The sequence below is a fragment of the Bos indicus x Bos taurus genome, chromosome 13, assembly GCF_003369695.1.
Source record: "Bos indicus x Bos taurus breed Angus x Brahman F1 hybrid chromosome 13, Bos_hybrid_MaternalHap_v2.0, whole genome shotgun sequence".
NCBI classification, from domain to species: domain Eukaryota; kingdom Metazoa; phylum Chordata; class Mammalia; order Artiodactyla; family Bovidae; genus Bos; species Bos indicus x Bos taurus.
Genome location: NC_040088.1, coordinates 47166992 through 47311170, shown reverse-complemented (window position 1 = coordinate 47311170; position 144179 = coordinate 47166992). Strand labels below are relative to the sequence as shown.

Here is a 144179-nt window from a genome sequence, read left to right as displayed (position 1 = left end):
GAAGTTCACTCTGTCTGTTGCATATTTGTGTGATATGAAGTTATTTATAACCATTGCCTAGATTCACTGTTTCATTGGGGGATGCAAAACAACGATATTCTATTGTTTTCGCTTCATTTATTGGCTGGAACACTTCTGTAAAGAGAAACTTTCCCCTCACATTTAATGCACCTTTTAAATAAGAAAAGTATGAGTGAGTGGAATTAAGCTTATTCCTTTCAAGTATTAATTTGTGAATTTATCACTTTAGTGTTTGCTGCCGTCAGGATCTTAGTTCCCTGATTAGAAATGAAACCCCAGCCCCAGCAGTGAAAGAGCCAAGCCCTAACCACTGAACTGCCAAGGAACTCCTTCATCAAAAATAAACTTAAGGGACTTCCTTGGCAGTCCAGTGGTTAAAACTCCTCACTTCCATTGCAAGGGGCACGGTTTCAATCCCTGGTCAGAGCACTAAGATCCCACATGCTGCACAGCACAGCCAAAAAAAAAAAGAACAGAGCCTCAGTGCCCCTGTGGTTACTGTCCAGCAGTCTAACATACATGTAACCAAAATTCCAGGAGAGGGGCTCAGAAAAAGTAATTAAAGAAATCAAACTTGAAAAATGTCCAAATTTCAAAAATTAAAAAAATAAAATAAAAACTTAATGTAACCAAATAAAGGTGGCCCATCTTATGTGAACTAAAGACGCAGAACATTTCCAGAATCTAGGACTGAAAAAAACACTTTGAACTTGGATTATTTTTAATAGACAGCAATCTGGACTCTTCTGTCTTTTCAGTTGACTATGGCAACTAATGAAGAAAGAAATGGCAACGCACTCCAGTATTCTTACCTGGAGAACCTCATGGACAGAGGAGCCTGGCAGACTATGGTCCATCGGGTTGCAGACAGTCAGACATGACTGAAGTGACTTAGCACGCCACACACATGGCAGCTGAAAGAGCTTTTCTATGCAGTAGCCTGAGAAAGATGAGTATTCGGGGTGAACAGTCATCTGGCTTTTTCCACACATGTAGTTTGAATACTGGAGACCAAAGTGCCTGCCAGTCTGTATGTAACACACAAGCCAAAACCATCAACTTTACAACCCAGAAGCCAAAGGAGTCACTGGCTTCCTCACAGTTCCACCCTCTCTGCCCCACCCCATACCACTTAGCTGTTCCTCATAAAATCACAGGAGTATGAAGAGAGTTCTCTGAAGAAGCAGCATTGTTTGCATCATTACTAAATTTTCCTTTTCTATCAGGCTCCCCAAGGAGATTGTAAACCCTGAAGGACCAGAAATCCTTTCTATCACTTGTTTATTCCCTTGGACGCTGGCACGGTGTGGTCCTGAATACGTCTTATTTTTAATAAGTGAACGTGAACAAGGGTGTTTCCAGTGGAAATGAGGTAACCTTGCAGATGAGGAAACTGCACTAACCAGGAGACGGAAGACCTGAATTGTAACCCACCCTCCATCACTCAGCAGGTGACCAGGAGAGATGAATCTTCCCCTTTGTATCTCACCACCCCCTCCCCACAAGGGACAGCTGTGGTAGGTGACCAGGCTGCCTCTGAGATTCCTATGAGAGGAACATAAGACCATCTTATCAAGTTTCAAGTGTGACACTGTATAGAAGTGTTACGTGATTTTCCTTAAAATCACAGGCTTTATGCAAATCAAATCCATTTTTTGATCATCTAGATGCATTGACAATAGCTTCAGGGCTGTCCAGGTGGTTTTAGGATTTTCTTCTCCTGGGAGCTGAGGATCTGGGGCACAAACAAGGCCACAGCCAAGCCAGGCTGGCAGGGTGACGCTGTCTCCCTAAAAACAGCAAGAATCTTGCCACAAACTTACCTCCCATGACTGGTGATAGTCCAAGAATTAGCCGAGACAAATTGGTCAGCTAACTTATCATTACACAAGAGATTTAGCTGCTCCCAGGAGCCATAATTCATGCCTCTGGTCTTCTGGGAAAAACAAGAAGAATCTTCCACCCTGGAATAGGATTCCTTTGGAGTGTGTGTGTGTGTGTGTGCACACTCAGTCAAAAAAGTTTCTTTAATTAATGCATGGGGGACATTGGGTGGGCTTCCTTCAATCTATGTCTTGAGTGGAGGTTTCTAGACCCCTGGACTCCAGTCATAATATTCAGCCTGCTTTGCCTTCTGAGCCAGAAACTGGCCAAGGAGCAAATCACCATCAGGGTCAGATTCAAGGCTTCCTTGGAAGCCACCACGTTCATGCTGCTCATGAAGAGGTCAGCTTATTCTTGTATGGAAGTCACATAATAAATGTGAAAGGGCTTTGTAAACATGAGATTCATGTCTTAAACGTCTTTGCACTTCCTTCGATGTGGAAGACAGAGTTGATGATTGATATACATGCGTTGAATATGTAGGTCCTTCCTTTTACCATTATTGGTGTGTTGGTGTTTAGTCACTCAGTCATGTCTGACTCTTGGCAACCCCATGGACTGTAGCCCCGCCAGGCCCCTCTGTCCATGGGATTTCCCAGGCAAGAATACTGGAGTGGGTTGCCAGTTCCTACTCTAGGGGCTCTTCCCAACCCAGGGATTGAACCTGTGTCTCTTGCATTGGCAAGCAGATTCTTTACCACTGAGCCACCTGGGAACCCCCTCCTTTGGATTACACATCTCCAATTCAACAGCACTTTTCAAAAAAGTCTGATGCTGCTTATCTGCATTTCCCAATAAAACCCTGATTGATTATGGATACACTTGCCATGAACTACTCATGAACCACACTCTCTCACATGGATGATCAATAAATTTCCTGAAGAGCCTCCTGCCCTCAAAATGCTTACAACCCTGCCATCCTTTTTGGTGACTGTCTAACTTTATTTTATTTTAATTGAAGTATAGTTGCTTTACAGTGTTCTGTTAGTTTCTGCTACACAGCAAAGTGAATCAGCTATACATGTACATTTATCCCCTCTTTTTTGAATTTCTTTCCCATTTAGGTCACCGCGGAGCATTCAGTAGAGTTCCTTCCTCATGCCACATGGTATGTTCTCATTAGTTATCTATTTCATGCCCCTATGTATAAATAGGGGCTTCCTTGGTGGCTTAGACGGTAAAGAATCTGCCTGCAATGGGAGACCTGGGTTCGATCCCTGGGTTGGGAAGCTCCCCTGGAGAAGGAAACGGCTACCCACTCCAGTATTCTTGCCAGGGGAATTTCAGGGACGGGGGAGCCTGGGGGGCTTCAGATAATGGCGTCGCAAAGAGTCAGACATGACTGAGCGAGTAACACACACACACACACACACGGTATACATAGGTGACTGTCTAATTTTAACAAAAGTTTGTAGAAACTGGGAGCGGGGAGGGTGCTGACGTTACTTTTCCCTAATCTTTCAAGTCATCCCCCTGGGAGGCCCTGAAATCTTTCTGGAAATAGGTGAATTCGGCCCCTGACAGATGTAGATAAGGCAGAAAAAAAGAGCCTAGGTTTCCATATTTTTGCCTGGAGGTGTAATCAAAGCCTTTTCAGATCTAAAATCTTTCTGTTTCCGTCATTCTCAGGAGTTCAGCAAGAGAAAGGCGATAAAGAGATAGGGCGGGGCGGGGGGCGAGGGGAGGAGCATCTTTCATCCCGACAGATCCAGGAAGTCTGGGAAAGTTAACCCCAGACTCCACACAGGCCCGCGGTTCCCGGTTTACTGCAAGCAGAGAAGTGTACCTGGAGATATGCGTTTAGGTAGAAAATAAATGCATTTAATGCAGGTTTCTCTGAGTTTCCGTTGCAAATAGAAAAAAACAGCAGCAGCAGCAGCGTCTTTTGAGCCCTTCGATAGGAGACCAGAGAGGCCTCGGGCCGGAGAGGGTCAGACAGGCAAAGATAAAAGAAGAGAGGAGGGCGAGGCCGGAGAGGATGGGTCAGCCCAGAAAAGGGAGAGGCGGGGAGGGAGGCTGGGAAGCAGGAGTGAGCGAGGTCCCGGGGACCCGAGCGCGGAGAGACGCCCAGTTAGTTTAACTGCAGGTAACCAGGCCCCGGCGCGGAGCATCCCAGCTCATCGCACCCGCCGCGGTCCTCCGGAGTCCTGCCGCGCAGCCTCAAGGTCAGGACCCCGGCGCCCCCGCTGCCCACTCACCCGCCCCGCTCACCTGCTCACCTGCCTGCTCCTCCCCGCTGTTCTCTGCCACCCCGCCTCCTCCCTGACTTTGTCCAAAATAAACGAGGGTTCGGTCTGCTCAGAGCCACCCCCCCCCCCCCCCGCCGCCCCAGGCTAGAGGCTGCAGGGAGTGGAGACGAGACCCGTGTGTCGTCGCGTCCCCATTGGGTTGGAGATCTTAACCTTACATCCCCCCAGAACCTCCTTCCCTTTTCCCCTTTGCACCCTGGGGTCTTCAAAACAAGCCGTGGAGCTTATGGAGCAGGGGAGTGAGGGAAGGTGGTGAATGGGATGAGAAAGGGCTTTATTGTTGTCTAAATAACGATCAAAATGGGCATTGGGAACTATATATTATAATCATTCATGATAAGCCGTCAGGGGTGATGGAATAGACAGTACCGACTGGCCCCCTGCAGGTGTAGAGAGGAGGCCAGGGGAGTTTAGGGGTGGAGAGTGAGATGTGTTTGGAAAAACCACAGTTACATTTATATAAATATAATATAAATGTAACATATATATTTTTTCCCCGATTGCAAAAGTTGTGCATCCTTGTAGAAAACTTGGAACACACAGCAAAGCAGTGTGAAGTGTCTGTGTCTGGGACAGGCAGCAGGGGGCACTGCTCCTGGGGCTCCAAGTGGGACTCAGCCCAGCAGGGTGCCATGTTGGCCAAACATGGAGACACCTCCCCACACGTGTTTATATATTATAAACAGTTAGGACCTACCTTATATATACATGTAGGACCAGTAGAAGATCTCTAAGATCATCTCCAGATTCTGTGGAAGAGCCTCAAAAGTGAAATCTAGATCCAGTGCAAGGGCTACCTTCTCTATCCGATCATAGAGTGGAGTTACTACTTTTCAAGAAATGCTTTAAGAAGGCCTCCAAAAAGTAGCCATCTAACCTTATCCTTTAGGAGCGCTGTCCCTTACAAACAGATGCAAGCCTTCCCTAGTGGTCCAGTGAATAAGAAGCCGCCTGTGAATGCAGGGGACACGGGTTTGATCCCTGGTTCTGAAAGATTCCACATGCTGTGGAGCAACTAAGCCCATGTACCACAACTACTGAGCCCGAGCTCTAGAGCCCTTGAGCTGCAACTGCTGAGCCCAAGTGCTGCAACTACTGGAGCTCGTGTGCCTAGAACCTGTGCTCTGCAACAAGAGAAGCCACTGCAATAAGAAGCCTGGCAACCAAACATTAAAAAAAAAAAAAAAAAAAAAAGATGCAGAGGGACTTGCCTGGTGGTCTAGTGGTTAAGACTTCTTCCAAACCAGGGGGTGAGGCTTAAGTCCCTGATTAAGAAGCTAAGATCCCATAGGATCTTATGGCCTCATGGCCAAAACAAATCAAAACATAAAACAGAAACAATATTCTAACAAATGCAATAAAGACTTTAAAAATGGTCCACATCAAAAAATAAATAAATAAAGATCTTTAAGAAAAAAACAAACAAAAAAACCAGTGCAGATAATAACAGACATATTTGACAAGGCAACTTGATGCCAATGCAAGTTAAAAAAAAGTCCTGCACCAAACAATGCCTGTCTTACTGGAAACTGATGCAGGTAGAGCACCTTAAAAGGTGTCTGATGGAAGAGTGATCAAGTTGATAAAGGCACTCAATGTTATGCTTAACAATAAAAGTGAAGGGAAAACTTTCAATGGTAAAAAAAGGGGACTTGCTTGTATAATTCCCATGGACGGAGGAGCCTGATGGGCTGCAGTCCATGGGGTGGCTAAGAGTCGGACATGATTGAGCGACTTCACTTTCACTTTTCACTTTCACGCACTGGAGAAGGAAATGGCAACCCACTCCAGTGTTCTTGCCTGGAGAATCCCAGGGACGGGGGAGCCTGGTGGGCTGCCGTCTATGGGGTCGCACAGAGTCGGACACGACTGAAGCGACTTAGCAGCAGCAGCTTGTATAAAGGCAGGGGTGCACCAAGGACCAGCAGAAGCCAGCTGCAAGCTGTCAGGAAAGCTTGAAAATAAGGAAGACCTTCCTAGCGTGATTGCTGTCAGGAGCCTGGAAGGGCTGTGATTCCTGGGCACTTAAAGGGAAGAGCAGTGAAGGACGAGTGAACTAATGGTTGGAGCAGGTGATCCTTTAAAATCTCTTTCAGCACGAGGATGCTGTAGTTTCAGCCACAGGTTCTAGTTATGGATGAAATGTGTCATTTTCCAAAAGTAGGGGAAATGCTGGGCCCTGGAACTCATCTGAAAGGACTCAGGACCTAAGAATCAACTCAGACTGTCCCAAGCTGCTCCAGACCAAGGACACACTGCTGAAGGGCTGAGTGAGGGGCTGAAGTTCAGTTCCCATTCTCAGAACCACAGTGCACCCTGGGCTGGGCCTGACTGCTTGAGAGTTTTTCTAATTCACACACAAAAGCAGAGTACGGCCCAACCCTCACTAACCTGGCAGGTCTGGTTCACTGGCAGAGAATTACAGTGTGGACTGCAAACAGCAGACGGCCCACAGGAAGACAGCTGATAACTGGGCTCTCAAGTCAAGTTTGCGATCCACACAAGACCAAGGAGAAAATCTCAGAACCATTTTAAACTGATAGAAATTCTCCCAAACCTGAATCTCTTTCTGTCCTGATGGAGTCCATCTTCTTTCACTCACCAACTGGACAGATTTAACTTTGGGAATAAAGACTCAGCAGACTCTAAAAAGCTTCCTCAGAAATCATTTCACATCCATATCATAATTCCAGACTGAAGAAAAAAAGGCAGAGGAGGGTGGAGGGAGAGAGCCTACATCTTTCTTCCTGGTTCATTCTAGTTTATTTTCCCAACTTCTGCTAACATGTTATTTTCTCCATTTTTAAAAAATTGATTTACAATGCTGTGTTAGACTCTGTTATACAGTAAAGGGATTCAGTTATACATATATATATACATTCTTTTTAATATTCTTTCCCTTATGGTTTATCACAGGATATTGAATATAATTTCCCATACTAAACAGCAGGACCTTGTTGTTTAATGCTATATGTAACAGTTTGCTTAATCCCAAACTCCCAGTCCATCTCCCCTCCCCCATCCTCCTAACCGCTGCTCCCGCAGCCACAGTCTCTGTTCACTATGTCTATGAGTCTGTTTCTGTTTCATAGATAAGTTCATTTGTAACATGTTACTTTAAATTCTTGAAAAGTCCCCCTTGAGATGCTTCTGGGACCAGACCCTCCAGAAAGGAGAATGGAACCAGCTTGCATCTCAGGGCCCTGGGGCCAGAGTATCGAAGCCGGGAATAGGGCCTTTGCCCTAAGTCACCAGCCACTCCTTTATCACACGTTTGATTCTTACACGTGCATCGTACAAATTATTTAAAATAATGTCTTCACTCTTTAGAAAATGGGAAAAAAAATGTTAAAAAAAAGTAAAAAAAACCCACACCAGGGTGACCCTTTTTTTCTAACCCAACACTGGAACTTGCCCAACCATTGTAACGTTTGTTTTTCAGAGAATTAAATGGCACTGTTGTGCAGCTTTTCCCTCTCGGAGGGGTGTCCTCTCTGGCCGGGGAGAACGGGCCTGGGCCTGGGTGTGGGTCTCTCTCGCCCTCTAATGGCGAGAGTGAAGCAGCGCGCCCACCTGGGAAGATGGGCTGCGCTTTGCTGCTGACGCGGGAAGCGATCATTCTAGGGGAAGTTGAGGCTCAGTATTTCAACGACCCTGTCTCACTATCACGCGGTAACCTCAGCAAGAGGGCTGTGAGCCCTGTTCCAGAAGCTTCATAGGGCTTCAGACAATAACGAACAGGCTCCTTTGTGCATGAGACCAGGGAAGGTGATGGTAGCAGCAGGTCCACGTGCGTCGAGGCCCATTTCCATAACTTGATTTTCAAATTCCTCCAAGAAACTGTGTCGCCTGACACAAGCCAGGGTGCTTCCTGAGGAGTTCATATTCTGGATGACCCGGGTTCATTTCTTGCTTTTTCATATTTTTGATGGAAATGTGTTTACCGAACAGAATCCAGGAGAGGCATCGCCCCAAACCTCTAAGTTCTAAATGCGTGCATTGTTCCTACAAGCCCACAAGCTGTTTTGGCCAGCTTCAGCTTTCAAAAGCAAACAGAAAACCTCCAAGCAGATGAATTAAATAAAGCCATCCTCCATTCCTGATTCATGTAACACCAAAGGAAGGTGACTGACCATCCTGATTCTATATTGAGGGTGGCAGTGTTGGAGGAAGCGGCTGAGGGCTACACCCGCTCACGTGACCTGGCAACCTGACTCTCGTTTGGGTTGAGATCAAAGCCAAGAAACTAACAGGGTAATTCACCCTCCAACTCCACATGAGTCGCCAGTCTAGACTGATCAAATTAATCAAATAGTTCCTCTGTCCTAAGAGCTATATGAGGCCTTGTCAGCCACCTTTAAAATTCATCGTGAAAATGATCACTCAAGTTTCTGACTTTAGAGCTGAGGAAACCGAGAGGCGGTTCAATGCCCACCCACCACCCACCCCAGGGCCAAGCAGCTGCACAGAGACTCTGGGCTCAGGGCATTACTGTAGGGCCGTCTCAAAGCTGGAAAGTTATTCCCGGACATTGCAGTCACTGTTAAATTGTGGTAGACTTCTCTTTGAACCAGGATGTGGGATGAAATTGTTGGTGTTCTGTGATTCCATAGAAACATTTTGGCGTTATTAAGAGGTTGAATTACCTCTGGACCAAAGGAGCAATTTGAGGGAGAGGGGAAAAGGAAAAGAGATAACTTTTGCTCCTGAGAATCAGGCTGTTTATGAGTTAATTGAATCATCGTTAATCTCAGACTTCCCTTACTTCCTAGGAGTTTGAAGTAAGGATTTCTGGGAAGATTTTAGGTCATTCTAGGATTTCAACTTTCGTTGCAGGAACCAGCCAGCTTAGGTAGCTGGCAGTGACTGTTTTCCCTGATGCTGGGTTTTATTTGCGATCTTCCTCTGCTCTGTCCGACCTTGGCCTTCTCCTGGAGAAAATGTTTCCTGACCCTGACCCTGACCTTGGCATCATTCCATACATAAACAGCAGCAATGAGAATCACACCCTTCCTACCAACCAGGATGCTCATGTCCACAAGGAAAAACGCCTCCAGGGAAGGGACCCCTCAGGGCTGTGAACAAGGTCCACACCCAATTCCATCTTCAGGAGTATGGAAGGACCCTCCCCCAACACAGTCACTCCTGGAGATGACATCATCTTCCAGGCCATCAAGGAACACAGCCCGGATCACCCCAGGGGCCCTGCCCTCCAGGGACCCAGCTTCCCTCCTCCTCTGAGTAGCAAGTACATGGAATTTTGTGATATGGATGCAGGAGAGACAGTAGGAGCCCTGCTGAGCATCACCTTGACCCCAGCTCTGGGTCTGGGTTTGGATCGGCTGTCACTAAGCCCCTTGGGGTTGCGGAACCTCAGCTACAGAATAAGCCAACCTGAAAACTGGCTTCTGGAGTCCCTCGAGGCTCTAGAATTCCACAAACCTTCCTTGTGATGCCTGCTCATGTTGTGGAGGGCCAGTAACAGGCTGGCAAGCGGGGGGAGGGCGGGCCTTCAGAGAGAGAGAGAGACAAATAGCACAGGCTACCACTCTTAGGTGGAATCTTATTTTAAAATGATATAAATGAACTTATTTACAAAACAGAAATAGACTCACAGCTTTCAAAAACAAACTTCTGGTTACCAAAGGGGAAAGATAGGAAGAAGTAAATTAGGAGCTTGGGATTAACATATTCATACTACTATATACAACCACGGAGAAGGCGATGGCATCCCACTCAAGTATTCTTGCCTGGAAAATCCCATGGACGGAGGAGCCTGGTAAGCTGCAGTCCATGGGGTCGCTGAGGGTCGGACAAGATTGAGCGACTTCACTTTCACTTTTCACTTTCATGCATTGGAGAAGGACATGGCAACCCACTCCAGTGTTCTTGCCTGGAGAATCCCAGGGACCGGGGAGCCTGGTGGGCTGCGGTCTATGGGGTCACTCAGAGTCGGACACGACTGAAGCAACTTAGCAGCAGCAGCAGCATATACAACCAACAAGGACCTACCATATAGCACAGGGAACTCTACTCAGTATTCTGTGATAACCTGTATGAGAAAAGAATCTTAAAAGAGTGGATATATGTACATGTATAGCTGAATTGTTTAGCCAACACCTGCAATTAACACAGCATTGTAAATCAACTAATACTTCAGTATACTTTTTAAAAAAAAAGTGGGGCCCTTGTTCTTGGTCTCAACAGCGGCTCCAAGATCAAGTTCATGGTTCCCAAACATGAACAAGTGTGAAGATTATCTGGAGGGCTTGTTAAAGCAGATTAATGGGTTTCTGATTCAGTAGATCAGAGATGGGGCCTGAGAATCTACATTTCTAGTTAGTTCCCAGGTGGCGCTGATGCTGCTGATTGGGGACCACACTTTGAGAACCTTTGGCCTTGAGCTTCAAAGAGACACCAAGTACCGCCCCCTGTCCTCAGGAGATGCGTTGAGAGATGGCTGAGGGATTGTACACCTGCTCTACCAGCAAGACCGGGGCTCCTCCAGATAGATGTCAAGACCTGCACCTGCCAACAGGTTTCCAAATAGCCTACAGCCTGTCTCCTGGGGTTAGTTTCAGAGGAGAACATCAGATCAGATCAGATCAGATCAGATCAGTTGCTCAGTCGTGTCCGACTCTTTGCGACCCCATGAATCACAGCACGCCAGGCCTCCCTGTCCATCACCAACTCCTGGAGTTCACTCAGACTCACGTCCATCGAGTCAGCGATGCCATCCAGCCATCTCATCCTCTGTCATCCCCTTCTCCTCCTGCCCCCAATCTCTCCCAGCATCAGGGTCTTTTCCAATGAATCAACTCTTCGCATGAGGTAGCCAAAGTACTGGAGTTTCAGCTTTAGCATCATTCCTTCCAAAGAAATCCCAGGGCTGATCTCCTTCAGAATGGACTGGTTGGATCTCCTTGCAGTCCAAGGGACTCTCAAGAGTCTTCTCCAACATCACAGTTCAAAAGCATCAATTCTTTGGTGCTCAGCCTTCTTCACAGTCCAACTCTCACATCCATACATGACCACAGGAAAAACCATAGCCTTGACTAGACGAACCTTTGTTGGCAAAGTAATGTCTCTGCTTTTAAATATGCTATCTAGGTTGGTCATAACTTTCCTTCCAAGGAGTAAGCGTCTTTTAATTTCATGGCTGCAGTCACCATCTGTAGTGATTTTGGAGCCCAGAAAAATAAAGTCTGACACTGTTTCCACTGTTGTGGTTTGCAGTTTTTGAAGAGCTCTGCTATACTTCTTTTTTTCATCCTGACTACCCTGTGATACATAGAAAAGAGATATTATTATCCATATTTTCAGAAGGGGAAACTGTAGTTCCTAGTGATCCCATCTTTGATCATATCAAAAAGCCAAAAAGCAGTGGAGGAGGGACTCATGACCCACCCCAGGCACTAGTGGTAAAGAATCCCCCTGCCAATGCAGGAGACATAAAGAGACAAAAGTTCAATCCCTGGGTTGGGAAGATCCCTTGGAGGAGGGCCTGGCAACCCACTCCCATATTCTTGCCTAGAGAATCCCATGGGCAGAGGAACCTTGTGGGCTATCGTCCATAGGGTCACAAAGGGCCATACACAGCTTAAGCACCTTAGCACGCACATATGTCTATGTATAACTGATTCATTTTGCTGTACACCTGAAACTGACACAGCATTGTAAATAAACTACACTCAAATAAAAATTTTTTAAAAATAATAAATTAAAAATACTTGATCATCAATACCATAAAAAATCCTTGCCCCTTCATTCCAGGGTTCTCACCTGTCACAGGGCCTCGTATCCCTTATTAGCGATGCTGTGAGGCTGGTGTGGGGTGGGGTGGGGGCATGAGTTCTGATTGGTACCACGAGAGTTGAGCAGTCAGTCTGATCATCAAACTCCTGTCCCAGCAAGCCTGAGGCCCTGTGACAAGATTCTAAGGGCAAAAGGAAGGACAGCTATCAATGGCTTTCTGGCCAACCTGAAAGTTGGATCACTAGCCTCCCAGTCCCAGTAGGCAAGAGACAGGCTGGGCCTAGAAGGAAGGCAGTGACGGAGCAGAGAAGGGCAAAGGCTGGTCTGTGTGTGGACTGGGGTGCAAACAGCCATAGTAAAAGGAGAAAAAAATTATTAAAATAAGCGTTTGACAAACATGTACTAAGGTTTTGGCAAAATGATTTCTAGCGAACTGAGAGCCATCCAGAGTTGCCAGTGGGGCTCTGCCTTGATGTTTCCTTGGCTGGGGTTTCACGCAGTCAACCAGCGACTTTCTCACCTAAATCTGGCAGCACCTACACCTGTTCTTCAATACTGCATTGGTTTGAGATGCAAATTGCTGGCTTTTGAGTTAATGGTCCGACAGGGATGCTTTTCTGCTTCTAAACCTCCTGGCCCTACATCCACCCAAAGCATTTCTCCCCCAGCGTTCGGGGGCTGTGGACAGGTGCACTCTAGTCTCCAAACACCACCTGCCTCCTGGCAACGCCGCACTGGGGTCGTGATTCCTCCAGTTTTTTTTTGTTTTTTTTTTGATAAAATGGATTTAATGGAGCTGTTTGTTTGTCATACACTTGGTGGCAGTCTTCACGTCTTCCTAAGCCTTTATTTTTTTTATTTTAAAAACGAGACTAGAATAGCTGCTTTATAAGGTTACTGGGAAGAAGAACGAGGCGTTGTGTGCCAAGAACCTGAAACAACGCCCATCGTGGGAGATGCACCTGCCTTCCTTGTTATGTTGGCCTTGTCTGGTGAGGGTGACCCTGGGACTCCGGAGGCTCCAGGCAGGGGCTATGTGCTGCCCGGGTCATATGATCTAAGAAGTGAGACCAAGTAGTGTTTCCTGCTTCAGGGTCTCCCTGTGTTCTCTTGTTGACCAAACAGAGGTCATGATGATAATTCCTGCCGCCTGGGAACGTCACAAGGATCAACTAAGTATCACTCAAGAAGCTGTTTCATAAGCCATGATGATCAGTTACTATATTCTAAGGGGTTGACAACCCTAGACAGTGAGTTAAAAAGCAAAGACATCACTTTGTGAACAGAGGTCAGTATAGTCAAGGCTATGGTCTTCCCAGTAGTCACATCCAGTTGTGAGAGCTGGACCATAAAGAAGGCAGAGTGCGGAAGAATTGATGCTTTTCAAACTGTGGTGCTGAAGAAGACTCTCGAGAGTCCCTTGGACTGCAAGGGGATCAAGCCAGTAAATCTTAGAGGAAATCAACCTTGAATACTCATTGGAAGAAATGATGCTGAAGTTGAAGCTCCAATACTTTGGCCACCTAATGTGAAGAGCTGATTCACTGGAAAATACAGTGATGCTGGGAAAGATCAAAGGCAGGAAGAGAAGGGGGTGACAGAGGATGAGATGGTTGGATGGCATCATCAATTCACTGGACATGAGTTGAAACAAATTCCTGGAGATAGTGATGGACAGGGAAGCCTGGCATGCTGCAGTCCATGGGGTCGCAAATAGCTGGACACGATGGGGCAACTGAACAACAGGGGCTGACATTTGAGGAGGGACCGTGACCAGGAGGATGAGGATGAAGGAAGAAGAACCAGGAAGATACTGTCACAGACTTTTCCCATCCTTAATTATGCCCAAAGGCAACCTGCTATCTTTGAAAAGTCCAGCTCCCCAAACACAGTGGTGTTACTGGGACTGGCTCATTCCATGGGCAATGGTTTACTGTCAGTCTTTGAACTGAGATGTTGCAGACTCGCTGTGTGTGTTCCCGGGTCAACAGCATGCAGAGATAATGCCAGATGCTACAGTCTCTGGGATGCATGTCCTCTAGGCTACAGAACCACCCATCCCACCCCAAGTCAGCCAGTGCTGCAGAGATGGGGTGGCCAGGGCAGGGGCCAGGGGGACTGCAGTTTTCCCCTAAGGCACTTCTGCTCCACCAGCTGAGGCCCACCGAGCAAATAGCAAAGTATATGGACACTTGCTGTCCAGCCCGGACTGACCTTTGAACAGGCGAGAAAATAAATAAACACAGAAGAGTTAGGTTATCACAAGGTTCATTTTCTTCTAAAGTAACAAAAGTCACGACCAGTGTGTTGAAGTCTGATACCCCCTCTCTCCCTCCCCCTGCTACGGGGTCCTCAGTAATAACATTACGAGCTCAGGCTGGAATGTCAACTTGAACTTTAACATTTGTGGCACAATCAACCATAACTCCATTTAAGGTCTTTTTTTTTTTTAACTTGATTGAGTGTTTCAATTTACCCTGCACTTCCTGAGGCCCTTGGGTTAAAACAACATGATCTAATGCAGTGAAAACCAGCAAGAAAATATATTCCTTATTTCCAGTAGCACCAGGACACTTGAATCTACCCAAAGCACACTTCAACGGTGTTAATCAGCCTAAAGACCAAATGGTTTTCTCTCCTTTCTTTATGTCCACACAGTCAACTCAGAAGCCGACCCTGCCTCACCCCAACTTTTGTTGGCATATAAACATTCATAGTTTCAGGAACAACTAAGCGTCTCTTGGAGCTAAAAGAGTCACTGAGAAGTTGTGAGGCTGATTAGACCAGGTGGTGCTAGTGGTAAAGAACCCACCTGCCAATGCAGGAGATATAAGAGAGGTGGGTTCGATCCCTGAGTTGGGAAGATCCCCTGGAGGAGGGCATGGCAACCCACTCCAGTATTCTTGCCTGGAGAATCCCATGGACAGAGGAGCCTGGCGGGTTACCAGTGAGGCTGCAAAGAATCAGACACAACTGAAGCGACTAAGCACATATGCAGAGACCAAGAAGAAAGGAAAAAAGTTCAGGTTTCTGTATTTGATTCTAATTCCGTAACTCCTGCCAGGAGTGGTGGGGGTGGGGTGGGGTGGGGGGAGGGTGGCGGAAGAACTCTATAATACTCTTGAGAACATAAAACCAGGAAAAGGACCAGGGAGAAATTGGCACTGACTTGGGCTTTAAAGCAAAGACAGGACTTGGTAGATGAAAAAGAGAAAAGAGGACAACCTAGCGAATGGAGTCACACAATGAAGGTACACTCAGGTGAGCATGGCATGCATGCACTCAACAAGTATTAGCAGGGCAGGTACCACATGCCAGGAACCGGACCAGATCACGGAGACAGCGAGAAACTCAAATATCTCTTGGAACTTGCATTCTCATGAAGGCAGACTGACAGCAAAACATAGCTGACTAACATAAGGAGATGCCAGGTGGTAACAAGTACTCAGGTGGAAGAAGAGAGCGGGGAGGGAAGCAGGGACCCATGAGCCATTGTCAGGAGTAACCAAGGGATGCTGTGCTGTGCTTAGTCGCTCAGTCGTATATGACTCTGCGACCCCTTGGACTGTAGCTGCACAACCCCCTCCCCCAGGCTTCTCTGTCCATGGGATTCTCCAGGCAAGAATACTGGAGTGGGTTGCCATGCCCTCCTCCAGGGCATCTTCCCAACCCAGGGATCGAACCCAGGTCTCCTGCATTGCAGGGGGATTCTTTACCATCTGAGCCACCAGGGAAGCCCAAGAATACTGGAGTGGGTAGCCTATCCCTTCTCCAGGGGCTCTTCCTGACCCAGGAATCAAACTGGGGTCTCCTGCATTGCAGGCAGATTCTTTACCAGCTGAGGAAGCCCGACCAAGGGATACCTCTCTACAAATGACCATCTTAGTGAGGTCTGGGGGAGGTGAGGGAGTGAGCTGGGTAGCTCAACGGGGAAGAGCCGGAGAGGACACCTATTGTATATTCTGAGTGCTTCTGAGCAGTAAATCTTTCCTCAACAAGGGAGAAGCTCTCACCAAACGACTGAAGGTCTGGAAGCTTATCGCAGGGTCCTACCTCCAACTATCCCAAACCCAAATTTCTCCAGGCAAGCTGCTCGGACTATAGGAGAACTCGGACCAGATGGCAACCCTCCAATACTGTAAATGCAGGCTGGCTTTAATACAAATTTCTGGAAGCTTGGTGCAGGAAGGCCACAAAATACAGGAGGTTTCTGCAAAGTCCAAGAACTTGCAGCATCACCACCCAAAATAAACTCCGAGGGAGGAGATGCCACAAGAAGGCTCTGGACAAGGGGGATGTTTTCCCAGCTCCAGTCTAGATACGTCACCGTCTTCTGGTTTTAAGCCCAATCCCGATTCAGTTTTCTACAAAAATAAACCCTCCCAGCCCTGATCCTGCAACGTTGCTGAGTGCAGACCTCATCTGGCATCAGCAGAAGGCTTCCAGAGCTCATGTTGAATCAGGTACCCACGAGCCCCTGGAAGAAATATCAGGCCCCATCCACAGGTCCTCTCGGGTGTCACTGGCGACGGTGGCTGTTCAAGGCTCAGAGGGTGTCTATTTACACCATCATCACAGAACTCGAATTCCTCACTCCTCCTTTGAGTCAGAAAGTGTCAGCATTGACTCTCAAGCAGCTGCCTTGCACACTTTGCGCACGCCGGAGTCTCAGCTGTCTGCTGAGGGTTCTCCCTCCCCCGAACCCAGTTCTTTGTGAACTCAGATCCCAGACCCTCCCCAGGCTGGAGGAGAGCTCTGCGCTCCCACCGTGTCTTCCCCACCCCCACCCAGGAGTCCCCATGCCCTTCGGCAGCCCTCCTAGGGCTCAGACACCCTCCCAGCTGGGAAGTCTTCCTTTGCCAAACCTACACACGGGACAGGAACGTCCGGTCTCATTTCCCCTCAGAGCATCCTTAGTTGAGTCACGGGATGGTTCAGCACCATCCCTCTGGTGATGTCCCTCCACCTGCCTGGGGACCACAGGAAGTTACGGCCTGAACCTCTCCTTACCTGAGTTATTCCAGGTCCTCTCCAGTGCTTGGTCCTGCCTGGCACAGCCCGGGCTTTTGGAGCCCAGGGCTGGACACCATGAGGCCTGGTGAGGGTCTGGCAGGGCAGAACAGCTGTCCCCCAGCTGGACTGCAGCCCCACCCACCCCCCCTGCCCTGGTCACAGAGCTGGTGGCAGAGGTGGGAGGCGGGCATCCCGGAGCAGGGAAGTCTGTGTGGTGGGACACATGAGTCCATCGCTGTCATGTCTGGGGACCCCAGGGGCGTGAGAAGGTGCTGGACTCGGTGCCAGCACACAAGAGCAGATGCTCCAGCACCGGGTCCACCTAGAGGCTGCCCTTCTCCCCACAGGACAGGCATTCAGGCAGCTCCCTGAGGCAGAGGCCACAGCCTCACGGTCCCCGCGGAGCCTCCAGGACCGTAGTGCCCCTGAGCAGGAGGGACAGAGCCAGTGACCACACCTACCTCTTCCAGCCTTCCCCCATGGCCACTCGGCCCTGGACAAGGAGAACCCACCTGTCCGGCACCCCCAGCCCTTGGCAAAGGGCCTTCACCCCCAAGGTAGGGGCCCAGGCAGCAGCCTCCCCCAACACCACCACCCCACCCATCAGGGAGCACCCAGGACCAAGAAAGGGGCCCCCTTCTGCAGAAGGAAAATTGTTCCTCCCAAATATTTATTTGGCACCTGCCAGAGCAGCTGTGGGGTGAAGGTTCAACATAGTTTCCAGCACCTTCTATAAACCTGGGTTATGACAGTGTGGTCAGACTTCACACCTTAGCACTGGTGGCTGGCCCAGCCCTCTCCCCACGGAGAGGAGGTTAGAGGAGCTTATTAACTGGAGGAGGAGGGGTCCCTTAGGTCTGGGGGTGGGGAGAAGGGGAGAAGGGAATGGGAGGGGGCAGAACAGGGGCCCTGACTTCTGTGTGCTCCCTGGCTTCGCTTCTACCTGCCTGTCTTTTCAGTGGGCCTCTAGAGGCTTCCGTACATAGAAGTTGCGTGTGACTCCCCCTCCTCCACGACTCCCACAGAAGAGGCCTTTCTTTCTTGGAGTCCCATCTCCTTACTGCCCCACCCCCAACCCCCGAAGCCCCCCGACCCTCTGACAAGGCAGGCTTGGTTCCTCCTGAGAAACAGTCAGCTGGTTGGACTCTGTTCAGTGGTTGGAGCAGAAGTAAAGAAAAACACAGACTTGGTCTCTTCACCTAAACAATGAAATCCGCTTTCGTTCAGACCTTCTTCCAGCCATCGTTGGGCCAGAGAACACCTGTCCGGTGGCCTTACGATCTGCTCCCCACTCTGGAGGGGCTCCGAGAGGGAGGGTCGGGATCACCAGAGGCGCCAAGACAGCGGATGTGAGCTGCACAGCCCCAGGCCTGTGGTCCGAGCGCGGGCCGAGCCTCCGATGGGCTGGGGTAGCTTTGGTCCAGGGTACAGAGAGAGACAGTCAGAATCCAAGGAGGCACAGCGCCGTCTGCCCTGCCTCCTCTGACCGAACGGCTACCAGCCTACCTCGTGTTGGGGTCTGACCGCCAGGGGTCCATAAAGGGCTCATGAAACAAAGTGAAGTTGCTCAGTCGTGTCCGACTCTTTGCGACCCCATGGACTGTAGCCTACTAGGCTCCTCCATCCATGGGGTTTTCCAGGCAAGAGTACTGGAGTGGGTTGCCGTTTCCTTCTCCAGGAGATCTTCCCAACCCAGGGATTGAACCCAGGTCTCCCACTTTGTAGGCAGATGCTTTACTATCTGAGCCACGAGGGAAGCCCACGAAACAAAGGTGGGCTTTTCTGGAGTGTGACCTCGTTTGATGTGTTCGGCAGGTCCATAGGGCTTCTTTGCGTCCTTGCCCCACTGGGGTCCCTCCACCCCCGGAGGACCTAGGTCCTAATGAGGCCACACCCATGGTCACACCCCTGCCCTCACCTGCCCAAGACAGAAACCCCTCCCTGGCACCTCCCCTGGCCTTTCCTAGAGGACCCACCCAAGAGGCCAACATCACTGCTCCTCTGAGCCGCCTGAGGGCCACGAGGACTGAGTGGGGGCAAAGGGGTCCTTCCACCAGATCACAGTGGCCAGCGGGGCAGGCTCCCACAGTGACCCTGCATCGTCCACAGCCGGAAACCTCCCTACTGCACTCCTTGATTCTTCCCAGAACCCTGGGGTCACCCTGACCCCTCCCCTCTCACACTGTCATCCGGTCCATCAGGCATCTCGGTTGGCTGCCTTCCTAGTCCTCCCAGAACCCTGTGTCCTGTCTCTGCCAAGCCCTTAGCATCTCAAGCCTGGGCCACTGCAGTAGCTCCCAAGAGCCATGCTTCTCCCGCTACACCACTTCCATTCAGGTGTTCTCAACACACAGCCCTTGAAGATGGCAGCATGATGTGCTCTGACCAAAACCCTCCTGTGGACCTATTTCACTCGGAGTTAAAGCCAAAGTCCTCACGAGGCCTCCCGGGCCCTCTGTGGTCTGGATCTGGCCACCCACCCAACCTCATCTCCTGCCGGTCTCCCCTACTGATCACTCCACCCACCGCACCCAGGCCTGCTCTACCAGGGGGCCTTCACAGAAGCTTACTCTTCCTGATGTCCCCCCAGATGTGGCCAGCTCATTGTCCTCCAAATCTCAACCCTGTGTTTCTTGCCAACTGTGCTGACCTCCACCACACCATTCAAAATGGCAATAACAGGGGACTTACCAGGCAGTCCAGTGGTTAAGACTCGGAGCTTCCACTGCAGGAGCCATGGGCTCAAACTCATGTCCATCGAGTCAGTGAAGCCATCCAGCCATCTCATTCCCTGTTGCCCCCTTCTTCTGCTGCCCTCAGTCTTTCCCAGCCTCAGGATCCCTTCCAGTGAGTCAGCTCTTTGCATCAGGTGGCCAAACATGAGCTTGAGTTTCCCTGGATGGGAAACTAAGACCTCACATGCCTCTTGGTCCCTCAAAAATTTTTAATTAAAAAAATCTTTTTAATGGCACTACATCCCTGCACCACCCATCCATCTGGATGTTCTTACCCTGCTCTGCTTTTGCTTTATTCCTACCACTTATCACCTTCTAACTCACTGTGTAATTTACTTAAGTATCACTGGAAGGACTAATGCTGAAGCTGAAGCTCCAATACTTTGGCCACCCGATGAGAACTGCTGGCATGCTGGAAAAGACCCTGATGCTGGGAAAGATTGAAGACAGGAGAAGAAGGGGGCAACAGAGCATGAGATGGTTGGATGGCATCACTGACTTGAGGGACATGAGTTTGAGCAAACTCCAGGAGATAGTGAAGGACAGGGAAGTCTGGCGTGCTGTAGTCCACCAGGTCACAGAGAGGCAGACACGGTTTTAGCAACTGAACAACAACGATGTTTACCATTTAGTGTCTGCTTCCCAGTGGAAGTGCGCATGCTCCACAGGCCAGGGAATTTTGAGTTCAGTGATGTGTCCCAAATATAAGGGACATTTTCTGGCATACGAGAAGGAGCTCAATATTTCCTCCCGAAGGGGCAAGAAGAATGTCACCCTTTACCAACAGACGTCACAGCTTGTATGTGGGCCCTGAAGCCACCCTTGCTGGTGCTGCCGGACCTTCCAGAGCCCACTGTGAGAACACTCCTTTCTGCTAACTTGTACGTGTGTCTGACTCTCAGCAGTGCTGCACAACTGGGATTAAACCGGTATCACCGGTTTAAGCCAAAGATGGAAGGAAATATGAAAAAGGGCGGGAGGGCTGCTGGAGGCAGCCCCTTCGATGTAGTTCCAGGTCAGAGAAAGTGAAGAGTAGGAGGCATTCTGGTCTCATTCACAGACCTAGTCTAACCCGCAATCACACATCACTACCTGGGCGGGTGAATGACAAGAGACATGCCGTGCCCAGAGCAGTCACTTACGCAAAAATAACTAATGAGCTCAGTTTGCCCATCCCCATGATGCTTTCTCTTGACAGGATGGCAAAAATGAAGACCTGACTGAGGAGGAAACAAATGCACACATCCCTGGTTTTAATGGAACCTCCAAGCTGAGCCTCAGCTTGTCCACGATATCCTCTTGGAACGCAGCCCCCTTAGTTTCTTCATCTTCCAATCCAGACCCTTTCTGAGAACAGAAAGCCTAGCCCTAAACCACACTGTGAGTTTCTTGCAAGCCAGGAGCCTTGTGCCCCTGGTCTAAGGCATTAAGTGTTCATGGTTGTTGAGCTAGACTCTGGTTTCCTTGCCTGTGATCTAGCTGTTATTCCTAGTTCATCTGGGCTCCCATCCCTGAGGACCAGTCCTGCCATCAGCCCCTGGCTGGCATCTTTCTGTATAAACGGATCACTCTCCACTTTGGGCTGCTGTCCCCCTGGACTCCTGACCTGCCCCACCCACTTGCTGGCACTCTCATCAAATGACCCCCTTTTCCCTCCCTCTCCTTCTCCTGTTTCCAGTTAGCACAGTTTCTTTCTCTTCCAAACCAGTCTCCAGCCTAGGGGTACTGGCACGTTTGACAGTCAAGCTCACTTTTGTGATTAGAGTGGGTGATAGGTGACTAGAACCTGAACCCTGCCAGCCACAGCCTTTGGATTTATCGAGAGTAGATAGAGGGGGTAGGCAGATGGCTTCCGGCAACAGCACATCCTTCCTGAAGGTTCCATGTTGCTCAGATAAATTTTCCCCTTTGTTCCCAGGCTCTACCCCAATCCACTCATCTCCAAGTGAACAGCTAAGTGATGTGTCTATAGGGGCACCAGAGGGTGCCCACCCGAGGGTGTTTTCCAGCTCTGAAAACTCCAACCCTATGATTTAAACACTAAACAGTAAACTTACAAAGAAATAGCCAAAGACAACAAAGCAACTGCTGTATATAAGGCAAGCATCTCAGTGGAGGCAAATTTGAGCTATTGTTGTGGGCACTGTTTACCATTCCAACAGGCCCAGAACCATCAGATTCAATGGGAGGAGGAGATTCACATAAAGGCAAGAGAATGTACCATAGCTGTGATTGCTTCCAGCTAAGAGGCGGAGGGTTCACTCATTCAATCAACCTTTATTAATTAAACTCTTACATGCCAGGTCCTATTCTAGGGGCTGGGGACCCTGCAGGAAACAGACACACACAAGCCCTGCCTTTGTGGAGTTTATTCCTCAAGCTGAGGGAGTGAGGCCACAAATACATAAAAACTCAATCTCTGTGAGGTTGTGCCATCCTGCCCTGAATATGTGGTTTTGGATCACGGACTTCTCATTTCACTGGCTTCTCTCATCGTGGAGCACAGGCTCTAGAGTGCAGGCAACAAAGTCCATGGGCCTCAACTCCTGAGCCTTCTTCACTCTAGAGCCTGTGTCCCCTGCGCTGACAGGCAATTCTTAACCACTGGACCACCAGGGAAGTCCGAGAGCCTGGATTTGAATTCAGCAAGTCAGACTCCCAGGGAGTGCTCACCCAATATCCTCCCAGAGGAAGTGTGTTCATTAAAATAAATTCCTGTCTCTTCAGTGTCCACTCACAGTTCTAGCAGCTATTTGAAAGCATAGCCACCTTCTCTCTCACCGCAGCCCTGAAGCCTGGGGAGTTTCTTGCCTGCTTGGCTGGTCTGCCTGAATGTAGCCCAACACTGCCACCTAGTGTCACCAGCCTGGCAGCCCAGTCCGCAGCACACACATCTACTAGAACTGCTGTGGGCTTCCCTGGTGGCTCAGATGGTAAAGAATCCGCCTGCAATGCGGAAACCTAGGTTCGATCCCTGGGTTGGGAAGATCCCCTGGAGGAGGGCATGGAACCCTCTTCAGTATTCTTTCCTGGAGAATCCCCATGGACAGAGGAGTCTGGTGGGCTGCAGTCTATGGGGTCCCAAAGTGTCAGACACGACTGAGTGTCTAAGAACATCCCAAGTCGTGCTGCAGTTTCCCTCCCGTAACCGTTTCCGTGGTGGCTCAGATGGTCAAGAATCTGCCTGCAATGCAAGAGACCTGGGTTCAATCCCTAGGTCAGGAAGATCCCCTGGAGAAGGGAATGGCAATCCACTCCAGTATTCTTGCCTGGAGAATTTCATGGACTGAGGAGCCTGGTGGACTACAGCCCCGTCCATGGGGTCCGACACGGCTGAATGACTGACACTATCACTATGACTGCAAAAGAAGATGCTTGTTGTAAAACTTTCAAGTATGCTTATAGAGAATGATTCTGAAAACTGACTTCTATAGGGCAAAGCCAAAGGGGCCCTGACTTGACCCCTGTATGGATATTTCTCTAATTTTCCTTTGCTCCCAAACTCCACCACATTGTATCTGTTCTTGTGATACAGTGTTATCTGGTTATGTAAGGTAATGTCCTTAGTCGTGGAAGAGTGTGTAAAGGAAGGTGCTACAATGTCTACTCTGACTGTCAGATGGTTTAGGGGGGAGGTAGGGGACAGGGTGGTGAGGTTGTGAGTGATTAACTCCAGAAGGCAGCACACAGGTGTTCAGTGAACAGTTCTCTTCATGTTTCATAAGTTTGCTGTTTTTCAAAATAAAAAGTCACAAGCATTACTGGGATGTGTGGGAAGAGGGGCCAAGCATGGTCCCAGTGTCAATATCCAGACTCAGCCCTTCACTGCTCACCTGAAACCATCACAATAGTGTTCATCGGCTATACCCCAACAGAAAATAGTTTAAAACAACAACAACAAAGCCTGGTGGTCAGCCATCTTCTACTACCTAAACGAGACACAGTCCATAGAGATCGTGAAGTCATACACAGAGGGAGCTGGACTTCAGGTGACTTTATGAAGGTGACTGTCTTATTGCATGCTGCATGCTAAGTTGCTTCTGTCACGTCTGACTCTTTGTGACCCCATGGACTGTAGCCCAACCAGACTCCTCCGTCCATCGGATACTCCAGGCAAGAATACTGGAGTGGGTTGCCATGTCCTTCTCCAGGGATCTTCCTGACCCAGGGATTGAACCCCGTCTCACGTCTCCTGCATTGGCAGGTGGGTTCTTTAGCACTAGCACCACCTGGGGAAGTCCTGACTGTCTTATTAGCTCACCCTTTTATACGCCAGATAATTTATTTTCCTTTTTTGAAATTTCTCTTATGATTGGTCTCTGTCACAGTCAGTTGATGTCGTATCCTAATTTATCCATTCCCAATGATGACATTTGGAATTCAATAATAAAAATACAGGTATATGGTGTATTAAAAAAAAATATCCAGACTCAGGACACCGTGTGTGTCCTTGTGTGGGTCTCGGGGCCTGCGTGCTGCTTGTGGACAAATCAGATCCCGGGGGGCTGGATTCCAGCCAATGAAAATGAGTGACTTTCCCTGCTGGATAAGCTTGGTGGCTCCAACCAAATAGACTATGGTAAACCTTACCTGGCGTTACAGACAGAGGTGAGGGACATGAGTGAGGATTAGGAAGCAGAGAGGATGCAGGGGGAGGATCCTGCTGGGAAGCACCTGCCTGGCTTGAGCCCAGGTTCCCTCTTTCTTGGTTGTTACATGTGTGTAACATGTGTGCCCTCCAAATGTGTGCACATGTTACATGTGTAGCTTCATGCCCCCTCCAAATACTCGCTTTTCCTTCTCCATCCAGATGACATTCCTCTTCTGTTTCACACGAGCGCAGGAGAGGAGTCAGAAACAACACAGAAAGTAACAACAGGGACACTGGGAAGGGCCCCAAAGTGGAGGCTGAGCCCTTCTCCCATGAGGCTGGGGGCACAGGGGGCATGCACACGGCGGGAGGAGAATCCTCCCAGAGCGTGATGGGAACATGTGAGCCGGAGGCTGTGTCACCCCTAAAGTTTATCACTCGCATCACCCAAACATTCTCGCTGTGGACAAACACTGAGCTAAAGAAAATGGTTAAAAAACAAAAACATGCAACTCTGCGTAATTGGAAGCAGCGTCGAGGTGGGGCACAAAGGCAGTGAAAGCATGGAGGCCTAACCCCTGGGCTGCCAGAGGATAGTTGTAGAGGGCTTTATAAGCAAGTCTCTATGTCCCAATCCACATCCCTTTTCCCGAGGCCTGCTGTTGTTATTGTTGTCTAATTGCTTGGTTGTGTCTGACTCACTGAGACCTATAGCCTGCCAGGCTTCTCTGTCCATGGGATTTCCCAGGCAAGAACACTGCAGTGGGTTGTCATTTCTTCTCCAGGGGATTTTTCCAGACTTAGGGATCGAACTCTTATCTCCTGCACTGGCAGGCAGATTCTTTACCAGTGAGCCACCAGGGCCCCCTGTGTGGTTTACCTAAGGTCACTGATGGAGACTGTGAAAGCCCCCACTGAGTGCAGCCCGTTTTCCTCGCGTGGCTGGTCCTGGTTGAGAGAGGGTCTGGTGGGGCTGCCTGCACACTGCCCTCCTTCTGGTTGTGTCCAGGGTGGGGATGACAGGCCAGGGGACTTGTCCATGTATTTATTAACTGGACATCGTGTATGGCAATAATGTTCATCAATCAGTGCACTAATGAATGCTTAAAACAGGTCTGGGGGAGTGAAGCCTGGTTGGAGGGTTAGCCCATTTCCGTGGTGTCACTATTATCACTGTGGCCAATTTCGAGCGGCTGATAAAAAGTCATTAAACATAGAGTTGGGAATAAATGGGCATCATTGCACAGTCAGTGCCCTTGAGCTTGGCTTCAGCATGTTACAACCACCACAGCAGTATTTCCCAAACAGGACTGAAAGTGACAGAGGTGATAAAAAGTCTTTCTTTCTGACTGAGATTGTGTGGGACTGCTTCCGGTGTAGTGTCACTGAGCCCCGGTGTCACGTGGAGCCTGACACGCTATCCTATTCTCTTTCCTCACATCTCAGCTCAAGAACTCATCATAAGAGAGGCTTTTTTTCCAGGCTCCGTGATGTAAAACCCCTCACCTCTCTCCCTTGTGGGTCTCAAATCTATTAGATTTTGTTTCCTTCATAGCAACTATTTCTGTAGGTACTAAGCATTTTGCATTGAATTCTAAATTTTCTGTGCATTTATATTTTCAATCTGTTTATGCCTTCTTCATTGCTTTCCCTGGAGCAAGCACTTGACCCGCCCAGTATAGAGCACATTTCTACAGACGGGACTCCAAGTTGTCTCCCTGCTAAGAAAATTCTGCCCTTGTCCTTCCTCCCATTTTCTTATTCTGACATCACCTGACCGTCATCGGGGCCCAACCCCTCAGTTGCTCCCACCACCTTCTCCCTTCACCTTTTGGTTAGATCTGGTCAGTTATTGCTTTCTTTGAGGTTTCTGACCCTGGTTTGTTCGGGAGTGTCTGCTGTTCTTATATTTGAACAACTCACTGTTAACACTTGGGTCACTTTTTCTCAAACATTGTTTAGAACGTCATAGACGAGTGCTCCATGACCTCCTGTCAGGAAACGGTGCTGAAATCGGTACCCTTTCTCTCGGTTCTGCTAGTGAGGTCACAGGGCAAGCTGGTCATTTGCTTGTTTGTGTTCAAGCCCCCGTTTCTCCCATGTCTTCCCGTCTCAGGGCTGCAGAGCGTGTGTGTGCCAGGCTCTCTTGCTTCTGCGAAAACTCTGCTCTGAAGCAGGGGAGGTGGGGAAGTGGGGTTTCTCCCACCCTGCTCAATTGGCAGCCTAGTCAGGGGACTCATGTTTTCCTGGGCATGAGCTGCCCCTCTGAGCATCCTCCTGGGTCTCTGCCTTGCTGGTTCCTCTAGTTAGGCCTGCCTTGGTTTATCGTCCACCAGTTCTACACTCCCACCTTTGGAAATACCCAGGGTGACTTCTTTCTGACTGGACCTAAGTAAGGGGTGACTAGATGTGCTGACCTCCACCAACAGTTCTATCTTCATTTCTCTCCAGCCATTACCTTTCAAAGATTACAGAACAGGCTTGTGCTTTGTTCATTGTTTTGAAGTTTGTGGAGGAATATTTTGGCTCTTCAAATACTTTGGTTAAGCACTGGGGGATATCTTATCAGCTATCTTATCCTATAATTCCATTGTCGTGTATTTTTCGTCCTATCTTTGGCACACTTGTGCTTGTGAAACAGGTAAAGAGATATGGGTGGAGCCAGAGACTCTGTATTCCCATTTTACAACTTAAAGCTTCTCCAACCACAGAAGTGCCTTCTGCTTATCACTTTAACAGTTTTAGCTCATAAACATGATGAATGTTAAGGTATCAAAGTGGAAAAAAAAAAACTGAAATTTAATGAAGTGGCTTGTTGACTTGATATTTCAGAATGACTGCTCCATCTTTCTTTAATCATGAATTTAAAAATTTTTTTAAATGAATGCATTATGCTTAAATACAAATTTGAGCGATCCTAGAAAGCAAATACGTAAGCTGTATATTTCATTCATTCATGTAAAAATACTTGAGCACATTCTAGGTGCTGATTTTTCTAGGTGATGGGAATATGTAATACAAAAAACCTTGTTCTTGCACCCTGCCTTTTTCATTAAGGTAAAAACCCTAAACTACCTAAATAGGATGAGAAAACTTACAGTCTTCTCACACCAACATATGCTGGTCAAACTGGGCAATTAAACAGTAGGCACATTAAAACAGGAAAAAGATGCCCGTTTATGAAATTCAGTTCGGTTCAGTCCCTCAGTCGTGTCTGACTCTTTGTGACCCCATAGACTGCAGCACGCCAGGCTTCCCTGTCCATCACCAACTCCCAGAGTTTAAGTTATGAAGTATGTGCATGCTAAGTCACTTTAGTCGTGTCTGACTCTGCAACCTTATGGACTAGCCTGCCAGGCTCCTCTGTCCATGGAATTCTCCAGGCAAGAATACTGGAGTGGGTTGCCATCCCCTCCTCCAGGGGATCTTCCCGACCCAGGGACTGAACCCATGTCTCTTAAGTCTACTGCACTGGCAGGTGTGCTCTTCACCACTATCCCCACCTGGAAAGCCCTTATAAAGTACACCCCAGTCACAAAAGCAGGGAATTCTCACATCCCAGTTGTTTCCCTCTAGGACTGTTGTTCAGTTGCTAAGTCGTGTCTGACTCTTTACGACCTGTGGACTGCACCATGCTAGGCTTCCCTGTCCTTCACAATCTTCCCAAGTTTGCTCAGACTCCTATTTATGAATAGGTGATGCTATCCAACCATCTCACCCTCTGTTGCCTCCTTCTCCTCTTACCCTCAATCTTTCCCAGCATCAGGGTCCTCTAGGATGGGTATATGTAATAATGACACTTTTCTACCAGTGACACATCTTAGAATGTAGTAGGTCTACACCCATCCTAAAAGATACAAGTATCTAGTTGGAAGTCAAGGCATCATCTAAACGAAACAAATGGCCCCATCAAGGCTTCCTACCTTGTGAACCCTGGACCCAGTCCCCAGCCCTATCAGTCATGCAGTCATGCCCTATAGCAGAGACAGTTCCTGGCAGTCCATCTCCCTGTGCTTACCACATCAGAAAGAGCACCTTGCCTCTCAGGGGATTCTTTACTCCTCAAATGTATTACAGGAGGCTCTGATTATTACTGATTCAGTTGACTGATCATTTGAAACATTTCATAACACTAGCAATTAAGATGGGTTTGGAGTTAGGTTTTGATAACTAAGTCAATAGTGATTTCTTAGAAAAGAAAAAAAGCTAGTTGCTGTTCTTGTCTCTCAAGGTGAGGATCAAAATCACAACTTGAAGAAAAAAACTCAGTAATCTTATCTTTGTAAACTGACTCTGTCCATAGCCCTTTAACACTCATAATTCATTCAACAAATATTTATGGAGTGCTTACTCTGTACAAGACACTTCCGAAGAAAACTGCATGCAAGCTTAGGGATACTGATTTGGATGGTGGGGTGGGGGGCAGTCAGGACAGGCCTCTGAGATAAGACTGACTGGGCGGCCAGCTGTAGGATCAGGTCTTTGTGGACAGAGGAAGAGAAGACCACCGGGGTGGGGGGCAAGGGGCACTGCAGCCAACAAGGGAGAAACAGCAGAGAAACCTGACATGAGATCATGGTGACACTGGTGTTTGAACATGTAAGCCAAAGGAGTTTTGGATTTTGTTCCGTGACAGCCTGTGCACGAGTGTGTGTGTGTGTGTGTGTGTGAAACCTCGGGGCCAAGTTTTGTTTGGATTTTGTTCTGTGACAGCCTGTGCACGTGTGTGTGTGTGTGTGTGTGTGAGACAGCCTGTGCACGTGTGTGGCAGGCATTAGAACCAAGATTAAAAGGTAGGAGAGTGAGGTTGCCTCTGGCTTAGAGGATTGAAACCTCGGAGCAGGGAGCTCTCAGGTGTCAAGTACACTTATGAAGGCAGACCTGTGGTCCTTGGTGATGGGTGAGCACATGCTATTAGAGCAAATATATTTGGATCTTCAGCAACTGGGGCAACCATACTGTCAGCTACTGAGAATGGGAAGGGTGGAGGATCAAAGATCCCCCCTCCCTCACCCTGTCTTTTAAGAAAATTTGCCATGTTAAGGCAAGAATTAAACTCACTTGTTGGAAGCTCAAGAAGAGCCAAGGGCTGGAGATAATCTGGGTGAAATCGACCAAAGAGTGGGATTCTTTAGGTGGACTGCATTTTTAGGGCACTCCCCAAGTTCAGAATCAGGGAAAAGGGTACAGCAAATCCCAACTTTAAGTCAAATTTTTCATTAAAATAATGTGATTAAGAAATTATACAAAACACGACTGGAACACAACTGCTATTAAAAATTCTGTAGTAACCTGGTATTTTAACTATTTTTCCTCAAGTGCGTAATTTATGCACTCTGACTTTCAAAACAGACTGTTCTGAAATAACTGCACAATATAGTCAAAACATATTTATTACTTTTCAGTGTCATTTTGTACACTCCAGTACAAATACAAGAATATAGCCATATTTACAGTTATTGAAAAGAAATCCGTATATTCAAACCCCACATCTAAATACAGTAGCTTTAAGTCCTGAACTACAATAGTTCTGGTTTGCAGTGAATGACTTCGCCCCCTGCCCCCTCCCCTTTGAAATAATCCCTTAAAGGTTGTGTTTAAAGAGAACAGATTGTTTCTGATATGGGTTAACAATTAATTCTTTGCAAAGTGTTAAGCACCTCCTTTCCAAGATTTTACAATTATGAAGCAGATATATAAAATCTGGAAGATAAAAATCACTCATTTGGGCTATTAAAAGCAGCATAATGTCTTTAAGAAAAGGCTGACACAGAGTTTTCAGTGTGCTTGAAGTCTGGCGGTACAGCCTGTTATCAAATTAAAGGTTAGTCAAATTAGTTAAGCAGAAGACAAAGGGAAAAATAGGAGGCTGGCTCTTCAAGGCTAAGACTTTCTAACAGACCCACCTTCACAGAATATTTTATTACATCACTTTTTAAGATTTGAATGCAACACTACTAATGTCCCTTTTAAAATAAAATCCTGAGGTTTCCTAGGGGCAATTTGTATCTCTGTTCTCAAATTCTCTGAACCACGGTGTCCACAAAATGAGATACATGCTCAAAGCCATGGCAACAGGACAACTAAAGGATATTGTTGGGGTATAGTATCTATTTTAATAAATATCCCCTGGTTACCTCAAGAAGGCTAGTAGCTGGACACCAAGTCTGTATTAGTATTAAAGTGCAGTATTTAAAATAATTCACTACAGAATAAGTGAATCAAATAGTGTAAAAATATTTCCACAAAATTTTTAATTGTTTAAAAATTCACTGGGAAATTTCAAATTAGGCATCTTCTCATATATATATATATATACACACATATGTGTGTATATATATATATATATATGAGCAATTCCTAATTTAAAAGTCCAAAGAATAAGGTGATACAGATCAATAAACAATTAGAAAATTAAATTCAAAGTTACTTTAAACCACAAGCCAAGCTGCCATCTGATGGGGAAATATCTGCCTACCCCATCATCTTTCCAGAAAAGACACAGGACTACATCAGTAAGGGTTCTAACTTAACAAAGCTCTTACGAATTTCATGTACATGCACTAATCAAGCCCAGCAAATATTAACAATCTCACAGATATTAACATTTCATGATGATATAATTTATGACATTTGTCTTTTCTTACATTTTATCCTCAAGTTACAATAAAAAAAAAAGTCAGTTTCCAGTATGATCTTAATTACACTGGAATATTTTTGTATTTAGAAAATATCACATTTTACCTTTTTAAATGTATTAAGAAGTCTGAGCATTATCTTCTATACTTTAAATATGCTTAAAGCACAAGAGCATTTTGAATTTTTGCATCCCAGAATGTAGCAACAATGTCTAACATCACAAAATAAGCCCTTGGTGCTGGCAGTTCTGAAAGCACATGAATGCATCTGCCTCAACAGGAAAAAAAGTCTCTAAATTGGATAAGATTTTGAACTAGGAGATTTTTCTGCATAAAGAAACCCTTGTGATCTGATTTAATACTGGCAGTGTCATGCTAAGGCCACGTGACCAATATTTTAGCAAAGAAAAAAAAAAGCCAAGGTAATTTTATAGTAGCAATAGTTTCTTTTTTTATTTTAATATACTTTAGGAAACAATATACAAAGCTGAGCTTTCCCACTGTCTCCAGGTAACAGCAGGAAGCTCCAATTACACAAATTTAGCGTTTTGTGATGGCTAAGAACAGCAGTCAGCACCAGACTTGAACAGTTAGCTACAACACAAACATCCTTCAAAATGAAATGTCATAATAGCAAGACAGGTAAACCAGGGTTTTAACAAATGACAACCACTTGGGAAGTGACTTAATTGTTCTTGTTGAATTTCTTATTTCATTAAATAGTCTTATACACATTTTCCTGTTAATATGCTTTAAACAAAACCTCCCTTAAGGAATTATTTCAATGAAGTATAAATGTTCAACAAGAATAGTTTTGATAAAGAATCCCCAGGTAGTTCAAATTCTAATATGCATTGACCGAAGGTAAAGAAAAATAACAATTTTTGTTTCTTTTAACATGTTTATTACAACAGATACAATTCACATCTGACTAGCTTTGTTTCCTCTTCCCTCCCACAACCATGTTCATTGGGCCATTTCCTCATATTTGAGCAATCAATGTACTTTCAGCACACATGCCCAGCAGTACTTTTAAGTCCATTCTTACAGGGTGCAAATGGATTTCAATAATTTATACAAACAAGTGGGTTATGCTCAATCACTGCAATTTTAAGCTACTGTACACAGGAATGAAAAGGTTATAGAAAAGTGCCATAGCAACAGTGCCTTAAGAAAGGAGAAAAAGAGGAGCCTTAAAAAATGGATAAAATCAGATCAAGGATTTCAGAGGGAAATGGAACACACGGGAAATGAAAAACATTTCTCTGCAAAACAAATGGAGAAGCACTGCTCTTGATCAGGTGCAAGTGTGGAAACAGTTGTTTCATGATATTTTGTACACTGCCCATATGGTTCAAAATCGCATCCTTAGACACAGATCGCCTGGCGCTTGCACTGAATTTTTGAAAATGCAAGATTTCTGAATGATAAATTAACCCCCCAAATTTTTCTTTAAAAAAGCTAATTTTGCAGACAGGTTTACATGTAAAAGGCTAGGTATTTAGCCACCTCAGCATTGATTAGTTTTGGATGTCTAAGCTCTGTTACACATGGCTTCCCATGGCTTCACTCTACAAAACATATTTACAACGTGAAGAATACATCTACAAGAAATCTACATTTCAAGGGTTTTACAAATCAATCTTGTATCTTTCCCCTGAAGTGAATCTCACAGACCCCGACCCCTTGTCATTTCCTTTGCCCAGCTTAACGGTCCAAAGTCTACTTAAATGCAGCTCAAAAATGTTAAGACTGGGCAACAGATTTACAGTTCCTGTTCTCAACACCATGTGCAATTATTCACATCTTCACACCATGAAGGAATTCTGATTTTTTAGCTTTTCGAGTTCCTTAATTTGTTGTCTCAAAAATAGTATCCTGAAAAATAAAAGATGGCGTTAGAGCCCATGCGGTCATTATAAATTTTACAGAAAAAACAAACTTTTAACTATAAAAGTAGCTTTACAAAGAAAATGAGTAACTACTAGCTATGATGAAGTAATTTAAAACTGTTCAGTCTAGTTAGGACAAAATAACCATTTGAAAATATGACAAATATTAAAGCACTGGGATGACAAAAGTTAAAATATCTCCTAGTTTTCTAACCCTTTCTCAATAATTACGAAGAACAATTCTCAATATAAATGTAGGTTCATAAAAATGGAGCAAAGTCCAGCTGACGTGCATATTTAAAACAAAATATAAAAACACAAACTCCACAGCTAACTAGATTTTTATGAACTTCATTAACACTATTCCTCTTCAGTGAACTGTGACAATTACTGCTTGATATCTACATGGTCAAACGTGGTTTGTGACCGTGTTTCAGTAGCTGCACATCTGTCGAGCAAGCCAAAGTAAGGTTTTACATATGTCAGAACTACTTTCGAAGCAATCCTAGAGTAAAAAAAAATCCCAACTGATATTCAGGAAGTGCTTACAGACTTTTTAGTCGTTGAAAGGTTAGGTTAAAAACTCACTTTCCCAAGTTTACCATAAACAATGACTTGGCATCTGTGGTTTCACGACAAGATTACATCTGACACAGTGACTCAACACAGACAGGATGTGAAGCCACTCAAATGTGTCCTCAATTTTGTAACAGGCATTGAAAAAAAAAATAACCTATACTATTTAACACAATATAGAAATCCTACTTGAATAAAACACTACATCATTAAGAAATACAAGACAGAGTTAAGGTGAAAACAATTAAAAAAAGCACATATACATCATTAAACTTCCTAGACAACTAAACTCTTCATGTAATTTCCAAGAGATCTATTGATGCTTCAAGGACAATGTAATCAGTTGTTTGAATGTCAACTGAGATATTTACCCTCAGTAAGAGGGCACTGCTCTCAACCAAAGAGGGGACTCCTGGTAACTGGTCGCTGTCAACATCTCACTTTTTAAATAAAACAAGTACCTTATGTAGTCATTATCCAAGAAAAAAAAGTTTAATAATAAAGCATTTATACCATGGGTTAAGAGAAATAAAATCTAGACGCCATTACCATTCGTCAGGAATATTACTAAATTATGAAACAGTTCACAGTACTATGGAATGTGATATATCAAAGAGAACTTTAAATTTACTTCAGTGAAAAGCTTACCTTTGCTCTCGCAAAGTTGCTTGAATTTCACATACTCGGACTAAAGATCTTAAATTTTTTAATTCAGTACAAATTTCTGACATATGAACGCTTCCCATGTTATGGGCTTCTTCTCGCAATCTTGATGCCTATAAAAGAAATGAAAATCTCATGAAATATAAGTCACATTCACATACAAAATAAAGAGTGTAACTTTATATCAAGATTACAGAATAAATATTTTCTTTTAAATCCACAAAAATGCTCATGGATTTGGGCGGGCTGGGGTGGGGGGGGGGGGGTGGCAGGGAATTTTTTTTTTTTTAAACCCATCTCTAATGGTGAAATGTATTCCTTTAAGATTTCACCCCTCAGGCTTCTTGAGAAGATACTATTTTCAGTCTCATGGTAGTACAGCACTAAGATAGAAGGACTCATGATTTGTGATTAATAAAAAATGCTGGATCGGCCAAAATGAAGTTCAGGTGTAACACTGATAAAGGGGCCTTACTGTATCCCTGTATCAAGAGATACACAATGCATGACCATGAGCTTACAGAACATTTCCGATGGTTAGTCATTTGATAAAACACAACAGCCAGTGGCAATAACTGTAATGTGCTAGGGTTGGTCCTTCATCCCCAAGTACAAGTGTTTTCTAACTTTCAGTAGTTAATTGAACCTTGAACAAGAGGTTTACACTGTGCAGGCAGGCCCACTTACACATGGATTTTTTTCCAATAATCAACACTGCTGTTCTACACAATCCACAGTTGGCTGATCTGGGGGTGAGGGACTGTGGATATGGAGGGCTGACTATAAACCATACTTGGATTTTTGACTGTGTGGAGAGTCAGCCCCCCTACCCAAGTTGTTCAAGGGTCAACTGTACTAAAAGGATCAGAGTAGCTGGCTGAGTAGGAAAAGCATGCTGGCTTTGAGTCGTATCACTCTAGTAATTGAGTGACCTTGGTACAGATCATTTGGTCTTAAGAGCCTCATTAGTAGAACAAAAAACTCATGATCTGCACTGGTCAGTAGTTTTAGAAAATGGAATAAATATAAAGCACTTAGCACAGAGCTAAACGCTGAGCACTTGATAATGGGAGCTATAATGATAATTAGAATATGTGAAACCACAGAAAGTTACTTCACAAATATCCTGTAAGTACATATCAAATATTTTACAAAGTAACCACAGAACCTAATGAGAAATTAGTTGTTTTAAAGACGGCTCAAATCCACAGGGTCCGGGTTAGACTTTCTCAAAGTGGAATTGAGCTGCCAGCAAACCACAGGCAGAACACCTGCTGTGACTGTGATGTACCTGCTTCTCCGCATGATCTGCAGGCCATCCTTGAACGTGCTTGATGAGATTTTCATTGAAGTGTGCTGCGAGCGTCGGTGTTAGTGAACACGGAGGTCGGGCAGAGGAGTTCTGTGGTACAACTGCTGTATTTGATGCGTTACTACTAGACGTGTGATTTGGACCAGGTGACGGACTTCTCTGGCTGCTATGAGAAAAGATAACCGAATGTGGAGCATGGTTAAAAGTGGTTTCTAGGTATCCTAAACATTGCCTGTCAATACCTTTCATTAACTTAAAGATACCCAAATTCCTAATAACAACTTATTATTTTAATATTAAATAAGTATAATTTCAAATCCAAAGAAAACTTATATCATATTCCTAATACACGTCTGAGGTTAAAAGAGCCCTTTGAACAGTTATGTCAGGGCTGAATTTAAAATATCTGTACTCAACCAAACTTAACAGTGGAACCTGTGCCTCTGTATACTACAAACACTAATAAGGATGTGACTAAGCAATGGTCACATTAGAACAGTTGTAGATATAAGGCACATCAATATATCTTAAATACATGAAGACATGGAGGGTGAAAAGTTCAGAGGTTTTGACTGTTTAAAATCAGAGTAAAGTGTATAATCAGAGGGTGAAATAATGTGAAGCAAAACAGACATTTTAACTGCCTCACAATGAATGAGTTCAGTGGCAAAATAAGACCAAAAATGGGGAACACTCTGAGGTTGCTTATCTTCTTTTCACCTGTATGGTTTGGGCCAGATTTGGAGATGTGGTGGTGAGAATCAAGAATGTAATACCCCAAAGCTGACTTGCTAGCTGCCTCACACCAGACTTTGCTCTGAATGAATTTCAGTTATTTCCAAAAATGAAGTCTCCCAAAAGATGAAGGGTTTTCATCACTGAGGATATTTAAAATTATACTGCAGCCACTAAAGACTAAAGGTTCAGAGCTGAGGCTATCAGGAAGGTCTGACACACATCAGCTGGAAAATACTGACCCAAGTTTCAGATGTGAGGTTTTTGGCTTTATCAATAAACTCAAATCTAAAACTGCTATTGGGAAGTTATCATTTCCAATGAATGAACTAGTATAAAATCATGTGCTTCTACAAGTGAAGTGTCAGATATAGTTACTCCCCCTGTATTCCATCAAGCAAAATTCTAAAGAGAGAGCCACTTTCTTCAAAATAACTCAGGATTCACTACTAGAGACAATCTAGTAAGATTTGCCTTTGTAAATTTTATAATACACCAAACTATGTTAGGCTATCCATGGATTCTTCCAAGATCAAGTTCTACTATGCATATATAATATCCAAATAATATGGTAATTAAAGAAAAAACAGTGTTGTTTCAACATACAACATCAACTTACTTTGAGCGCTGAAGACTTCGAGGAGAGACAGGTTCATGACCTTGCTGCTTGTCAGCAGTTACAGGCTGCTGTGTGGCCGACTGTGAAACTGGTCCTTGCTTAACTACTGGAGTACTAACCTGGAATGTCAGAATCTGGTGAGACAGGCTTCTACCACATAGACAAACAGCAGTGGAAACTAGATAAGAGCAAAAGTTCTGCCAATGAAAACTCCCCAATTATTTCTGTTCAGTGATTTTTTTAAAAGGTAAGAATTGTCTTAAATGTTCACAATAAGATTAGTGTTAGCGATACAGCCACACTTAATTATGTAAACTATTGTCATTTAGGGCCCAAATCTTCAGATCCCTCCAAGTCTAGTTAGTAATCTTGAACAATATAAAACATGGAGATTTAAAGAAGAGGAATCAAATGAGTTTCCAAAGGTCATGTAGATAGAAGGAAGTTTTGAGGCTTAGATCTAATTTCTTCATAAAATGGCCCAGGGCCAATTACTTAAGCCAACCAGCTTAAGAAACTAGTTCTCCTGATTTTAAACCCCATTTTCTTTCTAATATACTGTAACATCTTTTCTGATTTACTATTACTTCTGTATCAATAAAAATAAATATATTACACCACATCATACAAATAAAGATGCTTAAAATTCAATCACAAATGAAGAGAATGTATAGACTTGTCTATCAGAGAATGAACTATGGCCCATATGCAATTTAACTGGAGTGGGCTTCAAAGAGATGGCACCCTACAGAGGCAGACCAAGAGGTCCATGGTTACCACTGTGGACACATACATTTTCACACACACATGTGACAGTCAGCAAGCAGTTTTCAATGTAAGTCCAAAATATGTACAAAAGCATGTTCTTTTATAAAGAACATTTTAATAAGATCTATATAAGATCAAATGCCCACTTACTTTTAAAGACAATCTGAAAGGTTTATAATCCAAAAAACTACAAGCCATCTGCCTACAGGATTTGAAGTGGCAATGTTACGATCAACTATAAACCCAACACAACCACTCATGCCGTGTACAGCCATCTTTCCCTGTGCTCTTAGAATACCACAAGGTAAGTTATAAGCTCTAAGAATAGGTCTCTTGTGCTGAAACTCACATTTTAATTCTTCCCTCATCAAAATACAAGTAAATAATAAGGAACTACACAGAAAACAACTGTAACTCAAAATTTTAAAACAGCAATCTACAACATACACAGAAACATGACTCAAGTCGGGAAGGGATGAACCAACAGGAAGACCTAAGAGCTGGCCTACCATCCACTTCAAGCCATGTTTCAATACATTTTTATTTTTAGGCTTCTGCTTATGATTTTATTTAAGTAAGGCATTCTTTGCCATGAAAGTGTCAAAGAGCCCCCTGTTTTACAGCTTTGAAAAACAATTTCCCCATACAGTTATCAGTAAGAGTTCAAAAAAAGTTAAAACGCATACATTTCAACTTCCAAATAGCTCAAGTTTTACTGGTGGTATGCTACAAAAGCACAGAATGAGGATGACTGGGAACTGCTTATGAATTTGTGAGCAAGAGTCAAAGAATGCAACGTAAAATCCGACAGCAGCATCCTAAGGTCCTGTTCACAGCCCAGTAAGAACAGAGACTAGCAACAGTCTAACTGTGCTGTGAGGAGCCAACAACATAAGGTTTTATTTGGACAAACAAGCAATATAGCTTCATAAAATGGGCTCTATATTCAGAAAGACCTAATGAAAATGAAAATCAGACTTAATGAAAGAGTTAAGTTTCTATCAAATGAAGCAAACAGTAGCTGATTGGGCTCTATATTCAGAAAGACCTAATGAAAATGAAAATCAGACTTAATGAAAGAGTTAAGTTTCTATCAAATGAAGCAAACAGTAGCTCATGTGAAAATTAGACACAAAGCTCTTGTCACAGAAATTGACTCATTTCTATAAAAAAAGTATGGGGAAATCACTGGAAAACATGTTCTCTCACAGATTGGAGTCTAAAAATTCTACAAAAATAAGACTATTAGTAAACCTTCTTTATCCATGAAATCAATAAAGAGAAAACAGCATCAATGCAGAGAAGGGGTACCGGTGCAACTCACTCCTCCAAGCCCTCCAGTGGCTGAGATTAACCTGCATCTATTCTCAATCACCAGCCATGCATCCCACCACCTCACTCCCAAAAAAGGGCTCTTCCTCCATACACAGTCTAGAATACCATGAAAACTTGTTTTAGCCAGAAGTGTGTTCTTTCCCAATTCCCCTCAGAGGCGATGTACCTTCCAGTCAGTTCAGTTCAGTGGACTCTCGGCAACCCCACACCAGGCTTCCCTGTCCATCACCAACACCAGGAGATTGCTCAAACTCATGTCCATCGAAAGAGTGATGCCATACAACCATCTCATCTTCTGTTGACCCATTCTCCTGCCTTCAATCTTTCCCAGCATCAGGGCCTTTTCCAATGAGTCAGTTCTTCACATCAGGTGGCCAAAGTATTGGAGCTTCAGCATCAGTCCTTCCAATGAGTATTCTGGACTGATTTCCTTTAGGATTGACTGGTTTGATCTCCTTGTGGTCCAAGGGACTCAAGAGTCTTCTCCAACACCACAGTTCAAAACCATCAATTCTTCAATGCTCAGCTTTCTTTATAGTCCAACTCTCAAATCCACACATGACTACTGGAAAAACCACAGCTCTGACTAGACAGACTTTTGTCAGCAAAGTAAAATCTCTGCTTTTTAATATGCTGTCTAGGTTGGTCATAGCTTTTCTTCCAAGGAGCAAGCATTTTTAAATTTCATGGCTGCAGTCACCATCTGCAGTGATTTTGGAGCCCAAAAATATAAAGTCAGCCACTGTTTCCATTGTTTCCCCATCTATTTGCCATGAAGTGACAGGACTGGATGCCATGATCTTAGTATTTTCAACATTGAGTTTTAAGCCAGCTTATTCACTCTCCTCTCTTACTTTCATCAAGAGATTATTTAGTTCCTTGTCACTTTCTGCCATAAGGGTGGTGTCATCTGCATATCTGAGGTTATCGGTATTTCTTCTGGCAATCTTGATTCCAGCTTGTGCTTCATCCAGTCTGGCATTTTGCACGATGTACTCTGTGAAATGTACTCTTATAAGTTAAACAAGCAGGGTGACAATATAAAGCCTTGGTGTATTCTTTCCCAATTTGGAACCAGTCCATTGTTCCATGTCTGGTTCTAATTGTTGCTTCTTGAACCTGCATACATATTTCTCAGGAGGCAGGTAAGGTGGTCTGGTATTCCCATCTCTTGGAAGACTTTCCAGTTTGCTGTGATCCACACAGTCAAAGGTTTTGACATAGTCAATAAAGCAGAAGTAGATGTTTTTCTGGAATTCTCTCGCTTTTTCTATGATCCAATGGATGTCAACAATTTGATCTCCAGTTCTCTGCCTTTTCCAAATCCAGCTTGAACATCTGGAAGTTCTCAGCTCACAAACTGCTGAAGCGTAGTTTGGAGAATTTTGAGCATTACTTTGCTGGTGTGAGAGATGAGTGCACCTGTGTGGTAGTTTGAACATTCTTTGGCATTGCCTTTCTTTGGAATTGGAATGGAAATTGACCTTTTCCAGTCCTGCGGCCACCACCGAGTTTTCCAAATTTGCTGGCATATTGAATGCAGCACTTTCACAGCATACTGTTTCTGTGCTTTATTGTGCCATCTTTGCATGAAATGTTCCCTTGGTATCTCTAGGTTTTTTGAAGAGATCTTTAGTCTTTACTATTCTATTGTTTCCTTCTGTTTCTTTGCATTGATCAATGAGGCAGGCTTTCTTCTCTCTCCTTGCTACTCTTTGGAACTCTGCATTGAGATGGATATAGCTTTCCTTTTGCTCCTTTGCCTTTCACTTCTTTTCTCAGCTATTTTTAAGAAGTCCTCAGACAACCATTTTGCCTTTTTGCATTTCTTTTTTTGGGGGGATGTTTTGATCACTACCTTCTGTATAATGCCACAAACCTCTGTCCATTGATCTTAGGCACTCTTTCAGATCTAATTCCTTGAATCTATTTGTCACTTCCACTGTATAATCCTAAGGGATTTGATTTAGGTCGTATCTGAATGGTTCAGTGGTTTTCCCTACTCTCTTCAATATAAGTCTGAATTTGGCAATAAGGAGTTCATGATCTGAGCCATAGTCAGTTCCCGGTCTTGTCTTTGCTGACTGTATAGAGCTTCTCTATCTTCTGCTGCAAAGAATATAATCAATCTGATTTTTGGTATTGACCATCTGGTGATATCCATGTGTAGTCATCTCTTGTGTTGTTGGAAGAGAGTGTTTACTAACACCAGTGCATTCTCTTGGCAAAACTCTGTCAGCCTTTGCCCTGCTTCATTTTGCACTCCAAAGTCGAACTTGCCTGTTATTCCAGATATCTCTTGACTTCCTACTTTTGCATTCCAGTCCCCTAAAAGCACATCATTTTGGTGTTAGTTCTAGAGGGTCTTGTAGATCCTCACAGAATCATTCAACTTCAGCTTCTTTACCATTAGTGGTTGGGAAAAGACTTGAATTACTGTGATACTGAATGGTTTGCCTTGTAAACAAGCAGAAATCATTCTGTCATTTATGAGATTGCACCCAAGTACTGCATTTCGGACTCTTTTGTTGACTATGAGGGCTATTCCATTTCTTCTAAGGGATTCTTGCCCACAGCAGTAGACATTTTGATCATCTGAATTAAATGTCCATTCCAGTCCATTTTAGTTCACTGATTCCTAAAATGTTGATGTTCAGTCTTGCCATCTCCTGTTTGACCACTTCCAATGTACCTTGATTCATGGACCTGACATTCCAGGTTCCTATGCAATATTGTTCTTGACAGCATCAGACTTTACTTCCATCACCAGTCACATCCACAACTGGGCATTGTTTTTGCTTTTGCTCTGTCTCTTCATTCTTTCTGGAGCTATTTCTCCACCCTTCTCCAATAGTATATTGGGCACCTACCAATCTGGGGAGTTCATTTTTCAGTGTCATATCTTTTTGCCTTTTCATACTGTTTATGGGGTTCTCAAGGCAAGAATACTGAAGTGGTTTGGTTTGCCATTCCCTTCCCCAGTGGACCACGTTTTGTCAGAACTTACCTTTGGCTGTGATGAAACAGGAGGAGTACTGATCAAAGGTTTGATGGGGACTGTGTTTGTCTGGGGTGTGCTTATCCTTGGAGACACATACGATCGTGGGGATGATGCGTCAGACGTTAAAGACATTGGAGACTGATTGGATGGTTGGGCTGTGAAGAGTAAAATAAACCAGAAACCTCTGTAATTGATGTGGGGCAGATCTTTACAACTCTGCACATGCCCCATAACCCCAAAGAGGACACCTATCTGAAAAAGTCAGCATCTCTACCCACTGGGGCCACACTGACCACACGACCCGTCAGAGACCAGCCACCCAGTGCAGCACCCACTCCAAGTCTGAACACAGTCTCGCCGGGAAAGCATCCTGATCTCAGCCTTACTTCTTGTCCCCCTCAGATTCCCACCCCATGAGACCACCCAAAGGGTCTCTCAAGAGTCTTTTCACTGCACTGGTTGATCAGCAGTCCTGCTCACTTGAGCAGCTTTCTGCACTGGGGCTCAGGGATAAATCAAGGGACCCTTTTATTTCCCATCTGCTCCTTGGTGTCACCTCTAACTAGACACCTGCACGGAGAAGAGGGCTGGCTAACTCAAGGCAGGACTAAAGCATTTCCACATCCTCTGATCAAAAATCATCTAACACCAACTGAAACCAAAGCTCAACTCGGAAAACAGATTCAATGATTCACAAAGATTGAGAGCATACCATAGTTTATTTTAGCTTTGGAGCAGGATACCTCATTAACGACTTAGATGTTGAATTAAACATATATACAGCATAAGATAAATGTGAAAAACCTGTTTCATCTAAAAAGGTAAAGAAAAATACTACTTGTATAAAGCAGTGTTAAAAAATCAAAATAAAATTATCACAGCTACTTTTTCTTCAAAGATTAAAAGAAATCTGTTATTAATCTCACCTGCCTGCCTTAAAGACACAACTCTAGAGGTATCTAAAAATACATAAATACCTTGTGTGGAGAGCTGAGCAGCTTGAGAAATCAGAGAAGTTATGTTGAAAGCAGATGGTCCAGCAGTAAGAAATTTGTGAATTATAGACTGCAATGAGGCTTGTGTCACAGCTGCTGTAAGAACTAGAAACACAGTACATCTTAAATTCAAATAAAAACACAGCAGCATATGTAGTATTAGTAAAAACTTGAAAATTCAAATGAGAACCCAGAAAAAAAATTGTTTCATACTAGAATTCCCAAATTAAGTCTAGAAGACAGGAGTAATACAACAGGTTTAGACATGGGGAATGATCTGAGGCAGAGGCAAAGAAACTGAAGGGGCTTATACAATAAAACAGTAGAGTTTCCTTTCCAGTAAAATTTAGGTGTTCAGTTAAAGGAAAACTCCTTGAGATGTTTAAAACAGCAGAGTACTCACTGGAACTTCTGACTATACCAGGAACCTTTCCATACATAGGCAAGGTGCTTAGTACATTACTTGGAATGAACGGGATAAATAGCAACTGTTTCATGCAACTGCTTTATTAGATAAGCTAAGCACTCAAATCCTACATCAACACCTACCCTCAACAATCTTTCAAAAATGAATATTAAAAAGCAGGGTACTTTGGAATACTATGTATTTTTGAAGCGTAAGATCTTTTATTATCAACATTTTCTTAGGCTATGGTTTCTTCAAACTGTTTAAAAGTCCTACTTTGTCTAGTAAAACCTTTTCCTATCAAACAAGAGAATACAAAAATGTTGAGAAGAATAAGACTGGAAGACTAATGACCAACTAGCCTGAGATAGCTCCATTTTTATGATAAAGGAAGAACTTAACCACTTAATAGTACTTCTAAATATATTATATGAAAATGTATGCAAACAAAATTTTGCGATATTCCTAAGATTTAATACTTCAATCTGAATGGCTTACAAACTATATCCATTTTTACTCAGACTTCTTTGAGGTGGCTGTCTAAATACTTTAGTAGTACACTGAAAAGCAAAATTGCAATTAACAATGCAATTTAACTAGGTAAAACAGCATAACATATCCATTACTTCCCTTCTCATAGATGTTTAAGTAGTTCAAGAACTACCTGAATTCCTACTCTTAGCTTAGTCCTAGTAATTAGCATATTTAAAATACTTCAAATTATACAGGAGGCTTTTTGAAATATGTTACAGACTAAGCGTTTCTATCAATTTTAGCAAATACTCTTTTTTTCTGTTTTCATTAAAAAAAAAAATTCACCATAAACATTAAGTTAACAAAACAATTATAATTATCTCTGCTAACTACCAGGTACACAGACAAGTCTTGGAGAATATACAGAAAAGTATTGCTAATTCAATCATATTTTAAAGCATGCAGTTCAACGTAAATTTCAAAATGAAACAAAGACCATTCCATATTATACTGGGGATTTTACTAATTATGTCATTTTGCACACTGCAAATGAACTTTTGAGAAACTGTTACCATGAAAATTTACCTTCATTTATTTTGGATATGTCCACATTAGAATTATTAAGTTGCAGCGTGGCTTGCAAAGCAGGAAGCAACTGTCTAAGCAGATTTGGGTCCTGAAGTAATGGAGGTATTGGTGACTGTGGAACAGGAGAGACAGGAATTGCTGAAGCGGATGCTGGAGGTGCAGACGTGGGGTTCAGTCCAGAGGCTGAAGATGTGGAAGGAGTTGTGCAAGAGTGTGATACAGCCTTGTCTCCTGATGTAGATTCTAAAGACAAAGGAGACAATAAGGCTGAAAACCATAACTTGAATACTGGAAATTGTAACCAACATCAAACAAGCAGGATCCATGCATGTGCCAGGTACCTAACTCAAGTAATCTCATTACCAAGGTACCACAGAGTGGACTCGGGAAATAGTTGGCTGACTAGATATGAGGTAGATATGTCACACTCTGATTTCATAGATGATAAAACTGTACAAAAAAAAAACTATGTAACTTGCTTAAAGTCATCAGGGAAGGCAGTGATGCTACCAAACCTGTATGTGAGTTTCAAAGCACCCCTCTGCTTGTTAGTAATAATGTCTCAAATACGTGTACAAGCACATCTTGTTTTACTGCATTTCACAGTTACTGCCTTTTTCATCTCCCCCAAATAATGGAAGGTTTTACAGCAACTCTGTATTGCAAGTCTACCCACACATTTTCCCAACAGCATTCTTTTTAAACTAAGGTACGTATTTTTAAAAACTGGAATACAATTGCTTTACAATAGTGTTTTCTGTTGTACACCACTGTGAATCAACCATGTATATACTATATACACATATCCCCTCCCTCTCGAGTTTCCCTCCCACCCACCCCCATCCCACCCCTCTAGAGGTTATCACAGATTTTAGTCATAATGCTATTATTGCACACTTAACAGACTACAGTATAATGCAAAGGTAACTTTTATATACACCGGGAAGTCTAAATATTCATTTGTGATACTTGCTTCACTGTTGTAGTCTGGAACCAAACTCTCAATACCTCCATGGTACTGTCCTGTATTGACTACACTTCCAAATAAGGTTCCATTAAGATATAAAGGGACAATACAATTCTCCAAGAATTAATTTATATGCATCATAAAGTAAGGTGAAAATGTTCATCACCATGAAAACAGTCGACTTAAATATGAAAATCAGAATAGGCATGATGGAGAGCAACCCCAGAATGGACTACAGATGTGACAAATAAGAGGAGACTCCTACTCTGAACTTTTATACTTAACAACTGGGTTCTAGAATTACATACTCCTCTTCTGGAATTAAATATAGAAGGCAATGAACTATCTCTATTTGTATCATTTAAAGGTTATCAGCACTAAAAAAGATTCTTTTAATAGCAAAAAAAAAAAAAAACCCTCCCACAAAATCCCAACCTCAGTGTTTCAATGTACACAAAAAAATGTATAAAACATGCATGAAAAATTATCATAATTTGAAAGCTGTCATTGCAAATTATTTACATAGATTTAAGGTAACTGAAATTAAAACCCCAACAGCATTTTTGGTAGCATTTGAAGAGGTATGGGTTAGTAAAAGCCACAAACCTCTTTAAGAAAAAGAACACAGCTAGTGAAAATTTAAAACAAAACCAATTTAAGGCAGATTTAACTTTTATATATACATTTAAGTCTTAAGAAATAGTAGAGGAAGACACAGAAAAATAACTTTGATGTGAGGATGCAGAAAATGACAAAGAGCAAAATAATTACACCCAAAGGACTGGTAACCAAAATACTTTAAGGAATTTCTACAAATCAAAGAAACACAAACAATAGAAAAAGGAATGAAAGACATGAAGACAATTCACAGAATAACCTGAATGGCTTAAAAAACAAAAGATCCTCAACTTCAGTGATAATCAGGAAAATATATATTAAAAAGCAACAGAATATTCTTTCACATTCATATTTAGAAAAATGTCCAAAAGTCTGAAAATACCAAATACTGATAAGGAGTAATAGAAACAGCATCTCAGATGGAAGCTAAACTCATATAACTACACTGGAAGATAATTTGGCTTCTCTAGAAAAACTGGAGGTACCTGTACTTCATAACCCAGTTAATTCACCTTAGGTATACACCCTTAGAGAAACTCTAATGTATGTAAATGAGAATATTCAATAATTCTTGAAATGGTATTGTGATATAAAAAAAAAATTTAGCACAAAACTAGAAACAAACCATATGTCTACCAACAGGAAAAGGAACACAAACTGGTAGTTTTATTATCATCATATTTTATTAATACAGTCACTTTAATGAAGCAAAGAATTAAAAACAGAAGGTAATGATGTTTAGACTAGATTATTCAAGATATCCATACACTCTTACAATCCTGGCAGAAAGGCTGTTTTAATTCCCCCTATAAACCCATTTCCTTAAGATTTTCAAGCTCATATACATTATACAACTGAATTAAGACTGCTACTATGGTATATAAAAGTTTCAGGAACACTGTATTTGAATATCACATTGCTACCTAGTAAGTACAAATCTTTAATTCCAATTCTAGGAACTAAACATTTGTTAATCTTCATGGCCCCAAAGAAGTTGGGAATCAATAGCAAGCTTATTGCAAAATAAGAAAAAACCAAACCTCCTCTACCAGCCTTTTAACAACACTGTTGTAATGGTCAAAAGAACTAGGGACAATAGCTCTCTAACATATAGACTAAGAGCTGCTTTCAGTACATTTCACGTATGTGCTGATCTCTTATGATCCATTTCGGTCTCCACATCTTCATTTTTGTAAGACAGATATATTCATTTTACAAAGCACACATTTTAAAGGAGGGTCTGTAAGTCTTAGGAGACTGCTTACCATGTTCACCTTTGCTTTCAAACATTTGTTTGGAATCATAAACAAGTACAAAGAAACTTGTAGGAAATAAGATCTTTCTTGTGAAAAGTTACTACATTTCATGAGGCAATTCTAGACAATAGCACCCGTTTTCTCCAGATCATTATACCTTAAGTTCAGCTTAAGGAATAAACAGTTTAAATATCTTAATGATGTTCAGAATGAAACAAGTTCTATTTTTACTTCCTTTATGAACAATTAAGCCAGTACTTATATCCCTCTGAAATGACCCTTTTGTTGCCTTTACTTAAGTTTTCTTCTGCCTTCAAGGACAGGAGTTGGAGAAGGTGTTATTTCCACATTTGTTTCAGTGCTGCTAAATCCAGACTGGAAAAATTAACAGGGGCTCGAAAATTCTTCAGTGTTATTCCTCATTCTAGGAAAAGAAGAACACTCCAAAACAGAAAACTAATACATATCACTCTCACAGAGATAATGTAATAATGTAAATAAATGTTTGTTTATCCTATGGATACATGTCTTTCACAGTTTAAGAGATTATTGATGAACAGTATGGAAACCAGTTGACACCACTATTTATAGGAACCTTCAGCAAGTAACATCTCCAAAGGCCAGAAACTCTCTTTTTAAAAGGTTTGATTTTGAGAATGACTTTAGCAGAATTACTCATGAAGTTTAAAAACAAAAAAAAGATACCAGAGCTCCACCCCAGTTCTAAAGAACAGAATGGGGGTGGGGAAGTCCAAGAATATGGTCAACTTGCACGAGTTCTATGGGTGATTCTGCCACACCTTGTTGGTTATGAAAAAAAAAAGATATTTAACTTTAAAACAAAAGGAAACAAAATTTTTATTTTTTTTTATTTTGTGTGTCTGACTTTTTTAAGGCAATGTAGCAATGTCATCCTACCATATTTTAAATTGAAAATGAATTGTTACTTTCCTAACTATATTTTAATTATTTGTAATTCTCTAACCAAGTAATTAATATAAGCCATGAAATAAGTATGTTACCCTTTGATTTTAAATTGGATATATTCACTTTGATAAAACTGTCTCTTTATGAATTAATCATTTATATTCATTTATATTTCCAATTTTTACCAGTAGAGGGAGTAATCTACCAAAGACTAGACCATTCACATAGAAATGTTATTATAACCTAACTTTTCAAGGCTTAAGTAATATCCACTCACCTCTTCTAACTATAGATACCCTTTCAAAATACTCATGACAGCATATATTAAAGTCAAAATTTTCTGACCCATATTTTTCTGGTATGCCAAATAACTCCTCAATCTGCAAAAAGATCTCTAAAGAGATACTGCACTTTAAAGAATAAAAGGTACTGACTACATTACTAAACAATTTCCTACAATGTTCTGACAGTTGCTGCAATAATACTGAACAGGACACAGGAACAAAGCTCCAACAACTGACGCAACGAGGGCAGCCTGCATGTTCCACTGTGTAGGAACAGTTACACAGCGGGGTACAACATGGAGACATAAGGGAAAACAAAGTGTGTACAAGTATAATAAGGAAAAAAAAAACCATGAAATAGCTAGGTGACAACACCTGGTATATAAGCTGTGACTGTCCTTATTTTATAATTCATAATTTTAAATCTTATGTCTGTCCATAACTTTTCTAAGCATTTAAAATGTACATAAAAATAAGTATGGTATTGATGTTCTATAACAATTATGCTTTTGCAACTTGGTTTTTAATTCAATCAGGGAAATCTCTGATAATACAAAGGACAAACCTACTTTAAAGCTTAACAGATTTTACTTAAGTGACCTCCACAATAATCATCTTACACACTTTTACCAACTGTCATTAATCTTAAGAGTGAAAAAAATATTTTAATTTCCAATACCGAATCGGTAATCTTTCTTTTGAACTTTTTTTTTTTTTCTTTTGAACTTTCATGCTGAAAAATATACAACATACAACTAATCATTTTAACCATTTCTGGGTTTACAATCCAGTAGTATTAAGTGTATTCACACTGACACACAACCATCGTAATTTCACCTGCAGAACTTTTTCATTTTTCCAAACAAATGCTCAAACAATTAAATAATAGCTCCCCATCTCACAAACCCTAAGGAGGCACAGCTCTAGTTTGTGTTCATGAATTTGTCCATTTGGGGTACCTCATAGAACTGGATCACAATAGTTGTCCTTTTGTGTTGCTGAGCGTAAGGTTTTAAAAGTTCATCCATGCTGCAGCGTGTATCACAATCTTACTACTTTCTAAGGCTGAGTAATACTGCATGTATATATATATCACATTTTGTTTACCCTAGGATTGTTTCCACCATTTGGCTATTGTGAACAGCGCTGTTGTGATCCTTGGTGTATAAATATCCATTTGACTCTGTAGCTTTCAATTCTCCTGATTACACTTAAGCAAGAATCACTGGAGGATCCTACGGTAATTTTATGTTTCACCCGTTGAGGAATTGCCAAACTGTATTCCACAGCGGCTGTGTTTCAATGTGTATAAAGTGATATTTCACTGTGGTCTGATTTGCTTTCCCTGTTGACTAATGATGCTGAACACCTTTTTATGTGCTTACTGGCCATTAGATTATGTTCTCTGGAAAAATGTCTTTTGAACTCCTTTGCCCAGGAGGAAATGGCCACCCACTCCAGTGTTCTTGCCTGGAGAATCCCAGGGATGGTGGAGCCTGGTGGGCTGCTGTCTATGGGGTCGCACAGAGTCGGACATGACTGAAGTGACTTAGCAGTAGCAGCAGCAGCCTATTTCTGAACTGGGCTGTTCACTTTCTCGTTGAGTCATACGACTGTATATTCAGGATATTAACCCCTGATCAGATGTGACTTAACAAATGCTTCCTCCCATTCCATGGGTGGTCTTTTCACTCTAGAGCCTCCTTTGAGGCAGTTTTTAATTTTGATGAAGTCCAATTTATCTATTTTTTCTTCTGTTGTCAGTGCTTTCGGTGTCATATCCAAGATATCAGCACCAAATCCAGTGTCATAAAGATTTTACCTTGTTTTCTTCTAAGAGGTTTATAGCTTTTATCTCCTAAGTTAAGGCCTTTGTCCCATTTTGAGTAAATTTTTCTAACTATTCTAAAGCAAGACAGGCAATTTAAAATTCCTCTTCTATAATTGCTGGTTCATATCCTTTGCTCATTTTTCAACTGGATTGTTTTTTTCATACTGCTTTGATGAATTCTTAATGTATCCTTTAACATATTGTGTTTTAAATATGTTCCAAATATTTTCTCTTAATTCAGTATTTGCTTTCAACCTTTGTTTCTTGTATCTCTGTCAAAGAGAAGTTATTATGAACTTTTTAAGGCAAATGTGTTTTGAGTCTGATTTAAAAGATCTTCCTTGACTCACTCTCAAGTTATAAACAAATATTTTCTAATATTCTTTCACCACCAGTATTCCCTCTGTCCCACTATTCAAAATGCCATCTTTATTAACGTAATTTTAGTAAACTCACTGACTAAATCAGACTAACCACCTCTCCCCATTAATGTCCCCAGTTATTCAAACATCTGAGTACCTCTATGGCCAATTGGTCTAATTTTATATGAATATTTAGTAACCCTAAAAGTAGTTTAAAGCAAAGCAAGGAAGGGCTGAATGGTGGCCCACTTAGAACCAGTTATGACCTCCTCTGTGGGCTTACTGCCTTAACATACACTGGAAAGTCTTTGAGTTCATTTTAACTTCACCCAGTCGACAAACATCATCGAACACAAAAAGGAAGTTTAGGTGACTAACTTATACCTCATATTAAGAATGACTAATCCCTTTCTTATTAGATTAAGACTATAGAAAGTCAAAGTCGCTCAGTTATGTCCGACACTTTGCGACCCTGTGGACTATACAATCCATTAATTCTCTAGGCCAGAACATGGGGGTGGGTAGCCTCTCTCTTCTCCAGGGGATCTTCCCAACCCAGAGATCGAACCCAGGCCTCTCGCATTGCAAGGGGATTCTTTACCAGCTGAGGCACAAAACTATAGAACCAGCATGTGACTGACTGACTCTTAAGACATGCTGAATTTTCTGAGAAATTACTTAAGGCCACTGACTAGGTCTGCTTCTGCAGCTACTGTTTACTTTTCAAACTTATTTTAATAAACTGCAACTCAAAATTATTAAATAAGGAATTTTAATCTCTTCTGACTTTGGCACTTGTTTGGCCAAATCAAAAAACAAAGACCCATGTCTCCTGCCTATTTTGTCATTTCACAAATCTGGAATGGAGGGTGGAGTCAGGACCAGTTTAGAATGTTCAACGGGCTACCAATCTGTAAAAATTCAGCATTTTTTAAGCTCAGAGTTTCTCTGTACTCTGTTGTCCAATAAAGTAATCTTGCCAACAGATGTTCAAATGTTACTATAACAAAGATATAAATCTGTAAGGAGGTAACCTGACACCCTTGTTTCACTCTACCTAACACTAGAATTATTATTCTCTGCAAAACCAAACAGCTTCATAGTTCCTCCACACTTCTATGCCTCAAGCAAGCACAGAATGATTTGCCTTACGTTCTTTTTAATGGAAGATACACTGGCATTACATAGATCTATTTCTGGTTTCTTTAATTAGATCACAACATATGTAACACTTCTTCTCCAAATACATTTTTAAACCATGACCAAGGCAGGTGCTTGCCCAGCCCTCAACAGCGCATTACCATTCTTTCAGTTTATTCACATATCACAAATACCGACTGCCTATTCTAGGGATATAGAAGTGGTCAGGACAGAGATCCTGCTCTTGTATTTTTTATTAAAGCATTCTATTGCTGACACCCTTAAAATACAGCTTAGTTACACTATTAGCACTTAAGACCAAGACCCATCTAATATGAACCATCAACCTCTTAATTATTTGTTAAGGAAAATCCAAACAAGGAAATCACTATGTTGATGAGAAGAGTCAACAGGAAGCTTAACTGAAATAACACAGATGTCTCAATTGAGGGGAAAAAAAAGTATTTCAAATTAATAGACCTTTTTACAAATTTAGACTAACTGGAAAACAATCTGAAAAGATGCAAATTGTTACACAATTTATTTAAGGGAATAATATTGTTTCAATTCACATGCAAGGGGAAGTACTATTTTCCTTATACACACAGGCAATTCCAAGGTTATCAGGTTGCTTTCTAGAAGCTTAAAATTATATGTAAAATTCTCACATAAAGTTTGTGATCAGCAAAGACACTCTGTAGAATTTAAACATGAATTATTTGTAATCTGTTTCATGACGTACAATTTTATGGAAAGAACATGGATTTTGGAGAAACCGCATCTTACACAATACGTTCAGACTTCAGCAATGTTCAAGCTTTTCATAGCTAACAGACAATTCTTTTCCTCACAATGTTGTTTTAAAGAATAAAATGTAATCAAATTATTTAGCACCAAACTAGGTATAGTTTACTTTTTATTATGTTAAGTTTCTCAGGAATGGTGCTTGAAGCTTTGAAGGAGGGCAGGGAGTGAAAAAAAGTACAAAAAGCAATAAATCATAATGTCTAACCCTACACAGGACAGTCTAATTGAAGGAACTAAAATAATAAAGTGGTAAATGCAATAACAGACCAAAAGAAAAGTGTTTGAGAGGTTAACTGACACTGAGAACAGAAGGACATCATAGCTGGCTCTGAAAAAAAGAGTCCTGAGTTCAACAGAACAGGAATGGAGCAAAGAATATATCCTTTTCTGCAAACGATCAAACCATAAAAGAGCATAATGTGATCAAGTATAAGCTTTTAGCAGATGAATTATATAGAGAATGTAAGAGTAAAATACTGGAGGATCAAGCTAGTTAAGACAGATGCAATCAGACTGTCAAGGACTTGCTATCGTCTTACTGAGAAGTATGAACTTTGATCCTTTGGATAAAACCACTAGAAAATTTTAAGCCAAGAAAGAACACAACCCAGTATAATGATGTCAATGCTAAGTGCACAGACTGGGTAGAAGTTATCACAATTATCAGTTATCACACACACACAGTTACCAGAGCACAGCAGTTATCAGAGGTTATTTCAAGAGCCATGATCTGAGTCTCATGGCAGTGGCAGTAGCAAGAGGAAGGACATACACGAATAAAATCTGGAAGAATCCAAGAGTTGTTGATGGATGGGTAAGGGTAGAAGGCCAAGAATGTTAAAGAACACGGAGTAGTTGGGAGGATAGTGTTATCGCTGAGAACCTACAAATTAGGGGAAAGGAAGGCATTTGGTACATGTTAACTTCTGGATACCAACTACTTAGATAAAGAAGCAGACATGTGTATGAGTTAGAAATAAAGATTTGGGAGTTACTTATGTAGACAAAGTAGTCCTAAGAATTGCCAGCCAGCAAATGAGAACATGTTAGGGGGAAGAAAAAAGAAAAGTAACACAGTAAGAAACTAAACTCTATTGACATTTAAGGAGCAAGAAGAGAAGAATGGGGAAATTGAACAGCAGCAGTATTCTAGAAGTCAGGGAAGAAAAGAATTCCAAAATGAAGGTAAGAGCTGAAAAAAAGGCTGTTAAATGAACAAGAGGTAAAATGAGATAAATACCAAAGATCTTTTTTAAGGCCAAAGGATTTTTTTTTTCAAACTGAGAAAGGCTTTTAAAAATAAAATGTTCTGTAACCAAAATATAACTGACAAAACTGGAAAACCAAACTTCCTTTAGAAAGTACTACTAACAATTAATGCATTAAATCATATTTTCTAAGAAATTCTCTTAGAAATTCTCTTGGAAATTTAGTTCTGCATCAGGGCAAATATTACTTGTACAATGAATTCTGATACACCATCTTTGGGGAATTTGACAACATTTGGAATACCCTGCTTATGTACTATGCACTATATGATAAAGCATGGTTTAATAATGTGTAAAAACTGCTACAGGGGAAGTTCAAACAACATACATAAAAGGAGAAGAAACTAGAAGCGAAAGAAACCCAAATACTTAAATCCTTTGTCAACAAATTAAGTCAGTGTGAAACAGTGGGCCAGATATTACAGTAAAAGCTTAAACACTCAATAGGTCCTTGTCACATCTCCTAAACCCAAACGAAAGAAAAATTCCTCAACGGTTTACCGATGCTAATCTGCTAATGAGTCTAGTCATGAGAGTGATCTGTTTACTTAATGCCTTTAAATTTCCTTAGTTTCATAAAACAGTGTTAAGTCTGGGACTGTGACTGGCCTATACAAATATGCTTATCCCATCACCGTGCTTCCCATTATCCATCATCTCCCAATTTTTTTTCTAACTTTTTTGAACATTCTATGGTTATTAGCACAGAGCTGGAATTTGGGTTGCAAATTTTAACCTCTTCTTTCAACTAAGTCCTAAATCAGACATAAAACTCCTTATCTTATGGCCCATAACTCAGCTGTCTAATTCACAAACTGAAACCAACAGTTGCGTGTTATGTGAAAAATGACAAGTTTTTAAATGTCTCTCTTCGTATTAAATTTTAAGTGAAAACTGAGACAATTTCTAGAGTAAATCATGAAGACAATTATCACAAAACACCCAAAATTACTTGTATACAAGTGTGATGGGACACTCATTTAGCTTTAGCAAGTTGTTTTATCCATTACTGTTATAAATTAAGCACTTGACTTCAAAGTGTTAAATGCAAAACCAGTTCTGAGGCTCCATAATTAAAAATAAAGAGAAAAAAACTAATTACAGCTAACTCAAGATCTAATCTATGCAGTAACATTCTAAAAGACTTTTTAAACGAATTTATAATTCAGAGTCTCACTGAAGCTGACGGAAATCATGTCATATAATCAGAAACTCACACTACAGTTCAACGTGCAGCATCTAGTAATAACGGCATACCTTTTCTTTCTGTTCTCTGAGCAGGGACAGAAGATGTGGGTGTAGGCAGTTTTGATAAAGTAGATGCTCCATTAGCATCAAATGATTTCTTTGGCTGGTGATCAGACTGTAGCGTAAATGGACTAGAAGGAACAGTGCTTGGGGTAGCAGTTGGATGAACCACTGGTTTGATGGGGTGCTGTACTGGCGTAGAACTACTGTGAGTCTCTGCTCTTGGCAGTCTGTAGTCTCTGTCATTGTGTCTGCTTGTCTGAGACAAAATATTCTGTGGGAGCAAACTACTGGCATCACTGGAATGCTTGTCTTCCACTTTAGTTCAGAGTTCGGAAAAAGAGATGTCGGAATGACGGAAGGGGGAAGAAAAAAGATTACGTTAGAATCCTGTCTTTAACATCAGCTAATTTAGCAACATACTTGTACTTACATCTTTTCTATAAAACTGCAAGCCCAGTTAGTGTCTGCAGTTTTACCACTAGCATATAAACATCCAAATACTGGAAGAGGAATTTCAGATCGACTATAAATATTAATTCTATACTCAGATTTCAAGTGGGCTACTAGTTTTGGGGGATTCTTTAGAACCACACCATAGTTCAAACAGAATATTTTTTTAAAAGATCAATATATGGATTTATAACATTTTACTCAAATTAAAAAAAAATATTTTAAAAACAGAAAAAGCAAATGATCCATTCTTTTAAAATACGGATCTTGGCTCTAATTGACTGTATCATCCACAGTGGTTCAACTGCAAATTATTACTTTGTTAGCCTGATTTTTCTGAATACTGAAGCAGCTAACTAGTGGGCTCTAAAGTTGTTGGTACTGGGGCTAAAACAACCTCATTTACGGATGGCTGAATTTGTGAAGAACTCTCCATTCAGTAAGTAAATCAACTCATATTTTAAAAATGCTAACAAATACCAGAGTTAGTTATAAAATCAAGTTATAGATAATGCTATCTGAAAATAGAAGCCCTACATCTGCAGCAAAGTCAGAAAAATATACTTATGTTAAAAACAGATTCTCTTCCAACTTAAAGCCACAAAAATAAATTTTAAACTCAAAATACTTTTGCTTTTGCAAAATAAGTACAAAAGAAGGAAAATCTGAACAATCACAGTTAAAGAAAATCTATATTTATCAAAAATTCTCCGGCCTAAATTACAATAGTCTCCCCAGTAACTAAAGGATTAAAGCAACTTCCACGCAGAAAAACATCTTAAGATTCAAGCACGTGATTACCAAAGGATGCCCTCCCTGTTGAATACAGTGTTATTTTTTTCCAATTCATGGTTCCTCCAAGTCTAGAGACCACAAGAGCACAAAGAAGGAAGTATGCTTAAACTACAAGTCAGTTTTCAAGTTGGCAATGTACACCTTCTAACATTATAGCCAAATACAAGGTACTGGGTATAGTACTGGATACTGTAAAAAAAAAAAAAAAAAAAAAACTTTAGTCATTATCAAAACAAGGTCTTCTGACTTGAAGACTTAATGAAAATCAGGGTTACAAAAGATGAATTTATTACTGTACCAGAAAAAGACTGAGCTGCCACATCAGATCACAAACATCTGCTCCATGATATTAAATTATCAGTAAACTATCAATTTGAGTGCATATACAACTTAAAAGTTTATTCTAAAGTTTCTTCCTGAAAATAACACTACCACAAGCTTTTCGAGATAGATTTAACAGTTTAAAAAAAAAAACAAAAACAAAACATGCCCAATTCCCATCAACCTTGTCACTTTCCTCATGAAGGAAATGCCCTTTGTTCTGTATGACTACAGCCAAAATGTATTCAGATGAAAATTAAAGATACTTCTCACATGTGTAAACTTTGGGGGTGAGGGGGGGACACAGCAGCAAAATCATAGCAAATGAGAATGCTACGGCCCCAACAGTTTTCTATTACTCACAACTCAAGACGAAACACGGTTCAAGTGACTTGATCTGCACATCCCCACAACAGGAACACTAAGCAAGTGTCTGGAAACACGATTGTCACGACTGGGGCGAGGAGAGGAGTGCCACTGGGATCTTATGTGTGGAGGTGGGAACAAGCTCTACATTCTACAACAGAGGACAGAATCCACCAAGAATGACCTGACCCAGAATGTCAGTAGTGTCACTGTTGAACACACCAAGGTAAAGTTTCTCTAACCACAGAGCAATCACTCTACGAGGCATAGATTAAAGATTAAAAATCAAACAAAACACAATACAACCACATCAGTGCAATTACAGTAGCAGCGATATCAAATTTAAAATTTCACCTATACAACTTCAGTGTCAAATTGTGGATTATTTGCAACACTGCCAAAAAACCCAAAACCCCAAAATGCTCTTAAAAATCCTTTCTTCTACCTTTCTCTCTTTACATGTAAAGTGTTCCCAATCCTCCTGCTCCCTGCTCCACACCTCTTTAGTGGGCTGTTAGGAAGAACAAAGCTTTAAGTGCTACCTTACATGCATACCAATGTACCAGACACAGAGGAAACTCTCCCAGCAGTTTTTGGTAGACAAAGTACTTCAAAGGCTTAGTAGAAGTAGAAGCAGAAGTAGAAGCAGCAATACAGCTAAAACCCTTTCTCAAACATTGTAAACTCAAAAAGTGTAATATATGACTACATTTCAACACAAACACAGACCCACTCTCCTCCTCTACACTCCTAGGAATTTAACTAAGTTATCCGGTAAGTGAGCAAGCACAGGAATAGCAGCACTGTTTACTGTAGGAAAAAGCTGAAAACCATACCAGTCTCCACAGACAGAGGATTATCTACCGGACATGAGCATGTCCAAAAAACATGTTGAGCATGCAGTCAACATAATAAAAGTTAAATTATAAAATGACAAGCAAATATATGTTTGGAAAAAAAAAAAAATTTTTTTTTTTGGCAGTGCCTTAAGTCATGCAGAATCATAGTTCCTCAACCAGCGATCAAACCCCTGCTCCCTGCAGTGGAAGCACAAGTCTTAACCACTGGATCGCCTGGGAAGTCCTATATCCTTGAAACATTATTGAGTAGAAGAAAAGGTTAAGAACAGTAACATAATCTGATTTTGATATAAAATACATACACATGTAGTTTTATATACTATTATATGCAGCTAGAAAATAAGTTTATGTCTCCAAGTGTTCCTGAATCATGAGATTAAAATATTTTCCCTCTTTCATTTTTAGTAACAAACACGTCTAACTTCTGAAATCATAAAGAAGAAAAACTGACTTCACTTCCGAAAGTAAAAACAAGACAGAGATAATTTTTAAAAAAACTATGGTTTTATTTTCTTAAAGATATTTTTTAAGCAGACAAAACTTGTATTTTCACTTCTGTCAACGTTTCTATTAGATCTCTAATTACCCGCAAGGGAGGACAAGTGCCTAGGTTATTTTGGAGGAACAGACACACTAGACGGTAATCTTTTCCTCTCTGGGAATCGCCAGCCTCTTGTGTGGAGAGGCCCACCCTAATAACTAAAGTATGTTACCTTTACACCCAACTAGCCACTCTCCTGGATGCCCATAATTTATTCAAGAGGACCACAGGCTGGGCACTATGTATTTTTTAATCTGGAAGGAAAAGCCACTCATTTTTAGTTATTCACCAAAAGTCAGTTACTTAAGTAAAATGAGACTACAACCAAAGTCTTCTGTATCAAAATACAATATTCTTAATTTCTTAGAGTACCTTAAACCATTTTTATTTTCTAAAACTCAAGTACAATTTAATATAACAAATTTAATGTTTCCAGAAACACATTTTAAACATTCAGCCCTACAGAACCATATTATCTGTTTCACCTTTAATTTTTCCCATCAAAAGTTCAATATCCTTTATTGGGACCAAATATATACCTACTTTTTTGAGTTACAGAATGAGAACTCAAATATGCTTAAGTCTAAGAATTTCCAAAACACATCTTAAAATTCTCAAAACTTGATAAAGAGCCTAAGAATTCTATGTGGCATTTAAATTTTATTCTGGGCAAGACAAGTCACTGGGAATAGAACATATGTGGTAAAATCTTTAAATTCAAACTTTACTTGAATTAAAAAAAATAAATTTATGTTACCCATATTGTTCAACTTGGACAAAATCTGACCTTAAGAGAACATGAAGGTATGCCCACAGTACAGAGATAGCACACAGATCTATGATCATTATGAAACCATTTCCAGATACAAGGATAAACAAGTTTTCTCACTGGCAACACAAAAACAGGCATTTCATGTCACTATCTGTGTACCTTTGATTTAATTATTAGATTGAAATCCAGGAAGGTTTGCAGTGTCCAGTTTAAATGGGGGGAGAGGGGTGTTGCGGCAGCATGAAATTTTACTTTTTAACCAACTCAGTGGCATCATAGCCATTATGAGTAGTGATGAATACACAGGTGTATTCATTCTACTATGTACTATTATATACTCTTTCCCTTTTCAAGAAACAAAATAATGTAGGTTACAAGGACAGATCCAGCATAAAAAACCTGTTATGTTTCTAACTATTTTACATTATAAGTGGCGATGCACATATATCTGTAAACTACTGGAATGAATCAAACACTACATTAGTTCAAAGAAAAAAATTAATACTTACTTCCACTGGCAAACCCACTAGTGGCTGTTGCTTGCATCACCTCTCTTCTGTAATCTCTATCTTTTGGGAAGCTATTAACTGCCATCTTGTTTGCTTCTTTTTGTCTCTGTTCTCTAAAAATAAAAAATAAACCCATAAAAATTACAACAGATACAATGAACCTACACAACATTCTGGTCAAATGCTTAAGGAAACAGTACATTGAACATCAAAGAACAAAGCAGTGATGTCATGTAACTGGTGTGGGACCTGGGACACAGCAACAACAGTAATGCTTCTCACTGACGGCAACATTACACTGATTATTTACATGCCATGAACCCCACAACTCAACACGGTAACAATAATTCTACATTTTACATGACGGAAACACTGTCCTACAAGATGAAGAATTCGAATACAAATTATAGAAAAGATGAATAAATGTAGATCAATATGTTTTAAAATTAAATATACTGTTTACAAGGACCTTGTGAACAGCTGCTCATCTGTCCTAGTTTTTTGGTTTTTTAAGAGAAATTATGGAAAACACAGACAATGGTCAACATTTCAATTAAGTAGAGAAGTGATGAATAGCACACTAAGAAACCTAAATGTAGAATGTTTAGCATCCTAAGATGTTAGCCTGTAGAATCAAGAATGAGAAATACTGTTCAATTAAGCACAAATACCTTTCAAGCCACTCTTTTGGTTTTTCCCATTGTGAAACTTCTGTTCGACAATTATAGTAGTATTTTTTCCCAGAAGAGCTAATATGCTCAGACCAGTCATCTGCAGAATCATAAGGCTTAAAAAAAATTAGAAAATGTTACTGTAATCATTTGATATATCAAGAATGTAAATGGTTTTATAAGCACACATAGGGGAAAAGACCTGAGACAAAGGTGCCCTCATCTGAGATGGAATCATCTGCATGTACACTTAAGGAGCTCTTAGTCTAAGAAAACCTTCAACTGTAACAATGGTACACTCTATAAAGTATCAAATTAAACAGTTCAGTATCTTTACTAGGTACAAGAAAGACATGAAATTAATATCATACTGACCTTAGAAAAGCATTACAAAACCCCCATTAACACAATTTTAACTGCTGAAGTCTAGTCATACAGAGAATCCACTCAACTGACTGACCTGATGGCATGAAAGCACATCAGTTCTGAACACTTTAAGGCACAACAGTAATCTGTGTAACAGAGAACAACCTGCTTGTATTCACTGTTACTTAGTGGGGGATAAAAGCATACACAAGAAAGCTTCAGTATAAAGACAGGATATTAAAAGCTATGAATTTGCTCCAGCTTCACAATCCACAAGACATGTCAAGTATTAACTGAACTTGTCTCACACAACATACAGGATCATCAGCAGTACTCATTTTCCCAGAACTAAAATTGCTCTGTCTTAGTTCTCAGATACAGTCTCTTGCTGGTCATTTCATAGACACTATAAAATTATCATGAAATTAAAAATTACCTGAAAGGCCCAGTTCTCATGGAACTAATCTCAACAATGTAATGTTTAACTGCCTGCACTGGCTCCAGGAAATCTGGTAGAAATCCTAGTATTATATGAATTTACTGATAGCTGTTTACCAAGGAGCTTTGAGATTAAAATGAAGCAAAGGTTATACTTTGGGAGTTCATCCTTCTTCCTTGCTCACCACTGTGCAGAGGGACACAATTTGAACACTTCAGGAAATGAATTCTTATGCACTGCGTATTCAGCTTGAATTCAGCACATAGGAACAAGCTGAGAGAACATGTCCATACATCACAAAACTAATGAGTGATAGAAGAAAAGACCAAAACTCAGGTTTCCGGGTACCTATTATTTCCACTAAATCAACACCAATTTTGGAAATATCACAACAATTTTGAGCATAGCTGAAGAACACTGCAGATTCTGCTCTCAGGCTATTTCAAAATTGTGAAGCTGCTGGAAATCAGCCCAGTGCTTCCAAATCTCTAGAGATCAGGGGAGAGTCAACTCTCAACACCCACCCGACTCTAGCCAGGAGAAGGCTTCACCAGGCTGCAGGAACCCAATCCAGAAGGCAAAATTCAAAAGGGTTCTTCTCTACCATCTACCACCCCCTAGATCTAAATTATTATGCTAACAAAGCCCTCTATGGATGTATTTGCAAGATTTGGTTTGCTGGGCAGGTGATTACATGGAATTTACTAGTTCGGTCTAAAGAGGTTGAAGGAGATTTGGTCTAAAGGCTGACAGAGGACACCAGAGTAGAACAGAAAGGTCTAAGCCAGTGCTCTTCAAAAGTGATGGTTATGCAAACTGTGACCTGTCCTGGAGGAGACATCAGAATATATATCAACACACTGCTTCCCGAGCCCAAGGTCTTGTTTTAAAAAACAAACATATACCATAGCTCAACTAAAGAGTGTATTTAATGACAACTAATTTCCGTTGTGGCACAACCTGCAGGACAGTGAGTTAAAAGTTCACAGACGAGAAGCTTGAAGAGCGCGGGTCTATCAAATCCTAGGTTAGTACAAGTTAATATCTTACTTAACAAAATGCGCTCCAGGGTACAGCATTACAATCACATACTAGCAATTAAGTTCATCTTCTCCACCCTATTTCTATCCCTCAAAACAGGTTAAGGAAGAAAGTTTTAAAGAAACAGGGAAATTATTTAAATGCTGATATGCAAAAGCAGGTGTTAAATGTTTTTCCCATTGTATTATTTTCCACTTTACTGAGGTATAATTGACAAATATAAGATATTTTATTTAACCTGGGTTAAAATAATCTTTTTTTTTAAACCTGGGCTACCTAATATTCATCAATGCATCTCTTTCATTACAAAAATATTAATGAATGGTGATTTTATATTTTACTTTACTACTCAAAAAAAAAAAGTCCATTAGAAGTGATTTTAAGACATAGTTTGAAAGTAACCTTCAGATTACTTCAGATTGCTAATGTTCAGAAGCCAGCTTCTCAGGTAACATTAAAATCAGTTTGTAAAAAAATGCCATGCCCACTGGGTACATTATGATGAAAAAGACTACCACTTGAAGGTTAATTATATACCTAGAGTTGAAATTTACAGAAAGGGGAACCTTGATTCTAAAAACACATGACATTTAATCCCTGTTCTGTTGCCACTCACATACTGAAATCCCCTGACACCCTTTAGAATCTGGATGTTGCAAACTTTCTGATGCCCATTATTTATGCTGATTTCATTATGCCAATCTATTTCCTGAAAATCAAGATAATCAGAAACTGTTTTTCCTGAATAAAGAATTGTTTTTCACCAAAACAATGTCCACATGGCCTGCCTCTGTCCTACCAGCAGATGAATACAAAATCTAAATAGTCAGTGATGAAGGGAACATGAGGTTAGTGCTAGACTGTTAAATTAATGGGGCTATTTTTCACAAAAATGGATACTCATTGTAAAATATTGAGTATATTTCTTAGTGAAAATGATTCAGCAGAAGCAGTGTGATGATAACACCTGTGAAAGTTTATCAAGCTGCTGTCTGGATCTCAATACCATCCTTCTATGTTCTGTGATGCTAAGGCTGGGACAATGCAAATTACTTTCTACTTAGCCAGCTGGCTTTCTGTTAAGAGTCTGCCAATACCAGACATTAGAGGACTGAAGGGCAGGAGAAAGCGGCCACAGCGGATCCCAGTTTCTAGCTCTCAATCCAGAATCAGAAACTTTCATTATATCCCTCAGAGAACTGTGCTGGGCTCCTCCTCTGAGCAATTAGGTTCTGATAACCCCCAACCTCTTCCTTTTGTTTCCAGTCCTCAAGGGTAATCACTATCTATGCTACTTTTTGTTTTCTGTGTTTGAAATTCTCTGTGCTGAAATAACCAGTATGATTTGTTTTCATAAACAGACCCTAATACTTAAAACTAAGCACAGTGTTTTTTATGAAAATCATTGATGTCCCAATTTTCTCTGGAAATGTACTAATAACACTGATTCAACAAGAAACAAAAAATAATAAACTCCAAGAGTTTTAAATACCACTTAAGGTACGATAACCACCTGAATAACCAAGGCAATGGCTGTAGGATTCAACCAATACTTCCCTGGCCTTTCAGTTAGTTGTCCTTTTGTCCTTCCTGTAACGGATTTTCCACACTGCTATCTGATGGTTTTTAAATTGCAAATATAGCACTTCCCTGACTAGGCCCTTGAGGAGCTCTCCACTGCCTTCACGTACAGTCCATGATCCATGGGAAGCAGAAAACGCTGTGTGATCTGACCCCATTCTCTCTGTAACCTGAACTCCTACCATTTCTCCACACCAGCAAAACCTGTGTTCTCCAAACAAAGTGCTTTTTCACACTTCTATGTCTTTGTAGGTGCTGTTCCTTTCCATGCTACACGAATTCCAGATCTCTTCCACTACATGGATTACAGTCAGCCTGTTGGCCAGCACAGCCTCTTCATCCAGGCTCAGTCCCCTCTTGAGGGCTCCCCCAGGACCTTAACATGTACTGATCTAATGGTTTACGGACCTACAGTCAGTCTCCACTTTTTTTTCTGTTCTATACATAAAAAATCTAGCATCTGCTTGGAAAGTTGAAATGTTATTTTTGCATGAATGTATTGAACTTTCATTTGAATCCTAACTTTAAAAAGTTCAAACTACTTCATTAACAATTACTTCATTTTTAGAAAAACCTACAGTACCTCACTGGGTTTGATGCCTTTCAGGACCGAGATCTCTATTATCACTAATGTTTTATAGGGTATAGAATATATAGTAGATACTCAACTTATAGATTTTAATAACAAAAGTTTAAAGATTATGGGGAAAAAAGCTCAAGACACAAGTTTCATAATCTGAAGTTCTTTGTATCTCAAGTATCACAACAGTAAATTTTGCTCCACAAAAGAATGTTAATGAAACAATACCAAGATGGCATATTCAGACTATCCTCAGTTTTAATATTAAAGCTAGCTCATTAGTTCAGGTGCATTAAGATCAACATTGATTTTTAAAAATTTTGCAATATATTCAAAAAACAAAACTGCAAACGTTTATATACTTACTGCATCTGAAGTTTTGCTTGGATTATTGCTTGGATTAGAAGAATGTGAATTTGAACTATGAAGAGCACTGTGGTTGTGTGAATTTTCTTGGGGAGAGTAACTGGTCCCTTTAAAAAATAAAAAGCAAAGACAATTTTAAGTAAGTCATAGCTGATGTTTATACTGGGCTTCTGTCATACTACAGATATATCACTAATTCATCATTGTAAACCTGAATTTTTATCATTTCTAGCAAACTGTAGGTTTTTTTTTTTTTTTTAATTACAAGTTGTATTAAAGACACAACATACATAGAAAAAAGGCCAAAAGTTCCACTAATGAGAGAACAAAAGTGACAATTACCCAATTATCCACTGTCCATGGAATTCTCCAGGCAAGAATAGTGGGCTGAGTTGCCATTCCCTTCCCCAGGGGATCTACCCAACCCAGAGATCAAACCCGGGTTTCCTGTATTGCAGGCAGATTCTTTACCATCTGAGCCACTAGGGAAGCCTCAATTATCTAGTAAGTTTTTGCAATTACTTTTCAACTTCTTAAACAGTTTCCACACTTGCTTTTTCAACTTTTGACAAATTTTAACTAAAACAGTGTCAAGTTTTCAAAAGTTAAGTTTCAGGGAAGGTGCTTGCTTTCAAGATGATGAAAATGACATCATATCTCCTCACAACAGGACAGTTGCTTTAAAGTAACTCATGAATTTTATGAACCATGACCATCAGGGATGCCAGTTTTATCTTAAGAAAAGCCAAGATCTAAAAATCCAGACTTGATTAGTAATACAAAAAGCTCCACTACCCAAGTCTAACTGTTAGTATTTCAGTTTCATTCCATCAATTTTTCATCATAAAGGTAACATAATTCAACTTCCCACCTACTCCTTGTCCCAAAAAATGAACTAGCAAGTGGTATGGGGGCTACAAGATAATGAACAAAAGCTGGAAGCAGGAAGAGCAATTTAGATGGTCCAGTGGCCCTGGAAATTAATTAGCAGTCAGAATCAGGGTGGTTATGAGAACAATTGAGTAAGAATTAACTATTTCAATCAACAAGAACAACTACAGACCTACCTTTGTTTTATTGGGCTTTGCTTTACTAAACTTCACAGATACTGAGTTTCGTACAAATTGAAGGTTTGTGTCAATCTTACATCTATCAGTGCTATTTTTCCAACAGCATTGGTTCACTTCTTATCTCTGTGTCACATTTTGGTTAATCCTCATAACATTTCAAATTTGTTCACTGTGATTATCTTTGTTACAGCAATCCGTGGAGAGTGATCTTTGATTTACTACTGAATTTGTTTTGAAACACCACAAACAACACCCACACAAGATGGCAAGCCTAAATGATAAATGTGTGTGTTTTGACTGCTCCCCCATGTCTCCCCTTCTCCACGGGCTGTCATTTTCCCTGAGACACACAGTATTGAAATTAGGCCAGTTAATAACCCTACAATGGCCTCTATGTGCTTAAGTGAAAGGAAGAGTCACATATCTCTCACTTTAACTGAAAAGCTAGACATGGTTAAGCTTACCGGGGAAGGCAGGTTGAAAGCCAAGACAGAAAGCAAATTGGGCCTCTTGCACCAAACAGTTAGCCAATGTGAATGCAGGAGGAAAGTTCCTGCAGGAAAATTAAAAGTGCTACTCCGGTGAACACACGAAGAAAGCACAACAGCATTACTGCTGATGTCGATAAAGTTTGAGTTCAGATGGAGAAAAGATTATACATACTAGCCACAACATTCCCCTAAGCCAAAGCCTAGTGCAGAGCACACTCTTCAATTCTATGAAGGCTGAGAGAGGTGAGGAAACTGCAGCAAAAAGTCTTAAGCCAAGAGGTTGGATCCTGAGGCTGAAGCAAAGAAGTTGCCTCTGTAACATCAAAGTGAAGCCACAAGTGCTGATGTAGAAATTGCAGCAAGTCACCAGGAGATCAAGCTAAAATCTTACATTCATGAAGGTGGCTACACTAAACAACAAAATTTTCAACATAGATTGAAACAGCCTTCTATTACTTTCACGGAGAGAAGTCGTCAATGCCCGGCATCAAAGCTTAAAAGAACAGGCTGACTCTCTCAGGAACTAAGGCAGCTGGCGACTTGGAGTTGAAGCCAGTGCTCATTTACCACCTGAAAGTCCCAGGGCCCTTAAGAACTATGCTAAATCTTCTCTGCCTATAAATGGAACAAAGCCTGAATGACAGCACATCTGTTTACAACATGTTTTCAGCCCACTGTTAAGAAAAAAGACTCCTCTCAAAGTACTAGGGCTAACTGACAATTTGCCTGGTCATCCAAGAGCTTTATGGAAACATACGAGATTCTTGTTGTTTTCATGCCTGGTAACATCTACTGTGCAAGCCCATGGATCAAGGAGTCATTTCAACTTTCTGTTCTTTTTCAGAAATACATTTCATAAAGTTATAATTGCCATAGACGTGAGTCTGACTGACCTAGGTAAAGTAAATTAAATACCCTCTGGAAAGAATTCATCATTCTAGATGCCAGCAAGAACATTTATGATTCATGCACGTTAAGAGGTCAAAATATCAGCATTAACAGGAGTATGGAAAAAGCGCATTCCAACCCTCACAGGTGACTCTGAGACTTGTCAAGACTTCAGTGGAGGAAGGAACTGCAGATGTGGTGGAAACAGCAAGACAACTAGAAGTGGAGCTGCAGATGGGGCTGAACTGCTGCATCTCATGATAAAACCTGAATGGATGAGGAGCTGCTTCCCATGGATGAATAAAGAGGTTTCTTAAGAGCAAAGCTACTGCTGGTAAAGATGTTGTGAAGACTGTTTGAAATGACAAAGGATTTAGAATATTACAAAAATTTGACTGATAAAAGCAACAGCAGGCTTGGAAATCACTGACTCCGATTTTGAAAGACGCAAAATGCTATCAACCAGGACTGCATGCTAGAGAAACATTTGTGAAAAAAAGAGCCAAGCCAGCAAACTGCACTGTCTTAAAGAAATTGCCACAGCCAACCCAGCCTTCAGTAATCACCACCCCAATCTGTCAGCAGCCATCAACATAGAGGCAAGACCTTAAGATTAGGATTCCTGAAGGCTCACAAAATAGCATTTTTTTTTTTTTAGTAATAAAAGTATTTTAAAATTAAGATGGTTGTTCAGTCGCTTAGGTGTGTCTGACTCTTTGCAACTCCATGGACTGCAGCATGCCAGGCTCCCCTGTCCCTACTATCATTCTGGAGTTTATGCAAATCATGTCCACCAAAGTCAGTGATGCTCTCTAACCATCTCATCCTCTGCTGTCCCCTTCTCCTTTTCTCTTCAATCTTTCCCAGTATAAGGGTCTTTTCCAATGAGTAGGGTCTTTCCATCAGGTGGCCAAAGTACTGGAGCTTAAAGTATGTACATTTTTTAAGACATAATGCTATTACACACTTAACAGTCTATAGTATAGTATAAACTTTTACATGCACTGGGAAATAAAAAAAACTTGTGTCTCACTTTATTGCAATATTCACTTGACTGAAATGGTCTGGAACCAAAATGGCAATCTCCCCAAGGTATGCCTCCAAATGGGTAAGAAAGGTGGATTAGGACAGAAGACAACCTAAGGTTTCACATACTCAACTGGAATGGTCAGCAGATTCTAAGAATTCAGAAGTGGAGCAAGAAGTCTGTTCCATTGGAAAGGTGACAGGTAGGGGACTGGCATACAGTAATGTAAAAAACAAGCACTATGAGCTCAGAATGAGTAACAGCAAGGCAAGAGGAAAGGGAATAACCAAGATTTAACGTTGGCTACAACATAGCTTATTGGGGAAGCTAGAAGCAGACTCAGAGACCCAATAAAGCTAATGATATGACAAAAGATATGTACTTAGGAAAATATAAGGGATACAAGAGGAAAATTTCCCAACAAAACAAGACTGCTGCTTAAGATGCCTAGTGGTTTCTTCATCTACTTGTTTAAATGTACCTTGTTGGATAGTATGTATTTATGTAAAACATCCTCAACTTTTAAAAAAATACAGTAAATAAATTCTTCAATAAACATTTTAAGACCAAACACAATCGAAAGAAGCAATCAGTCAAGGATAAGCTCCGTGTACAGGGACGTTAACATGCCAGCCTGAGATTGCTATTCTTAGAAAAGTCTGCTTGCACAGTTGGTCCTCGGCTAGCACAATGACTGTTCAGGAGGGTTCCCACAACAGCAACTGTTAAGAGTGGTTCACTGTGCCTAAGCCTTTCTGCAGATGATATGGTTTATGCTGAATACCTGCTTTCCTACTGGGAATCCAGACTTCTGGTTCAAATCAGGCAGAGATGCCTGCATAAGAATCCAAATCCAATAAAAACCTTGGGTACCAAATCTCTAATAAGCTTCCACAGTCCACAACATTTCACCAGTGTTGTCCCAATCCGCTGCTGGAGGAAGGAAGGGTGTGCTGTGTCTCTCTGCTGGGCCAAGACTCTCAGAAGCCTGCACCTGGTGTCCTCCAGACTTTGCACCACATGCCTTTTCCCTCTGCCGACGTCACTTTGTGTTCTTTCGCAGTTATTAAGACAAAGCCGTGGTAATGAATGTTAGGTCCTGTGACTCCTCTTAAGACAATCACCAAGCCTGGGGGGTGGTCTGGGGACCCCAACACATTCAGTTAAAAAGAAAAAAAATCCAAATTAAGACTTTTAAAAAGAAAATTTCAAATCTACACCAAAATTTGTACTTTTCAGGTGTAAACTTAAAAACTATTTTTAAAAACTCAGCTTTACAGTTGCATCCAAGTGAAAGAGAACTAGTTATATGGCCTAGAGAACACCACATTTATACCCTATGAGTTGAGAATCCCATGGAAATTTCCATAAATGTTGCAATAATGAAGGAAAGAATGGCCAGTCTTACCAACTGAAATGGTCCCCAGAGTAGTTCTGTAAGAAGCCTGGGTTAGATGCCCTGACATTTATTTGCATATGTTCTTGAGCAAGATGTAAATCTATGAAACAGTAGTGCCACACTAAAGATGTGGTAAAAGACATGTTAGGCAGAGTCCTTTATAAGCCTAAGACATATCAGAAATGAAATCTACTGATCTCTCTCAAGACACAGGAATTCACTTTAGTGTTATTCTTCGTATCAATGAAAATTCAAAAAAAAGTGATAATTAGTACTAAAGTGCTTAACCTCTGAACAAATGACATGTTAAATAGCTTTTAGGTCTGTTGTTCAGTGTTTTCAGAGGGCACAACATAACAATTAAAAACCATAAGCATCAAGACACACGAGTCTAAGACTTTAATAGAATCCAGAGAAAAAACTCAATCAGCCTTTAGGAGGAAAGCTATTTTCAGAAACAGGAGCTTTTTGATAGGGACTAGATTCCACATTCTATGAGACAGATTCATCTACAACACTTAGCAAAACTACCAACTTAAAAAAAGAAGTGAGGAGGAATGTCCTGGTAGTCCAGTGGTTAGGACTCTGCACTTTCACTGCTGAAGGCATGGTTTCCAACCCTTGGTTGGGGAACTAAGATCCCATAAGCAGAAAGGTGTGGCTCCCTAAAAAAGTGAGGAGCAAGATTAAGACACAGATATTTTATCGAAAGACTAAGAATAAACTGATATTCTTAAATAGAACCCAAAGTAAGTAAGAGGTTGTACAGGAAGCATGATAAAGCAGGCAAAAGGCTCTCTAGATTAGGGTCAGAAGGATGCACTTAAGAACTCAGGGCAGGGAAGATTTGTCTCTGAACAATATGACTATAATTGGCTGAACCAAAGGTAACTATTACAAAAGCTACAGTTTATATTATCTTCCAAAGTATTTGGGGGGGGGGGGGTGAGCATCCCACTGAGACTTTTAATTTCTCCATGTAGTTCTTTCCAAACTGAAGTATCAAGCAGGCAGAAAAGCAAGGTCAGAGCAATGATTATGGTTACGATTTTCCACTGCCATACCTATGGAGTGCTACAAACAGTATTTCTTTGAAAACTCCCATAAATTTTTATATCCCACTCCATGATGGATTTGTATGTTTCAGGGTAAGAAAAGTGTTTTTTTATTTTGGTAATAGCAGCATAATGCATAGTCTCAGGCTGAGAGAAAGAATAAATGACCTGTGGATGGTAACATATCCAAAGAAAAATACAGCCACACATAAAACTTGAACTCAGACTTTCAATGCTAAATTCAGAGACATACATGTGTATATGCTGGTGAGAGACTGTCTCATAGATGCTGCTTGGCTCAACAAAGTAATGGAAGCAAAAGCTGTTTACACGTCTGATGACCTTTATGCTTTCTTTACATTACCAAGAAAAAGGCTGTCCACTTCAAAGAAAAAGAAATTATCTCCTTGAGAAAAGCAGAATTTGTGACTAAGTGGGATGAAACTGTTTTAAGTAACACAAATTTAAACCAACCTTAAGAAATTAAAGTCTGATGAAGCAAGTATTCGACACTTTCAGAACACACGTGCAGCCAGCCATTTAAGTATTATCTACAGTTACTTTTATTCTCTTAATTGTGGCAATGACTGTGTGGACCGTGAAACTAGAATTTTTACTATCCAGCCCTTTAAGAAAAAGTCTGCCAACTCCTGGACCAGGCAAATGACAAAGACAGTTCATGTTGATAGTGCAAGATGCTGCCCTCCTCCCTGACAGAATCTTCACTATTTAAAAGGGCAGAATAACCCCTCCTACTTGTCAACCTCTAAACTTCAGAAGCTAGATCTTAAGAGTGAGAAGGCTATAACCTACAGTCTGAGAAAGATGAAGTCCTAAGAGTACCATGGGAAATGGGACAAAAAATGTAGGGAAACTCACCTAACTCAGCAAGAAATGGGCATTAAGCAATTAGACTGCCCTCCCATTAGAAAAGGGAACTTGGATATTAAATGGAAAGTGGGAAGTACATACAATTCTATATAAACAAACAAGGCTAAGAAATGCAACTAGCTTTTCTAAAGATGAAATAAGTTTCCAGTCTATTCAGGGGCAAAATATGGCACTGTGTCCTTATTCAGAACATGGTAACCACTAGAATTCCCTACGACATCCTCAGACTTAGAAATTAAGTCTTAATGCTTTCTTCAAGAAACTGGCAAGAATATGTAAGGTACACCTATAATAAATGAAGATCACAAGTACATCCACCACCCCAAACTGCTATTCAAACTAATACAAGCAGATAATGTGCATGACTGAATAAGGTTCAGCAGTGGACCTCAAATATCAATCTAGTAAAAAATGTAGAATTCAAAGTTAATTTCATAGTGATTCACACTCTATGAGATGGGACCTTAAGATTTGAATTTTTTACAGGCACTTTCTCTGTCAAGATGGTTTTGGTGGTCAGGATCCAGACCAGGGCTTCCCAGGTGGCACTAGTGGTAAAGAACCCGCCTGCCAATGCCAGAGACATAAGAGACGCGGGTTTGATCCCTGGGTTGGGAAGATCCCCTGGAGGAGAAGAATGGCAACCCACTCCAGTATTCCCTCCTCAGAAATTCCATGGACAGAGCAGCCCAGCAGGCTACAGTCCATGGGGTCACACGACAGTCAGGCACATTGAGCATGCACACATATATTAATAGTATCCAGCCACACTTTATTCCAAGTATCCTCCTCTCATAAGTTAGAATCAGAGACCACAGATATTTAAACATAAGGGGATTTCAGACTTCCCTAGTGGTCCAGGTCTCCAATGAAGAAGACAGAGCTCCATCCCTGGTCAGGCAACTAAGCCCCTGCACTGCAACTACTGAATCCGCACGTCACAACTAGAAAGCCCACCTGCCACAACAAAAATCTAAGTGCCAAAATTTAGATCCAATGCAGCCATAAATATTTTGAGAGAGAAAGACTTATGCTTAAAGGTCAGGGGGAGTGCACAAAAAAAGTCATCTACCTGTAATGGGCATTTCTGCATTAACAATCAGTATTTTCCTGAAACACCTTAAATTCTGCAAAATTGCACACTAAAAATAGAAGTTTTATGGGGAAAATAGGGTAGGAGCAAATCACTCAAAACTACACTTTATCATAACTGGAGCACTAACAAAAACTTGAACACTGATAAGCAGCTCAGTATGTTTGCAGATTGCTTCAAGGGATATTAAATTACTGGGGTTGAGAACATGGAAATGGGATTCTGGGTAACAAGGTTACCATCAAAAAAAATGGACAAAAAAGTATAAATTGCCACAGAGAGGAAGCCAAGCCCAGTGAGGAAAGCAGACTTGAATTTTCTTTAGAGGTCTTGCCTGTACAGCTAGATAAGGGCTTTCCCTTTCTATTTGAAAGTTATATCCTACTCCTGCTATTCTGATTTGCATTTCCTAGAAAAAATTTTTTCATGTATGAATCAACACAACTTCATTATATTGATGCCATTCTCCAATTTACCGACTGCATATGAGCTACCTGGTAATGAAAAGTCAAAGCTGTAGCTAACCGGACTTAACTACTCTGCACAGAACATTTTTCAAAGAACCATTTTATATCTGAAAAAAATCAGCTCCTAATTAACTGAGCCTAGAACCTGGTTCTGCTTTATTCAACCTGAATTTTCTAGAAATGTAACTGTTGCACACATTGTATTGAGTTTTGTTTTGAACTTTTACCAAAATGTTCAACTCTTACAAAAACCTCATAACAAACAATAATGCCATATACTACACCTGCTGGCATCAAGGAGACATGAGTTAGGACCAAAAATAATTAAACTTTAGACATAAATAAGAGATACAACTCTCACTGATTAATAAAGCTCTCACTTTCATTAATATAGACTATTTAAAAAAGAGTACTGCTATCCTGTATATTTATAACAAATGAATATGCTAAATATTTTCAGCACATTGATACCAACTGCTGCTGCTGCTGCTAAGTCGCTTCAGTCGTGTCTGACTCTGTGCGACCCCATAGACGGCAGCCCACGAGGCTCCCCGGTCCCTGGAATTCTCCAAGCAAGAACACTGGAGTGGGTTGCCATTTCCTTCTCCAATGCATGAAAGTGAAAAGTGAAAGTGAAGTCGCTCAGTCGTGTCCGACTCTTCGCGATCCCATGGACTGCAGACCACCAGGCTCCTCCGTCCATGGGATTTTTCCAGGCAAGAGTACTGGAGTGGGGTGCCACTGCCTTCTCCGTGATACCAACTACTCTGTGCAAATTACATTTAACATCATTTCCTTTGAAGCTGCCCTTTTATTTCCTACTCTTAACATGTGCAGGTGGTATGTATTACTCACACTTGTCTACAGGCTAGAAACTGGGAGTTTACAAAACACATGCAGCAAGGAAAACTGAGTTGTATCCCTTCCTTACATCATACAAAATAAATCACAGAAATTAATATAAGAGCAAAAACTATAAAACTCTTAAAGGCATACTCATTGCCAAAAACACAAGCAAAAAAGAAAAAACAGAAAAATTAGACTTGGTCAAAATAAAAATCTTCGTGCTTCGAGGTACACCATCAAGAAACGAGAAGACAATCCACAGAATGGGAGAACATATCTGCAAATCTAGTAGGAACTCTCTGGCCAAAAGGTACATGAAAAGATGCTAAACATTAGCCATGAGGAAATACAAATTAAAGCTGCAATGATATACAACTTCACATCCATCTGGATGGCTACAGTCAGAGAAACAGACTTAACAAGTGTTGGTGAGGATGTAGAGAACTGGCACTCTCCGACACACTGCTGCTACAGAAGGAAACACTCGGCTGCTTTGGAAAACAGGCTACCAGTTCCTGAAAAGGTTATATACAGAGTTATCATATAACACAGCAATTACACCTCTAGGTATGTGTCCAAGAAAAATCAAAGCATGGGCCCCAAATGTTTACTGCACACTACTTGGTACCGCCAAGAGACAGAAACACACCAAATACCCCACAAATGATTAACAAATGAATAAAACATCCTATGTCTATACTATGGAATATTATTCAACAAAAAGGAATAAGTATTGCTACACGTTAAAACACAATGAACCTTGAAAATATTAAGCTAAGTGAACAAGCCAGTCACAAGACTATACGTTGTAGGATTTCACTTACATAAAACGTCCCTATAGGCCAATTCCCTTCTATAGAGACAGAAAGGAGATGAACGACTGCTGACATACAGTAGCACAGGCGAGTGGGGCTGCAGGTACAGCTACAGTTTCTTTCTGAATGATAAAAACGTTCTAAAATTGGTTGTGGTGATGGCTGCACAGCTGTAAACGGAGGAACTGTATGGCAGGTGAATTACACATCAAAAAAAGGATACCGAAGTCTTATATATTTTATATATCTTATATTTGACTTTTACTTGTCTAGCTTAGAAGTCTGCCATCATTTCTCAAATCCTACTCCATGAAATGCTTTAAATAAACAATCTCTTGTGGTCACGGGAATGTGGAAAAAGTTGCACATGATACCGTTTTACAGAAAACTTGAATGAACTTTAAAAGCACTGAGAACTGTTGGTGAATAAACTTTAACCTGGTGCAGGGGGAGGAATTAAGTACAGATATTTGATACAATATGAACCGAACCTCAAAATCACCATGCTAAGTGAAAGAAGCCAGTCACAAAGACCACATGTCCACAACAGGACAATCTATTAAGACAGCAGATCAGCAGTATGGAGTGGGCAGGGAGAAAAACGGGAATGATGTTAACAGGTACGGAAAAAAATTTTTCCCCCTAGCGGGTGGGGTGATAACTGCGTGGAATGTGAGTTATATCTTTTTGTGTGTGTGTGTGTGTGAGTTATATCTTAATGTTTTTTAAAATAACTTTTAAAAATTCTTGCAGGGTGGGCACGTTGGGTCTAACTAAGTTAAGAATCACTTATTTAGTGAAGAGTACTCAGTCAGGCCTCATTCAGGCAATCTGGGCTTCAGTAAAGATTTTGCCTCTACACTTGAAGATGTCACCTAACTTCTGTAGTAATCTCTACTTCTCAAATAAGGCAATGGTGTGCAAGACTGCAAAAAATGACAACTAAATATGAAATGCATATTATGGATATTAGTAACTTCTTTTGACCTCTGCCACCTGACTTTGTACTAGGCGACTGATGCAGATTTTAGAGTAAGATTTTTATCCTCCCTCTGTTAGCTCTTGGTGAGGGCTGTATTAACAAGGTAACCATGAAAAGTCCAGGGCCTTCAAACTGCCTATGCCCTCAAGACTCAGTGCCTCATACTTACATTCCTAAAAAAATTATCAACACAGGACTCTCAACTCTTCAGCGATCTCAGGCACTGGCCTTAATACCACACAGAGTAAACAGGCAGTGAGCACTACAGGGCCCTGCAGGCTTAATCCTGGACTAAAAGCACCTCTTCTTCTTGACTCCAGTAGAAATTCACTGGATTCACCATAATAGCTAACTGCCCTCCCACTTTCATTCGTATCTCCAGTTCAAAACACTCACCACAGAATAATCAAAATAATCTTTTTAACATGCATCTCAGATCATGACATGTGTTTCTGAATTTCAATCAGTACAGAAGGAAGCCATTCAAACTTCTCATTGCTCACTACACTTTGACTACACGGGCCTCTTTCATTTCTCTGAATACATGCCCAGTTCTTTCCTACCCTAGACCCTTCATACACTCTACCTGCTCACCACTATCTCCCACTGCTGTCTGTGTACTACTTCCTGGTCATCCTTCAGTTCCAGTTTAAATGCCAAGTTGTTAGAAAAGCCCTCCCTGATCCCTCAATCTAAAAACAAGTCCCCACTGAGAATGGATACATGTATATGTATGGCTAAGTCCCTTCCCTGTTTACCTGAAACTATCACAACATTGTTAATTGGCTGTATCTCAATACAAAATAAAAAGTTTAAAAAAAAAATTTTTTTTAAGCCCCCATCACAGCACATCTGTCCTTTATAGTTATTTTTATGCAGTGTAATTAAACCACATCTCACATTGCTCCCTATGCTTTCTTATTTTTATATTAGCTGACTGGCTAGTCTAAGACAAAATGCATTCCTTTGAAAGAAAAATATAGGTTAGTATGAAAAATAACAAGAATTTTTAGTTAAATTTATAAAATTATCGTGAGACTCTAAAAGCATGAGTAGGAGACAATGCAGTTGAAAAACTTAAAATATCCTTCTCCCAAGCTGATGCCTTTAGAGAGACAGTACAGCAAACAAAAGAAAGAGGCAGGGGCTGGCACGCCTTTAGGTCTCCTAGTATTTTCATCTCCTGACTCTAATCAACTGGACAAGTGGCAGAGTTCAACTTTGGAAGCCTCATGGCACCCCCTCAATCTATGAACAAATGAACAAAGGAATCTTCAAGTAAGTGCCCTGTCCTCTATGAAATGGAGAGTAAAATTCTGTCAAAGCAAACAATATGAGCAAAGGGCATAAAAGGATATGAGCACAGAATGAAAGGGTTCAGAGGGCAATGAGCAGAACTAGTCTGACAGGAACATGTGGTTCCCAAATGAGATAAAACTATATTAAGCTAAATTAAGCCAAAGACATCAAGGACCCTGGAAAGCAAACAAAGAGGGTGTGTGTGGAGATTTTTATCTTTGCTTTTGGGGGGTTTTTTTGGTGGTACTTTTGAATAGTACTGGGTGCATCATGAAAAAGCAGATTAAAAATATGTCTTTAAGGAAAACATGAAAGACTAAAGAATAAGATTAAGAGGATTCTTTCTAGAGAAATGGTTATCTAGTATTCTCTCCCAGCTTCAAGCCACAGAATTTCTTCCTTACGTGGCTGCCTGCTCATCCTTCAGATGTCAATTCATGTTACTCCCTAAAAAGGCCTCTCCCTGACTACCTCCTACACCGGCCTCCCTTCCTCCCTGCCATTATCATTTATTTTCTTTATAACACAAATCACAACATGAAGTTACCCTCCTTGTCTACTTTATATTATGTCTCTTCCACCGAGAGAGAAACTTCCTGTGCATAGGAACCTTGCTGCCATGCCATGCTACAATACCTGATGTAACTACAACAATGCTTGAGTTTCTCAATAGACACATGAATGGAAACCCAATACCTCAAACAGGAGTGCCTCTTGCTATAATGGTGGTAGTGGGGGATTAAGGGTAAATAGCTCAGTCACATTCTTGGAAACTCTAGGCTCTATACAGTGTCATTTAAAAAGAAATGACATAGACAATCCCTAGAGTTTAGCTCTCGAAAAGGCTGGATAGTAGTTCTATGTATCATAAGCAGGTATACAAAGTCCACCTGTTAAGTATGACACAGCAAATAGGTTTGAAGACATTCATGACCTGAAACACTCACTACAAATGTCTGACTTAAACTTACTTTAAAACTGACACCCTCCATTCTATTACCTAGGAAAAGTGCTTTCCCCAAACCTATAAGCTACATGAAAGAAAAAAGGCAGCATATTCCAGCAGTTACCTCAAGGAAAACACTATAGATGAGAAGTTTTAATACTGTTGTACTGTGTCTCTTAAAAGACGCTTACTCCTTGGAAGCAAAGTTTTGACCAACCTAGATAGCATATTGAAAAGCAGAGACATTACTTTGTCAACAAAGGTCTATCTAGTCAAGGCTATGGTTTTTCCAGTGGTCATGTATGGATGTGAGAGTTGGACTATAAAGAAAGTTGAGCACCGAAGAACTGATGCTTTTGAACTATGGTGTTGGAGAAGACTCTTGCGAGTCCCTTGGACTGCAAGGAGATCCAACCAGTCCATCCTAAAGGAGATCAGTCCTGGGTGTTGGTTGGTAGGACTGATGTTGAAGCTGAAACCCCAATACTTTGGCTACCTGATGCAAAGAGCTGACTCATTTGCAAAGACCCTGATTCTGGGTAAGACTGAGGGCAGGAGGAGAAGGGGACGACAGAGGATGAGATGTTTCAATGGCATCACTGACTCAACGGACATGGGTTTGGGTGAACTCTGGGAGTTGGTGATGGACAGGGAGGCCTGGTGTGCTGTGGTTCATGGGGTCCCAAAGAGTCGGGACACAACTGAGTGAGTGAAGTGAACTGAACTGTGTCTCTTAATACAGACATATACACACAAACAGCATTTACTCTAAAAACCCCACCTGTTTTTGCTGTGTACTCATCCTGCTTTGTATTTAGACAGGTCTGCAGTTTAGGGTGGGGTACTGGTGATCTGAGATTGGACACCTTGTATATAGGTCTTCTCCAACTGGGACATGGTTGTATATTAAAGGGAAAAGTAAATACTGCTGTATCACCTAAACCAGTTTTATAAACATTCAAATGGTGCATGCAAAATACTACCAGGTATCTTAAAAACAGAAGCTCAGAATGATTAGGGATAAGACAAGCTGCAACAGATAACGTTTCTGATAATGTTTAACCTGCATACCAATTTTACTACAACATGCTTTCTGCAGAGATTATTATTATGTTATCTCTTCACTCTCCCTTGAGTTCCCCTCTCTGTTCCTCAACACCCACCCTGTCCAATCACAGCTCTAGCCAGACTCAGATATTACAGTTTTACTGAGGAACTGTTTCAAACTTTCAAGGAAAAAGTACATCATCTGTTCCAGAATCAGATTCAGTCATTAAAATAACCAACCAGAAAATTCTGGCAAAAAATAACAAAAATCAAAGAAAAATACCAGAAGAGGATTCACATCTATATACACACCTCAGTCCAGGAATGCACAACAGCTTAATATTAAAAGTCTTGCATGAATATGAATCTTAAATTTTAACTTTTTTAAACATTCTGTCAACAAATAATGAGAAACATTTGACAAACTTAAATAAAGACTTAAATAAAGTGTTAACAACTAACTGTAGCAAATAGATGGAAAAGCTTCAAATAAGGAACGGTCTTTACATAACGATCATCCCATCATCAAGCAATACCCTTTTAAACCCCAAGAACCGTATTTCCGATTGAGTCTTTTACTATTTTTTAATTGCAATAGCTATTGATTTTCTAAAATCAAGAACATATCAATATTATAATCAGAAGCTACAGAAAAGCATTAAGAAGGGTAAATGTATCCTCCTAGGTTTTTTCTCACACATAGATCTAATACTCATAGAATCACCCTACTTTACATGTGGATTTTTCTACTTAATACCCAAGAACATCTTCACTAAATGTGGTTCTACATCATTTTTAACAGCAACATTACATTCCACGTTGCACTGCATAATGTAAGTAATCCTAAAACACTTATATTCTCTATTTACCATCTAGGTGTTGGAATTCCCATCCATGCTAAAATGGAATAGGCAGTATCTAAAACGAACCATGTAAAACTCATCTTAAGAGATTGTTTCAAAATTTTAAAAATCATTAATTGAATGAGTGGAATAAGATATTTTAATAACTAAATGATTCAGACATCATTAAATTTAACAATGAAAATTACACTAAAAGCAGATTTTCAGATGAGTAGTGTTAGGACTCTGTGCTTTCACTGCCAAGGGCCCAGGTTCCATCCCCTGGTTGGGGAAGGAAGAACCCAGAAGCAAGGCAGCAAAAGTTTTCTACATGTGCCCTCCATAAAAACCTATCAAAATTAACTAAAGAAAAAAATTAACAAATCCAACAAGCAATCCAACAAACTAGTCCTGACAAATGATTTCAAGGAAAATTAAATCCATGCTCAACCGCAAAAAAATACTAAAAAGCCAACATCCAATTCCTCTAAAGTCTGTTAGGATACATATCTTAGAACTACGTCAGACAAGAAGAGGAAGGAGAATTCTTAAATCATCCAGGCAGAAGCCTGTCACTTACACAACAAATCTCAGAACTCTACAGAAAAGACAATGTGTTAAGAGAAAAAAAACTGATATGACCCAGAGAATTTTTTTTCCAAGTAGAATGTTACAACTGAAAGAGGACACTCAAATATTTTAATAATTTAAAACTTAAGGTAGTCTTAATTTGGGAGGTGATGGTGTCAGCAGACTAACATAGACAATCCTAAGAAAATTCAAAATAACCAATGCACAAACAGAGAAGCTAGAAGCTGTACTTTCGAGACAGGCAGTGTGCACTGAACGAAGCTAAACTCATCTCCTTAATATCTGGGATCAACACAACTTATTTCAAAGTGTTTATTTTGATACCTTTTTTTTTTTTTTTTTTGCACCAAATGACATACAGCAAATAATTTACTCAAAACACACTCTTTAAACTTTCCCTTTGTTGTTAAAAGCAGTCAACACTACACACACAAAGAGCATTCACTTAACAAATGTTTCATTTACTGAACATTTATGATACGTCAAAGGCAGTGCAAGACCTAACAGTACAGAAATCATTCTTCTCTGAACCTTAGTATAGTTTTCCAAACTTTATGTATCCAAAAAAAAAAAAAAAAAAAAAAAAACCGAGGTGCTTTTTAAACAGTGAAAAATACCTATTCGCATTCACCCCATTTAATGATATGAATATTTTCTGTCAACCTGACAGATACCAGGTTGAAGAACAACAGGTCTGCCAGTTACAGCTGACACTTGAACAAGGCGGGTTTGAACTCTTGGATATTTTTCAACAGTAAATGCTACAGTCTTACAGGGTTTGTGATTGGCTGAATCTGATGACTTGGAGGAACCGAGGAGATGAAGGGCCACCTATAAATCACACCACACCAGGATAAAGCCTTGCATTGTTCAAGGTTTAAATGCACTGCAACCTCTCCTGGTCACCTAAATCTTCAAAGGCAGATTAAGTAACAGAGTAATTTTACTGTTAACTGTACTTTAAGTTTTTTGACAATGGTAGCACAGGTCATCTAGAAGAAATGTCTGTTATTATCTGAGCAAAATGAAAAGCAAATCTGGTACATTTACCAGCACTTCACGCTGGATACAAATATTAAACATTAAATTAGCATACAGTAATTACACATCTTTCCTTTAAAAAATTCAGATATTTGTGTAATGACTTACAGAAAAATGTGATTAAAGGGAGGGTAATAAATGAAGATTAAGTCCTAACAACAGCAATAGCTTGATAATTGGTGACAACATGATTTTTCTACTTGCAACGGTCATTAAGCAGCAATTCATTTACTCTGGCATTTGTAATAGAGAAATGAAGTTATTTCACACCAAAATATGTACATGAGTGTACAGCAATCCTGGTAATAGCCCAGAACTGGAAAGAACCCAAATGTCCTTCAACACTGAATGGTTAAACAAACTGAGTACATTATACCATAGACTACTACTCAGCAACAAAACAGAAATACAACATGGACACGCAGTCCCTTGCTTCTCAAGGGAATAAGCTGAGTAAAAAAACAAAAGTCAATCTTACAGTTACATATCGTGATTCCATTTATATAACATTTTCGAAATGACAAAATTATAGATTGAGAAGACATCAGTGATTGCCAGGGCTTAGGAAAGAGTGGAAGGAGGGAAGTGGCTATGCCAATAAAAAGAGTAGCACAAGAAACTGCTGAACTGCTCTATATCCAGACTATGGCGGTCGTCACATTCATCTACTCATATGCTACAGCTGCACAGAACAGACACATACCCCAAAAGTGCATGTACTCAATAAAATCGGTGACATCTGAGTGATTAGGGAATTGTATCAACGTCAATTTCCTGGTTGTGACGGTACACTAAGTATACTAATAGTTATGCAAAAAAATAAATAAATAAATAAATAAATTTAAGGTAGCCAGCCAAAACCAAACAGTTTGGGATTAGAACGCAAGTGTGACCGCTCCTATTCTGCCTGTTAACAAGTATGGGTGGTGTGGTTTTGTTCTCTCATTGCCCTAATCAAAGTCATTCTTGCTGAAGGTGTTCTTTCAACATCACTGCCCTTCACTCTCCCCACTAAACTTCCTAATCTCCACCAATGTATGTTTAATCACTCCTGATTACTCGCTGAACTTCCATGGCTTTTCTCTCATTTCCTGGAATCAGTCACCATCAAAACTTTCTCTAAATACATCCTTCTGCCTCCTAGAGACAACCCCAATATCAGCCAATTCTGTCAATGAACTATACACAACACTTTTCTTTCCCCCGTTCTTGTTCCTTAATTTTTAAGGTTTTTTTTTGGTTGTTAACATTTCCAGATTTGATGCCATTTCAGAGAGAAAATCCTGTTCAAATGTTCTGCTTAAAAATATGTCTTGTGTTGCTATCATTAAATTATCGTAAGTGTGGAAAAATTCCCAGACTTATTTAAAACTTCCCTCCTTTCTTTCAACTCCAAAATCTCTAGAATACAACCACTATGGTTTGGCCATAAGCCAAAATTAAGAAAAGGCAGAAATTATTAGGCATTACTAAATACCCTAAGTATAGGAGAAGACTGATTACTTGGGAAGAGTAATGCAGAAAGAATATGGTTCTTTGTGCCTAAATCCAAATACATGGAGATCTTTCTGACCCAGTGATCAAACCTGAGTCTCATACAATGCAGGTAGATTCTTTACTATTTGAGCCACCAGGAAAGCCCAAAGTGTTAGCTGCTCAGTCACTGTCCAACTCTTTACCACAACACGCACTGGACCTCACCAGGCTCCTCTGCTCATGAAATTCTCCAGACAAGAATATTGGAGTGGGTGGCCATTCCTTTTATCCAGAGGATCTTGCCAACCCAGGGATCAAACCCCAGACTTCTGCATTGCAGGCAAATTCCTTACCGTCTCAGACACCAGGGACGCCCCATTTTTACTCAGTATCAAAAGACTTCCCAGGTGGCTCAGCATAAAGAATCTGTCTGCCAATGCAAGAGATGTAGGAGACTCGAGTTCGAATCCTGGTTTGGGAAGATCCTCTGGAGGAAGAAATGGCAACCTCCAGTATTCTTGCCTGGAAAATCTCATGGACAGAGGAACGTGGTGGTCTATTATCTATGGGATCACTAACAGTCGGACACGACTGAGCATTCACACACACGAATCAAATACTATCATAAAACAGAAAAAAGAACATTTTTTGACTACCCTGTATATGGCAGGAATTGTTACAGATTTCATGCATAGTGTTCAGTCACTAAGTCGTGTCCGACTCTTTGCGGCCCCATGGACTGCAGCACACCAGGCCTCACTGTCCTTCACTATCTTCCAGGAGTTTGCTCAAATTCATGTTCACTGTGTCAGTGACACTATCTAACCACTGCATCCTTGTTGACCCCTTCTCCTTTGCCTTCAATTTCAAGTATATCACTCCACTTAATTCTCAAGCAAATCTTTGAGGGAATAGTAAAAATGCCTATGTTACAGTTCAAAAAAATGGAAAAGTTTTAAATAATGAGTCCAAGGCTACAGAGTCACTGTGTAGAAGACAAGGGTTAGAGCCCTGGCCCTGACGGTCTTAATTTTACATTGTTTTCTTTGTACCACAGCACCCACTGCTAGAGCAGCGCAATCTACACAAGTGCATCTGGTACAGGAGAGCCAATACTGAATCAGTTCAATCTCTTCAAATAAAGGACAGAATGAAATGCCCAATACTGTCAATTTTATTAATTTTTCTTACCTTTCTGATCTCCTAAAAGTATATTCTTAAATTATATTCAAATTCAGAAACAACTATCAACCAAAACTATTTGCTCATTAAATTATATTATTCAGCATCTACTGTGTTCAGGAACAAGATGCACCAGACCAAAAAGCACACTGGAAATGATCAGATTACTCTTTGTGTCAGTTTTTCAATTAACATCATTGCCCTTAAGGAACTGAGGGAAAAAAAAACATTTAGAAAAATCTATCAGAAAACAGAAGTCATTACAAATGTCTACAGCCTAACACAGATCACAATCAGCTCCCAGTTCCTTGTTCCCTGCCCTCATATACTCTCTCATCCTTACTGAAGCTGTAATTATTTCACCCACCATCCCACCTAATGAAAAAACTACACGTTCTGTAATCCAGTCCATCCCCCCCCCACCATTAAAACACACACATCCACATATCCAAAAGTAAATTGTTTTAAACTATTTTTTATTACAAGCACCAGTTAAAAGTGAACTTTTCAGGTAGTTGTCAAAAGAAGATGTATACAGGTGTCTTTAAGAAACGAAACCAAACCAAAACAGTCAAATTCGTGACAAACAACAAAATGAGGACAGTTATTTAAAATTAATCCTTCTATTTAACCAAAAAAATGGTACTACAATGTTATCTCCAGCTATAGTTAAGTAAACGGTAAACAATAATATGTATAGATACTATAATAGCATGTGTCTGTGTGTATATATTCCTACTTATTATCAATGAACTGTTAATGCACCAATCTACTGCCAATCTTTAATTTATACACTAAGTGATCTTGCTTCTCTAATTCAGAGATTAAATGACTCCATATCCTCCAACGGCTCTTCATCTTTTTCAGAGTAAAAGCCTAAATCCTTTTCAAAGCCTCCATGATCTGGCCTTTGCTACCTCTCTGAGATCATCTCCTATCACTTCCCCACTCTGAAAACAGGTTAGCCATCTTGTTTTTCTAACACATCTAACATGCTCTCATCAGAAGGCCCTGACACTATTCTGGAATACACTCCCTATATTCATAGGGCTTCCCTCATAGCTCAGTTGGTAAAGAATCCACTTGCAACGCAGGAGACCCCGGTTTAATTCCTGGGTAGGGAAGACCCGCTGGAGAAGGGACAGGTTACCCACTCCAGTATTCTTGGGCTTCTCTGGTGGCTCAGGTGCTAAAGGATCCACCTGCAATGTGGGAGACCTGGGTTGGCAAGATCCCCTTGAGAAGGGCAAGGCTACCCACTCCAGTATTCTGGCCTGGGGAATTGCATGGACTGTATAGTCCATGGGGTCGCAAAGAGTCAGACACGACTGAGCAATCTTCACTTTCATTCTATATTCATACGCTCACCTTTCTCATTTCTATACAGCAATCATTATCTTCCCTACTTCCAACATTTCCATATAGCAACCCCTACTTCCCAAGATTATCTCATTTCCTCTTATTCAGCTCTACTTTTCTACAAGGGGCACTTTTCTCTGACTCATATATTACCACTTTATTATCTCTCGCAAGACAGTGTCAGTTTTGTCAGGACACAGTCAACTATCTGCAATATCCAGAGAGCCTGACACATAGGAGGTGCTCAACACATTTATGCATTCTCTATCAATGTCTCAGGGAAAGTACCATGCTCCTGCAATGGTTTTCTACCTTACACATTTCATCTGTTTTATCAACAAATTCACCTTGATTGATTTGTACAACTGCTCCTGCTACTGCTGCTAAGTCACTTCAGTCATGTCCGACTCTGTGCGACCCCATAGACGGCCTCCTACCAGGCCCCTCTGTCCCTGGGATTCTCCCAATGCATGAAAGTGAAAAGTGAAAGTGAAGTCGCTCAGTCGTGTCCGACTCTTATCAACCCCATGGACTGCAGCCTACCAGGCTCCGCCGTCCATGGGATTTTCCAGGCAAGAGTACTAGAGTGGGGTGCCACTGCCTTCTCCAACTACACATTATACAGTTTTCTGCTATCTTCTAACCTTTCACTTCTTATCAACCTTTGACTTTTAGGTGCCTGCCAATGATATCAACTAAAAAGCCTACACTGCATAAAAATCAAGTCTTACTCTTTGAAGAGTATCTTTATTCCCCAGGACAGCCCCACCTTGGGAGTCCCTGAACTTCTTGAGTGTACTAGATCTTACTGATTCTGAAGCAAACTCTTTATCTTACTTGCTTTCACTAATACCTGTAACTGTCGTCTTGGACACTGTAAAGTGCAACAATAAAGCCAGAAATGTAAAACTGAACTTACCTAGGTTGGTTCGCTTACATAAAACTTCTTACAATTTGTATTTATAAAAGGTAGATTGTTGCACATAACATTAGAGAACAAAGCAGGTAGCAGCAGGAAAAAAAATGAAGAAAAATAATTTCACAGAAATAAAGTTCTAAAGACCAAATTTGCTAAATCTCATATTCTTTATATAGGTAATGTTGATGTGTAACATTTACACAGTTTTATAACACTGCTGCTATATTGCATCAATATGTGATTTTAACTGGCACTAAAAACGTGATAAATTACGCCTAAGAGTATACTCAAATTTCTACTTGTTTTTAGAAAAACACCGTTTCAAGTTCAATAACCTTGACTATAAGTAAGCAATTACCAGTCTCAAATGTTTAGGGCAATCTCCATCTTAAAACTCTTATACATTTCATATAATGACAATAGTGCTAAGTTTTCATTTAGCAAAACAACTGGTAGCAGACAGGAAACAGTCTTCTACAACCCAAAATAACCCATTCACATCCAGGCCAAAAGCTGAGTGCTAATGTAAAACAGTTCACAATCACTGTAACAAACACCTGAAATTGTCTGATGCAACCAAAGCACTAACATGAGAGACATTTCCCTAGAAAGCAAGTGAAGTGAAAGTTGCTCAGTCATGTCCGACTCTTTGTAACCCCATGGACTATATTTATAGTTCATGGAACTCTCCAGGCCAGAATACTAAAGTGGGTAGCCTTTCCCTTCTCCAGGGGATCTTGACAACCCAGTGACTGAACCCAGGTCTCCCGCATTGCAAGTGGATTCTTTACCAGCTGAGCCACAAGGGAAGCCCAGAAAGCCAGGGTATGCAAAAATCTTTACACACTGAATGTATGTTTCTGTGGTTTGAATCAAAGATTATCCCAAAGTTCTCAGTGTGACACACTACAGATAAAATGTTACTAAGGATTAGAAGGCATGCAAGTGTTGACAATTCCAACTGGATCCTATTCAGTCCCAAAGTTGGTCACACTTGCTTCCAGAAAAAAATGAAGGACATTTCTGCAGACTTACAGGGCTCATGTTCACTTAGTATCAAAGTTTTGAGTTATAGTTCTTTATAAAGTTTTAAATATATTTAAATATTTTTTAAAAATTTAATTAAAGCTGAACCCAGACCTTTCTGCCACTAACATAATACGGGAGTCACTGTAACTCCATTATTCATACAGCACAGAGCAGTGGCTGTCAAACTTTTATGCACACCAACCCGCAGGTTTGCTGACATTCAGGTCTCAGTACCCAGAGTTTCTGACTCAGGTCGAACTGAGTGGCATTCTTAAACACCTCAAGTGATTCTGAGGCAAGTGGTCCATGAACACCACTGTGAAAAAATGGTACATGTTTCTGACCATGAAAAAAAACAAAACAGAATGCCTCTCTAAAACATAATATAGACTTCTCTGAGACATTCTGAAGTATGTTCTGAAGAAGACTGAAAAACTGAGAAGACTTAGAATTACTGGCAGTATATTTTATAATATATGGTCACTTTTTATTCAAAAAAGCCCTTTGTAGACCCTAAATAATGGACTAGCTTTAGTCAACTAGCTAAGTGATAGAAGATACCCAGACCGTGAGGCAGGAATGTACCTGAAATGCTTGAGGAGACAAGGAAGCCAGTGCGGTAAATCTTTCCAAGTGAACAGTTAAGATCTAGAGACAGGTCAGAGAGGTGACAATGCTGGAGTTACAAATCGCATGGGCCTGTGGGCCACTGTTGAGGACATCTGAGAGTGTTCTGAGCAAAGGAGTAACATGATAAGGTTGCTGCACTGCTAATAAACTGTAGATTCAGAAGGTAGCAAAGGAGAAAGACTGGTTAGGAGGCTCGAGATTATTGGTCAGACTAAATGAAAGCCTATAGTTTCTACTTAACAAAATGTAGATGGAGAAGGCGATGGCAACCCACTCCAGTACTCTTGCCTGGAAAATCCCATGGAGGAGCCTGGTAGGCTGCAGTCCATGGGGTCACTAAGTCAGGCACGACTGAGCAACTTCACTTTCACTTTCATGCATTGGAGAAGGAAATGGCAACCACTCCAGTGTTCTTGCCGGGAGAAACCCAGGGGATGGGGGAGCCTGGTGGGCTGCCATCTATGGGGTCGCACAGAGTCAAGACACGACTGAAGCGACTTAGCAGCAGCAAGATAAGCAGGCTTGAGGGGGGAAAAGGAGCAGCTCAGTTTGGGCACTACAATATTACCACCGGAAGTAAAGTGTTTTATGGGATATCTGATTTGCTAACTAACCCAGACTGGGGATTGAGAGGTTGGAGAAGCAACCTCTAAACTGAAGATGAAACACAGGAAAAAATGAACTCGGCAAACTGAGGCAGGGAGAGACAGTATTCTAAAAAGACACAGCATGCATGACAGAACTCCAGTTATTATCTTCAAACAACTAAAAGAGGGCTAGAGAAACAGACATGCGGCAAGCTGTTTAGGGAAACACTTGTACTTTTATCTTAGGGGCACTGGGAAGACACTGAAAGATTTTTACATAAAGAATGAGCAAATGTGCTTTTCTTAGAAGGCAATTCTGGCAGCAGGGTGGATAATGAACTGGGGAGAGAAGGGGTCATAGACCAATGCTTTCATTTAGGGAAGAGGGAATCCTGATCCCAGTTAGAAAAAAAAATGAGTGGCTTCGAGAGCTATTTCAGAGGTAAAATCCAAGAGACTCAGTAAGTGGATACTGGGGAAACGGAAGGATAACAGCATTAAGGAAGTCAAGAGCAAAGGAAAGGAAACCAAGATGCAAAGAGAACTTAAGTCCATATGGCCAGTAAATGGACAATCAGGATACTTCACCCACACCTCACTGAATCACACAGCTACCTACATAGCATTATAAATACTTACACTAAATTATGTGCATTTTGAAATACTCATTTTCACCAAAAACAAACTGCCAAATTTAGGTATAAACATTTACACTCTACTTATATAAACTTAAGACTCTTCCCTCAACCTTAAAACTCCACAACTGCATGACACTTTTGTTTTAGAATTCTGTAAAGTAAAAATGAGAAAAGGCTGTATGTTCAGAATAAACAAGAATTTCTGGAATATGAAATTAGTGTTTCTTCCCTTTTTAAAAAGTAAACCCACCAGAAAATGGTATTTGGCCAATAGATTAAATAAAAAATATTAATACTCAATGTTTTGAGAGTCACAGTGATTTTATCCTGACAATGCAAAAGAACGAATATTGTTATTTGGTAGGCATCTTAAGACTTAAATTGGAAGCCGTACGACAGGACTACAAACTAAACCACTTCTTGTATAAACAAAAATGACTTTTAAAGAATATACCATACATACAGTGAAAACTTCAGGGTTTGTGTTTGTAAGTCTGGAAAACGCTCACCCTTGTTTCTCCAGCTATCATGCTGTTCAATCCTTCTCTAAACAGTGACGCATGCGTGTGCATGCTAAGTCACTTCAGTTGTGTCTGACTCTCTGTGACCCTATGAACTGTAGCCTGCCAGGATCCTCTGTCCACAGGGATTCTGCAGACAAGAACACTGGAATGGACTGCCATGCCCTCCTCCAGGGTATCTTCCCAACCTAGGGATCAAACTCGTGTCTCTTCCGTCTCCTGCATTGGCAGGCAGGTTCTTTATCACTAGCGCCACCTGGGAAGCCCTAAACAGTAATGAAAATATTAAATGAACATCAGAGAAAAATATTCCAAAGTAGTCTACACAAACAAAAGTAGTCTATACTTCCGGCAGGGAGAGAGTTTTGGTAACCATGGAATGGCAGGACACACAGCAAATATTTAAAAGCGTAAATTAAAGCACAAAAATTCAGAAGGCTCTCCTACACACATTTCAAGCCATTTATTTGGAAAGTACCTTGTAGATTATTAATTCAATCTTGTTTAAAAAAAAGGGAAGGAAAGAGAAAGCATCCATAAAGTTGTACGGTTTCCCCATAATCAAAAAGCTAAGAATCAGCAAACAAAAACTACAAATCCAGACCTCAGGACTGGTGCTCTTTCACTGTACATTTTCTCACCTTAACCCTTGTTACCAAGCTAACAAGGCTCTACTTCTAACAGCACGCCATTCTAAAAGATACACACACCCAAGTACAAAGGAACTTTTTTGCAGTTTAAATCCAGTTAATACTCAATCCAAAGGGTTCCGGCTCTATGATAAACATTTTCTCTTTTTTAGGTTTCAAATTTTATTAGGTACTAGTTCTTTAACATGATGCTTTGACATGTGTATTAAAACCCAAACGCCAACCAACAAGGATCTTCTGATATAATACTGCTAAGTCACTTCAGTCGTGTCCGACTCCGTGCAACCCCATAGACGGCAGCCCAATAGGGTCCCCCGTCCCTGGAATTCTCCAGGCAAGAACACTGGAGTGGGACACTACAGAATGCAAAACAGAAGCTCCCCACACGCATCCCTGGCTTCCTCCACTAACACCAATCTTAATGCTACTGAAAGGTTTACAGAGAGATAATATCTAGTATGTCCAAGAATAGACAGTCAACAAACCAAAATTTAAGCACTACTCTGACCAATAATCCTGACTTTCTCCACCTGATTTGATCAATCCTGAGTCAGGTGGTGCTAATAGTAAAGAACCCTTCTCCCAATTCAAGAGACCTAAGACACATGGGTTCAATCCCTGGGTCAGGAAGATCCCCTGGAGGAGGAAATGGCAACCCAGTCCAGTATTCTTGCCTGGAGAATACCACGGACAGAGGTTACAGTCCAAACATTCACAAAGGGTCGGACATGACTGAAGCAAGTTAGCAGGCACCCAAGCACAAGTCTAGATATGGGAGAAAGCATATTGATACAGTGTTCCAACATAAATTAGTGCTTGAAAGCCAGAAGACAGCTTTTCAAAAACCACACATATCCTTAAGAATAAACACAGAAAAAATTAAGGTGACAAATGTGATAATTTAAAAAAAACAAACATTAGAATACACATATACCAAAAAAAAAGTCAGATAGGAACCTTTAAAGCCTTCACCTTAAGGCATCTCCAATGATGAAAACTAGCACTTAAGAACTTCTCCTCTGAAAGCTTGGAGTATATTTACTGAAGTGAATAGGCTAATTCTTTAATCATCAAAGAATTTGCCTATTAAAAACTAGCAATTCAATGAAAATACTGGGGAAAAGGGTAGAAGTAGAATTGGCCAATATTGTTTGGTCAGTATTGTTTCAGATCAAAACCAAATGGGATTTAAGAGAAATGAAGATCAATCTGTTACTATGGCTCTTGATTTTCAGTAAGATGAGAATTCAACCCCTGAACTGATTTTCAATCCATTGCTGGATTGAAATAGTCTACATTCTTTAAATGAGTTTTAAAAGTCATTATTCTCTCAAAATTTTACTGTCAAGAGCTAAAGTATGCCATATTATAGCTGTATTCTTTTTTTTGCTGATACAAAACGATCTTCAGTTAACATTTTAGTCACTTTAAGGAATAAAATCACAACACAATGAATCACTAATTAAAAATAATTAGGGCAGTAATTCTCAAGGGTGAAAAATAGAGCACCACATGTGAGAATTTCTAGGAAAATTCTTAATTTCAATAAGCCTCAAAAACATTATTTAATATTCAAATACTGTAAAATTTGGAAAAAAGACCACCAACCAAAAAAGGGGGAAGTAAAGCCCTCAAAAACAAAACCAAATTATTATTCTGCCTAATATATCACAGAAAGCTAAACTGTAAGAGATCTTCTTAAATAATGGGGCATGAATTTAAAAGGATTTGAGAAACAATAATTTGTAAGAGGAACAGTAAAAAAAAATAAAGTCTATAAAAATGTAAATGTCATTATTCAAATTAAATATATTAAAGAGAATAAGGCAACTGATACCAGTCTAACTATCAAGGTAACTTAAAGAACAGATAATAACGTGTTGGAATTAACATACCAATTACTGTACACAATTTTTTTGAAGTTTAGTTTCCTGAAAACATGAATGAATTATTTGTTTCCTTCATAAACAGTACAAAAGCAACTTCAATCCAATCACTTTAAGAATTTTGGAACAGTAAATTCTTATTATTTTACTCTTAAATGCACCTGAAAACAAACTGTAGTTTACCATCATTCACCTGTTTCTCACATGTACTATATGTGTCAAATGGCATGTAAGTGTAACATTACTGAGCACCTACATTCATATGCCAGGCCCTGATACAATAAAATTAAACACAGTCTCTGCCTTCTAGGAGCTTAAGAGTAGGCAAACCATGTATGTAAACAATTACAATTCACTGGACAGGAACTTTAAGAGAAATAGGTTCAGGGAAGGCTCATATAATAAAGAACTGGGATCCTGAAGTATTAAGAGGTTTGCCAAGCGGAGTGACTAGAGGACAGTTTTGCTGTCAAAACCATAGACAAGGGGCACAACAGTATTTGATGTTCTAGGACTGGACACGACTGTACGAGAGAGGAGAGGGTGGCTGAGATAAGTTTGGACTCGGCCACGGTGACTCAGAGTATTTTTTTCCCAGAAGATTTTTAATTCAAGTTTTCTAGCTACCATTACAAGCAGAAAATTTATTCTGAGTTGCCAGCTTTCCAGCATGAACGTAAAAGCTTTTCTTTTCATTTCAGGGTCTTCTATGTATACTACATAGGAAGACTATCCAGGTAAGTAAGCGTATGAAGAATTAGGGAGGAAAACTCACAGATTTGGACAATCATGTTGTTAACACATAATATTATATTTATGTATATTATTATTATATTATTTCATAAAGTATGTATATTTCTAGTGCCAAGTCTTTACTCAGACAGCAATGCATAAGGAAAGAGACAACAGACACACCTGTAAAAATGAGTTAGGAAGAGAGTAATGCGGTCTAGAATTCCTCCTAGACACATGAGGAAAGGAAAGGAAAAGGAATCAAGGATAACTTCCCAAGTAGTACCCAGGTCAGGGAATACTCAAGAACAGACTTCAGGAATCCATGGAACATCACATGAAATATGCCTAATAAGCAAGAAACCCTGTGAGCCTGGAAATCCAAGGATAGGGTGCAGCAAAAACAGAACAATGCAAAGAACACTGACATGTCAGTGCAGGTAAATGAGACTCGGAGCTCAGAAAGAGCTGCTACCAGCTGCAACGAAAGGAAAGCCAAGAAAATTAAACATCAAGAAGCTATCAATAAGAAAGGCAAAATCACTTCAAAGGTCTTAAGAACATCTGGAAGGTTTTCAGTGGACTTGGCAGCCAAAAGATTATTAGCAATTGCAAAAGGAGAAATCACAATACTGCAGAGAGAAAATGCCGTAACAGCAATGGGCTAAATTTAAAAGCATTAAAACTTCTTGGGTGCATTAGCCACATTTCAAATACTCAATAGGCACATGTGGTTAGTGGCTGCCACACTGGACAGCTCAGATATTCAACACTTTCAACTACACATTTTTTTGGACAGTGACTAACTAACCTAAACTCTTTCAAACATGAACAGACAACTTCAAACAGCAAATGCCTGAGGAAATCGGTAACATACAAGAGAGGCAGCAAACCCCGACTGAAAACTTTCTGCGGTCATATATTTGACATGGAAAAAAACTAAAATATTATATAAAATCTCAAGAGTTTCTATTGAATCAAATTATAAGGCATTTAAAAATTAAAAATACATCATCCAAAAAATAAAACTTTTAACAGGTGAATAAAATGAACACAGCTTTCAGTATAACTATGGCACTAGATGGAGAAGGCAATGGCACCCCACTCCAGTACTCTTGCCTGGAAAATCCCACGGACGGAGGAGCCTGGTAGGCTGCAGTCCATGGGGTCGCTGGGAGTTGGACACAACTGAGCAACTTCACTTTCACTTTTCACTTTCATGCACTGGAGAAGGAAATGGCAACCCACTCCAGTGTTCTTGCCTGGAGAATCCCAGGGACGGGGGAGCCTCGTGGGCTGCAGTCTATGGGGTCGCACAGAGTCGGACACGACTGAATCGACTTAGCAGCAGCAGCAGCATGGCACTAGAAGAACCTGTCATGGGAGTCTTCTCCCCAGAGTATAATGTACTCTGTTCTCACTCAAAAAGTTATCCCAACACCTACTTTTTACCAATCAAGAGGTAAGAATGAAACCAAAACACATCTAACACCGATTCCAAAGGGAGATGAATCAGAAATAACTTTAAAGAATGGGGGAGGGTGGCAGGAAGAGGAGAAAGGATGCAAAGTCTCTTTCTAAGGACTATCCTCAGGCTAAAATAGCCCTTAGCAAAAGTATCCAAATAAGACTACACACAGGGAGAGACTGGTGAAGGTGAAATCCTAAGATTCTCAAGCTGGACAGGAGAGCAGGGGAAAGACACAGCATCCCAAAGGATAAGCCACTTATAAACAAGAACTAGGTTTGATGTGGAGTTCTCATTTGCAACTATGATCAGTTATCAATTTAGAAGTAGTGTCAAAAAAAATGTTTAAAGATTCAAGGAAAATGATTTTAATCTAGCAAAAAGATCATTCTCCATATATAGAAACAAAATGAAGACATGTTTGAGCATGCAAAGCCTCAGATTACCACCCATAAAAAAATAAGTGATGAATCTTTACGTGTACAGAAAGGTAGAACACATAGAGCAAAAAATGCTTTTAAAAAATAAGTACAATCAACTATCATGTATGGGAAAAATCACCTGTTAAAAACAGATCAAGTAAAAATTAAAAATACAAGGGTTTCTATTGCATAGTATTATATGATAGAATCTGTATAGTATAGCAATAGTAATCTACTGCATCCATTTTAGGACTTGATTTAAAGAGTTCTAAACTAGATCTAAAGAGAAAAATACATTATTTTCAAACATTTCAAAAACCTCTGCTAGAATTAAAGTATTCTGAGATAACAGGAAAAATCTTAATTTCAAAAGGCCAATAAAATTGGAATAGCAAAAAGTCAAAGAATTTTTAAAATACAGATTTATAAAATTCATTCAGAAACTTGAAAGCATACTTTTTAAACAGCTTTGGCTTTTAAAAAAAGGAAAATCAAAACTGAAATCACATTTAGGCTTGAGTTAAAATGAAATCATTCTATAACTCTGCATTAAAATCAATGCAATATGAATAAAGCAGCAAAGTTTAGAAAATTTACAGGTCAATCCATTTTACTTTACAGTGTATGACTCAGAAGTTTCCCTACTAGAGAAATTTGATAAGAGTTCACAAACAAGACTGTAATGGGTCACCCAATGACAAATACATGTTCAAACTGATCTATCTAGATTTGACACCAGAATGTTTTTCCTTCAAAATACAATCAAGTGCAATCCCTCTTAAATTCTACTTCTACCTCCTTAAGCCAAAACCTAATCACCTCAAATCTACAGTACAACAAGCAGTGCTAACCATACAAGGCTTTATATAACCAAAGGCTGGCAAATGTGCCCCAAATCAGTACACAAAAGGACAACCTCAAAGCCTAATTGTAAGGCTTCCCTGGTAGTCCAGTTGTTAAGTATCTGCCTTGCAATGCAGGGGACACCAGTTCCATTGCTAGTCTGGGAAGATCCCACGTGCCGTGGAGCAACAAAGCCCATGTGCTGCAGCTACTGAACTCACATGCAGCAACCACTGAAGCCCAGGTACCTTAGAGCCTGAGCCAAGTCACCAAGAAGTCACCGCAACAAGAAACCCAAGCACTCCAACTAGAGAGTAGCCCCTGCTTTCCACAACTAGAGAAAGCCTACATGCAGCAAAGATAGACCCAGCAGAGCCAAATATAAATTTTTTAAAAAAGCGTAACTGTACAGTGTGCCCATGAACAAGGACATAATGGGGAAAAGCCGTGAACAAGCATGTGATTCCTAAGATAACAAAGTCCAACTGAACAACTAGCAAATGAGGGCCCCTAGTAGTCCTCTTGCTTTAAAGAGGCCACTTAAGTCTTCCATACACTATGTAATGAAAATGAAAATCAACTTATATATAAATTAAGTAGTAATTATCAACGTCTGCACTAAAAATAATAGTTTAACATTTAAATACTAAAATGAGTGCTACATTTTAAAATCTGTTCTTCCCAAGAATCAAGAACACCCCAATTCTAAAGTCCATATTCAGTTCAGTCACTCAGTTGTGTCCGAGTCTTTGCGACTCCGTGAATCACAGCATGCCAGGCCTCCCTGTCCATCACCAACTCCCAGAGTTCATTCAGACTCACGTCCATCGAGTCAGTGATGCCATCCAGCCATCTCATCCTCTGTCGTCCCCTTCTCCTCCTGCCCCCAATCCCTCCCAGCATCAGAGTCTTTTCCAATGAGTCAACTCTTCGCATGAGGTGGCCAAAGTACTGGAGTTTCAGCTTTAGTGTCACTTACTAAACTGATTGTCGAGGAAATAATAAATAAAACTGGCCCAAATCAAAGAGGAGATTTTGAAGGACCAAGTAACTTGGTCTACTTTTGCAAAATAACGAACACTGACATTTAAGCTATATTAAAAAGGAACTACCATAATTACACAAAAATACAAAGTTAAGGTTAGTCTTCAGCTTTAGAAAGAATAGCCTTGTGACTTAACCCTTAACAATAGTCCTTATAACTTAAACATCTCATGATAAACAAGACTTAATCTCTACATATACAGTATTAAATAAGAAGGCTTTAAAACCTGAATAAGGAGCTAACAATCAGCAGGGACAAATCATCACAGAAAAGGCTGTAGGACAGCAAAAAACACCACTTCTAACTGCCCATCTTACTGTGTCACAGATCCCATGTTTCCCTCAGGGCTTCAACAAAAGTTTGCATAATCAACCAGAGCACACTTTATAAAAAAGTTTGAAAAGTCAGAAAACTTTTTCTTGGTAAGTGTATTATTAAATGCAGAAATATTCACCATGATCTCATCTGACCAAACATTCCAAAATAATATCTTTTACTAGAGTTGCTTTTTGGCTACCAGAAAGGACCAGTTCTGAATATAATACAGTTTAGTCAAAACCCTTCAGAAGATGCCAACACAATGCCATGCTCTTTTGGGCATGCTGTCATGTAACTCAGAAGGAATGAGAGATTAAACCAAAAGACTAGCATTATCTAAATACATCAGCCATGCTCATGAAAATTAAATGATTTTAATTTTCATTACATAGTGTATGGAAGACTTAAGTGGCCTCTTTAAATTTTTAAAGTTTTGTTTTTGACCAACAGAGGTTTGAACTGCATGGGTCAACTTACACATAGATGTCTTTTCAATAAATGCATTGATAGTACTACACGACCAGAAGTTAGTTTAATCTGAAATGTGGAATCATGGGTAAGGATGATGGACTGTATAAAGTTAACACACAGAATTGCAGTGCGGAGTGGGGGAGGTCTGTTGCCATCCCAACTCAAAATCCTGTTCAGGGGTCAATCCTACTCCTAAAGGTCAATTTCAAGAAAACTGTTTGCTAACACCCAAAGTCAATCTGAGTATACCAACTTGGGTAAAGGCTTTACTTTCCAAAAGGACAAAAACTAAATCAAGTTTAGCACTGAACTGTCTCAGGAAAGCCTGATGGCATGGCAATGTGAGGGTTGGGGGGAGACATGATGTGCCAAAGACATTTCATCTGAAGAAATAGCAGTGGCTTCAGATACTACCCAAATAGATCCTACTGGTCTGTCGAGCTGCTAATACTAGTAAGACACTCTAGTGGCCATACCAGTTCTACTCTAGGGCATTAACTACCACATTAGATGCCACAGGATGCTAACTTCACTATTTAATGTGTAAGTGCATACAAATTATACTATTATCTGTGACTCAGACAGAAGGTGACAGAAGAGAATTCTTTGAAACTCAAGAAAGCAGACTATGATTTGGCAACCAACCACCCTACTTCTAGAGTCCTAATGATAAAATTCACATTCCTTAATATCTCATTTTCTCCGAGGATCCTCCTCTTGTGTGTACTCTCCCTACATATGCAGTTGGTAAATATGAAATTAAACCAGTGTTTGTTTTTAAAAATTCAGTTTTCTATGCTCCATCCTCCTCCATTGCTCTGATTCACGGTACTTCAGATGGACTCAGGAACTTTCAGCTTTAAAAGCTTCCTAGGTGATTTGAACAGACAGCCCAATTTGGGGTAATCATAATAAACATGTGTTTAGGTTTCCCCTTCCATCAATCCTAAAAATCTCTCAACTGCAGAGTTCTGGGTATGAGCAGGGAGCAAGTCAGCACAGCCCTGCAGGCCCCTTCATGCAGCTCTCACTGACCAGGTTCCTCAACTGGCAAGTGAAATATCTAGGATGCTCCTTTCTAAGGAAGAAGTAAGAATCCAAGAGTAGCTTGAGGCCTGGGGCTGCTGATCTGACTGACACCAACTCCTAATTAGTCAAGGAATAAGAATAAACCTAATAACTCACTATGTCAGTCTGAACACTCAGCTAAATGCTTTACAAGTGTTTTAAATACCATAATTTGCATTCAACCCCACAACAATGCTCAGGGAATGGACACAAAAACACACATTAAGTAACAGGCCTAAAGTCACCACCCCACTACAAGTATCAGCGCCTGGCCTTAAACAACTAACTGAAAAATGGCTTCACCCACTGGTTAAGGATGAAAGGTAAATATGCACATTCTCTGAGCACTAACTGAAAGTTTACCTCCTCAGGCCTCTCAGACTGATACTGTCAACATACCTAGTATTGAATCCACTGAGAAAATATACTAAAGACAAGTCAAATAAAACCATAAAATCTAACCATTTTTAATAGAAACTCTACAAAGGCTACGTATAGAATTCTTCTGGTATTTTATGGCACAAGAAGGAGTCCTATAAAAACTGACAGGATTTGAGGCAATGTCATTTTCCCTCCTCTGCATTTCCTGGTTTTACTATAATAAATTTGTAAGAACAAAGAACAATTTTAGTACAAGCAGCACTAAACAGTCCAAGGGCCCATTAACTCCAACCTTGCCTTGCATAAACGTCCTATTTCAGAACTCAAGCGGATAAAAAATTTTAGAAAAACAGGAATATGTGTAAAGCTAAATATGTCAACAGAGTGACCATATTCTCTAGAACTCTGCTGTCCAATTCAGTAGTCACTAACCACATGTGGCAAGTAGGCACAGGAAATGAAGCTGGTCCCAATTTTATTATGCTATAAGCACAAAACAACAGATTTCAAAGACTTTGCAAAAAATTGGAATCTTTAGTTTTAAAAAAATCAAGTATGTCCTGAAACGAATATTTTATATACATTATATAAAATATGCTAAACTCACTTCACTTTTACTTCAACATGGCTATCAGAAATCTGCACAGGTGACTTGCCTTTGTGGCTCACAGTTTCTCTCCACTGGGCAGTGTGCTCTAGCACCCTGTTACTCATGCGCAACCAGCAACATGGGCAACATCTGGGATCTTCTTAAAAAGGCAGAGCCTTGGGCCCCACCCTAGACTGACGAACTAAAACATGCATTTCAGCAAGATCCCCAGATGTTTCGTATACACATACAAGTTTGAGAAACACTGTTCCAGAAAACCGCAATTTCATTTCCTTAAATCATAATGACAAACCCAGTATTCTTTCATCTACCCATTTACTAAAACGCTCCAGTGTGGAGCACTGTTCTAGGCCGCTGGGATATTAGGGGATAAAAACATTAAGAAACTCACTCCCTATTCTGGTGGAGTGTGTTCCAGAGGACAAGCAACTGTCAGTTCTGCTATAACACTGCTTTTTTTTTTTAATCTAGTTTGAGTCTTATTGATTTATCAGGAAACTATCTGAGCATAACACAAATTTCCCACTTACCTACAAACAATTTCATCTGCTGAGAAACACCAGCTGCACCCAGCTGACCAAGCTACATACACATTCACAGGACAGACACACATCTCAAATACCTGCCAGTTACCCCAGTTCTTCCAGTTAGGAGTCATATCCACCCACAGTTGGTTACAATTTTCAGAGGGTTACTTCAGATAACCTTCCTTCCATCATTTCACAATAACTCATAAACTGCAACCTTTCCACAAGCTAATTTCAGGTCATTAGCAAACTAAAATGCTATTATTAACTATACTGTTAGTTAACTCCTTAACCATTTAACAAAGTTATATCAAAATATTTGTAAAGTTCCTCTTTTAATGTGTCATTGACAATGTTTTTGAATACTGTGTCCCTATCACATTTTCCCTATAAATCCCAGGGTGCAACTTTGCACGGTATGGTAACTTTCAGTAACATGTGCTATAACAGAATGACTAGAAATAAGTAACATCAGGTCACTTTAAGTACAAGGAAGGAACAAAGCAGCAGACAGGACAGAGGATGACAGGGAGCTGTTTGAGTCATCAGAAGGGTAAGTGGGCCTCTAGGGGAGGGGGTGCTGAAGCTGACACCCTACTGGAATGAGACGGCATCAGGAGGACATTCAGAAAGATGAGCATCCCAGAAACAAGGAGCTGAACTCTTGAGACCAGAACAAATTTCCTGAGGGCCAATGCGGACAGAGCATCACAAACACCCAGACACCAGATTTTACAAAGAGCCTATTACAGGCATTGGTAAGTAAGAGGGTCAAGGGAGGGTCTTGAGCCTGAGTGATGTAAGCTGACTGGCATTTTATCTGGACCACTCTGGCTATGTGTTGTGACTAACAGTATGAAGCAAAAAGGATGCGGGACACCACTTAAGAGGCTCTTGAACAGCCCAAGTAAGAGGAGAGAATAACAATTTTAAGTATATACCACAGTTCAACTTAGGATCTCTTGGCCTTACAATGATGTGGAAGCAACAGGCATGCAGAATGGAAAGCACACTTCTAATTGTGAATTCTGCTCTCTTCCCAGGCTAGTGATATACCAAGGATGGGGTGGCAGCAGCAGGGAGACGGACTTCCCAGTCAGCCACGTAATTAGAAGGGCAAACAACTCCTACACTTACAGCCAATTCTGCTTTTCACTCTCAGTACAGTAGAAAGTTACATGAGATATTCAATCCTTTATTATAAAGCAGGCTCCGTGTTAGGTAATTTTGTCCAACTGCAGGTTCATGTAAGTGTTCTCAGAACATTTAAGGTTGGTTAGGCGTATTAAATGCATTCCCAACTTACGGAATTTTCAACTTTTGATGGGTTTATTGAGATGTAACCAAATGGTTATAGTTGGAGTACAACTGTAAGGTAGAGATAAGGTTCTACATATAGCAAAAACACTTGCTTTCTACTTTCAATAGCTAACAGTAGGCTACATAATTGGATTATATGTTCATCGTAAAACAGGAATAATCCTGATCAGCCTAATTCAAAGGGTTGTGGGACCGGATATAAAAGGGCTTTCAAAATTACCAGGCATCAAATAAATCATAAAAAGGAGACTCTTCGTAGGATGTATTTTCAAGCCCCAAAAAACTGGTTTTGAAATGACTGACAATCAACAACTCCAATACTTAGTATAAGGTCCCAGAAGCAGAGTCCAGGTACATATGTGGGGTATGAAGATACCCCAGCTCACTGCTAGCTCCACTCTTTTCAGCACCGTAACAAAATGATTCACAACTTAACCCAAACCATCCTGCACAAAAGAATAAGACAAAAAGAGGCTTAACAGAAAGATCATCTAGAATATATATTTTCTGTGAATTATGAACCCCAAATCCTAAGCATGTTCACCAAGAACTTTAAATACATCTTGCATAACTGAATCAGTTCAATTAATAATGCCTTAGGCAATCCACTCCAGTCTTCTTGCCTGGAAAATCCCAAGGACGGAGGAGCCTGGCAAGCTACAGTCCATGGGGTGGCAAAGAGGTGGACACAATTGAGCAACTTCACCTTCTTTCTTAAAATTTAAGATCTTAAAGTAAACCATACCAAAATAGTTTTGACTGTGAACTGAAATCCATTATATCATAATAACCACCTCTTTAAGAATACCAAGAATGGGTTGCCATGCCCTCCTCCAGGGGATCTTCCCAACCCAGGGATAGAACGAAGTCTCTCATGTCTCCTGCATTGGCAGGCAGGGTCTTCACCACTTGTGCCATCTGGGAAGCCCGTTTCTAGACGAATCTTACTATTGGCTCCTTTCACACAAGTCAATATTCCCTCATCCATAAACTATAAAACAGGGATACTATTTGTTCTACCTACCTTCCAGGGTCAATGCAAGGATCAAATGAGACTGTTCATTTTTATAGCACTTTCTAACGTAACAAATGCAAAACACATTTCATTTTATTCCAGTGTAAGGTTATTCAAAGAACCACAAAAGTCATACTATGCAATTATCAGTCTATTTAATGTGAGAATACTAAAATATTACTAAATTATATTTTTAAAACTATAAAAACAAGTTATCCCCAAATACTTCCTACTGAATAACAATTCCTTCAAATGTTACAGTAATTGTCGTTTGAAAATTGGATTAAATTTCCCAATTTCTCCAAATATGGGTAAATGACCCCAAAAAAGGGGGGGGGGGTACTTCCATTATGCAGGGAAAAACTTTAAAAAAAATTTAGCAATGTAAACACTAAGGCAATTTTTCCTTTGTACTCAAAAATATTTGAATACTAACTTTAAAAGCTATAGAAAATCACTTAATTCCCACAATTCAGGCAACGAATAGAGAGTAATTTTTTTCGATTTCAATTAACCAACTGAGCTAAGCTATCTCCCCCCAAAAGATGTTTCTAACAGTTAATTCTTAGAGAGAAGATAAGAAAAATGGGACAACCCCCAAGAGGCTGAACTTTTGTGGAACAGCTTTACATAATTCCTATAAAGCTACCCTTCATTCTTAAACTCACTGGTACTAGCATCATCCTGAAAGTTACTTGGTAAAATTATCGGTAGAACTAATCAAGAAAAACATACTTTCATGAAATGGAAAGAGCTTAAAAATTCCATTAAGTACAAATTCAACCTAAGCTATTAAAAAAAAAAAAAATCAAATGACTGTACCTTAGATTCTTGCTTTTGGTTATTTTTAAACAAAAGATTATATTTTGCAAGTTGATCACAGTATATGTAAAAATAACTTTCCACCAAGTAATTAACTTTTAGGTAATATTATGTCACAAAATTTCCCTTAGTTACAATAAATAATCTAAACTCCCTTTCATAAATCCTATTGGATAAAAGTCTCTAATTCCTTTAACTGTACAAACTTAGTTGGAATAAATCCTTTTACACTGCAGACTTCAATCTTCTGCAGGGAGTAACAATCCTCAATCCCTACTTTCTGATTTCTTACAGTATTAGTATGTCTTAAAGTCTTTTTATATATTACTCTAAATTGGCACTTTAAGGAAATCTAAGGTGACATGAAGAACTAAAAAAAAAAACTGTGATGTGGACAGATGCCAGTAAAGCCCAGCAGGGCAGTGTAGGGTAAGGTAGAGGGTATATAGACGCTTGAGTTACGCATTTATTAAAATCATTAGATTTTTTAAAATCCTAAAATAAAAATCAATTTTATATTAGTTCAATAATATAGTAACCTGTTCTTATATTGTTACTCACACATGCTGAGTACACAGAGAATCCAGCTCACTTGCATTTGACTTTGAATAATGGTTTTGATCTTTATGTGAAAAATTTATCTACATATACAATTGAGTTTATAAAGATAAAAATATCAGGGAATACAAACACCTACAATGAAATTACACATATTCACTTTAAAATGTTAGTTTCAAACTCTCATTGTTAAGAAAAAAACAGCTAGAGTCAAAGTATAATGACTTAAATATCTTAAGAATTAACTGAGGAAGAATCACCACTTCACATCTTTAGAACACAGAATTAACATCAAAGATGCTCTCTGCACTCGAGAATACAGATCTCATTTTATAGTATTTGCTATTATTCCTCCGTGGTGTAAAGTAATATGGCAGCCAAGTGTATGAGAGATAATATAGACCAGAGATGAAGTTAGTATTAGTTAAAAGGCTCCAGAGGAAGACAAGCAAATAGCTAAAAAGCAAATCAGAAAAGGGGCTTACCTTAGCAAATGACTAGATCAGAAAGATAAGTTTCTTACAAATGGAACTAAAGAAACATCAGCAAGCAGATGCAAATAAAAAGGAAACTAAAAGCAAACAAGAGGAAGGAAAATGAAAATCAAAATGAAGGGGCGGGGGGTGGGGGGGGTGGGGAAGAGTACAGGAAAAAAAAGCAATAAGCTAAAAACAAGTAGCTCTCCAGAGTCAGAGCTTTTAGCAACAGCTTCAAGGACAGGACCACATCTCAGCATTACTCCCAGGCACACCACACAACTGCTGACACACAGTGGACGCCCAATGTTTGCTCAATATTTAAGCATTAAGCAACAGAATGTTCTTGCGAGTATTTCACCTGTAAAAGAACTTAATCAGACACAGTTCACTGTAAATGCATGAAAGCATTTACAGAAGTTTCCTAGAGCACCTAAAATAACCCTTTTCTGGATTTGGGGGTAGATGACAGATTAACCAGATCATAATCACTAAAAGAGAACCTGGGATACTTATTATCTTTAAGGAGATGAGGTGCCACATCCTATTTAGTCACAATCACCAAAATTTTAAAAAGACAAAGCACAATATAGTACAAACAGTACTGCCTTCTAAGACCTAACATTTGAAATGAAATGCACTATAATAGTGACTAGTAATAGAATCTCAGGCTAAACATAACACTACACAAAACTTACCCCGAAGATTAATTATTAATTTTGCCCCCCAAATTCTAACACTTATTAACCAAATCCACCAGCTGTTATTTCCAAATATGTTTATATGTGTAAGTAGCATACAGCTATGCTATATTTAACAGAGAACTATATACCCCTCCCATTCAATAACCATCCAAATATTCCAAATCCATGCAATCTTTTTTTTTTCCATGCAATCTCTGACCACTATTAACTTCCTCAACCCAGCAATTATATACAGAGGAGGTCAATGTTTTCCAATATCTCATCACACTGAATATAGCTGATTTCTATCCCAGGAGGCAAAAAGAGAACTAGAAGAAGCAGGATTTGAAGATAGTTGAAAATCAGAGACAGAAAGCCATGAGGGACTCTGAGTTTCCTTATAAGCTTATAAAAGCACAATCAAAATGGTGTATTTATTTCAAACACATTATCTATTATGCAATTTTAAGATCTTATGAATAATAGAGATGATTGACTTAGCGAAATCGGTTTGTCCCTCAATGAATGCCATATGTAGACAGGAAATCTGATTATTTTGGTAAATTTTGGATACATTAAATCTGAAAATTTATTTTCAGCCTCCTACCACAAAAAACTTGAAGCAAAGTAATAGCTGAAGGGTAAAACCACTGAAATGAACTTTTAAAAAGGTGAGTATCTGAGTAGATATAAAAGTTACATTAATAAGACTGGAAAATATGAAAAATAGTATTTTTCTTAAAAAATCTAACAAAAATTTCCTATATCACAAATGACTTTCTTAACCCACGAACTGTCTCAAAAAACCTTCTAAATTTTTAAATTCATACTTTACCACAAGAACACACATCTGAACTCCTTAAAAAATAAATTCAAGTAGAAACAAGGATCTCAAAATTAACCAAGCCAAACTGCAATCTTGGAAAGTTGAAAAGCTGAAAGTTCCTTTCTTGGAGAAATGTCCTGCATGTCATTCACCATTAATAAAGCACTGGTAGGCTACATTCATAAATGCATCCTCTAATTATCACCCACTGGGGTCGAGCTGTGGATGCTGGGGTCAGCATCTTATTTCTACATAATTTGTTTAGGAATCAAAATATTCTGATGACATAACCATTTAGTAACATTTGCAAGCTGGAAATATGACAAACTTTTTGTCTTACATAGAATTATTAATAAATGTAAGTTTCAATAAAAAAAAGCTACTCACCACCATCCCTCTCTCTAACTCTGTGAATATGCACATTTTTGGCCTTACTGTGACCTGTGCTGTCACTGTATTTGTTTTCAGGACTATCAGATCTCCGCAACATTTTGTTTGGTGGTGAAGGATCTGCGGCGTCTCGCATTTTTTCATGTCTGTGATCACCACTACTGGGGTGACTCTTCGATGAATACTTAAGTGCCTGTAAAACATCACCCCCCCAAAATAAAAAAGAAATCAAACTTTTAATTTCGTAAGTTAGTTCTATCATAAAATTTGCTATATTAACTACATTCAGTTTTATGCATTGGTAAAACTGAAATTTTCTTTTTTAATTCTGCCTTTAAGTTATTCACACAAGACTTAAACATGAGTTATTGTAAGGCTCCTCACACATATCAAAATATGTTTTTTAAAAAAAACCTTCCATTAATCATCTTGTAAACACAAGAAATCAACCCTTTGGCAAATTAACTCAAGCTTTTCTGGGAGTTAAAAAGTTTAATCTAAAGTATTCACTGAGTACTACTGTAATGTTTTTGCTCTGCAACTATGCTTAACACAAACAAATAAGCATAAACACGTTTCTTCAATCTGACCTAAAAAAAGCATCAGAATTCAGAGAATTCTCATCAAAATTTCTCCAATTCTTGGATTCAAGTAAGTAAGGCATTTCAGATCTAGTTTACTCTTGCAGGCATGGGAAACAATTTTAAGGTATAGAAATGTAGGCTCTTATTTCTGACCTATCCTAATGGAACTTAATGGAACTCCCTCAAAAAACATTTAATATATTTAAGACAACCATTATATAGCTGTCTTTTTAAATGCATAGTTAACCATGTTTTAGAGTGATTCAACAGTTTAATCGCTGACCTATCCAAATGTAATGCACAGTGTTTTACCCGTCAAGGAACCTAGATTTTTAACTAGAACTTTAACTCATGCTATCCAGAAACACAACCGTTAGCTTGGAAACCCGCTCTCCTATCCTTTAAGTGGTCAGATGCAAGAAGTATTTACTTCTAGGGTCACCGCAGAGATACAAATTAATGAAATTCCCTCCCACGGAAAACAGGGGCCAACTCTTTCAAAAAAATTTTTACAATGTTACACGAAGCTGTCACAAAAAGAAAACTATGTACCTAGAACTCCTTTCATGACAATGAATTACCCAAGTACTCAAAGATCTCAATTTCTACAGAAAGAAAAGCGCCATCTTTCACTAAAGACAATTATGTGCACTGAAAACAAACTGGGAAGGGGTAATGGTTTACAACACACTTAAAGAGTTGCAAACCCATTAGTGACTTCTTCCTGCCCTTCCGTCTAATTCTGATACCTCTGCGCTAACTTTTAGTTCCCCCAAAACAACAAATGAAGGTGATTCCAGAGTTACTGAACACCTCGTCCTACCGAGTCCCGCACACCCGAATAACCGAGTCAGGTCCTTCCTGGATGAGAATCAATTTTTATTCCCTTCCCCCCCACCCCCCCGCAAAAAGAACTTGAACTTCCTCCCGTCACCTGTCAAACTAAGCCCCCACCCCTCGCCGGCGAGCGCCCCGGGAAGCGAGAGCAGGGTTTCCGGCCCCGCCAAGCGGGTTTCGCGTCTGTGGCCCCGAAGGGCCTGCAGCGACCTGTGAAGCCTGCGCTCGAGTAGCGGCTCCTCCCTCCCCCGCCGGCCCCGCCAGCCCCGAAGCCCGCGCCCGCCCCGTGGTACCTGGTAAGGCTGCGCGTCCCCCCGCCGGTCGTGACAGCTGGAAAACAGAAGAAAAGGCCACCTGAGGCAGGAGAACGGGCCCCCCGCGCAGAGCCCGCAGAAAGCCCCCCGCCCCGAATCCCAGCGGCGCTCCGGCCCCCGGCAGCCCGCCCTCCCGCCGCGCGCACACGCTCTCGCTCACACCTCTCACACGCACTCACACGGGCTCCCGCCGGCGAGGGGCCGCCGCCGCCCGCGGCCGTCCACCCCCGACTCCCCCCTCGCCCGCCGCCGCCCGCGCGGCCGCTCCCCCTCCCGGTCGCTCCGGATCAGGGTTAACAACAAAAATGGCGGCGCGGCCGGCCCAGATGAGAAGGAGCGCCCCCCCGCCGCCCGCCCCGCCGCCTCGAAACGAAAAGACGATTTACCCATCACTGAGCCTCTGCTGTTTCCTCGCATACATTACCATCAATGCCCGGCCTGTGAGCGTGTGTCGGGGAGGGGGGAGCGGCCGCGGGAGACGGCGGCGGCGGGCGGGCGCGCAGGCGGCGGGCGGCGCAGGCCCGGCGCGCCCTCGGCGACGCTCAGCACCTCCCCGTCACTGGCGCCGGCGCTCCCGGGCCATCTCCTCCGTCCGCACCACGCTCACGCTCAGCTCAGGCCGGGCAGCGGCGAACCGGGGGGTGGGGGGGAGGGGGCAACACGACGCGTCCTGCTCGCCCCGCGGACAGCGCGACTGCCTCCTCCGCCTTCTCCTCCTCCCGCTCCGCCGCCTCCTCCCCACCTCCCCCCGCCGCCGCCGCCGCCGCCGCCGCTGGGTCCTTCGCCGCCTCCTCCTCCTGCCGCCGCCGCCGCCGCTGGTGCCGCCGCTGCCGCTCCACCAACTACATCCGGGCAACTCGGCCGCTGCGGCCTTCGGAAATCCTCGGCAGTTTCCGCCGCGCCCCTCCTCTCCCACCCTCGCGCGCGCCGAAACGCCGCCTTCGGCAAACCTCGGCTCGTCCCGGCCCTCCTCTTCCTCCGCGGCCTGGTTCGCCTCCTCGCGACCCGTCCGCTTTTTCCGGTCGCCGCTACCGGTCCGCACGCGCCCTTTCGGCCGCCGCCGTTCCGGTTTAGGGGTAGTCGGGCTCGGGGAGCCGCCCGAGGCTGGTCCCGGGAGCCCCGGGGCGCGCGGGGCGGGCAGCGTCTATGGGAGGAGGCCGGTGGGGCGTGCAAGGAGCCATCGCGGACTAAATAAGGGCGGCTGCGCTGCTGCGCGTGCGCCCGGCGGCGCGGGGGGCGGGGGGCGCGCGAAGGAGCGCGCCGGCCGCCGCCCCCGCCTTCGCCCCCGCCCCTGCCCCTGCTGGCTCCGGCCGGGAAGCCCGTGGTTGGGCGGCGGGCGGACGGTGGTGGGCCCAGGTGCTCGCTCCGTGCGCGGCGGCGCGAGCTCCCGCGAGGCCCTCTCCTAGGAAACCGGGGCCTCGCTCCCGCCTCAGACCGGCGGGCAGACCCGGAGCTAGGCCTTCGGCCTCACAGAAGTAAGTCACCCCCGGAAGCGCGGGGAAAGGGGCGGTGGTGTTCAGGGTCACCGTGCTTTGTGCCCGAAGCCCGTGCGCCTTCGAAGACCAAGGTGAGGACCCGCGGAGGAAGGGCGAGCGCCGCTGCTTTGAAACACCCGATGAACCTGCTGATGTAGGGGGACACTCATATTTTCCACCCCCAGCCGCGACCTCCCCACCGTCTCCTTTATTTCTCGTTTTTCTCTCTTTTAGCTCGTCCGCGCTCAGATCCAGTCATCTGGAGTTTTTCGCAGGTGAACTAAGGCCTGGTGGTGGTGGTGGTGGTGGTGGTTTAGTCGCAGAGTCGTGGCCGACTCTTTGCGACCCCTTGGACTGTAGCCCACCAGGCTCCTCTCTCTGTCCATGGGATTTTCCAGGCAAGAATACAGAAGTGAATTGCCATTTTCTTCTCTTGGGGATCTTCCCAACCCAGGGATTGAACTTGAGTCTCCTGCATTGCAGGCGGATTCTTGACCAACTGAGTCACCAGAGAAGCTCCAATAAGACCTGGGAAGTGCTAATGAGTTGCTGCAAATTGAATTTTATAGACTGCTACAGGCACAGTGGCATATTTAGGGGGGGAAAAATCCAAGTATACTCCCCAATTAAGCTTTACGTGTGTGTGTGTGTTGGTGATGGTTTAGTCCTTAAGTCATGTCCGGCTCTTTGTGACCTCATGGACTGTAGCCCAGCAGGCGCCTCTGTCCATGGGGTTTCCCAGGTACACGAAAACTGGAGTGAGTTGTCATTTCCTTCTCCAGGGGATCTTCCTAACCGAGGGTTGGAGCTCAGGTCTCTTGCTTCGCAGGTGGATTCTTTACCAACTGAGCCACCAGGGAAGCACAAATAAAGGCCTCGGGGCAAGGCGGGCGGGGCGCTAAATGATTTGCTGCAAATTGAATTTTATAGACTGCTACAGACTCAGTGGCAACATGGGCATATTTGGAGGAGGAAAATCCAAGTATACCCTCCCAGTTAAGGAGTGTGTGTGTGTGTGTGTGTGTGTGTGTGTGTGTTTTGGTCGCTCAGTGGTGTCAGACTCTGCCACTACACAGTGACTAATAGGCATATTGGAAGAGTGAAAAAATCCAAGCTTACCTCCCAGTTAAAGGTGGGGGAGGGGCGGTGTCTATGTGTGTATTGGTCGCTCAGTTGTGTCAGACTCTTTGCCACCCCATGGACTGTAGCCTGCTAGGTTCTTTTGTCCATGGGATTCTCCAGGCAAGAATACTGGAGTGGCTTGCCATGCCCTTCTCCAGGGGATCTTTCTGACCCAGGGATGGAAGCATAAGATTGTTTTGTCTCCTGCATTGGCAGGCAGGTTCTTTACCTCTATCACCACCATGAGAAGCCCAGCCTTTACTGAGGGTGATGGTATTCAGGTGGTTTTATTTCTTGTAAGACAGCATTAACTACAAAGGATAGTAATAAACGTAAACTAATACCCATTTACATGGAAGAAAAAGGCAAGGTAGGAAATCAGAAGAAACAAGATCCCTTCAAAAAACTGATTTAAATGGTATCTAACTGGTTACATTATTGCTGACCTAATCAAGAGATGGGACGATGTTGGGGGAAAGGGCCAGAAATCGCAACTGATGGAAAACAATTTTTTTTAAATCAGGTAGCCTTATTTGTCAAAAGGTCAGATTATTGCTGTTTGGGAGGACCAGTAGAGGCCTACTTAGTGCCTTCAGATGCTGTCAGTAACTAAGAAGAAAACTGCCAGTGACTGAAATGGAAGAAAAAAGAAAAATGGAGTCTTTTAAGTGCAATTTCTAACACTTTTGTAACAAGACATCACATTGGAACAGCACAGAAAATAGTACAGAAGTATCATGCACAAACATCTTGAAAACTGGCAGCAAAATTTATTACTAATGTCTTGTTTAATGATTAGATGTTTGCTGAACCTGTTATACGCCCTTTGATCAAAACAGCAAACTGGGCTGAGCTACAGAGAGAAACAGCTTTAGCAGTGTACAGTCCATACTGGTTATTCACAGATACTGCATTGGCAAGTTCACTTTCTCACTAAAATTTATTTGTAATCCCCAGATCAATATCCATAGTATTTCTGGACATTCATGGTAGAGAATGTGACTTGCCTGATAGGCACTGATGAGGGTAAAGGCAACACTCAGTCTTATTTCAGCTCTCATACTGTAAACGTGGTTTTCACGATACACACATAGTCATGTTTTTAGCATTTTTTTTGTTGCTTTTTACTGGTGATTTTCCTGTTTTAAGTGCCCCTCTACTCCCACCCCAAACACAGTGCTGAACTATTATCTAGTACCCCTAAGCACAAGACGGCTGTGATGTTTTTTGTGGAGAAAATGTGTACTACATCGGGTTGATTTAGGTATATCATTAGTACTCTTGCCCATGATGAGGTCAGTGCTGATGAATCAACAATATATTACAAAAGATGTCTAAACAGAGGCTTCCCTGGTGGCTCAGCAATAAAGAATCCACCTGCAGTGCAGGAGATGCAGGTTCGATCCCTGGGTCTCAAAGATCCCCTGGAGGAGGAAATGGCCATCCACTCCAGTATTCTTGCCTGGAAAGTTCCATGGATAGAGGAGCCTGGTGGGCTACAGTCTATGGGGAAGCAAAAGAGTCAGACATGGAAGTGACTAAACCACCACCACCACATGCCTAAACAGAAACACACATAAAGTTATCAGTTGAATCAGTTGACGAAAATGTGGTCAGAGTATCTCAGGACCCCATCCATGTGTTTATTTCCCCAGGAGCAGTTCAGTGTTCCCAGTGACTGCAGAACACAGCTGCCTCAGATGATGAGAATCGACTATTTACTAAAGTACATATCTAAACGTTAAACCCATTTTTTAAAAAATTTCACCTCTGTAAGAGAATCTAATTCCATCATCTGTTGTTATGACTCCTGTCTTCCTCTACTTTACCTACCTGACCCGTATACCCTGCTCAGTTCACTGTATGCTTGAGGAAAATGAGCTGCCAGTATTCCTCACCCTTTATGTTACTGAAAGCTCAGCCTCTGCACAGGTGCCATATCAAATCCTGGAGACAGAGTTTAGGGTGAAGAAGAAAATATCTTTATTACTTCACCAAGCAAAGGGAAACACACCAGGTTTCTGCCTAGAAAAACCCCAGAGGACTTGATGTTAGGGTTTTATAACAGTGGTTTAAAGCTGGGGTCTCTAACAAGATTAGGATGTGAGCCCACCAGGCTCCTCTGTCCATGGGACTTGCTAAGCAAGAATACTGGATAATCTTCCCAACCCAGGGATAGGACCCACGTCTCTTATATCTCCTTGTATTGGCAGGCGGGTTCTTTACCACCTGGGAAGCCCTTCATCTCAGGTGGACGGTCTCCTAATCTTGATGGTCCCTTTAATCTTGCCTCAGATTGTTTCTTGTATGCTTCTCCCTTAATCTGCCATTTGGAGCTTAGAGAAGGTCGTGGAGGCTGGAGTCTCCTACAAGAAATAGGGAACAGAAAGGCCTCTATGCCCAGGAGCCTGACTGGGCCCTGCTCAATTTCACCTCTCCCTAATTTCTCTTAGCTGTGTACCCTACCCAGCTGTTTAACATCTTCCAAACCTGACATTACATCCTGAGTCTTCGCTGCGTTGCTTCTTGTTTCTGTAAGAAAATGGAATCAGAAATGTATAACAGCTCCGGCCCACTCCCACTCTTGCATCTAGCAACGTTCCTCCATCTGAATACACTACTAGCCTCCATAACTGAATGGACAGTCCAAATTCCTATCCAAGACCAAAATGGCTACTTTTACATTGAGTTCCATTTTACTCTTGGAATTGTTCTCTTGTAAAAGTTTCCCCACTCGATCATTTTTGTCTACTTATAAACATTCTAATAACCGCCCTCTGGGGGAAAAAAATCTTGATCATGTCTCCCTCCAAATGCTACCCCATTGCTCTGATCCACTCCTATACAGGAAAACTTGAATGTCTGCTACTCATTCTTAAACCTGAAAGTCAGACTTGATCCCCAAACTCCACTTAAACTTATGCTCTGGATCCTCAGGAGCCTCCGTGTTCTCAAATCCACTTTTCATTTCTCAGTCTTCATCTTACTTCACCTGTGAGCAGCATTTGATAACTCATAGCTGATGACTTATTCTCTTCCTCGTGAAGCTCCTTTTCTTGCCTGCTGGAATTCTGCTCTCTTATGTTTCTCTCCTGTTTTCTAAATGATTCCTTAGTCTCCTTGCTGGCTCCTCGCCTATCTTAAAATCCACAAATGGCTTCCCATCTCAGAATGAAAGCCGTGGACTTTGAATCTTACCATAGTGTACAAGGCCCTGCATAAACCACTCCCACCTACGTTATCCCCAGTTTCGCATTCAGGACTTTTTTGCTTGCTCGGTCTTCTCCCACCTCTCGACCCTCCACTTTCCTCCATTACACCAAGCATGTCTGGGTCTCAAGATCTCTACTCTAGTATCCTGCTTGAGTGCCCTTCCCCTTGGCAGCAACTATGCTCATGCTATGTCTCTCCTCAGATGTCTTTCGAAAAGGTCAGTACTCTGAGAACTATGTAAACAGCACCCCACTTACTCTCTCTTACTCTTCCTTACTCTGCTCAGTTTCCCTTTATACCACTTGCCCTATTATGTCTTGTGTATTTCATTTAATGGTTGGCTCTCACTAGAGTGAAGGCTCTATGTGATAGAATGAGATAAATATTTGTTGAGTGAAAGATTTAACTACAAAAATGTGCAAAGGAAGTAGCAAAATATTGTTAAGTCTCAAGATAAAAAGTATATGGTTTTATTTCTGCTTGCTCTCTAAAACAAACAGGATTATTAATTCAGTCCTGCTGTCACAAATTAAATGGGGAAAAGCTGGATTATCCCTAATATAAAATACTGTAAAAGGTAACATTTGAAAATGTATATAAATTTGCATATGTAGCTATCTTATGTAGATTACTTGCATGCCTTTCTAATGAGAGATCTCAAATTTGTAAATGAGCAGGAGATCTGTATTTCAACCAATAAATTAATACATGTCAGCCACTACAGGGGAGAACTATCAGCAAAAGGCATTGGTGACCCTGATTTTAACACCATCCTCTTGGTGGAGGAAGAATAAAAAACTCATGTCCTCAAGCCTCTAGTTGTAAGAGAGACTTTAAAAGGTTTTGCTAGAATATTTAAAGGGTCACAAAATAAATATATTCCCTGAAATTTTTACTTACCTCTTTTCATTTCTCTTTTTTCCTCTCCTTGCCTTTCTGTCCTGTGCCTTGACACAGTGTAGTGATTCAGAGCATGGTTTTTGAAATCGGAATGACATGATCTAGCGCTATGGCTACATGGTTGACGATTAGCAGTGTAACATTGTACAGATTACCACAGTCTCCAAGATTATGCTTCCTTGTCTCCAAAATTGGCTTGATTGGGTAAAGGGCTGTCTGTAAAAAGTGAATGAGGTTCGGTAAATAATTTAGCACCACATGGCATATACATGCTGCAGTACAATCTTTAAAAAAAAACAACTGTATGAGGAATTACCCACAGAACTTAGAATACAACCTGAGTCATAATACTGTGCATCTCATGTGAAATGGATACTCAGACATGGTGCATGGGTGACCCCAAGTTATGGACCAGTCCCTGCTCACAAAACCATAGTATTCAATGTAATTTGCGTGACACTGCGAGTATATAAGCACATATACTCACTGATGAAAATTGTAGTCTGACAAAAACATTGTTTAAAGTTTCACATGTTAGGTTTTGGGAGGTTTTCTTGGGGCTTCATCCAGGCATGTGGGATGCCAATAACTACCCAACCAGGGATCAAACGCACACCCCATGCAGTAGAAGCACAGAGTCTTAACCACTGGACCGCCAGGGAAGTCCCAGGCTTTACTTCAGATTACAGTAAAGCAGGCTGGATCCAAAAAGGAAGCACTCCATTTTACCAGGAAGTTACCCCAAAACAGCCAGTCATCCAGCCAGTAAGGGAGATAGCACCTCTTGGGGAGTAAGTGGAAGTGCTGTGGTGATGGTACACAGGCCTTACTGCTCCGGTTGATTGATCCGTGGTTTATCCAGCTCCTTCCTCAGTGTAAACTTTCCTCTGCTGACTTTGCAAAACAATATCAAACCTCAGGAGAAAGGTAAGCAACTTTTCAAACAGAAAAACTGATTCTTTGTTTTAAAAAACGTTCATTGTATCTACTTTTTACCAATTTTACTCTTTTTGTGAACAAATGGTTTTTAATTTTTTTTTAATGTTAGGAACTATATAAACTAGCAAAATTTCTCCCCCCAAAAAGCTTATCACTGCCTGTAAGGCTTCTCTTTCACCCTTCAGCTATTTGTCTTTGAATCAAAGCAGAGGGAAAGCCTAAAAGCGGTTTCTTGGGGCCCTTTTAGTCCGTTAAGTTTTGGAGAAATTACACCACTTTGGTATGTTTGGTAAAGCACAATTTGCCTATAAGACTGGTGAATTCTAGGACTTTCCCGGTGGTCCATTAGTGAAGAAGCCACCTGCCAATGCAGGAGACACAGGTTTGATCCCTGATCCAGGTACATCCCACATGCCTCAAAGCAGCTAAGTCCATGCACCACAACTGGGCTCTAGAGCCCAAAACCAGAGAAGCCACCGCAGTGAGAAGCCCACGTACCACAACGAAGACTAGCTTTCCACGGCTAGAGAAAGCCTGCTCAAAGCAGCAAAGACCCAGCTCAGCCAAAAATAATAAATAAATTTTAAAATTAAAAAAAAAAGACTGGTGGACTCTAGAGGCTCTAATGCAGTTTGCAATGATTTCTTGTTAAAGAAGGGTTTCTCCAGGTCCTGCAGATAGCAGTCGCTACCCCTGTCAACACTCTCCCTACAGGATATCATTTCTGCAAAACCTTCCAAACACTCACATACAGATATTTTGTTCCATGAACTCCTGAGATATTGCAGGATTGGGGAAATCATAAGAGGTATAGTGGGTTTCCCTGGTACCTCAGCTAGTAATGAATATTCTGCAATGCAGAAGACCCCAGTTCAGTTCCTGGGTCAGGAAGATCCACTGGAGAAGGGATAGGCTACCCACTTCAGTATTCTTGGGCTTCCCTGGTGGCTCAGCTGGTAAAGAATCCACCTGCAATGCGGGAGACCTGGGTTTGATCCCTGGGTTGGGAAGATACCCTGGAGAAGGAAATGGCTACCCAGTCCAGTATTCTGGCCTGGAGAATTTGCAAAAAGCTGGACACAACTCAGCGACTTTCACATCACTTTGAGAGGTATAATGTAAGCCAGCTTAGGATAGAATTTATATGGTACCCAGTTTTTCTTGCAGAATTTAGAGAAATACTGTGATATCACTCATGTCAATGTCCAGTATTTCCTAATTAAGCTTCATTTCAAGATGGGTAACTTTGGTAGAGATATTCTTTTAAGCTCACTGTCGGCCTGCATTATGTGCATTTAGGCCACTGCATTAAACCCACAGCAGCAGGGAGCACACGGGACTTCTGAGCAGGTGTCTGTACTTGCAGCCCAGCCCAGCGCAGCAGGGCCATATGACTCCATCGGCACAGCTCCAAACTTGTATTAGTGTTGACTGCTTGATACAGGTAGTGTGCAACTCTGTGGTACCAAATTCCCTCCTTTTAAAATGTTTTTCATCTGACTTTTCATCCTTTCTTGCATCATGAAGTATACTTTTAGAAAAAGGGATATTCATCATTATGTATTTTAAAAGCCATCTTCAACATCTAAAAAATTTCATCTGCAAAATTGTAAAATCGATATTCGGTGTTTTTCTACATGGAAAGTGACTTTCCTGTCTGAAGCAATATTAAATGTATATTTTTACTTATTATTTATTTGGCTTCACCAGGATTTAGCTGGGGCACCCGAGATCTTCCTTGCAGAATGCCATCACTTAGTTTTGGCAAATGGGATCTAGTTCCCTGAGCAGGGATGGAACCCAAGCCCCCTGCTTTGGGAGCACAGAGTCTTAGCTATAGGACCACCAGGGAAATACCCTATTCGATGGAATATTGACCTGTTTATATAGTGAATAGATTTACCTACAGAACACTACAAATATGAAAGCTCTCTGTGGCAAAAAAGACTTCCTGCCCGTATCTTTTTGTTCTTAGGAGAACACTTGATTTTTAGTGGGACTATCTCTGTCCAGAAGACTGTATTTCCTTATTTAAACCCTGTATCTTGAGGTTGCCATGTGATCAACTTCTGTCTAGCAGGATATAAGCAGAAGTGCATGGAACTTCTAGGGAATCCTTGAAGAGAAAGGGCTATTCCACCTCTCCTTTCTCTGGCACAACATGATGTGATGGCTGGAACTTAACTAGCCATCTTGAGCTGTGAAGTGGAAGCTGTGTGCTAAGGATGGTTTCCTGGCACAGTGGACAGGCGTATCAGCCCAAGAGAGACTACCGACAGCCAGATTTTTTTTCTGTGAGAGAAAATAATCTGCTATTTTGGTAAGCCACTGTAACACGGGATTTCTTCTTGCTCGTAGCTCAGTCTTAGTCTGCTCTCAAATATGGGAAGAAATGATCTGAAACTATGTTGTACTGTGCTCTAAGTTGTTTAATTTGGGGTGGGTGATCATGGCATCTCCATTTGATGAAGAAATTCAAATCTGAATAATGTCGCCACAGTAAAAAAAAGAAAACAATACAGCTCACTTCAGTTTTTCTTCCCAAAGATGTCGGTACCTTTACCATGATGTTCACTTCCTTTGAAAGAATAATATGTCTTGACAAGTGAAATAGGTTATCTAAAGCAAAATACCATGCTACTTTAAATTTGCTAACAGACTCTGTTGTATTTATTTTCAATTCTTGTGTCTGTTGCATTTGTGGAAAATTCATGTTCAATGAATTCAGGAAATTAATGTTGAATTAATATTAAGTGAAGTTTGTATTGAAGATGATTGCTTCTAGAGGGCTGGTACCTTATTTCTTGATCTAGATGGTGGATGCATGTGTATTTACTTTTAATCCATTAAACTGTACATATGTTTATGTGCTTTTCTGAATATATTTCATAAAAATAAAGGATTAAAGACGTGAATTTTGTGGTTTCTTTAAAAATACACCTTTCACTTGTTTTGAAGCAAATATTTTGTTTTTGACAAAAAGAAATGTAAAATATAAAATTCATATTATTAACAAATTCCTCAATAATATATTGCTTTAACCATTTTTATCAAGTATATGTGGTTTTTTGTTGTTGTTGAAACCTTTCAGTAATTGAACTAACTACATAATTCCAGAAAGTTAGCAGACTTTCTCTATATAACGTCCACTTAAGCCAAACCCTTTAATAAGTAGAATCTAGTTGAAATAGAACCACTTCACGTCTTGTAGAACAAGCCTAGGATGAATGAATTGCTAGATTAGATTTTATTACAGGTGCAGTAACATTCTAAGACATATTTCTGTAAAAGTACAGCATCGTAAAAGAGTGTTAGTCTCCACTAGTGTGTTTGGACAAGGCACTAGATTTTGAGTTTTAGTTTGCTATATCCATAGAAGATGTATACTAATCCCTGCCCTCCTACAGTTGTAAAAATACAGTGAGATATGTGCACATCCATTGAACAAGCACTTCATAAACCTATTGTTATTAATATACAGATTTAATTTAACCTTTTTTTCCTCTGCCCCTTCTAAACCCAGATTACACATCAGGAAGTTTTCAGTTCACATACTGCTGAAGCCTAGCTTGAAGGATTTTGGGCATAACCTTACTAGCACACAAAATGAGTGCAGTTGTTCTATAGTTTGAACATTATTTGGCACTGCCTTTCTTTGGGATTGGAGTGAACAATGACCATTTCCAGTCCTATGGCCACTGCTGAGTTTTCCAAATTTGCTGACTTACTGAATGCACCACTTTAATAGCATCATCTTTTAGGATTTTAAATAGCTCAGCTGGAATTCTATCACCTCCACTAGCTTTATTATAATACTTCCTAAGAGTTGACTCATTGGAAAAGACTCTGATGCTGGGAGGGATTGGGGGCAGGAGGAGAAGGGGACGACAGAGGATGAGATGGCTGGATGGCATCACTGACTCGATGGACATGAGTCTCAGTGAACTCCGGGAGTTGGTGATGGACAGGGAGGCCTGGCGTGCTGTGATTCGTGGGGTCGCAAAGAGTACGACACGACTGAGCAACTGAACTGAACTGAACTGAAGGCCCACTTGACTTCACACTCCAGGATGCCTAGGTGAGTGACCCACCATCATAGTTATCCCGGTCATAAGACCTTTTTTGTATAGTTCTGTGTATTCTTGCCACCTCTTAATCTCTTCTGCTTCTGTTAGGGCCTTACCATTTCTGTCCTTTATTATGCCCATCCTTGCATGAAATGTTCTCTTGATAACTCAAATTTTCTTGAAGAGATTGCTAGTCTTTCCCATTCTGTTGTTTTCCTCTGTTTCTTTGCACTGTTCATTGAAGAAGGCCTTCTTATCTCCTTGCTGTTCTCTGGAACTCTGCTAGGAAGATGAAGCTCCAATACTTTAACCATTTGATGTGAAGAGCTGACTCATTGCAAAAGACCCTGGTGCTGGGAAAGATTGAAAGCAACAGGAAAGGAGGGCAACAGAGCAAACATCTCCATCTTAGTGGATATGAATTTGAGCAAACTCCCAGAAATAGTGAAGGACAGGGAAGCCTGGCGTGCTGCAGTCCATGGAGTCCCAGAGTAAGATACGACTTAGTAACTGAAAAACAACAATTTAACATGGACGTGGTCCAGGTTGATCCAAGTTCTCTGAGGCCTTATGTGTCAGCAGAGGGGGTGTATCAGTTGGGTTAAGCAGTACTAGCTGCCTTTCCAGGCACTCTGACTTCTCGGGAAATTTGCACAACACAGATTTATCCCTCCATCCCCTCCTAATCCAGTGTGGGTCAGGTGGGTCTCCTTGGTGGCCCTCCTACTGAGAGGAGAGACATGGGATTAGGATGTGGAATGCCTACATTTTACAGCTCTTCCACATTAAAGTCCTTTATTCATACTTTCAGCTTCTGTAATGGGAAAGAAAACAGAACTCACACCTGCCTATTATGGTCCTATGTTCTTCCCCCTCAAAGCCCTTGGGCCACAACTGTTTCTGCAGCCCCATCCCACCTTCCGGGAAACATGCGTATTTATGACACTACCTGGCACAACAGGCAGCTTAAAAGAGCCACTTGATTTAAAGCAGGAATTCTTAATATTGAGTCCATGAAATGGCTTTAAGATAGTCTGAGAATTGCACTAGATTTTATACAAAACTCTGGGCATGTGTTGTGATGTTTATTTTTTCAGAGAATCCATTGCTTTCTTTGGTCTCAAGGGGTACTAAAAAAAAAAGAATTATGATTTAAGGTGAGATTTTCCTGGTGGTCCAGTAGCTAAGACTCCGAACTCCCAATACAGGGGGCCTGGGTTCAATCCCTGGTCAGGGAACTAGATCCCACATGTTGCAACTAAAACCCAGTTACCCAAATAAATATATTACTTTAAAAAAAAGCATTACTGATTTAAGGCAATAGGTAAGAGGAGAAAAACGATGAAATTAGCTGCTCTCATTTTATATTTAACACTACCTGTAGTTTACAGCCTACTTTCTATAGATGACACATGGACCATAGAGGTTCCACACACAATGAACGACCAGGCATTTTTCATATGTTATCTTTAATATTCACATTCACCTTGAAGGCAGATATTCTCATCCCCTTTTTGCAAATAGAGAAACTAAAGCATAAAGATCACATAATATGCCTCAGATTACACAGCAAGTAAATGCAAGGAATACCTATGAACCCAGGGTTTCAAAATCAAGCTTCAAAATCCTCATCTCATACTGAGCAATTTAAGTGTTTACCATCCACTATAAATAAGCTGTAAAAGACAATATGGCCTGAACACATTCCTGACTTTTATTTTCCTGCAAACTGAACAAACAAAATACTGGTCTTTAGCAGAAATGTCATAGAAATTTCTGTGGTTGACTTGAAATACTCCAACATTGATGAAGATCTGTTGTATACAGAACTGGCTACAGATAGAAAAAAAGACCAAGTAACAAAGACGAAAAGAGAAAAGAATTTCTAACTTATTCATGCTTAAGTAGATGGGTAGATATGTAGAAATATGTGCTTTTTTGATTTTGAGATAACTACAAATAATTTTAAGTAGCTGTATTGAAACTGGTGAGAACTTTTTTTTCTATTTTTTTGCTGAATTTTCTAAATTTTCACTTTAAATATCAAAATTCATTTAGAAATGGTAAATATGTCCCTGAAGTATCCAGAGTGACTCATGATCCTCAGAGAGCACTGTTGAGTTGGTATCCTGGAGCATTTCTGGCAATAGAATCTGGATTTTTTTTTTTTTTTTTCTTTCTTGAGAACATCAAAAACCGACTCTGGCTATAATAAGCAAAATGGAATTTATTAGAAGAGCTTAGAGAATTCCTGGAAAGTTGGGTCCCCCAACTTGGACAAAGAACAGGAACCAAGTTGCTCTCAAGGGTCAGCAAGCAAGTTGTCAGCAGAGTTCTTGCAGCAGTAAGAATGTCTTCTCAGCTGGTAACTGTTTCATCTCAGTGCTTCAGTGATTCAACGTTAAGTCTCAAGAGTGTCTAACTATCCAGTCCTCAATAACAGGCTCAATACTCCTCTCCCTGCTATTTGCCTGGTCCTACAGCCTTTTGTTCCAATGAAGGAAAGAAGCCACTTCTTCCAAAAGTGACTCACAATAAAGGGTTCTCAAAACAGAGGCTGAGAGTCCAAATCAGGCAGTCAAACAGTAACTAATTGCCCCACCACAAGCAGCCATCCACAGGTCACTGACACGAGGCTCTTAGTGTATAACTTTTAGGAAAGGAAATTAAAATGTGAAATGTGTTAGTCAAATTTCTTAGTTTAGTTACCTATGCTGAGCAAAAATATAATAAGTGTATTCTATAAAATGGGCTTCCCAGGTGGCGCAGTGGTAAAGAATCTACCTGCCAATGCAGGAGACACAAGAAACTCAGGTTCAATACCTGGGCCAGGAAGATCCCCTGGAGAAGGAAATGGCAACCCACTCCAGTAGTGTTGCCTGGAAAATTCCATGGACAGAGGAGCTGGACAGGCTACAGTCCATGGGGTCACAAAGAGCTGGACGTGACTAAGCATGCACACAAGCAATACCAAAAGAAGTACAATAAGGAAAAGAAATTGTGAATAGTCAATAACAAAAGAAGGAAGAAATAGGAAAAAAGAAAAAGAGGTGAAGAGACAGACCCTGCAAAGGAAAAGAAAGGGAGGCTGTCAAGAGAAACATGGGTGCAAGCCTTTGGCAAGCTCCTCCTTCAGGCTTGCTCCATCTGCTACCATGAATTCCTCATCACCCTCCCTTCCTGACACCGTTATTTCCATCAGTTCCAGTGAGCTCCCTGCACCTACAGACAAACCTACACTCTACAGAGATTTAGAGCCCATTGAGATCTCAGGAAGTCAGGAGAACCAATCCCTACCAAGTGCAGCTTCCTTGCACCATCAACACAGGAGCTCCAGAAAGCCACAGGTGCTGGGCGCAGCAGCCCTGGAGGGGCTCCCGTGGAAATCTGATGGATGGAGATAACCTTCAGAACCTGTTCCTCCCTCTTTCTTCTTCAGATCCCTTCCAAACAAAGCTCTTCCAAAGGAGGACAGAACCCTTCACTAGGGGAATCCAATGCAGCAAACCAGGGCTCACTCGCGTCTGTCTCTGGCCTGAATTTCACCAGGACATTCACCCAGGCATGCTTTGTTGACAAGTACTTTGTGGCGAGGCTTCACATTTTCCCTCAAATCAGCTAAAACAAAATCTTAGGTTTACCTCTTTGGTTTTCACATTTTTCTTTGTTGAGCTTAAGTAAAAGGGACTGTTACAGAACCAAACTTGGGTCCACTCACCTACAGACCATAAAAACCCCAGGGTCTGGTGAAGGAAAGTGCAGCATTTTGAAACTGTGCAACTCAGATTGAAACTTGAACCCAGGCAAAACCCAGATTGGAATTTGAACCAAGTCTTTTAACTGAGATCACACACCTGCTCTGAGGACTTAATGGAGCTCAGGTTCTTGATATTTCATTGCAGAAAGAGTTCAGTGTGAGACAAAATGATAGGTAAGAGGTGGATTTATTTAGAGAGAAACACATTCCACAAAGTATGGGCCACCTCAGAAGGCAAGAGCTGCAGCTCAGTAGGAGGGTGTCAGTTTTTATAAAGGTGGGTCATTTCTTAGGCTGGTGAGTGGGAGGGGTATTCCAGCTATCTTGGGGAAGGCTATGTGCTAGGTCACTTCAGTCATGTCCAGCTCTGCGACCCAATAGACTGTAGCCCACCAGGCTCCTCTGTCCATCGGATTCTCCAGGCAAGAATACTGGAGTGAGTTGCCATGCCCTTCTCCAGGGGACCTTCCCAACGCAGGGATTGAGCCCCCATCTCTTAGGTCTCCTGCATTGGCAGGTGGATTCTTTACCACTAGCACCACCTGGGGAAAGGGTGGGGGTTTTCAGAAATTGGGCCACGACCCACCTTTATGACCTTTATGGACTTGCAACTATCATGATGTCTGTAGGGTAATTACTTAACTTGCTGATATGTTACAGTAAGTGCACACTGAGACTCAAGGTCTAGTTAAAGTCAATTGTCTGCCATCTTATATTTGTTTGATGCTACTCAGTCTATGTTATGTCCTCAGGCTATGTCATTCCTTTCAAGATTGTTCTCTAAATTCCCAGCCTCCTGTTTCAGCTTGGCCCCAATGTGGGGCCAAACAAGGAAAATGGGCAGTTAATTCTCAAAAGGCCCAAATTCCCCAAAGGCTTTCAAGGAAAGGTCTTTAAGGACAGTGTGAAGAAGAGGGCTTCAGGGTATGTGATCAGCTCATGAACATTCTTCTGATTGGTTGGTGATGAGGTAATCAGGAATGAAAATCAGAAACCTTCCAGTTCCAATTGGTCTTGTGTTTACAAGCTGGTGATCAGTATGCATTTAACTTCTACCTGGTGGGGGTTTTAGTACTTGCAAAATAGCTCAAGGATATGGCTCAAAATATTATCTGTAGCCCTTGAAGAGGAGCTAAATGTCCTTGACTTTAATGGCTAAACTATCATTATCGTGTCTTGCTGGACTGTTTTCCTTTGTTTCTGCATTTTCTTACTTCTCTGATTAAATGTGTTCTTTGGAACTCAGGAAGGCCTCAGAGACTAAAGTTTTTTCCATAAACAAGAGGCAGACAGAGGACACAGTGGGGGATCTGTCCCTGGAATGCCCCGTAGGATCCTGCTCAGGTACCGGACTGCTCTTAACCAAAAACTTCCAGCAGCATGATCACTGGTTACAGAAATCCTGAAAAGTCCAAACTGCCCCAAATTATAGTCTACTTTGAAAATGAATACTGTATTAGACAAATACAAAAAGTCTTGAGAGTGGGATACTCCTAGATGTTTGTCTGCAACTCTAAGACTGTGATTAAAGTCCAAAGTAGGAAGAGGTAGAGAGAAAAAAATAGATTGTGATAAAATCTTTCTACTCTGTTTTCTCAAAAGAGCATTTTTCTTGTCCCCTTCTTTGGGAGTTACCCTGTTAACTCCCTTTCCATATTAACAGTGTGTCTCAACTTTGGCCAAGTTCTGCTATATTTTGTAAACCAACTTTGTTTTTCTATCAGTGATAGCAAGCACAGAAGCTTTTAAAGAGGAATGACTGTATCAAGACTAAGACTTGAGGAAGAATAAAAAATTGGTCAATTTAGGCTTCATTTTATAGCATACGCTTTTTATAGCATGTATTTTTCTTAAATTTAGCATATATTTTTGTTACAGAGCAGCAGACATGTAGAAAAGGTTTTTTTTATTTGGAGACTTGTTTAATAAACATGTTGGCACTTGTTAGGAAAAGCCAAAACCTTAAAAAGGAGAGTTGTAGACTTCGCAACTTCTGTTTGAAAATAAATATAGACTTGGCAGTCTATCCTGGTAATTGGGTGATAGGCATATGATAATATTTAATGCAGAAGACAACGGTTTCAAAGAAAATCAGAGTACGAGCCTTGTGTCACTGAGATGGGCTGGTAAACACTGAGAAAAATCAAAAATACTTTTAAGTTTTTAGAGCAACCATGCTCTCTGCAAGGATTTAAGAGCCCAAGAGCTACCATTTAAAAGAGAGAAGCCTGACACCAAATTCTCAGAAAAATGGAACTGGAGTTAAGAACATTTTAGTGTTAAACTGGGTAGGGGTATATTTGGCCACCAAGAGTGCATCTTTTACTTAGACTGGAGGCCAGGCTTTGGGCTCAGATGGAGAGGAATGTGTTTCTCTACTACACAAGAGAACAGAACAAGAAATTGAGTAGCTGCTTTAAATCCTCTTAGTAGCAGATAGGGTCTGTATGTATCTAAGCTAACTAACTATATGGCTCTGGTCTTGGCCTGGTCGTGGAAAGACGTGGGCAAGAATGAAAACTGAAAACAGTCTAAATGACAACTCTGTGCAGGGACATCAGTTAAATGGCTTTAAGCAATACATATGCTTATTCACCCCTGTTGTACAAAATCCATGCCTAACGATGAGCCAGTTCTGGAGTCAACTGGTTTATACACCCTACATGGCTGACAACAAAGCAGATCTGGAGTAAGGGAGCACATGTGACGCGACTCCAAGGACACCAGTCCGTCTTGTGGACTCAGTTCTCTCTGGTGTACCTGTGTGTTTTTGAATGTGCCTTTGCAGTGCCTTCCTCAGGAGACTGTCTATTTCCAGTCCTTAAATCTGGACTTGACCATGGGACTTGCCCTGCAAATGCAGTGCAAGTGGAGGCTTGACCAGTAGCTGTGCACACAGCCCCTCCCTCCCTTGCTGTTGAAGACTCTGCCTGTTACCAAGTCTAAGCTCATACTGCTTAATGCGCAACAAGCCAATCAATTGAGAAATAAGCTGCTGAGGCTAGGAATAGTGATTTTATTCAGAAGGTCAGCAGGCAAAGAAAATGGTGGACTAGTGTCCCAAAGGTCCACGTTGCTGGGGTTTGAATGCTAGTTTCTTTTATAGAACAAAGAGGGGAAGGTGAGCAAGTAAAGTGAAAAAGGTGATAAGTTGTAGTAAATATTTCCTGGTTCCAGCCAGACTCCAGAGGGGGTGGGTTAATTTCTTCTTTCCTGCATCCATTCACAGGTGGGCTTCACTGGATGTTTCCCATAAGCTAAACAAAGGTATTTTCAACCTTAACACTCAGGCATGGGAGGCAGGATTCCCGGAGATAGACCATTATGTACATTTTAAGCTATAGACAACATCCCTTTAGTGATGAACTTGTAACAAAAGCATAGAGTACAAAGGTTAATGAAAAAGAAACAGATCCAATATGGATTCACATTTGCTCTTCCCTATCACATAACCACTTTTCAGAAAAAGCTCAGGCTAGTCCTGTAAAGGATGAAAGAGTAATCCAAGTTGATTCCCTCTTCCAAGGGGCCTACTAGTGCCCCTCTTCAGGAAAGTAGCAACTTGGAATAAAATCTGGCACGCCTCAGGCTTCTGAGGAAAAGGGGGTGTTTATTTCCTTTGCCTGCCTTTGGCTGCCTACATGTATAAAAAAAAATAAATAAATAAAATAAAAAAAAAAAAAAAAAAAAAAAAAAGGATGAAAGAGTACATGGAGAGAGGACCCAGAGTACATGGAAAGAGGACCCAGCCATGCCAACTAATCCAGCTTCTCCAGGTGAGAGCTACACACTGCCAGGGAACTGAGAGCTGCTGACCCTACATGGAGCAAAGACGAACCCAAAGGACTGACCCACAGAACTGTGAGCAAATACTGATACTCTGCTTTTTAAGTCATTACATTTGGGGGATGATGGTTATACAGTAAAAATTAACACCATTACTTTAAAAGTAGATGCTAATTATTATTGTTCAAACAGAAAATTTTGCTTTAAATCTTTAGCAAACATGCATGATATGGAGATAATTTTTTAAGACTAAAATAAATCTAATATATCTTTATTTATATACTGAAAGTGTTAGTTGCTCGGTCATGTCTGACTCTTTGCAACCCCACCAGGCTCCTCTGTCCATGGAAGTCTCTAGGCAAGAATACTGGAGTGAGTTGCTATTCACTTCTCCAGGGGATCTTCCCAACCCAGGGATCAAACCCAGGTCTCCTGCAGTGCAGGCGGATTCTTCACTGTCTGAGCCCAGAAATATTTTAAAGAATAATGGACTTTAAAGCAGGAGTTAAAGAAATACAACACTTAGCTAATTCAAATATCCTCCATTATTCAATCCAGGGGCCAGCAAATTACAGCCCTCAGGCCAAATCTGAACCCTGACCTATAAAGTTTTGACTGACCTATAAAGTAAACAAAGTTTTATTGGAACACAGCTATGCTCATTTAATTATGTGTTGTCCAAAGTGCTTTCAAACTGTGGTGCTGGAGAAGACTCTTGAGAGTCCCTTGGACAGCAAGGAGATCCAACCAGTCCATCCTAAAGGAAATCAGTCCTGAATATTCATTGGAAGGACTGATGCTGAAGCTGAACTCCAGTACTTTGGCCACCTGATGTGAAGAGCTCACCCAGTGAAATGGGATGGTGGGGAAAGATTCCTGATGCCAGGAAAGATTGAGGGCAGAAAGAGAATGGGGCAGCAGAGAAATAGATGGTTGGATGGTACCACCAACTCAATAGACATGAATTTGAGCAAACCCCAGGAGATAGTGAAGGACAAGGAAGCCTGGAGTGCTGCAGTCCAGGGATTTGAAAAAAGTTGGATACAACTTAGTGACTGAACAATAGCTTCTTTAATACTATGATACCAGAGCTGAGTAATTGAGACTAAGATTGTGGCTTGTAAAATCTAAATTATTTCCCATCTGCCCCTTTACAGAAAAATTTGCTGACTCCTGTTTTAGTGATTATATTTCAATAAATGTTAACTGTTGTCATTGTCATTATCATACATTGTTATCATCCCTATTATTGTAGCCAATGGGATGCATGTGGAAAATAGTCTTCCCTTGATCAAAGAGCAGCCACCTAATCCTACAAAATTAGTATTCCTAATCTTTACATGAACACTGTAGTCAGCAACGAAGGGAAACACATACCCTTCTCCTTATTTGAGTAAGTACTAATAGAGAAACTTTCCTTCTATTAGAATGTATTTATTTGCCATCTAAGTCTACACATATAATTTTTACTTAATTGCAAAGATATGATACATTTAAAAATCTTTTTAGATAACCATTGACCATAATTGGTTTAAAATGTAATATGGACAAAAAGCAAAACTTAGATTCAATTTATTATGTGAAACTAGTTATTAGTGCTGTTTAGAGGTGGCAAGAATACACAGAACTGTACAAAAAAGATCTTCACGACCCAGATAATCACGATCGTGTGATCACTCACCTAGAGCCAGACATCCCAGAATGTAAAGTCAAGTGGGCCTTAGAAAGCATCACTATGAACAAAGTTAGTGGAGGTGATGGAATTCCAGTTGAGCTATTTCAAATCCTGGAAGATGATGCTGTGAAGGTGCTGCACTCAATATGCCAGCAAATTTGGAAAACTCAGCAGTGGCCACAGGACTGGAAAAGGTCAGTTTTCATTCCGATCCCAAAGAAAGGCAATGCCAAAGAAAGCTCAAACTACCGCACAATTGCACTCATCTCACATGCTAGTAAAGTAATGCTCAAAATTCTCCAAACCAGGCTTCAGCAGTTCGTGAACTGTGACCTTCCTGATGTTCAAGCTGGTTTTAGAAAAGGCAGAGGAACCAGAGATCAAATTGCCAACATCTGCTGGATCATGGAAAAAGCAAGAGAGTTCCAGAAAAACTTCTATTTCTGTTTTATTGACTATGCCAAAGCCTTTGACTGTGTGGATCACAATAAACTGTGGAAAATTCTGAAAGATATGGGCATACCAGACCACCTGACCTTCCTCTTGAGAAACCTACATGCAGGTCAGGAAGCAACAGTTAGAACTGGACATGGAACAGCAGACTGGTTCCAAATGGAAAAGGTGTATGTCAAGGCTGTATATTGTCACCCTGCTTATTTAACTTATATGCAGAGTACATCATGAGAAACGCTGGGCTGGAAGAAGCACAAGCTGGAATCAAGATTGCCAGGAGAAATATCAATAATCTCAGATATGCAGATGACACCACCCTTATGGCAGAAAGTGAAGAGGAAAAAAGCCTCTTGATGAAAGTGAAAGAGGAGAGTGAAAAAGTTGGCTTAAAGCTCAACATTCAGAAAATGAAGATCATGGCATCCGGTCCCATCACTTCATGGGAAATAGATGGGGAAACAGTGTCAGACTTTATTTTTGGGGGCTCCAAAATCACTGCAGATGGTGATTGCAGTCATGAAATTAAAAGACGCTTACTCCTTGGAAGGAAAGTTATGACCAACCTAGATAGCATATTGAAGAGCAGAGACATTACTTAGCCAACAAATGTCCGTCTAGTCAAGGCTATGGTTTTTCCAGTGGTCATGTATGGATGTGAGAGTTGGACTGTGAAGAAGGCTGAGTGCCAAAGAAATGATGCTTTTGAAGTGTGGTGTTGGAGAAGACTCTTGAGAGTCCCTTGGACTGCAAGGAGATCCAACCAGTCCATTCTAAAGGAGATCAGTCCTGGGTGTTCATTGAAAGGACTGATGCTAAAGCTGAAACTCCAGTACTTTGGCCACTTCATGTGAAGAGTTGACTCACTGGAAAAGACCCTGATGCTGGGAGGGATTGGGGGCAGGAGGAGAAGGGGATGACAGAGGATGAGATGGCTGGATGGCATCACCGACTCGATGGACATGAGTTTGAGTGAACTCTGGGAGTTGGTGATGGACAGAGAGGCCTGGCGTGCTGCAGTTCATGGGGTCGCAAAGAGTCGGACATGACTGAGCGACTGAACTGAACTGAACTGAGGGACCATGTGAGCTGTTACTAAAAACCTTAAATCTGTATTTCTACAAAGAGTACAGTAGCCTATGTTTAAAGAATGTTCTTGACCAGAAAGTTAATAAGCTAAAAAGTCATTTCCAGTTTTCCAGTTGAGACAATACACAATACATATGAGAAAACACAGGAGTTTGACGAGTGACAAGCTTTGAGAAGATAGACCCAAGAACTAAAATGTATATGACAATGAATACAATAAAAATTGGAAAATTTTTTAAACTTGGAAGCCTGGGTCCTGTGCCTTATTATCTAACTTTTAGAAACATTTATGTATTTATTTGGCCATGTCTTAGTTGTGGCAGGCATGCTCAGTGGTCACAGCATGTGGGCTGTTGCCCTGCAGCATGTGGGATCTTAGTTCCGCAACCAGGGGTTGAACCTGCATCTTCTGCATTGGAAGGTGGATTCTTAACCACTGGACAACAAGGGAAATCCCTGGGTCTTTTGCCTTAGAACTCATTGTTTATTTTGTTTTCTTTATGTCATAAAGCTTCTAAGAGTTTTTTGTCATTCTTGTAAAATTTTAGGAGGATGTCACTAAATATCAGTCTCTCAAAATGTATTCTGCTTGGCACATGATGGCTGCATCAAACTTACATTTTCCTCTGTTGTTGCTTTGGTTACTGTCTACATTCTCTTTCTGAAATTGTGTCTGTCCTCCTCGATAGATCCTACATCTCTCTCAATCTGTCAAATTTTCTTTCATTCTTTTTTTTATGTGTCTGGAAATTTATGTTGACTTAGATTCTTAATTCATGAAAGTGATCTAAATAAAAAGAAGTCAGCTTCAGATATATTTAAATTCTCAATGTTTTATATTTCTCTTGTCACAGTTAAGATATATTAGTGAAATAGAGCCTTAAACATTAATAAATGCTTAATAATTTTCCTAAATTTTATAAAAGTTTTCTTATCAGAAACATACCCAGTGATCTAAAGAGGTTGGCTAATAATGAATACTCATTTCATAAATGACTCATAAATAACAAAAGTAACTAGTGGCAGCGTAGGAGTAAAATATATGGATTCTGAATTGAGTCTGAATGAGTCCACAGTGGGTAAGTACTCGTGTCAGCCTACTCCAAAATGAAAATATCCCCTTCTACCAAATACGTTTTACTTCTCTTTACAGTAGTAGCAATTAATGAATCTTTTAATTACACTTACACGTTATTCTCATCAGCCCAGCTCCCAGTGGAAATATCAACCTTGAACAAATACTTGTAAAGGGTAACTGTTAAATATATACTGCCATGCTAAGTCGCTTCAGTTGGGTCCGACCTGTGCGACCCTATGAACTGTAGCCAGCCAGGCTCCTCTTTCCATAGGGATTCTCCAAGCAAGAAGTGGATTGCCATTCCCTTCTCCAGGGTTAAATATACAGATCAGATCAGATCAGTCGCTCAGTCGTGTCCGACTCTTTGCGATCCCATGAATCGCAGCACGCCAGGCCTCCCTGTCCATCACCAACTCCCGGAGTTCACTCAGACTCACGTCCATCGAGTCAGTGATGCCATCCAGCCATCTCATCCTCTGTCGTCCCCTTCTCCTCCTGCCCCCAATCCCTCCCAGCATCAGAGTCTTTTCCAGTGAGTCAACTCTTCACATGAGGTAGCCAAAGTACTGGAGTTTCAGCTTTAGCATCAGTCCTTCCAAAGAAATCCCAGGGCTGATCTCCTTCAGAATGGACTGGTTGGATCTCCTTGCAGTCCAAGGGACTCTCAAGAGTCTTCTCCAACTCCACAGTTCAAAAGCATCAATTCTTTGGCACTCAGCTTTCTTCACAATCCAACTCTCACATCCATACATGACCACAGGAAAAACCATAGCCTTGGCTAGATGGACCTTTGTTGGCAAAGTAATGTCTCTGCTTTTGAATATGCTATCTAGGTTGGTCATAACTTTTCTTCCAAGGAGTAAGCGTCTTTTAATTTCATGGCTGCAGTCACCATCTGTAGTGATTTTGGAGCCCAGGAAAATAAAGTCTGACACTGTTTCCCCATCTATTTCCTGTGAAGTGGTGGGACCGGATGCCATGATCTTTGTTTTCTGAATGTTGAGCTTTAAGCCAACTTGTTCACTCTCCACTTTCACTTTCATCAAGAGGCTTTTGAGTTCCTCTTCACTTTCTGCCATTAGGGTGGTGTCATCTGCATATCTGAGGTTATTGATATTTCTCCAGGCGATCTTGATTCCAGTTTGTGTTTCTTCCAGCCCAGCGTTTCTCATGATGTACTCTGCATATAAGTTAAATAAGAAGGGTGGCAATATACAGCCTTGACATACTCCTTTTCCATTTGGAACCAGTCTGTTGTTCCATGTCCAGTTCTAACTGTTGCTTCCTGACCTGCATACACATTTCTCAAGAGGCAGGTCAGGTGGTCTGGTATTCCCATATCTTTCAGAATTTTCCACAGTTTATTGTGATCCACACAGTCAAAGGCTTTGGCATAGTCAATAAAGCAGAAATAGATGTTTTTCCGGAACTCTCTTGCTTTTTCCATGATCCAGCAGACGTTGGCAATTTGATCTCTGGTTCCTCTGCCTTTTCTAAAACCAGCTTGAACATCAGGAAGTTCACGGTTCACATACTGCTGAAGCCTGGCTTGGAGAATTTTGAGCATTACTTTACTAGCATGTGAGATGAGTGCAATTGTGCGGTAGTTTGAGCTTTCTTTGGCATTGCCTTTCTTTGGGATTGGAATGAAAACTGACCTTTTCCAGTCCTGTGGCCACTGCTGAGTTTTCCAAATTTGCTGGCATATTGAGTGCAGCACTTTCACAGCATCATCTTTCAGGATTTGAAATAGCCCAACTGGAATTCCATCACCTCCACTAGCTTTGTTCATAGTGATGCTTTCTAAGGCCCACTTGACTTCACATTCCAGGATGTCTGGCTCTAGGTCAGTGATCACACCATCGTGATTATCTGGGTCGTGAAGATCAATATACAGACAAACACTTAAAGCTGAAAGATTAACCTCTTCATTTCAACAACAAGGAATCAGAATCAAAAGGATTAAATGATTTGTCTAAGATAACACAGCTAGAAACACAGTTTCTTGATTCCTAACTCGTTAATAAACAATCCATTGTCTTAACAATCAGCACGACAGAGAGATGTGCCTTGGGAACAAGTCAGACTTATTAGAGAAGAACATGCTGGGCACAGAGCCACTTCTGGGTAAAACACACCAAAACAGTCATCGGAGAGCCCAGGCATTAGACACCAGGCACCAAACTCAAAAAGGCAGTGAATTAGGGAAAGGGATGTATCAGAGTAAGCTGATGGGCTTCCCTCATAGCTCAGTTGGTAAAGAATCTGCCTGCAATGCAGGAAACCCGGATCAATTCCTGGGTCCGGAAGATCCTCTGAAGAAGGGATAGGCTACCCACTCCAGTATTCTTGGGCTTCCCTAGTGGCTCAGCTGCTAAAGGATCTTCCTGCAATCTATCAGACCTGGGTTTGATCCCTGGGTTGGGAAGATCCCCTGGAGAAGGGAAAGGTTACCCACTCCAGTATTCTAGCCTGGAGAATTCCATGGACTGTGCAGTCCATGGACTCACAAAGAGTCGGACACGACTGAGCCACTTTCACAGTAAGCTGATAATAAACAAGGACCCTGAGCACTACCAGACACACATAAATAAAATGAGTCTATAAAGTGGCCTCCCAGTCTCTGGGCCAAACCCACACTTACTTTTCTCTTACTTGTTTCTCTCTCAAAGCCTCTGCTTTTCTCTGTCTCTTTTCCCCATCTCTATTCCCCTCAAAATCTAATTTTAACTACATTATATTCCATCAGTATTTTTTTACAGGCAGGGAAGAAGGCAAAATATACAAAACACAGTATAATTTCCCCTAAGTCCCAAATTCCTTAAATTTGACTTAGCTATGTGATTTAGTAATTTTCCCTATGTATTTAAGAGTAAGTTAAATATAAAGCTTTATTTTTTCCCTTTAAAAACCCTATAAGGTTGCTGCATTATGCACTTCATGATCCATATTTTGGGGGGGGGGGGGAAGCTTAAAGAAAAATAAAGATTGTTAAACTTACCCTGCATTCCTAAAACTAGAAGTATCTCTGTTAAGCTTGCTAATTAGAGGATTAAGTACCTTTAAAGAAATAATCTTTAAAGAAGTGCCTCTACTGTGAAATTCATCAGATAGAGATTAAATTCCTATAAAGGAACAGGAATGTAGCAGAAGCCTACTTTCTTCTGAATGTCACAGAAGCCTACATTCAGCCTTGATGAAGCATTAGTGCTTGTCCTGTGCCTGGAGATGGCAGCCAACACATCAATGATATGAAAGGACTGTTTACTCTCCTCACATTATCAAAAGGTAATGAAAACTTGAGAATTTCTCAGTGGTTTGGACGACACATGAGTACAGGCCAATTTACAGTTATTCTGTGATCCTATTTTAGTCTCCTGTTGATAATGGAGTCCCTACTGTGTGGTTTTTTTTTTAAATCTCTTACTTTTTAGTAAATTGACATTCAATGTGTGAAAGGTCTATTTCTATCACATAGTGTTATTAGGGAAATTTTCATCTGAAATTGTGAGTACGTAAAGTTATACTTCTAGCTTCTTGAGGTTATGATGTTCTAAACCCTAGGAGTTTGCTTCCAGGCCTGCTTAGCAATCCTGTCTGCAAAGCAGGAAAGTTCCAGACTCTGGACTAAGTCAGATGCTCTGTAAACTACACAAAGAGCCCTAAGTCCACAGACCACCAGCCCAACAGTAAATCAGACTCTAACTACTAAAGTCTGACTCTTTACCCCAGTATTTCTGAGAGATTGGCTCCCCATTTACAGTCTGCACCTGAGTGCTCACATTTCCCTTAAGAAGGTGGGGAACTTGTTGCTGCTTTTCTCCATGGTTCTCTACCCCCAGCCCCCACAAACTGGGCATTTCTCCCTCCCCAGCCCATCCAGGAGAGTGCATGGCTTGTGCCTTTGAATATCACTGATTAGTGACCATGAATCCAGTACCTACTCCTAAGCCCTCCTGAGAATACCGGCTTCCTAAATCATCACCTTATGGGCAAAAGTCAGCTCTACTTGTCCAACTGGTGGCAGAGATCCTGAGAATCGTGGATCATGGAGGCAAAGGTGGCCCTTCAGAAGGTGCCATTCTCATATATCATGTGTGCTAAGTCGCTTCAGTCATGTCTGACTCTGGGACCCCATGGACTGTAGCCCACCAGGCTCCTCTGTCCATGGGTCCCTCCAGGCAAGAATACTGGAGTAGGTTGCCATTGCCTCCTCCAGGGGATCTTCCTGACCCAGGGATCAAACCGGCCTCTCCTGCATTGCAGGTGGATTCTTTACCACTGAGCCACCAGGAAAACCCCTTCTCATATGGCAGCAAAAGCGAATTTGAAGCTCTCTTGGTCTATACATCAGTCTATAAAAATAATTAAGTAAGCCTTCAACGTGACAGCCACTAGTTTTGGAGAGTCAAACCGGCATCCAACACCCAACATCCTGAATTGCTGTCTTTCTGAGACCGGAGGGAAGTGATGAACCTACTGCATTTTGAAATGAAAGCAGAAGTCACTCTGCGGCAGGGCTGTAGCTTAACGTTTTCAGCAAGACGTGGATCCTTTATTCGCTCTCCACTTACAATGCTCTAACTGCAAGTCTTACAGGAAGATTAAGGCCTAAGTCCCAAACGTGCCTTGGATCAAACCACCATTTCAGGTGAATCTGAGGGTTTCGAAGCCTGAATAATGCAAATTACTGGGGCTTCCCTGATGGTTCAGTGGCTAAGAATCTGCCTTGCAATGCAGAGGGAACATTGGTTCCATCCCTGGTCTGGGAAGATCTTACATGCTACAGGGCAACTAAGCCCGTACACCACATCTCCTGAAGCCCCTGCCGTTGCAGCTCCTGAAGCCTGCGTGCTTGCATGCACCACGAGATAAGCCACTACAATGAGAAGCCTGTGCACCACAAGGAAGAGTAGCCCGCACTTGCTGCAACTAGAGAAAGACCATGTGCAGCAACAAAGACCCAGTGCAGCCAAAAAATAAATCAATAAAAATTTAAAAAATAAATCTTTTTTTTTTTAAGTCATGCAAATTACTGTCTGTTGTGGCCAGAAGAATGTGCCTCTCAGATTTTCTAGGGCAGGAGGTAAAATTGGCCTCCAGTCGTGGCTGCTGACATGCTGGCAGCCAGGTTAATCTTCCTACAGGCTGCACTGGCCAGTGACCAGGCACGTTAGGGGTTTCACTCCTGGGAGAAAGGGGCTGTTCTGATGGAGGACCTTGGCTCAAAAGCCCCTTCCAGATTGGTTGAAATTTTCTTAGAACCACAGAGCAGCCCATGGCATTCCTCAGCACTTTTATTCCTCCTCCCACTCCATCTCCCTTCCCTCTCTCCTTCATGGGCGCCAGACCTGCCTCAGGGTCTGCTGGCTCTCCTGCCTCCTCCTGCTCCTTCCCCATCATCCCTCACTGGTGTTTCCCCAGTACATCTCTTATCCATCTCATCCCTGCTTGGCATCCGCTTCTCAGAGGACCTGCACAAAATCACTATTTAACTATTCTGTTTTGCATGTGCAATTTAGGACCAAACGTACTTCCTGACGGAGAAGGCAATGGCACCCCACTCCAGTACTCTTGCCTGGAAAATCCCATGGACAGAGGAGCCTGGTAGGCTGCAGTCCATGGGGTCACTAAGAGTCGGACATGACTGAGCTACTTCACTTTCACTTTTCACTTTCATGCATTGAAGAAGGAAATGGCAACCCACTCCAGTGTTCTTGCCTGGAGAATCCCAGGGACCGGGGAGCCTGGTAGGCTGCCGTCTATGGGGTCTCACAGAGTCAGACACGACTGAAGTGACTTAGCAGCAGTACTTCCTGAATTCAGGTCCAAACATCATTCATTAGAAGAAGGAAGACTTAGTCATGAAAGAATATGCATGTGAACTACCTGTATTGACTAATGAACTCTGTTGACCTAAACATGCAGAAAAGCATTTCAGTTCTGAGTAACTTAAAATCTCTAGAGCAAGGCCCTGTAGATTAGAAGAGTTATTGGAGGAGCCACAAGGAAAGAGGTGAGGCCAGAAAGTCTCCTCCTCCTACGTGCAATGGGTGAACTTGGAGACAAGGTGATGTGACAATGGAGAAACTATAACACCGCCTTGAAGCTTGCCTGGGGGTGGACAGGGCTCAGAGGGACAAGCTGTGCCCTCAATACCCAGTCACTCATCCACACAACAAAGTCCACAGAGCACCTGCTCCCCAGCAAGCTCGCCCACAAGGATGACAGAGGCAGTCCTTTCCAAGTCATCACTTTGCAAGCTCCCTTTTGTTGATGTAAAAATAATAATAATAATAATCAGATTATTGGAGGTGGCCTCCTTATGACAGAAAACCACAAAATTCTGTAAAGCAACTATCCTTCAATTAAAACAGTGTTTAAAAATATAAAGTTTAGTGAAATTAAAAAAAAAATCAATAATTAGAAACCCCAATTAAATAGAATTGAGACCAGCAGGGGGCGTTCTCACGCCCCATGATGACAGCAGAGCCCCACAGGAAGAAAACAGACTCCCTCTCTTTCCTGCTGGGGACTCAACCAATGACAAGCCCTGAACTCCTTGTTCACTATGGCCCTCCCATCCGACTTCCCTTCCCCTCTATAAAATCAGGCTCCTCCCCTTTTGTGCAGTGACTTGCGTGTAGTCCCCCATGGTTGCAGACCTCAAATTGCAATTCTCTGCTGATCTCAAATAAACTTCTCTTTGCAGGAGAAATATTTGGCTGTTTCTGATCAATATTAGGAACACAGGCACCCATCAATGTTTCTACCCTCCGAGTTACTAAGTTTTCAGACCATATCCAAGAATCAGCTTGACCTTTATTGTTAAATTCTCTTTGTAAAAAGTACATATATGGGATTTGGTTAGAGTTTCCTTTATGTTTTTCTATGTGTTTGAAATCTGTAATATTAAAATAGGTAAAAGTGAAAGATGATTTCATAGACTAAAAGTTTTCCCTTTTTTTTAATTGTGGTAATAATTTCACACATACAGGAAAGTTTTGTTTGGAAAGACTTTCCTTACTGAATTGTCTTGAAATTTGTATTGAAGATCAGCTGACTGTACACTTATGAGTCTAGACCTTACATTTTGTTTCATTGATGTGTTTATGCTATGTCTTAATTACTTTATCTTTTAAAATTTTTGTTTATTTATTTTTGACTGCACTGGGTCTTCACTGCTGTGTGTGGGCTTTCTCTAGTTGCACCAAGTAGGGGCTGCTCTTCATTGCAGTGGCTTCTCTTGTTGCACAGTTGATGCTTAGTTGCCGAGGCATGTGGAATCTTCCTGGATCAGAGATCAAACCCAGGTCCTCTGCAATAGCAAGCAGATTCTTAACCACTGGACCACCAAGGAAGTTCCACACTTTCGGAAAAGTTGAAAGAATAAGAATAGTACTAAGAAAATCCAATTGTTTCCTTATTAGTAGTATTTTTCCCCCTTCAGTTTATCATTTGCTCTAATATTTTTTTCCCTGCATTGTTTGGGGTAAGTTACATACACTAAAGCTCTTTATCTCCATAAACATCACTATTTCCTAACAGTTTCACAGTTATTAACTTCAGTAAATTTAACACCATGCTATGCTTTTATCTGGGCTTCCAGATGGAGCTAGTGGTAAAGAACCTGCCTGCCAATGAAGGAGACATAAGAGATGTGGGTTCAATCCCTGAATTGGGAAGATCCCCTGGAGGAGGGCATGGTAACCCACTCCAGTATTCTTGCCTTGGAGAATCCCATGGATAGAGAAGCCTGATGGGCTGCAGTCCCTAGGGTCACAAAGAGTCCGACACAACTGAAGCGACTTAGCATGCACGTATGCTTTTATCTAATTTAATCTATTATTGGGCTTCCCTGGTGGCTCGGTGGTAAAGAACCTGTCTACCAATGCAGGAGACATAAGAGACATAGGTTCGATCTGTGGGTCAGTAAGATCCCCTGAAGAAGGAAATGCAACCCTCTCCAGTATTCTTGCTTGGGAAATCCCATGGACAGAGGAGCCTGGCGGGCTACAGTCCATGGGTTTGAAAAAAGATGGGCACGACTTAGCAACTGAGCATGCATGCATACCATCTATCATCGGTATCAGTGTTCCAGTCTTGTCTTCTTAAGTTAATAATGTCCTTTATAGAAAATTTGTTCCCCCCAGCACACAACTGAATCCGGGGTCTGTTGTTGCATCTAGCTGTCATGTCTCTTTCAGTCACCTTTCAATCTAGAACGTTTCTGTAGCTTTTCTTTAAGTGTTTGAAGAATGCAGCTCTTCACCCCTTTTTAAAATAGAACATTCCTTGCTGTGCATTTGCCTAGTTTCCTCATGATGAGATGCAGGTGTACCTTCTTGACCGAAACACTACACAGGTAATATACCCTTCTCGGATCACTCCTGGAGGCATGTGGTAGTCCTCTGTTCCTCACTGGTGATTTCGATCTAGAGCATATGATTTGCTCTTTTCTTCTCCCTTTCAACCAACAAGTAGTCTGTCGGGGGAGACACCAAGCATCTACCAAATTGCCTGGATTGAGCATCTTGATGATTCTTCCCTGATCCAGGCTTTACTGTGAACTTTCAGCTCCAGCACACCCTTCACCTTGACCAGTGAGCCCCCAGTCATTTATCACTTATTTGCGGTTATTACCTATTAATATGGACTCATGGATTACTACTTTCCCCAGGGCTTACAATGTATTAACGCAATTATTGGGGTGCTCACATTGTCTTGGACCCAGCCTGTGGAAGCCCCATCAAGTTGGCTCCTGAGTCTTTGTGATGGAGCATAGGTGCTTTTTCTTTAAACCCGCATTGTAATAACAAATTCTACGATTGCTGAAAAAAATGTTTAAATAAAAATGAATTGAAAAAAATGCAAATCTCCCCTATAAGAATTTCAGGCTGCTCTGTTGTGCCTTGAGTTGTATTGCTTATAGTCCTTTTTGTTATAAAGTTTTTTTTTCAATAAATTAAACATTTCTTGAGAATTCATGGTATTAATACCTTATGTTTGCAATAATCTATTGAGGCACAAAGGGCAGATAAAAGAAGTGTAATCTATGGTCTTATATTAAGGAATTGATAATAGCTATAAACAGAAGATCTCTTTCAGTTCAATTCAGTTCAGTAGCTCAGTCGTGTCCGACTCTTTGCGACCCCATGAACTGCAGCATGCCAGGCCACAGCTCCTTTAGTATTTGAATAAGAAATGTAGGCAAAACATACATAATAGTCATCAGACGTTAAGTAAAACCTCCAACTTCTAATCTTCAGTCAGTTTGAAACCCAATCAGTTTGATCTTGGTGCCAGTCCTGCCATCTTGAGCTTTCCCAGGGGCTGTGGACAGTCTGAAACCCACACCCTCCACGTTCCCCTGCCAACAGAAGCATCGAGAGATGCTAGTGGGTGGAAGGTAAATACATGTCTATTCCAAGAAGCTGGTGCGCACCTGCAGACACAGACAGCTGTGCACTGAGCACCCCCCACTTCAGGAAGGACGGACTGGTGGGAACTTTTCTCTGATCCCTGTCATTCCCATCTTCCTTATCTTCAGAGGCTAAATTCCTGATTCCAGTAGTAATCTCACTAAAACTGCTTAGGTGGCTACCATTTTCCTGACTAATACCATGTGACTTAGTTTCTTATTGTTTAAACTTTTATGTATTTATTGTTTATTTCGGCTGCGTTGGATCTTCATCGCTGTGCATGGGCCTTCTCTCATTTCAGGCGGTGGGAGCTACTCTCCAGTTATGGTGCGTGGACTTCTCATGCGGTGGCTTCTCTTGCTGCGGAACACAGGCTCTAAGCACGCAGGCTCAGTAGTTGGGTGCACAGGTTTAGTTGCTTGTTGGCATATGGGATCTTCCTGGACCAAGGATCAAACCTGTGTTGGCTGCATTGGCAAATGGATTCTTAACCACTGGACCATCAGGGAAGTCTGATTTCTTATTAATTTGTCACATACTTATATAGCATTTACCATGAGCGAGGTTTTACAAATATTCACTCATTTCATCCTCTTAATAACCCTACAAAGGAGGTAAATCTTATTGATAGGCACAAAGGTAACTTGCATAAGGTCACAAAGCCAGGAAGCAGCAGAGCTGGGGCTCAAACCCAAAATATTAGGTTCTGGAGTTCATGCTTTTATTCTTATAACCTTCTCAAATAATAGCTATGAGACTGTATTTGTCTGCTTGAGATGTTATAACATAATACCATCAACTAGGCAATTTAAACAACAGATGTTCGTTTTCTCACAGTTCTGGAGGCTGGAAGTTCAAGATCAAGGTCTGGAAGTTGGTTTGCTGTGAGAGCTCTCTTGTTGACTTGTAGAGGACTGCTTTCTCACTATGTCCTCACAGGGCTCTTTCCTGGGGTGGGGGTAAGAGAGAGAGAGTTCTCTTGTCTCTTCGTACAAGAAATACCCCTATCAAATTAGGGCCCCAAGCTTACAATCTTATTTAATCTTAATTACTCCCATAAAGGCTCTACCTCCAAATAGAATCACATTGAAGTTAGGGCCTCAACATGTGAATTTTGATGGATTAAAACAGAAACGAAAATAACAGCAACAAACAGCCTTGCCCACTGTTGATGGAAATCATTAGTAAAGGGTCTGTAATAGAAATGAAAAGGAGTCTTATTCATGCCAAACTGAAGACTACAGCCAGAGAGATAGAGATTCAAAAAGCCCTTGAAATGTGTTCCCCTGGGCTACAAAACAGGGGAGGTTTTAAAGGAAAAAACTGCAAAATCACAGCAGCTGTTCATCAAGAATTAAGATTGGAGCTGCAAGAAGTAAGGAGGCTTGCTAAGCAAGGATTGGTTGTGATCTGAAATGGTTGTGTAGTTACAAGAGGAGACCCTGAGACCTAAGGTTGCAGCTGGCATCTGCCATCAGACACTGTTATAAGAACAGCTGGTGATGTCCTTGAATCTGATATAGTTCAGAAAATTCAAGTTCCCACGGATGCAGGAAAGTGCCTGAAATCACATCCACAGTGGTCACCGGCTCCAGCTGGGTGCCTGAACCACAGTGACTCCCGTCTGATTTTCAAATGCATTCTTTCCTTTAAAGGTTAAAGCAGATGTACAGTGCATGTTTAATGGGCCACAAAACAGGCTGTTTTAGTTACCATAAAGTTTAGATTCAATCATGTATAAGCCAAAATGACTTCCTCACATCTCAATAGGTGAGAACTTCTCCCATCACTACATCATTATGTCTTGTGGCCCTGAGAATGCAGCATCCTGTTCCCTGGGCTCCAAAGGAAATGCCTGGTTCTTTTTTTTTTTTTAACCTCCCTCTATCATGGGACGGTGCCCAAGTTATTCGATCTTGCTGAGCCTTGCTTTCTCCACCTGAAAGTGGGGTAGTAACACTTATTCTGTAAGGTTGTTGTGAGTATTAAATAAAACGACAACACAAATTTCATAATCTAGTCCCAGCCACATAGCATCTACTCCATATAGCTGTGCCCCCTGTTTTCAGTTCTCTTCAAATGATACTTATCAACACAGCATGTCCACCCTAGTCCTACTTTTTCACCAGCATCTGTGGACATTTGTCCACCCATAGATCATGTGAGAGGACAGATCCTAGCCTGGCTCACTCTGCCCTACTCTGCCTCTCTGAGCAAGCTTTACTCTGCAGATATATGAGGTAGAGACCGAATACCCCACTGTGTGTACAGCTGGGGTCCCCCGTGTACACACCCAGCCTCCACCCAACAGCCACACCCATGCTACTTGTAGAAGGTGAGGGAAGACAGAGGCTGCCCCTCTGCTGCTTCCAGAAGCATTTGATTTTTCTGAGATGGGAGAAGCCAAGACGTGAGCTGAAGGCCCCTGCTCTGAGGTAGGGATCAGCAAAAGCGATTCCCTGCGACAGCGAAAGCCCTGCACTCTCAGGACCTACGTGGGGCAGCAGGTCCCTGGCTCTTGGATTCACACGGTGACCGAGGAGGCAATTTACTCACGGGGCCAGTTCTGCGATGTTGGTCTTGAAGTTAGCTCTGAAAGTTCCACCAGAGTCTTCCTTTCCAGACTTTTTGAAGATTTTGCCGACCCAATCCCCTGTAGAGTCCCTTTGTGCTCAAATGTCCTGGAGTCATTACCACCTAAAGCAGACGCTGTCTCAGACAAGTGTGCAGAGATCAGAGTTACACGGTACCTGAGGATATAAGGTCTATGGAACTCACACCCTGAAGTTTCCTCTGTGCTTGCTGTGGTCACCCCAGTGCCCAGAACTGCCCAGCAGAACTGCCCAGTAGACACTTGTGAAACTGTTGACCCAACATTGCCCCTTTATTAGTTATTGATCCCTTATTAGTTACCTGCCACTGCCTAACTAATCATCTCACATTTAATGGCTTAAAACAATACACATTTGTTATGGTTTCTATGGTTTCTATGGTTCAGGACTCTGGGATTGGTGTGGCTGGATGATTCTAGGCTGTGGTCATCTCAAAGCTACCTGAAGGAGGCTCCCTTGCCATGCCCCCGACCCTCATCCCAGGCTGTTGCAGGAGTCCCTGTTCTTCACCGTGTGGACCACTTCCAGCTGCCAGAGTAGACTCACAACCCTGCACTGTGATTCTCTCCCCACGTTGTCCCTATCAGAGAGCAGGTGA

The 144179-nt window shown here is 41.2% G+C and overlaps 1 protein-coding gene and 1 non-coding gene across 10 annotated transcripts; one reads left to right on the top strand and one right to left on the bottom strand.

Moving 5' to 3' along the window:
- Nucleotides 1-29623: 29623 nt before the first annotated feature.
- On the bottom strand, nt 29624-109220 carry WAC (WW domain containing adaptor with coiled-coil). Of its 9 annotated transcripts, none has more exons than XM_027559728.1 (14): nt 108947-109220; nt 107976-108012; nt 106259-106454; nt 64620-64726; nt 60247-60362; nt 59576-59688; nt 54968-55276; nt 44248-44493; nt 42765-42887; nt 41794-41942; nt 36684-36802; nt 35309-35495; nt 34003-34130; nt 29624-32764 (listed from the first exon to the last, which is right to left on the bottom strand). In XM_027559728.1, the coding sequence occupies exons 3-14, from the start codon at nt 106395-106397 to the stop codon at nt 32695-32697; spliced, it is 1806 nt and encodes a 601-aa protein (XP_027415529.1). In that variant the 5' UTR covers nt 106398-106454; nt 107976-108012; nt 108947-109220; the 3' UTR covers nt 29624-32694. The 9 variants fall into 9 exon arrangements, with proteins under 9 accessions (XP_027415529.1, XP_027415533.1, XP_027415527.1 ...); XM_027559732.1 differs by having other exon boundaries at nt 106259-106472; nt 108947-109112; XM_027559726.1 differs by lacking the exon at nt 108947-109220 and adding an exon at nt 108383-108739 and having other exon boundaries at nt 35309-35492; nt 106259-106472.
- Nucleotides 109221-126970: 17750 nt separating this feature from the next.
- Nucleotides 126971-127114, top strand: LOC113903801. The gene has a single exon (XR_003514332.1). It is a non-coding gene; the product is annotated as a small nucleolar RNA SNORA67 (small nucleolar RNA).
- Nucleotides 127115-144179: the final 17065 nt, after the last annotated feature.

What these genes read in the sequence shown, in the direction of transcription:
- WAC (XM_027559724.1), bottom strand. Translation starts at nt 108,423, where the DNA reads ATGGTAATGTATGCGAGGAAACAGCAGAGGCTCAGTGATGG. An exon ending in AGTTAGAGAGAGGGATGGTG is followed by an intron (nt 64,727 to 106,258) that starts GTGAGTAGCTTT and finishes TATTTTTTAAAG; the next exon opens with GGACCAGTTACTCTCCCCAA. An exon ending in TGCTCAGCTCTCCACACAAG is followed by an intron (nt 41,943 to 42,764) that starts GTATTTATGTAT and finishes TACTCTTCACAG; the next exon opens with CCCAACCATCCAATCAGTCT.